This window comes from Cygnus atratus, chromosome 7 (assembly GCF_013377495.2).
Source record: "Cygnus atratus isolate AKBS03 ecotype Queensland, Australia chromosome 7, CAtr_DNAZoo_HiC_assembly, whole genome shotgun sequence".
In the NCBI taxonomy this organism is placed as follows: domain Eukaryota; kingdom Metazoa; phylum Chordata; class Aves; order Anseriformes; family Anatidae; genus Cygnus; species Cygnus atratus.
Genome location: NC_066368.1, coordinates 17,743,598 through 17,887,776, shown reverse-complemented (window position 1 = coordinate 17,887,776; position 144,179 = coordinate 17,743,598). Strand labels below are relative to the sequence as shown.

The 144,179-nt window shown below is 40.6% G+C and overlaps 3 protein-coding genes and 1 long non-coding RNA gene across 4 annotated transcripts; 2 read left to right on the top strand and 2 right to left on the bottom strand.

Moving 5' to 3' along the window:
• Positions 1-36,381: 36,381 nt before the first annotated feature.
• Positions 36,382-65,055, bottom strand: HTR7 (5-hydroxytryptamine receptor 7). The gene is made up of 2 exons (XM_035539647.1): positions 64,529-65,055; positions 36,382-37,559 (listed from the first exon to the last, which is right to left on the bottom strand). Exons 1-2 carry the CDS (start codon positions 65,053-65,055, stop codon positions 36,809-36,811), a joined length of 1,278 nt encoding a protein of 425 aa, XP_035395540.1. The 3' UTR covers positions 36,382-36,808.
• Positions 65,056-73,620: 8,565 nt separating this feature from the next.
• Positions 73,621-92,388, top strand: RPP30 (ribonuclease P/MRP subunit p30). The gene is made up of 11 exons (XM_035543511.2): positions 73,621-73,767; positions 75,513-75,568; positions 75,876-75,932; positions 76,631-76,705; positions 77,246-77,317; positions 82,134-82,223; positions 84,302-84,418; positions 87,910-87,939; positions 88,340-88,377; positions 89,522-89,601; positions 91,763-92,388. The coding sequence occupies exons 1-11, from the start codon at positions 73,686-73,688 to the stop codon at positions 91,867-91,869; spliced, it is 804 nt and encodes a 267-aa protein (XP_035399404.1). The 5' UTR covers positions 73,621-73,685; the 3' UTR covers positions 91,870-92,388.
• A 2,162-nt stretch (positions 92,389-94,550) lies between these two features.
• Positions 94,551-102,951, bottom strand: ANKRD1 (ankyrin repeat domain 1). Its single transcript, XM_035540321.2, has 9 exons — positions 102,707-102,951; positions 100,924-101,103; positions 98,977-99,114; positions 98,778-98,885; positions 98,022-98,120; positions 97,102-97,200; positions 96,865-96,963; positions 96,617-96,715; positions 94,551-95,465 (listed from the first exon to the last, which is right to left on the bottom strand). The coding sequence occupies exons 1-9, from the start codon at positions 102,731-102,733 to the stop codon at positions 95,355-95,357; spliced, it is 960 nt and encodes a 319-aa protein (XP_035396214.1). The 5' UTR covers positions 102,734-102,951; the 3' UTR covers positions 94,551-95,354.
• A 2,723-nt stretch (positions 102,952-105,674) lies between these two features.
• Positions 105,675-108,833, top strand: LOC118244891 (uncharacterized). Its single transcript, XR_004777690.1, has 3 exons — positions 105,675-105,766; positions 108,059-108,180; positions 108,695-108,833. It is a non-coding gene; the product is annotated as an uncharacterized LOC118244891 (long non-coding RNA).
• The last annotated feature ends 35,346 nt before the right edge of the window (positions 108,834-144,179 follow it).

Sequence of the window (144,179 nt, the reverse complement as noted above, 5' to 3'; positions counted from 1 at the left end):
AGATCCATCAGTCCCTCCTGAGGACTGTAGGATTGACAGGAATATTCAGTACTTCGGATGAAATGAGGAAAATAATACTTCATCTTTGAGCTCTGAGCTATAAGCCTTTCCACTTAGCTGAGTTCACATTTACAACGAATGTTTGTTAAAGCATCCTGTATCTCTGTGCTGACTCTCAAATGCAGCTTAATCATATTTATTTAGTTAATATTTTACAAAGTGAATTTCTGAATGTTAGGGAAAACTGATACATTAGATTTAATTTGACAGTTTAGTATATTGTAAAGGACATTCCATTTCATGGAGAGCGGATCTGAGATATCAATGAGTTACTCTTTAACGCCTCTGAGCTTCTCTGAGTGAAACTTTTCTAGCACAGTGTTTTGATTTGTCAACAGCAATTTCAACCTTGTCTTATCTATACCTCCCCCCTTTCCCTTTCCAAATCAAATTCCCTTGCAAGTCATTAATGCTTTCACTTGATTTTTAAAACGTTCAAAGTGGCTAGTATGGTTTTCAGCTACTTCAATCTCTTTGTGCACCACTCTCAGAAAATGCCTTAATGTTCATCGACAGAATTGGGCTTTTCTCAAAATAGTATGGCAATACCTTCTTCCTTCCTGTCTTTTTATTGCAAAATCCATTAACGTGGCATTTAGAAAACTTACAATAGGTGGAGGAAAAAGAAGTTCAATTCTTAAATAAATCTTAAAGAATTAAACTCCCTTCTTCAAACCTACAGGGAGGTTGTGCTACATAGTAAGGGTGGGAGCGCTGCCCTTCTCCACTTTCTGTTGTGCAGAAAATGATTCAATGGACTGAGACTGCAGTCAAGTCAGGCTATAACATTATGGATGAGCACTTAGAGCATTTATCTAGGAGAGAAGAGTCCATGGTTCAAGTTCCTTCTCTAAATTGTTCTTTGGAAGTTAGGTGAAACCTTCCTAAAAGAGAAACCAGAAACTAGCACCCTAACCAGTAAGCTTCAGCGCCATGCTCTTGCCTGTCATTCTTTTCTGGTTCCATGCAGCCATGCAACAAAGCATATCTGTATTCCCAGAACTGGAAAATAGTTCAGTGGAGTAAGATGAAGAGGCTAAAACTCTATTTACAAATTGCATGTGGACTAGTGATAAGGCAATTTATATTCTCCTCGAGAATAATTGTGATGGTTGTCTTATATGGAGACAGGCCCAAACTGGAAATACACTTATGATAAATTATAGCAACAGTAAAGAAAGGTGTTTCACTTATCTGAACGCTTTGCTTCTACTCATGTTTTTCATTTTGCGGTTTTGTAAGACAAGGGAGTTATTTTGTTGCATATTGCTTGTTGATTATTTCTGAAAGCATTTATCTTGAAAGTCTGTTATTTTCAATGTCAACTACTTAAATTTCAAAGACCGTGATTTAAATAAAAAGGTTCTTTAATTGTATCATGTGAGAATTTGCATATTTTGTGGCCTGATGTTCATAGACATTGCTCCTACTTTGTTCTACTGGCAAAGATGCCTTTAGAGGCATTTTGGGATGCTGCAATTTGTGGCTATTAGTTTGCTTTGCTAGACCTTCTTTACTAAGGAAGTGTATCTCAATGTTGATCTGAGAAGTGGTCACACATTATGAACAGAACATCTGTTTTTGTGTTTTTTTCTTCTTTTTTAATTTTTAATATATATATATTATTTTTTTAAGGAAGAATTTTTCATCCAAGCAATTCACTTCATAAAATTCTGTACAACCACTAAAAACAGGATCTTTTGGTAGGATACGTTCCATAATTTATGTTTGGAAGCAAAAAAATTATGAATAAGGCTGCAAAAGTACAGAGTTTCTTAAATAGGCTTCTACTTTTTGTTCAGACATTCTTAAAGCTTCTAACTCCCATTTTGTTCCATTAATATTTTATCTTGATGATTTGTGTTACTTTTGTTTGTCCTGAGGCTCAAGTTGAAGTACTATAACCTGGGCAAACCACTCCATGAATGACTCAGGCAGAAATCTTTACAAAGTCAGACTAATTGCAGAATGATAAATTAATGGAGCTCCTCTACATCTATTCACTTGGAATAATTCCCAGATAATAAAATATAGTAAAATGGGTCATTTTGTTAAAATAATTTTCTTTTGCTGGGCATAAAAAATGAATGTAGCTGCTTGCTGCTGGAGTATCTCTAACATAAAAGCATAGGTCACTGTGAATGCTGTAAATGAACTCCACTTTGAGAGTTCAGTGATCTACAGACAACATTTGAAGCCAAACTTTCTGAGAAGACCAGAGTTCTGTAAGATGAGCAGTCTGCTGTGTATAAACAGCATATTCAAACTACATGTGGCTCAGTGCAGGTATGTACAATATCTGTAGGTCATTTGATGCGTCACATTTTATACTTGAGAACTATTCATAATTAAAATGCAAAAGTAAAACAAATTACTTAGTTGCAGCCTTGTCATATTAACTTTGCTATTGTTAACAAACCATTCAGTCTAGTGATATGTGTACAGAGGTAGGATTTAGAATCACACATACTCAGAAGGAGAATGCTTGCTTAAGTGGTTATACTTCATCTGAATTTCCCCAGAATGAGGGAGATGAAGTAAAGTTCAAAAGACTTGGTTCCTCTCAGGTTCAGTATTTCCTGGTTAAACACGCAGCAAAAGAAGAACTGATGGTAGCCCTCCTTAAGCAGCCCAGTTTCATGCCCTGTACATTGGGAAAACAAAAGAGAAACCAACTGAAGCTTCTTAGCTGTGGATTTTTATGTAGCATGCAGGGCACCTTAAGTAAGAGGAGAGCTCTTTCTGTGTAGTGCTGATCAAAGGTATCTTTTACTGTATTCTCTGGCTATTTTTCTTTCACAAGTGCTTCTTGTGCATCCAAAAGGCCCCTCTGATTCTGTAAGCGAAGTGTATTGAGGGCTGTATTTTATCTTCCTCATGGCACAAGGTTTTTTATGTTCCATGTAGCTGACAAATGCTCAGCTAGGAATCCCCAGGACATATCTTGTTTCAATCACCACGCACAGAGGAACAATGCCTCCATAAACCTGGCGTGCTCAGGAGAAGAGCTGAAGACACCCAGCTATGTTACTGAAGGAGGTACCACTGCAACATTTGTGAATTCAAGTGTTTGAAGAAGCAGAAATGATCTTAAAGAATCGTGGAGAAGAGCAAAAGACAGCTCTTATTCCTTCTTTTTGGGCTTAGCATGTGTCATGTGTTGTCTTTGAATTAGGGTGCAGAAAGGAGTCGGGGGAATAAATGGAGCAGAGCTTGCTTGTGCTCCTGTGATTGATCAGTGATGGAGTTTTGTGCTAACCTAGTCTGGAGCTGTGCTAGCAAACCATGTACTTCTGCCTTTCTCTCTGCCCTCTGCTATGCTGAGAGGTTCCTAGGACATCAGAGTGTTTGGCCCTGGTTTCAGAATGAGCTGCTGGCAAAAAGGTGTAAAAGGGAAATCTTTGCATTTGTTGACTGTTGTAAAGCATGTGATTGTTTTTCTTTTATTTTACCTATGATCTGCACTTCTTCCTCATATGGAATAAGCAGTAAATTAATTACTTTTGCCTTTGTAACTTTCTTCCATGAGTCATTCTCTCTATTTTTGTATTTCTTTTCCAAGAGTATAATTATTTTGCAACTATTTTTTTTCCAGCTGTATTGCTTTACATGTTTCATCCTAGCTTTGCAGTGCAGCTCTTAATATATTAAACAAATGAATGCTCTAAGCATCGCATCAAAGCTTGAGGTGAGTACCTGACAAATTATTAACATTTAATTCCATGCATCTAAATAGGGATAGCCACATAATTCCCTGTCACTGGCTTTTCCACTACTCACAATTTTTACCTCCCAAAGCGGGGATTAGGAAAGTTAGCTGAACAGAGCAGGAGGGAACCAGCATTCATTGTGTATATAATTTCCCAGTAGTTTTATCTTTACCAGAAAAAAAATGGATGAGTTGTGAACACATGCTCCTCTACTTGCAAAGTCAAACCTGTAGCATGTTGCACACTTACAGTCCTAGTAGCGTAGCTTTATCAGGTGGAAGCCTGCAATGTCTTCTGCTCTGAGATACCATGGTTTGCCCATGGTAATCATGCTGCAGAAGGGCCAGATTGTGCCTGAAAGTGCTTTCCAATCAAGAGACAGGATGGTTTAAAATAAAACCTAATATTCTTCTGAAAGTTGTGTCAGCATCAGAATAGCAACAGTTGGACTGTTTCCATCTGTACTTATTTGTTGCTGGATTAATTTTAGATGTGCTACATATGGATTATGTATAAAATGCTGTTTTCCTGTTTCTGTTATAGCTGCAATGGGCTCCCCAGTAAGTGGTGGTCTGGGAATTTCATGGTCCAGCATGCAAACCTACTCTGACAGGTCTGCTAGCCCTGGGAGCAGGAATGGAAGATGCATTAAAACCTAAAAAGTAACTATATGTTCATTGAACAAGGATATTCATGGTCCTAAAGCATCAGTTGGCTGGGAACAGGGGGGACAGCCACCAGCACAGTCTCTCCCAGTTGGGTCCTCTGCTGTGCTTTGTCCAGAGCTGGATGTTGTCAGTGACGTGCTGGGCATCACTTCCTTCAGCTGGGGAGCTGAAATAATTAAATTGAGTTCCAGAATGCGATGAAGGTGAAAACAGCAAATCTAGTTTAATTTGTTATACTTTACCCCCATCTATATTCTGGTGGCTTTTCCATGGCAGTAGAAAAAAAACTGATGGCTGCATGATAAAGACGTATCTTCTGGTAACTGTGGTCTAGTTTTTCTATGTGGAGTTCCTCATCTGCTGCTCAATTAAATAGTGATGATAAATATCTTGCCATTTACACTGCTCAGTAATTACTTAATGACTGAAAAATACAGTCAAAATGGGAAACTAGAACTTTTTGTTTTCCTTTGATTGAAAAATTGGAAATCTTACTTCAAAAGAAAAGCACTCTTCACTGATAATGTTCCTAGAAAGTTGTATAAATGAAGCTAAAGGAAGCAGGCAATCTTCAAACTTGGGACCTTTTCTGGCACCACACCATCCTTGTAAAATATGCACTTGTGAAGTGTAAATACTACTGATTTTTTGAAAGCACTTAATTAAACTTTTTTCATGCACTGCTGGTTTTGTTTTTAAAATCAACCTTTAGTGAGTGTAAGAAGAACAGTTTCAAGTGTTTGGTTAATCAGTGGACTAACATTGGTGTTTAAAATCTCTGTGCTAAAGCTGCAGGGTTAGATTCTTTTCCTAATGCTGATAGTATGCTCTGTCCTTCTCTTAGGCACCAATATAATTTTGTGTGCTTGTTTTTTGTTTTACCATTCTCTGTTACTGAACACAGAAGTAGAGAGAAAGCACTCAGAAAGGAGTTTGTCCCTAAAAAGATGCAGTATCCTTTGCTCCAGCTAATGCAACTCAGGCAATGGGTTTAGGGGGAGGATTTCTTTTTCCACTTCTTTACTCCAACATGGAAAAAATGAAGGCTTATATTACTTTCTAAACAATTAAATGATGCTTTCTGTCTCTGCTGCAGAACAATGACTGGAATGGAGAGCAGACCCCCAAATGGTATAATCACTGACTTTTCCTGGTGGAAGGGGACACAGCGGTTTGACTGTCACTGCCAGGACAGGCTACTTACAGTGGAGATGTGTGCTCTTTCCTATTTCTACTCCTTTGAATTAGTTATATTTTTGGGCCCTTTTCCAAACATAAATCTGCAACCCTTGTGTCCCTTCAGCATCACATCTATTGCAGGCAGGCCTTATTTTTCCACTTCAGCTTGTCAGTATTCTGGCGCTGTCAATCAAAACTGGTATTTCAGCATAAATCTTCAGTGTAGTGCAGAATAATTGCAAGCAAGAGTTAAATTTTAGTATGCCTGATAAAGTTTTTATTCTGTGCAACTTTATCTCTGTTTCTAAATTTTGTATTTCAAATGTAAATTCTAATTAAATGTTGGAAAAGAGAACTTACAGCCTGCTTTGCAAGGTAACTATGCACTGAGCTGAATAACAATGAGAGGAGATAAACATTAAAGTGGTTTCTTCAGTTAGCAATGCTTCCTATTAATGAATGCTAATGAGTCTCTTCAGACAGTAGCACCCACAGTTACATTTATATGCGTCTTGAGCAAAGTACATATCAAAGTGAGAGTTATATTTCTAATGGCAGGTAGATTAGTAGTATTTATTTTTCATTTGCCTTCTATAAGTTTTTAAAAGTGTTTTCTTTTATGGAGACTGTAAAGTTAGACCTGTGCCACCTCACGAATCCTTGGCCACTGCTCCTACACAACACAGAAGGCCGCTTGCCCTGCTGTGCTCCATGGCAGCTTTATTAGGTGTGAGGGCTGTTTGCTCATGTAAAGCTGTTGCAAGTTCAGACCCTACTGATTTGGGGTTATGCAGGATGAGAAAAAAAAATATGTATGAACTATATGGTACTAGTCCTACAAATATTTGGAGTAGCCAATTGTCTGGCCAGAAATCCTAAGTACTCGTGTTTGCAGAATTAAATGTGTTTATAGTGTAATGCTGAATATATTTCTTACGCTACATTGCAAATGCTATAGTTTAATAGGTTGCATTCCTCATAACAAGAATGCCTGATATCATTTATTTCCCTACAAATGCTGATTACCATTTGGTTACATAAGGAATATTAGTGTATTTCTGGGAATACCCACTATTTCTTGGATATTTGAGATTTTACCAAAAGCATTAATCTAGACTGGCTAAAATATTATGCCCAGAAGTCCAGTTAGAGAAAGAACGTTGATTATGTAGGAGACCATGCCCTCAGCTGTCTACTCAGTGTGCTGAAGATTGTGACTTAGAAAAAGTAGAAACTATCTTATATAATTAGACTCTTTCAGGTAGAAAATCAGAAGTACAAATAGATGAAAAGTGAGCTAATGAAGATTAACAACTCTGTTCTTCCCCCACTTCTTTTTTCTGTCACATTAAATTGTTTTCCCACCTCCTTGCTGATGCTCTACTCTCTTTCCTAGGATACTGTTGCTTAGGACACAAATTTACTCTCGTTGAAAGGCCCTTGTATCAACCTCTGCACTGGGGCAGTGTGGTGAGTGTTTCAGCACTTGGCATTTGACCATCGAAGGAGTATCACTACTATTTCTTAGTAAGTGGACACAGAGTCCCTGGGAAGAAAAGGAGATACTGTTTTTGCTGAGAATTGTTCACGGTTGTGCTCTAAGCTGCTCCTCGCATTCCCACAGGAGATCACTATAACAACCCCATCTTCTAGTTAAGTAGTAAATGACTGTTTTTCATCTCCACAAAGTCTGTAGGTGAAGTAAGTATAAGAGACTGTCAGGATGTTTTTAAGGCAGCTCTTCTCAGGCAGAAAAAAAAATCAGGAGAAAAATGAATTTATGTGAAAGCATCCTAATGGTGAAGTTAATAGGTGGTCAAGAAAGACAAAAGATGCTGGCTTAGGGAACTCAATTACTTCTTGGATGGCTTAGGTGATAGAAGGATTTAGTGGGCAAAGACCTGTAGGGGTGAAAGGGCAACCAGCACAGGGATGAAATGGATCTGTGAAAATTGTTTCAGAGTCATTGTTTTGAATAGAGAGAAAACAGTTACTAGGGTCGAGGTTTAAAAAAAGTAAGTTGCAGTAGTTTAAGTATAATATATCTTGGAGGTGTGGCTGGATTTATAGAAATAATAGTGCATTCATGAGAGATACCTAGGTAAAGAAACCAACAAAATCCAGGAAAAGTCACAAAGTTTAGAGGGATGGTTAAAATTATGAATTAAGTGGAGAATAATTAAAAAATTCCAGGACAATTATAATCAAGGATTTGTGACAACAGATTTTTTCCTCATCTGCAATGGTGCAGTTGGGTCACAAAATTCCCAAAGTTGATCATTCATGAAATATAATCTCATTAGCAGAAGAATTTTGTCTAAATCTGCACTGGTGACATACACAAATGAATTTACATCAAACATCTAAAGGCTTTTTGACTGAACTGGTCACCTATCAGTGAAATGTTAAGACTGCTGTGAGAAGAACTGACTGTAGTTTCCAAAAACAAACAAACAAAAAGCAGTTTATCTGAAATATTTTAATGAAGGTTATTTAATTTCAGCACATGCAAGCTGACTTCAAACGTATCTAATTGTGAAATATGTTTGGGAATGGGATGATAGTAATGCGTCACCTTGTCACCTTGATTAGAAATTATTTCTCTCCAGGAAAGCTTTCCTAGGAGAAAGCAAAAATCAGTTTCCCAGTTATGGTTATCACATCCTGACAGATAGCTCTATCAGTGCAAAGTAAGTTATGTCACTTGATTAGCAAAGCATAAGGAAGTACTGAGAGTACTATATTTTAATCTAACACAAAGATATGGATCATAATAGAAGCAGCAGGACTGATCCTGCTTCTTTTGGCATCCAGGTAGTGATATCTTTCAAATCATTAGAGCTCATCTTATGGAAGACGATAATCTGGCATGTTTTATTTTACAGTAAGACTCAAATAGCACCTACAATTATATACTTGCACTCTTTATTGCATTTTGTGTGACCAGTATCCAGCCTCCTTTACCAGCAAAGAAACCTCTTGCATTCCCAAGGAACCCACATAATTTCATGTGCTTAACTTCATGGTCACTGCTGCCCAAATGAGCTGTAGGCTGCCAAAGTTTTAATTTGCATGCAAGAGAAATTTTCTAGAAAAGCACCTGAATGGTGTTCCCTCTTGCTGAATACAGATGGAAGGCACAGGACATTCTGGAGTGTTTGATGAGATCAGCGAAGCACCTTTTGCAGGTCAGCTGAATAGGGCAAGATGGAGAGGAGGAGAATTAGCTTTTAGATGTGATCTTAATATAAAAAAAAAAAAAAAAAAAAAAAAACCACCTTTCTTAATGTCTTCACCTGCCTGTGTTAATTCTTGTAGCAGTGTTATCTCTTAGAAATGCTGTTAATACTTCCATTTGCTTTTTACTGTAATGTGGTTTGACTTATGTTACATAAATACATTTAGCTTTTGAAATTTGGAAAAACCCACAGCCACAAACTCTTAAACTTTTTGCATCTTAAGTTTCTGAGGGGTTTTTAACAGCTCGCAGAGAGTGAAACCTTTCCTAACCAAAGGGAAAGGAGACCCATGTGTACTGTACCTTCTAAAATGAGAGCATGTATCTGCGTTTACCTGTGGATTGCATCCTACTTCTGATAGAGTTCATTCTCCTTTGCTTCTATGATTTCTTTTACATCTTCCTGTTTGTGTATCTATTACTTCCTAATATTCACAGAATATTCTAGACTTTTATCATTATCATGCTGTTAGAATTCAGGTATCTGAGTTCACTTTTTTTTTTTATATTGTATTTTAAATTTTATATATTTTATATATTACTGGTGGTTAAACTATGCACAGGAATGTTGCACAGAAGTTTGAGTGAAAAACTTAAGAGTTTAAATTGCAGAATGAAGTTTTTCTGGAGGTAACTGACATAGTGCAAAAAAAAAAAAAAAAAAACAGAGAAAGGTGCACCAGGGGAAAAAAATTATAAAAATAAATAAAAGTCCTTTTTTTAAAGATGCTTCCTAAAAGTCTACTGGGGTAGGGTCAAAGCTTGAAATGTTTGACTAAGCTGGAGGTTATCTTCTTGCCCTGTCTCCCATCAATTTGCTCTGTTACAAGCATTCTAGATACCAAAAGTGCTTCTTGGACCAGAAACGGCTGCCTAGTTACATTTTGCTGTGTTAATGCGGGCAGAAATCCACAGTTATGGTCTCACATACAAATGTTTTTATATTTATTTAAGCCTTTGAGATAAGACACTCAGAGAAAATATCAAACAAACAGAAGTTGTCTTAGATATAGCCATATTAATTCTCTTCTCTTTCCTCATTTGTCTAATAGGGCTTTGTTTCATCAAACCACTTGAGCTCCACTTAGTCTTATTGATTGCAATGAGAATGACACATGATTAAATGCGTGCTTATATGCTTTGCTCGCTAATGAGGGAATTAAACACATGCTAGAATAGTTTACTGAAGAACGATGTTCTTTGCCTCCCTCCTAAATATGGGAATGTGTGCGCGTACGATACATATATCATTCTTATATATAATATATCATACACGCGTGTGCACGCACAATACTACTCAGGTGATTAGCTGGTAGAACAATAAATGCTTTCAGAAATTTCCCAGGACCAAGTTGTCTCTGGACTGGAGTTCTGCCTCACCAGACCTTTTCAGCATGAGCCTTTTGCACTTTTATGAAATGATGCATGCCACACCCTCTAGAGAGGACAGTCTCCTAAGGCTGCCTCTCTTGGTCAAGCCAAACAACAATATTGGATAAAAATTCAGAATACAGTTCTGTTGATCCATAGGTTTTCTGGCAGTTGGAATGGACTATAATAATGGTGCCAAACTTCACCATGTTTGAAAAGGTAATTATTTCTGATCTCATCTTCAGGTAGGTTTATTTGAGGCCTAATACCTAGAGGTATTCAGTAGTCCTGAGAAAATGTAGACTTCTCTGGCAAGCCTGCTGATTTCATTTTGGGAAGAGCTGCAATTCTATTTCAGCTCCTCTCTTGCCTCTATATCTCCAGGTTCCTAACACTCTGCATCAATATTCACACCTTTTACATCATTAATTTTGCCATCCTGGTTTCACTATGTGACCCTATTTTTCAGCCATGTTCACCTTAGTGTCTGGTCTCTTTTCAGTTCAACTTGCATTTGTTTTCTTCCATCTATCATGAGTTATACTCTTCCACGCACACTCTTTAATTTCAGGCCTCATTTGCTTTATCCCCATTGATCAATCATACGTGGTACCTAAGGTACAAGCTATAGGATACATATTGCCATCCAAAGGCCCTATAGCATTCATAATCAAGGATTTATTATACCCTGTAGTCTACCCTAATAACTGAATTAAGTAAGGAAGAACATTTGATATTTGATATTTAATACTGTGGATTCTCCTGCTCCATTTTACTCCAGGTATTGCTTATTTTTCAACAGTCATTCATAGTGAAGGGATCTGATGGATCTGTTCCACTAGGATTATATCCATGTGGACACAGAGTTGTCCCTTGGATTATATCCTCTTGGATATAATAGGCCTTGAAACAACAAAACATGGCTCAGTGTGTCTGAGGAGGGAGTTAAAGCTGCCCAGGAGGAGCATTAGCTGTACGACTGTGGTGGGTGAGCACACTGGTGCGGCTTTATCATGGTGTCACTACGTGCCTTGCTGAATGTGAATGCATTACTTTAGTTTTCATTGCTCAGTGTATTTATCATGAGCATCCTCACAATGAGCCATTTGATTCCACCCAGACCTTCCTTAAGAAAAGTTTTTCTATAAACTGCTTGGTGTACTTATTGTTTGCAACCTCTATCTTTGCCTGCTTTTCCCAGTCTGCCACTTTTGCGCATCTAGTCACTCAGGATGCACCGCACTTGGGCTGATGGTGAAGTTTGAATCGGGGATTGTCAGCACAAAAAGCCCAAAAATATGCGCTAAACTGAAGTACCAAGAGCCAAAGACACGACAAGCTCAATATAACAAAAGATGAATGAGGATTTTGTTAGTGTGATGGCATGCTAGAAAAGCATTTGATGTGGTCACAATTTTGGTCAAGAGAGCCCTTTATGACTTAAAACATAAAACAACAAAAGTACTAATTATACTTAGAGGCTCCAGGGGGTCAATAATTTACCCGTAGATGTCATTATGTATGCTGACAGGAAATTTAAGTACCAGTTAATAATATTAGTTCTGCACCTTCAGTAACAAATCACAAATAGTTACCCTTGACTGAAAAATGGTTCCCTAACGTGATATAAAACACAGTGGAGTTAAGAAAACAACAAAAGCATGTGTTAGCAAACTAGCCATTTCAAAAGGTGTTTTTCCAGAATGCTATTCATTCCCAAAGAGAATAATTATGTAGCTTGTAGACAATTCAATTTGGTGTCATCCTTCAAAATAGCTCATGTTATTGTTACATACCTACATTGAAGATACTGCTCTAGTACTGACAGAAGTTAGAAAGCTTAAGCAAATGCCCATTTTGTTCAGTCACTCAGAAAACTCTGGAACACGGTCTTATCAGTTTGTGTGGCTCTGTATTGGAGTAATAGTGCAGAGTACTAAGGCAGGTTTTGATATGTCTCTGAATTTTCTGTGTTCTGGTAAATTATGTACAAATTCCACATTTTTTCTGCTCTTACAAATGGGGAGTTTTGGCCCCCAGCTACATGGGGGATGTTTCACACAGACAACTGAGTTTAGATTTAATGTAACCCTCATTCACAGACTACTGATTCCTTTGCTACATATAACTCAGTTAAATAGAGATAGTCTATAGTCAAATATATGACTCAGTTAAATAGATAACATCAAAGTGGCATTATTTTATGCTACCTGTATGATGTGGGGAAAAAAAAAAAACAACGCTGTAGGGTGATCTGTCTTTTATCTTCAACAGACTATGAAGAGCTTGTTCTGATGCTTTTGTATCCTAAACAATGCTTGAAACAGAGTGGCAGTGGAGCAAATCCTTTGCCTGAAACCTATAGTGTTAGGTAAGAACATGCAGTTACCTTATATGTTAATGTGGTAAATAAAATTTAAAAGAGCATAAAAAGCAAGTTATTTAGACCAGATTACAAACTTAAAACTATGCTTCCCTTAAAACTAAATTACAATTGTATCAGTGACAGCCTATGTTCCATGTTTATTGCCACTTTGCATTACAGACGGCCAACTTGCTGATCAAGCTCAAGTCTTGAACTACAAATCTGACACCACAGTGTTTTTAATTGCCAGGCCAGCTTCTATTAAATATGGTCTCACCAGCAAATGCAGACAAAATGTTTTATTTTGAGTTTTCTAAGTTTAATTCACTGTAAAAACAAGGAAGTTTCTTTTCCTTTTTAAGTCTGTGGATAAAGCATGTGAAGAGTTGTTACCTGTGAATTCTGAAATACTGAAGGACAGAGAGATCAGGAAAACGTTAATTCAGCTCATTAAATACAGGTCCCATTACCATAGATTAATAAATCACTTAGTTTTTGAAGTGCAAAGCACTTATAATCCATTCTCCTCTGTGTAACAAATCAATTATAAAAAGGTATTTTTCTTCAAATTTATTAACTTTCAGTTTCCATTCCAAAGCAGTTTGACACACAACACTAGTTAAAACATCCTTAATCTTTAGGTCAGATCCATTAATCTTTAAATAGGAGTGTCATTCACCTGTTCAAAACTTAAATTTTAAGACTGAGTACATGTGCATTAATCTATATAACTTCTTGAATATCTATGTTGTACCTTCTTGGTCAGCAAAGGCAAGTATGAAGTTTAAAGTAAAGGCTATGTTCAGCTGCAAATCAATTCATACTAATAATTTCTTACTCTTGAGACTTAAATTATTGCTTTAGAAAAATGACAAAGTACAAATACAAAGACTAAAATCGGTATTTTAAAGGTTTTTGCTTTCTAATTTAAATCTTAAATAAATAGGTGTTTTAAAATAAAACAGTTTAATGGTATTGTGCAATCAGTAAAAATTGGTTTAATTGCCAAGTTTTAGAATCATTTTAAAGAGAAGGTGAACTTCCAAAATTATAATTTTTTGTGCTGAGTCATTCTCGTGGCAGACAACAAGGATGTGTAGGAGGGGAATCATTTTTTCAGATTGTTTTTTTTTTTTGAGACCTCTCATAGCCAGCATAATCTGGAACTTTCCAATGGCCGCTAATGTGATGTTCAGGATGTAAAGATGCAGTGAGTTTGTCCCTGTACTCAAGTATGCAGTCCGCAGCATATTTTATCAGTTGCAGGGCAATCTCCTTGAACTATTTATGTGCTATGAAAATAATCATAATGAAAAAACTGTCTGCTCTGGTTATCTCTTCCTGTAAGAGGGAGAAAATGAATTCTGCAGCTTCTGTAAACAATGGCAGGAACAAGATTGCTTCATGGATCCTGTTGGATTCAAATTAGCCAGCTGGCAGACATGTTTGTATGGCACCAGCAACAGATACAGCTGTTTGTTTCTGCTGTGGTCCACAGAGGGTTGATGCACTCCAATTTCTTTCAAAGCTTTTGCTAGCTAGGAAGCAATATTCTTTACTACAAATTAAAAAGATTCAGATATTTATCAAATGTCAGTTGGAGGACAGAGGTACCCATATGAGTTTGTGTCATGAGTAATCCCAGGGTCATTTTCTCAAATAAATGCTTAATACTTCCCTGTGTTTTACCAGAACTAGTCAGTCTTTTCTACTATTTTGTTCAATGAACTACAGTTACAGACTGTAACTTGCAGATAAGAGTTTGAAGCCTAAATGGAAAAAGGTGTATCTGTGTGAGCTGCAGTTTAGGAAACTATAGCAGATAAAGAGAAATACGTCTTTGGAGCTCATTCAGATTATTTTTCTTCTAGGTATGCGTTTTGCAACCTGTTGCATTGTTTAACCAGCTTTTTAGGTAGGTCAATTCATGGAAATTGAGATAATTTGATCTATTTACAGTCTTTTGTATGTGATGATATAAAAAACTAAACAATATTATTTCATCTTATCAATTATCTGGGACAGTTCTAAAGGGAGGATTTTAGAGGGTATAGTGTTCCTTTGTGGCAAAAGAATAATTTTGAATAACATTTTAAATCTTGCTTTGATATAAAAGCTTTTATGTTTAACAGTCTGAAGACTTTTTCACCCAGAAAACTCACACTGGAGCAGAAAAATAAGCAACCATGTTATAAAAGTGGCAGACAATTCTCAAGTTTTCAATATTTTATTTTGATATTTTTGGAGATGTTACCCAGACTTACCATGCCAAATCCAAGCTTATACTCTGTGAAGCATTAATATATGATGTGCAGCAGGTATTTTTCTAGCTTCAGTTATGCACTGTGAAAGCAATTATTGCCAGCTAAACTTATGTGGATAGCTAGAAGCTGGGGATAAATTCACTAAGACAAATCCAAATATTGGAACTTACCTCATTTCTGGTATGAGTTCCAACTGCTGAGCACTACGATGCAGAACATTCTTCATAAGACCTCACTGAAGCAAGTAATATCACATCAGTATTAATGTAACAGCTGAGTAAGTGTCTACAGTCTAAAGCCCTCCCTTGAGGTGATATTTTTCAGGATATGCTCAATGCATATTCATAGCACATGCTCAGTTTTTCATTAATAGGCAAAATATCAGTGCTTTCTTATTAAAGTTTTGTGAAGTTTGAGCCATCACGTAAATGCCAGAGAACTTCACTTTTGCATTTTGAGAGTATATTTACATATTGCAGGACAGTCTTTTTAGCATGCTGTGCTAAACAATCAGAACGTGATTGTGATGTCTCAGCCCTCTCTAAGATGGACCTCCTCTCTGGGTTCCCCCTTTAGGTTTATCTGGCCTGCCTTCTTCCTTGATGACTGTGTATCTGCAGCAAATTTGCCTCCCACTCCAATCTGCCTTTTTTTTAGTTAGGAAATCTTCCTTCCTGTATTCTCATAAAGTGCATAGCACAAAGAGATCCTAGTCTTGTTGAGGTAAAATTGAATTAATAAATAATCTTAAGTTAGATCATCTTTAAAAGAAACGTGTGGTTTCTTTTACATGGCAAATGTCAACTTTTGATCAAGGTAAAAGATACAGTAATTGAACTGTAGTGTAAAGGAAGATGTCCCAGTTTACAGGCTCTTGCTTTATAGCAAGGCAGTAGGACTGGATGGATATTTGGGTTGATCTGGAAACAAGGAAATTGAGAGCACAAAGAAAACAAGTAAAACATAGAAACAAATTTAGATAAAAGGTTTCCAGGAGAGTCCTAAAAGGTAGAGTTGAGACTTTGATAAGAAACGTCAATGTTTTACAGGGTTAGAAGAAAACCTTGTAAAAACACATTGAGAAACATTGCAAAGGAGTGACCTGTTAAGGCAAAGGCAAATTTCTGAGTGGAATAGATGCATTCATGTAAGGTGAAGTTATATGGGGAAAGGTATTTATTGTCAGCTGTTGGCATGCCCTGAGATGCATAGTAATGTGTTAAATAACAAATAGCTGCTGGTTACCTCAGCACAATTTTGCAGAAATTAATTTTCTCAGTTCTTGAGTAATCCATAATGGATAAAAGCTTCTGTATCCAGTTGGTAATTTATATGAAGAGCTAGTGGACATATAACATTAAAGTCTTTGAAAAGTAAATATGAACTAGTTCATACAGTGAGACGAACACTGAATTAAAGGCTTTAGGCAACTGATTTAAATATACACAACAGATGATTTTGGTTTTCATCTTACATAAGTTGACTATATGCAAATAATTAGTAACAGTGGGGATTTATCTTTTTTAGCATAACTCCAAAATGCATCATAACCAAGGAGTTACTACTGTTGCTAATAGAAACATGTCTTCAAATATATGAAAAACGAAAAATTGCAAATAAAGATTAAGTCACTCTCTGGTAAGTTACATTAATGAATATAATCATTCGCTGTAGAACAGCATTTTTAGCCCTATGCTAGTTGCACAATAGCTCTACATACTTAATAATTTTTACCGCATCTTAGTCGATCCTCAGAGAGAACAGTATATGTTTTCTCTTAGTTAATTAAAGCTGGTAATATAATATCCATGACTTCATCCACATGTTTGTGCCAGCACACTGAAAATAGTTGTATCAAATCCAAAGTAGTGCTTAAGGCTTAACTTCTTAAGTTAATTTTTATGTCTGAAATGAAATGCCTATATTAGACACATAGGTTTCTTCTACAGAAAGAAGTGGGTGTCTGGGTTACTCAGAGTAGGGTCAGAAAGCAATAAAGCCCCCTTCAGATAGCCAGTTTAATAGTCTGTGCTATGTGCTTAAGACTGCTTTTGGAACTGGGATATGCCTACTGTTTTGGGGGTTCATTCCTAGAGATGGCCTCCGTACTGTTTTCTTTCACAGATCTCAGTGAGGCTCTTTATTTGCTTTGAAAGAGCAATTATATTCTGAGCATTTTATACAAAAAAAATCTTATTGTTTACAACACTCACAAGAGACAGTCCTTACCTTAAATGTTCCTTACCTTGAGGGTCCTTACCCTAAGAGAGCTGTTCTTTAGCTGTTTATTGATAAAGACCCTATTTACCAAGATGATCTGACTTGGTGTTGGAATGGTTTCCCCTGCTGCTCTGAAACTGATGCTTTTTTACAGGAATAACATTTGAGATCTGTGGGCCAAACAGAATCTCTAGAGGCTTGATTCTGCAGGATGGGATGATGGAAAATCTGTCTCGGAAATAGTAAACTTAAGTCCTGGCTTCAGCTCCCAGAATCTTATCCACAACGTTGATTGCACATTTACAGTACGTCCACTGGGTAAAAACTCCTTAAGTATAAACAAATATCTTAAATACTAGGATATGGAGTCAAGTATCCCTTCACTTCCATTTGCTCCTGTTAACATTGAACTACTTTCTGCAAAGTGCCTTCAGTGGAAGGGACAGACAATGCCTCTGTCGCTCTGTATGGCCTGGTGGCTGGAGTGCTCAGAGAGTAGGAGGTGTGGGTTTGATGTGGGTCTTGATGCCAAATTTTCCTGTGCTGAATAAGTGCTCTGACCACCTTATAAGACACATACATACTACAGCTGTCACAACTGTTTCTAAAAGAAGGTGACCAGATCTGCATCGGGTAGTGCTCATTGGATTGGTGAGTTGGGCAAAGGTTGGTTTGTCAATACTGTCTGTCTCTGGGTCTGCAGCCCTCTGGCTCAGGAGGAGACCTCCTTGACTTGCAAGAGCTTACAGCTAAACAGGGAAGTGACTGCTCAGAGACATCCATGCTGTGGTGGCAGCCAGATGGGGCTTTTTGAGCATGGTTCTAGAAATATTTCTTTCAATCCCACAAAACTTTTCCTTTAGGTTAAGTTTTGATGGAAATACCCTATTCCCACTCAAGAATTACTGTCTACTGGTGATATATGTGGCAAAAAATAAAGCTTGTTTTCACTTTGTTCTCCCTGTAATTGCAAATAAAGCTTTTCTGTTTGTAGGTCTTGCTGGTTTGAAACAGGTAGCAGCTATTCTGCTGTTTCTCTCTGCCTTCTCCTTCCCCTTGCTGTCATTTCCAGCAAACTGATCACTTTCCATGTCTTAATCTTCATAACATTTCAGATGAGAGCTAAGCTTATAGTTGGACTTTTTCCTCCAATGATTCATCTATAAATCATGATAATTAATAAAATAATTTTATTTAACTAATTGCTACCCTGTTGTAAGTTGTTATTAAAATTTAGTTTCCTACCAGCAATTACTCCTCAGAAATCATATTTTATTCAATCTGTAAATCTACTGTGCATTCATAGTGCTATTATACCTGTGACATTGTAATGGCAAGAGTGAAAATCAAATCAACATTCTGCTGACAGAATAAGAGCAGTAAATGTCAAACTAATGAATATAGAGTGGGCATATGCAAATGGCCTAGGAGAGCAGAGAGGTTCTTGGCGTTTCTCATTTTAAGCATATATCAAGCTAAGTTTCATCATGTGAAAGAAGCTTATGCGGTTCATCTGCCCTGGCTATAACTTCATATAAAATGATTTTGAGAAGGGCTTCATATTCTTGCTAAAAATTAAGTGATGATTAATAGATGTCTAGCCTGGCAAGAATAAATAAAGGGCTGGGATAACACAAGGATTCCTTTCTGTTAAATGGTATAACAGCTAAACTCACGAGGATTGGAACTGGAAAGAAGAGGCTTTGGGGTTCTGCTCCATTCTGTCCAGCTAACTCCTCAGAGGGACCTGGATCAGTCCTTTAGCAGGGGACATTTCTCCCATAAGAGAGTGTTTACAACCTGGTGCTCCCTGGAAAAAACATTTGCTGACCTGACTTTGGCGAGTGAGTCTGTAGGTCTTACTGAACTGTCACTCCCTGGGGTAACAGTGAGTCCGTGTTTTGGGGGCAGACGTGCCCTGTGCCATGCTCCAGTGCTGACTGGAGCAGAAAGTGTATTGGCATGTAGTAGAGGAACAGAAGATATGTTGTAGTGCTGCAGGAACAGTGAGTGGGGGGTGGAAACTTGCGCTCGAGTCTTCTAGTACACACATGCTTGTAGTACGCACGTGTGTTCTAGTACACATGCTTGTACACCTGGATTCAGGTACAGGGCAATATCCCTAGACAGAGTGTAGGTATAATCTGCATATTTGTATTTCATTTGTTCTGGAATATTGAATACATATCTTGACTTTTCAAATACTTCTTTCACCGACTTTTCTCTGATGTTATTTCCCACAGTAGTTTCTGTGTCTTTCAAATTTTCTGAAGCTGGTAATTGAAACTTCAAGGTATATGTTTTGCTCAGAACTCAAATGGCTATACACAAGAATGATATTTTGAGAGCAGTTTCAAAACACCCTGTCTTCTAAAAATCTCTTTTCTGATATGCTACAAAAAGTAATCACAGGGCTGTCTCATTTATTGGTTTATTTTGATTCCACTGGAAATCACCTCTGATAATTTGAGTAAATACCCAACTTAGATATGTGGTATTCTTAACAAAAGAATTTGGGTAGGTAGTCAGCAATAAGAGGAGACATTGGTACAACAGGGGGAAAGGGATGAAAATACTTGCATGAGCAAAACAAATATTATGAAAGGTTGGAATATTGTTCTCTCTAGATTTCCTGAGATGAATGCCTTTTGTGCAATGAATAGGTCATCAGAGGCGTAATTCAGTTGTGAAGTATGTACTGTAAAGGTTTGGCTTTCCTAAAGGACATTTAGGTTGAGAGGCTGTGTAACAGCATTTCCTAGCCCTGGGCCCTTCAAATTATCACTATCAGTAAAAACTCTGAAACTGTAAATTATTGAACAAAAATTTTGAAGAAAAAAGGCAAAATATACAGTATTCATATGTGCACCTCTGCAAGGAAACTAACAAAATGAGTGTGAATGAAAGTGAGATACAAACATTATAGAATAGATATTTGTTTGTAGATTAAAATTACTTTGACTACACTAGCAAAGGTCCTTGCATTTTTAAAAGAAAGGTTAGGTTATTAATTTTTAATAAACAAGACCATTTCCTAGACAATAAGTTCTATGACTTCTTTAAATAGAACTGGAAGGAAATCCAAATCCGTATTTATAATGAATAACATTTTTTAAAAGTTTATTCAAGAAATTAGGCAAAATATCTTTTGTGGTCTGAGCAATCTTCTCTTGACTGGAACACAGCTAATACTTGTGTGTTTGCAGCGAAGACCTGACTAGGAGGATTTGGTTGAGTGGCTGAGGACAGAGACAGCAATATAATACAAAGGATAAGAGCAGGATCAGACAGGGAGATGGAAGAAGGAAAAAGGAAGGAAGACTTGAAGAAGATAGGGATGGGAGATTTTTTGCCTCTTTCTTTTTTTTTTTTTTCTCCTTTTCTTTTCCTTTCCAAGATGGCTTATGTATTTTAACAGCATTTAAAAGAAGATTGTAAGAGGAGAAGAGAAAGGTGTGGACACCACTGAAGTATGACATGCAAGGTGGGCAGGACTGGGAATACAGGTGTAATGAAAAGTAACACCAATGTAGCAAGGAGAGGAACAGGAGAAATGAACAGAGGAAGAAGGAAATAGGTATCAGCTGAATTTCCTACCCTTCCCTTACAAGGCTTGAGTAGACGAAGGCAGCTTTTGCTGTGACAAATCTTGACCTGCTCAACAGGGCCTGAGATGGTGTTCCTCACAGCAGTGCCTGTGCTGAACAAACAACCTGTTCCTCAGGAGATTCACTCAAATATCCTTGCTCTCATTATTTCAGTTCAATGCTATCTAACAAGTGTAGGTATCTCTCTTTAACATTTGTTTTGGTATGGTAAGGATTTAAAGTGTGTTGAGCTGAAAAAAACAGACATTTTTTGTAGATGACAATGTCTTCCATGAATCTAAATTAAAATCACTTAAAGAAATGGATTCTCTATTTTCTGTAGCAGTAATTCAAAGAAAGCACGACACAGGGATTAGTATTCAGTAGACTTCTTATTTTATTGTATAAAAGTAATTACCTTTTAAATACTATCCAAATTAACATTTTAATATCCCTCTGGGCCTGTACATTTTAGAAGCATAATATAACTCAGTACCTAATACAGAGGAACCCTATTTCCTCTTCTACTAAATTAGTCTCCTGTATAAATTTGAATCATTTTCAGAGTAAGCAGCAGTAATTCATTTTTTTCGCCCGAATAAGACTTGCATTAGAACCAAAGACATTCAACATTTTCATCAGAGGCCACTTACAATTTGAGGAGCTTAATTTCTTTGTATCTGTATTTCTTGGTAAGGTATTTGTGGAAAACAGTCTCTTATGTTAACAGTCTTCTTCTTATTATATTACATTTCTTAAGGGAAAAATACATGACTTAAAATATACAGAGTTGCAGCTCAATTCTGTGGTGACTTTTGCATATTAAAAGCCCCAACTAACTGAAGTAATATATAAAATTCAATTTTGTGTGTTAAATTTTTAAGAATACCTGACTTTACATATTATACATAGATATGTTTTTTTCATACTTTCGCATAACTTTTTCAGCAGTGCATCTTCTGATAATAAGAAGAACTTTCCTCTTTTGTCATTGTGTTTATTTCATACTCAGGTATGAAGTAAATTAATCGCTTTGTCATATAAATAAAACCAGATAATTTAACAAGAACTTTAAACTAGAATCAGGTGGTAACAGCTAGGAAAAGGTTTTGTATTTGTAAAGGACAGATCAACCTAGCCAAAAAAAAGAAAAATATATGAAAGAAGTCAAGGAGAGATACAGTAAGGGTACGATAAGCTTTTGAAGTAGTTTACTGGCTCACAATCAAATGTCTGTTGACCCTGAGAATAGACCTGGAGAGCAAGACGTGCTGGGGCTCATAGTGAAAGATCAAGCGGTTTGCTACTTACAGGGTAGTCATGCAACTGAAATGTCAATTAAAAAGAATATGGAGGCATTCAGGAAGGATAGGCAGGGCAAAAAGGGACATTGCCTTGTGTTTCAAGAAGGTAGACCCTTCCCGAGATGCAAAACAACTTTTGCTGGTTACAGGTAATGGCTAAAGGGGAGAAAGAAGTTGGTGGCAATCAAGCCACCAAGGCAGCAGGGTGAGGTGGTTGAGGCTCTCTGTGGGCAGCTGCAACCACTGAAGCCCTGGACTTGGTAGTGGTAGATTTCTCCTGATCAGACATTGCTTGGAAAGGAGGGCTTCAAGACACAGATTGTCTAGATCTTTTCTGAAAAACGCAGGTGAGATCCTTGACAGAAGACAAGGAATGCAGCTGAACAGGAGGCTCTTCTAGACTGGACTCTGACTAACAAGGAGGGACTGCTCATGAACACCAAGGCTAAACAAGCAACTGCTTTAAAGCTGTAATTGAAACGGCTGCTGCTATAAATTATACCTAGACCAAACCTGTATCTGGGGGTTGGCAGAATGGAAAACATGCATAAAACCAACCATAGAGGTTTCCCTTGACCTATGCTTCTTGTACCTCAGGCACAACAGCTCAGGCCTTGTCACTGGGGACGCTTAAGTTTTACTGCCTGCACTCTGCCCATGGGGAAATCCCGTGTAAGAACACTTCAAAATAATATTTTTTTTATTCCCTAAAGAACTTCCATAAGTGTTTCCTTGTTTCTTTTCCATGTGTAAAATCCCATCTCTCTGAAATCCAAGATTTCCTTTAGTAAGGCCCAGCTAGCTCTCCAAGACCAACATCTTTCAGCTATGGTGTGAGGGCAGTTTCCCGAAATGGCGTTGGTTTACATGAGCTGTTTTCTTCAGCACCTCACTAGTCCTGGTGTAGTCCTCTCAGCCTCGCTCGTCTGGAACAGTAGTGCTTCCCAGCAGTAAAAATTTTCTCCACAGCCATGGGAATTACCAAATAGCAGACCTTACTTTTATGATGATCTAGAACAGATATTTTAGGCTGAAAATACATTTAAAGTTCCGTCTCCTAAAATTGCATTTGTGTGATTCAAGATGCCAGAGGATCCTGATGTTAAAGAGACAGTCTACTAAAATAGCTGTGCCAATATGCATATATACATATATATATATAAACACAATATACAATACTTTTTGTTTGCTCTTTAAAAGCAGGAGGCTGAAAATTGTCTGATTTCAAAGAATTTTGAAAAACATTTGGGTGGAGCAGGGAACGTTGCAATGTGCGTTTAAATAAATTAGAGAGCTGTATATGTTTGCATACAGGGTAAAAAGTTGACTGATTGTGAAATATCAGGTTGCAAAACTGGGTTGCAAACTCAGCCATGGATGATGATAAGGAATAGTGGTAGTTTTTGCCAGAAAATGCAAAAATTTGCAAAATATGTATTTTTCACATATTTGTAAAATGTGTGAGGTCTGCACAAAGTGGGCACCATCTACTTAGTAAGCAAAACTACTTCAGAGAAGCTGTATTGATTTTAGAGTTGCAAGATGCATATTGAGGAAGTTTATAAGTAAATTAATCCTATCATTTTTCAGTGCAGGTAAACATAACTCTATAAATGTGAGTCTTTATTTAGACAAAAATAATTAAAAGAGATGTATGAGACTAGTATTGTAGATGCCTTCAGATTTTGAGACAATGCAGAGTTAAAAATAAAAATAATAATAAAATAACTTTGAGGAGTTTAAGGGAGTTTAACTGCTAGTTAGGAGACTTTGTCTACCTGCTTCACTCCTCTTAAATTTTGCTTATGTTCTTTTTGGTCAGAATTTTCCAGAGCAACCATTGGCCTATGTAGACATATAGCCATGACAACTGGGACTACTTGGTGCATTCAGGCAGCTGTAGGTCTTTCTGCTGAAACAGTGAGAAACCTAACTAGCTGCCTCTTGTTAAGCAGATTCTGCTGAGAATTAGAGGCAGTCAGTCCTGGCTTAATCTGGGATAGTGATAACCTCTCAAAAATATTCAAGTATGGTAACAGTGCTGATAACTACTTCAGAGAAGAAAGAGAGTGTTATAGGAAGGAACAAATAGATTAACAAGAAATGGATATTGGAGGACTAGCTACTCAGGAGACTTACCTTACCTGAGAGGCAAGAGAATATAAACAGTAATGAGGCCTAAAAGATTCTCTGGGGTTAGATTACAATGGTTATATTCCCATGCTCTTTAAAACTAATTAGTCTGTACTTTTCCCTATCTATACATTTCCCCTGTACGTACTAATGATGTAATATTTCTGGCCCAGTAGGAAACAGTCATATTATCATGTTTTCTCTGAGCATAATGCATACAGCTGAGTGTATTCCTCCTTTTTGTGAGGACAGTTGCATCTTGAAAGAAAAGATAAGAACTCTAACTGCTATAACCTGATTCTTTCACTTAGTGATGATGTGCTACAGAAACCTCATATATTAGATTTAAAAGGTATCTAGAGCTGAAGCTAGAAAAATACAGTATTGATAAAGAAAAGGGGTAAAGTGTTTTTTTTTTTTTTAATTTTCCTAGCATTGTCAATTTGTAAATTCTTATTTGTCTAAATAATCTTAAGACTTGAAGATTCTTCCATGCAATTTTTGTTTTTCTTTGAAGAAATTACTTCCTCATTTGGAAAGCTGGGGTGAGCCCCAGCTCACATTTTATTTGTTAAAATTGACAAATTTGATAAATACCAGAAGACAGCTTTGTGACTATCACATCCCAGGACAAGTTTCATGACAGAGCTAGAAAAGCATCTTCTGTAGATCCAGAACTGAGTCTGCGCCTTGTTTTCAGCTCTGTTCAGTCTGTTAGATTTATAGCTGGAGACTTGGATTATCTCAGTGTAAGGCAGGTGCATGTACTGCTTTTGTACTACTGGTTACAGAAACTGTTGAAAGCTAAACTCATTATCCCTATAGATAATCTAATGTCTTGACTTCTTTTGATTAGCCCTACTTTTCTAACCCTCTAAAATATTGCACACTTGACTCGCTAGTCTTGAATACATTCTTATCCTTGAGTGACTCTCCTAGTTACTGTGTGGGTTTGTGCGTTGGTTTGAGAGAGGTGACAGACCTGACAGTTACAGTAGGAAAAAATGAGGTTCATCTTGTATGACAAAGTATCAGCACTTTGTAGTGTTCTTTTGTGATTACCTGTCTGAAAACTCTTAGATGAAAAATTCTTTATGGAGAAAAAAATAAATAAAAAATCAGACCATAACTTTATAGGTCCATAATACCACAACTTATTCTAAGATATTCTCATCTTTTTTTTAATGATTCTGGGAATTTAATAGATATTAAAAGATACAGATGCTTCTTAGATGATAATATATTTACTTTCTTCTTTTCAAGAGGCAGTATGATTCTAAAATACAAGGGATGGATGTGTGTTGTTATATGTATATATTTACAGACTTTTTTTATTGTCCTACTTAAGGATCTACCTTCTCCCTATCCCATTAAGTCCAGTTACAATATTTTTTTTAGCCAGTGTAACTCTGACTTCAGCTTGGTTTCTTTGAATATATTCTCAAGTAATTCAATCAGAACTGGTCCATTAGTCATTGACAATAACTGTCCCATTTCCTGCTAAATACCTTGGGCTAACCAAGTAAAAAACATTGCTTTTTCATTCCCTTTAGGAAATAAATTATAAGACTCATTTCAAATGCAGAGTTCACAGTGGTTAGTTTTATCGATGAAGTAATGAAAATAGTCTTGCTGACCTAGTACTGAAACTATGCTACTCTGGTGTGCTCTTGTGTAATTACAAGAACTGGTTTGGGGTGTCAGCATAGTGAGCTCTCTGCCCCAGGTTTTACATAGGCTTAATACTGAATGAATTGCTTTCCATATTTAGCTCTTACTCAGAAGTAATGAACTGACATTTGCTGGTTTTCACAGTTTCTTCTTATCCAGATAACTATTATGAACTTGTATATTAATGTAAAGAACAAAAATCAAAGCTGTAATGGCATGTATGGCCTTAGAAGTATAGAACGGCTTGGGTTGGAAGGGACCTTAAAGATCACCTAGTTCCAACTCCTTTGCCGTGTGCAGGGATGCCACCCATTAGATCAGGTTGTTCAGGGCCTCATCCAACCTGGTCTTGAACACCTCCAGGGATGGGGTAAGTCAGTGGATGACTTACCGGAGCTGTTTTGGTTGAACTGCAAGTAAAAGATTAAATTGCCAGAAATAATACAGCTATGGAATTAAGCTGAGTGCTCATACAGATGCAACTTTAAAGAAGAGAGCCTTTAGGAACGATGTGTCCCACTGTACAGTGAATTATGTAACCCCACGTAATTTAGAAATTCTGAGGGAAAATGAATATGAGAAGCTCAAAAAAAAAAAAGTTATATTTAAGGATTCGTTGAATCAGTTTTCCATGGGACAGATGTTCATTAACAATTGCCTATTTATTTTTGTCAATTCAGAGGGTTTTATTTTAGCTGTAAAATAAACATACACAGAGATGTAAACTCATTTTGTTCTGTTGCTCCATGTTCTGTGCTTGGATAGAGGCAGATGCATTGACTGTTCATTTTGTAGCAATAGAGAAAATGTCGCTTATATCATCTATCTGGGACCCTGGATTCCAGAATGAATATTTAAAGAGACATGTTTAAAAAGGAAAAAAAAGAAAAAAGTAACAGGCTTCTTAATTGTCAGTCTCATCTAGCTAGCCAGCAAGACAAAAAGCAAAATGCTATGGAAATTTTCCAGACTTTTTTTTATAATTGAAATAACTATAACAATTATGCTTTTATTCTATAATTTGGCAGATCACAAAAATTACATTAAAACAAAGCAACCCCATTTGTAAATTAACCATGGTGTAATGTGTGTGTTCTAATTCTGTCCTTTAACCTTTGCCACTGTGTAACTGAAGGCAGCTTTTCTCCTTAGCAGATAGGAACTAGACCAACAAGCCGTGCTCACCTTACCAAGTAAACAGGCATTCATGTATTACGATGGAACACTTTTACAAAAATCAGTCCTTTATTGTTGCCTTTGTGGATCCTGTTCCAGGTGCAGAGAATCTCTTTAACACAGGCCTTAAAAGCATCCACAGACCTACCATGTGCTTGAAAATACCTTTTTGTAGTAAAACAAAATACATTCGATATCACTGGTGATCCCTGAATATTAAAACCAAAGTTAGGATCAACAAGCATGGTAAACATAAATGAATCTTTTCTATATCATTTAATGCAATGGAAATCTGCCCAGCACTTTGTCTTTGAATTTTAGTTGCATTTCTTTCCCACCCCATGTGCCAAACTTTTATTGCTGAAATGATTTGGCTTTCTCAGGCAGAAAACTATTTTCACTTTTATATAGCAGCACTTTTCTCCATAACAAACAAGATGTGACTACTTCCAATAGAAATGTATTTAATGTAATGTATTGAGCTCATCGAGTATTTTTAGTGCATTCCTATCAAAAGAAGATGAAGTACGTTTCATAAATCTATCCATTTCTTCAGAAGCCAACTTTTCATTTTCCTTCTTCCAGTTCTGGCTTGGCTTTTTTTCTGGCTGCTTTCATGCAGGTCATGAGTCAGGACTCTTTTTCCCTGGAGAAATCAGAACTTCTCCTGTTTTCAAAAAAAAAAGTGGATGAATTAGATGGGAAATGTCCTGGAGCAACTAAAAGTCCTGATCCAGATGCCACTGAAATAAATGGAAACATTTCTTAAGAGAAAATTGGCTAACAAAACAATTCTCAGAGGTCCAGTACAAAGGAGGAAGCTAGGGGAAAGTGGAGGATTTTGGTGTTTTTTCTGTCCTTTGTAATCCTCTTGTTTTGGGTTGCTGTGAGAACTGAGGAAGTTCCCATTTTACACAGTTTGGTGGCAGAAACCCCAAATGGCTGCTGCAACGGCATCAGAAAATGCAGCTCTTTTCCCTGTGAGCCCCTCACCTGACCCAGCCTCCCAAACCCTGGTTGCAGCACAGACCTGCATGGTATCACTGCTCGTGGATACCTCACATGCTAGAGCATTAATGAAGATTTCTTCCCCAGTTTCATCAAATGATCTATAGACAAGTAGTTACTGCAAAAACTTTGCACAGAATATTCTTCTTAGCTGTCACGCTATTGTATTTTGTCCTCCCTATAACACTGTTCAGTCTGTAATTAGGGCCAATTCCTGCCTCTCTTCTCGGGTTTGGTGAGGGGAAGAGCCAATCCCTCTAGATTAATAAGGCTGAAATTTTGTAACAAGCATTTGTAAGATTACAAGATTTGGGGGGCACCCTAACGCAGTTCCGTCTGTTTGTAGTGTACAGCAAGGTACTTTTTTTGTCTTGTTACAGCCTCCCTGTTGAAATCATTGGATTATTCACATCAGCAAATGTATTGGGAATAGGCATTTTACAGACAAACCTGCCTTTTCACTCATTATCTTATTACATGAAAACATATCATGGAAAAAAGTATCCAAATTAAAGGGAGGCAGGCAGGTAGGTAGGTAGGAACTTCTGAGAACTAACCGGGTAATTATTTCCAATTTTAACACTAGTCATATAGGAAATTAAGGACTTTTTGAAACATTAAATTTAGCTAGTTATAGGTGTTTTTAAAATCCAAAATAAAATCCAAAATAAAATTCTGGACTTTAATGACATTTTCTAAGGCAAATTATATGGCTTTTTATTTTCTGTTCATGTACTGTGTTCATTGGATGAATAAATTTTAAGAAAATGCATGGACAAAAGATGATGAGTTAGTTCATTATTGGGGCTAAAATTTTGTTTTTATAAATCCTTGTAGCTCCAAACCATATTGGTGCTGCTCATCTTTGTTGTTTTCTGGACTACCAGAGGATTATTTTGAAAAAAAAAAGAAGTCATTAAAAAAAAGTTATTCTACAGCATTAACTTTATCTGATTGAACTTCTGATTATTTTTTTATTTCATAGTTTATCATTTTAATTTTTAATTTATTTACACATTTATAATTTTTATATATATAAAGCACCTGTCACCCTATTGATAAACGCTCTTTGGAATCACTCTGAAGGCAGGAGTAAGAACAGGAGCTGGTCTGTTAGTACCTCTGCACTTCTGTTTCCAAATAATTAAAAAAAAAAAAAAGTACTATTCATACCATGATTTTCACAGTACTTGCTCTATTTACGCCTTATTTGAAAAGGGAAATATAATTACAGCATTTTTGACAAATAAATTATATAAGCTAAGAAAAACTGTAAATATTCTGTAAGGAGCAGATAGGCTCTCTGCATGTTGGCAACCAAATATCCAAAAGGTTTCAAGTTCTCTATGCTTGTTTGGTTCTCATGTTACCCTTTAATTATCTCTGTTATTCCTCCTTTGAGGATAAATATTTGGACTTCTTTAATGTGTCATCTTGGAGAAGTTATTTGTACCTAGAATATAGAAGGTGTATATCCTATCGAGATATATAGTAGTATAATCCTTACAGCAAACCCATGCTAACATAAAATTATTTTACTAGACTGCAAAACTACAACTACTAAGCAACTTGCACCAGCATTCCTTTGTGACAGTCTCCAGTAAGTAAATGTGCAAGGAAATCAGTCACTACAATTTTGAGTAAGTAGCTCTTACTCAGTTTGGAAACACTTACCATTAAGATACTAATTTCTGTGTTTCTATAAAGCAGCTGTAACATTTTGTCATTATGCTGTTTAAGTGTCATGATCACCAAAATATCACTGCTGGTTTTTACTTATTAGCTGGGGGCTGTTTTGCTTTTGCAACTATTGTCATGAAGTAGATGTTCACTTAATTGGGTTTATTTTATCTTTTCCTTGCAACCATCTTCAGGACAGTAGATTTACCTGATGAATCTCTGCCATTATATCAGAGACCTGCAGAAACCCTGGTTAGATCAGCCAAAGATGCAAAATTTTCTGAAACAAAAGCAAGTTTATCCAATTGCATTCTGCTATATTTTTCCATGCTTTAAAACATAGATTCTTCAGAAGGGCTGAATGAGAATACTAGTGTCCTTCTCTTCTCTTGTAGAAAGTAAAAAAAAAAAAAAAAAAAAAAAAAAAAGCATAATGTAAATACAATTTTCTGGAACTAACAAGACCACACAACTACTAAATTAATGAAATATTGTTGGTTTTAACTGAGTAGATAGAAAACTACAAGCAAAATATTTATTCAGTCTGGTATGTTGGTTTATGAAAGTGCATTGGTCTCTCACTTCTGAAAACATTGATACATCTGCAAGCACTATTTTTGCTGAACTAACTTGACTAGCTCTATGTGAAAGTTCACAAATAACAGAAACAATCATTTTAATCAGTGAAGTTACAAAGCCTACAAATCATCAAAATATTATCCCTTCAAGTAACTACATATGAATATCTCAAAGAAATCATAGTATCTCAATATGTTGTGGATTTTGGTTGCTGGTTTGGTTTGGTTTTTTGATCTGCAGCAAGGAAAAATTAACAGCAAAGTTAACTTATCTGGGAATCATAAACATACTTCAGTTTTCAGTGAGTAAAAGCTATTCTGCCCTATTGCAAATATTGCAGCATGAGAAAGGGTTTTGGCAGTGCAGCAGGGCAGCTGAAGGGGTGCCAGAATAGTGAGTGTGGAGGATGATGGGCTTATTTGGCAAAATCTTTAGAGAGCAGGTATAGAAAACGGCATTAACTCACTTCAAGTTCATGCCAAGCCCACTCTTTAGTGGCAATAACTACTTAGGAGATTAAAATCAGTAAAGATGGGTATAAATTTGTATTTCTTGCACATTGCAAAGATTGCTCTTTTAGTGCAGTGTTTCTTAGGCTATCTCTGTGTGTGTGTTGTTTGTTGTTGTTGTTGTTGTTTTTAATATGCTTGAGCCCTCCACTGCAGTGGGTTTTGTTTGTTTGACGAAAAATCCTTCCTCCCCCCTCCTATCACCTTAATTTATTTTTTTAAATAGAGGGGGTGAGCGTCTTCTATTCCAGGACACTAATAATTTTGCATATTAAGACTATTCCCATGTCTCTGAATTTCTCCCTTCTCTCTCCCTGTGAAACGTTGTTTTAAATGACAAATTCTTTAGCAAGCTGTGAAGAAGATTTGACAGTACATTGATCTTGCACATTTTTTGAGAATGTTATACTTTGAGTAGTTTCTCCTGAAGGACAATAAAGATTATACGGAAGCTAAGTTGGTAGCGAGAGGAAAGCAATATGGCATTGCTTCAAAACACCTTCCAGTCCTGTACCTACAGCATCTCAGTCAGTGATCCCCAAACTTACCTCACTGTTGCTCTCCCGGAGATGCTGTGCTGACCCCAGTGTTTGGAGCAGGGGCTGCCAGGAATTCCTTTTTCCTGCCATAAAGCGGTGTGTGTGTGTGTGAATGGACTGCAATATTTACAATATTAATTTGATAAATAATTCCTTTTTTGTCTCATTGTAGAAGATTTATTTCACCATTTAACATCTTTCTGCAGGTGGTGCAAGCTACTAAAATGTCTGAACAGAGTGAAAAAAAACATGTTTTTCTTTTCATGAAACCAAAGTGTGAAGCAGTAGGCATAAAATAATGAGATATTATTGTGAATTCCCAATTTTTATGACTGGTATTTCTATTTTTACACAGTAAGACTCTGACTAAACAGAGGAGTTACGTGATCAGTGCCAATACTGTGCCACAGTGTTAAACCTCCACGCAGGTATGCAGTGGGAGCTGGGAGAAAATGTTAGGAATGAGTCTTCTACCTCAGTCTCCCTCAAAAGAGAAGTACTGAGTGACCAAGGGCAGTATAGTTTGTATTGACACCGCAATAAATCCTTGAGTTTTATTCGAAATAGGAGGAAAAATACCACGGGGAATACTATAATACACTTGTACTGCGTGGATCCCCTGCAGATTATCTGTTGCTCCTAAATGAGTGAGTGCTTTGCAGGGGATTTGCCGTAACTTGACAAAGACAGCTCTCAGCAGGAATGGCCATGAAGAAACAGGGTCACACTTAAGAACCTCTGAGCAACAGTTACTGATTTGACACTTGATAAGTAACTCAGTGGAAAGGAACAGAGATGGAGGTGGGCAGGGAAGGTTAAAAAACAAGGGAAACCCTTCACAGAACTGTTATATCAAATTCTGTGCAAAGGAACTTTTCTGTGCAAAAGAACTTTTCAGTTCAAGTCTGTTCATCTAAAGCCCTTACTGTAAGCTGCTTTGTGCCCTGTTTATTGAGGAAAAATGGCATAAATATAGTGCATCTGAGCAGGATGTGACTAGAAGGGTGCAATGGGATTCTGGTAAAGAACCACCAGGACGTTGGCTGCCATCCTGCTGGTGTGAGGCCAGTGTGGAAAGGCTATGTCAGGTGAAGGCAGCACTTCCAGGATCCCCTCACCTGGGAGCCATTGAGAACCAATGCTACCTTCATGGATAAATTCTAGACTGGCTATTGCTGGACAAGAGTTATCTTTTTATGCCCCTCTGGCTTTTTATTTTTAGGCCAACATGTTTATATGCAGTAAAATGTGTTTGCAGTACTGAAAACTAGGCTTGGGGAGGGATCTCTAGCACAGCTGTGTCTAAAACCCCTTTTAGGGAACTGGCTCACTCAGTGGCTGCACTTGAGGATCTTCACATATCACCGTATTGTTGAACAAAGAAGGCATATAAAGCAAAGAAGCTCTCACTGGCATCTCCCTGTGTCGATGTCTAGATACTTCTGCAACAGTTGAAGACTTGGGGCTGTAGCTGAGGAGAGTGAGATCCTGAGTGGACACTTGTGCTGTTTGAAGAGGTGAGGTAGGTGCTTTCTGGCATCAGCTGCACAGTAGCAGTGCTGGCTGCCTCCTGATTTATTCAGGTCCTAGCACAGGCTTTGGTGATTACTCTGAAATTGCTGCCTGAGCAGTAGCTGGTATCATCTTGTTTCTCCCAGTGTTTAGGCATGGTATAGCTGCGTGGTCATTCCCGGAGCCAGTACAGCTGGCCACATTTCCCCAGAAATATCATCCAGAGAGACCCCAAATGAAAAAAGCCCTAACCTAACAGTGTGTTGTTGTGACTTCCTCCCTGCTTGAACGAGGAAGGGTAAATTCCTACTTGAGGGCTATGCAGTAAGTAAAAAGGCAAAGCAGCCTCCTGAGACCATGGAAAACGGACACAAGTATGATGTGAGAATGAAATAGGAACAACTGTTTCAAAAATTTGTCAGTCTAGTAAACAGAAGCAAAACTCTATCTCATCTTCTAGCCACCATCATCATCCAGAAATCACATAGTAGTGGCTAGAAATCTATTTTGGAACTACTGGCCGGTAGAAAGATGGTCTGGGACATAGAGCAGTATGACTAAGCTTTCTAATCAGAAATGATGAATGTGGGTACTGTAACTAATAACAAATGCTGCACTGAGTTTCCTCAGACAAAATCCAGCTGGGGCAAGGCCAGTTCTGCACTATAGCTAATAGGCAAACCCATTCTCTGCAATAGCTTTTTCCAGGCTTTCTTGTTTCCCTGACTCTGCTGTCCTGTGCACCTGTGGACCAGCTTGAACCTTTCCTGTTGAGCAGTACACAAAGTGACAGCTACCTTCATAGAAAACCTGAGGCTGTGCAATATTTCAGGTCTTTCAAACTCTGTAGTTAACATGGGATTTCTCACATCTCAGGCTACAGCTTAAGGATGGGACAGATGAAATTTTCCATTACTCCCAGGTGTGGGGTTATAGAGTTAGCTGTCACAGTTGTCCACATTCTTCTCTGACTACAGTTTATAGAGTTGGACAATATGCACTATCTCTTAAAAGTAATTTTTGGTTAGATTTCATTGCTTTTACATTGGAACAGATGTTACCTAAAGTTGAGATTCACTTCATAGTGGTATTAAAAACAAAAAAACAAAACCCAATAAAACACTTTTCTAACTCCAGAGCAACACTGCGCTTAAGAGCCCAGATTCCCTTTAAGTGGTGTGGTTAAAACATTCTTCTCACTGGGATTTTACAATCATTTGTTACGTTTGTGTCCTTATCCTCAAAAGTCGGATTAATAGCATTTCATCTAATTAAAGAAAGTACTACTACTAAAGTTAGGTATTTTGCTGCAGTTCCATTTATTTATTTTTTTAAAAAGTAAAATGTCTTGTTCTTGAGCCCAAGCAATTATTTCCTTATGCTTCTCCTTCGAGCCTCTTTCAGTTACAGTTCTGTCTGGATGCTTTCTCCTTCTCCATGTTACCCACGTGCTTGGGAAATACAATGTTGTTGTAATCGTCTCAACCTTTTTTACTTTTTCCGCTGAATACTTTTTCTTTCTAAACACACCCACAGATGAAAGATGGCTGTTTATCTCTAAAAACTTCAAGGACTGACATAGCCCAAAACGATTCTTGTTCTTTCCCAGGATCTTGTTACCTGAAACAGATGGTAGAGGAGAAGAGGAGTCCTGCAGGACACTATCCCTGAGGAAAGCAATTGCCTTTACTGACAGTTGAGCAAATGTTAATTTTTGACTCATAAGACACTTCTGTATTTCAGGAAAAAAAAATCTTATTTGGAGCAACTACAACTTCTCAGACTTTCCCACAGAATAATAACAGCTGAAACTTATGCTCAGAATTCTTAAATCAGCCTCAGATTTTTAAAATTCCACTTGAAATCTTCACAGATACTTTTGTTTCTATATTCTTCAAAATTTCTTCATATAGGAAAAGAAAACTACAGAAAACAAGTGAAAACTTTTCACTCATGGTAGGAACTAAAAACCAACAACAAATGCTTCTCTGATAGGTAACAAAGTCAGAAATATCCATAATTTCATGGTGAATATGGAAAATATGCTTGAATTAACATGATCCCTACTCTCTACTACAAAGCTTGTGGACATTCTTAGTCAAAATCTCTTCTTGTCCACTTTTAAATATTCCAGAAGGAACTGAAATCAGAATGTTTCAGATTAATTTGAAACTTTTTTTACAAAAACTTTCTGATCCTGGGATATAGCATATATTTTACTGTTAGAAAATTGTTACGCTTCTCTAAAAATGAGGCCAAAGTATACCTTGACTCGATAGAAATCCATCTAAAATGGCTTAAGCTTATTTCAGTGTGCACAGCTCAGCGTGTCGATCCAGGTCTTATTTATTTTGTAACCTCTACTTACAAGCTGGAGTGTTTGCAGTGATCTCTGCATACTTTGAACAAGGACTCTGGCACAAATTTCCTACTACTAAAATTAATTCACTGATGTAAATCCAGACTAAGTCATTTCGGCTTAAAGAGACACTTGAGAAAGTGGGGACAGAAGGTAACCTAAAGTGTGATTTGCTACCGAGGTGTTTTGATAATGAGCATTGTCTCCTCTGCAATGCCCAGATATCTGAAAACCCAGTTGCTGAAAAATACACCCTGTGCTTCCTCTGCAACACGGCATGCAGTGCCATCTCTCTGTCTATAGGAAACATCGTTTTCATATGTTGCTATAAGCTTCTTATTATCTTATTACATTAATATATCACATAATTAGCACATTTATATTAATATATTACTATAATGCATAAAAATAATTAATGCATTTGTTATTGTTGATATATAAAAATATCATTATAATATTTGATCGTGTTCCACCGAGAGAAGAGCTTTGTTACCAATACCAGGAGAAGTAGAATCACACACTTGGAAGAGCTGCAGTGGTGGAGGGAAATAACAAGAACTAAAAATCAGAAATGTCCTTGGTTCTTACGCAAGGCAAGGTTTTAAATCATTTTAAGCAGAAGTGATGACCAACATCAGTTTGGAAGAATAAAGTCCAGATGTCTCTGAATGTCATCTTCTTACTGACTTCAGAAAGGAAAGAAATCCCAAGAAGCTAGAACTCCCAAACACGCATAAAATTAACTACTGTTTTGGAACAAGGACTAGCCATTTATCAACAGAAACCAAGCCCTGAGTGTAGACAGTCTCCATCTAGATTAGAGAAAGGCTCAACTGATAAAGCCACGAGAATTTAAGGAAGAAAAGATGGACAAAGACCAGACAGCTCCTGAAACAAATGGTTATCAGACATTTGTTCTATTAGCAATATAGGGCAAGATCTTTACCTGGTATAATTACCATAGAAGCAGTGCAACTAATTGTGCTGCATGGCAGCAGTAGCTGTAGTCCATGTGAATTTACTCAAACTTATATTCACATTCAAAGTGTAATGTATTTTTTCCATGCCATAGTTGCTGTGCAAAGGCAACAAATGATCTTCGTGAAGTACTTTCTTCCCAGGCAATCCAGTAAATTAACACCTAATGGACATCTGTTTTTCACAACAAAGAGTATTTCTAAGCATTATAACTTCTCTGATCCAGCTTCATCTTGGATGGTTTATTTTTATGATAACAAAGAGGAAAGAAATGAGTTCTACTGAACTTTTCACCATTCATTGGTCTTTATTACAGCAAAATTCTCTAGGATACAAGCTGCATCCAATATTCAGAGCTACTAAAAGTTTTGTGGGGCCAGGAGCCAAAGGAATGGGTTGGTTCGAGCAACTTTGCTCTTTCCTCACTAGCAGCTCAAAAATCCTGCACTACATTTTACCCTCCTCTTTCTGATATCTAGCACTTCAGTTCTTTTCCCCTGTGACCAAATTCTTTAGATTGTCATCTTGTTTCTCCAGGCTCACTAGGACTGGGGGGCTGTGCAGGAATTAACCTTGCAACCCTCCAGTGTCTTGGTGACTATTAACAGCGCTCAAGAAACCTGTTTCTTTCCATAGCTCTTTCAAATCAAAGCTAATGTGACAAAACAATAAATTACCATAGTAAAGGATAAGTGACCTTACAGAACAAATTCTGGTTTTTCTGCAAGCTTCAGAGCCTCATGCATCCCTGCAGCCGATAGTTTCCGGTTGATATTTCTATATCTGCATTGCAGGAGGTTGCGGTAAGTTGTCCTCAGGTCCCGATTGAAGAAGGCATATATAAAAGGGTTAATGAGGGAGTTTGCATAACCCAACCATAGAAATGTTCTCTCAACCCACAGTGGGATACAGCTGCACGCTGTACCGCAGATAAAGGGCCTGGCAGTTGAGAGGAGAAAAAACGGCAGCCAGCACACGGTGAAAGCCCCAACAATAATTCCAAGTGTAGTGGCAGCTTTCTGTTCTCTCTTAAAGATGGAAATGTTTTTCTTGTCATTCTTCAGGAGTCGTGAAAAGTTAGTACATTCTTCGGATTCCTTGTGCAGTTTTACAGCTCCATTCATAGAAATCCCTTCCATTTCTTCTGGCCGGGGAAAACCAGCAAACTTGTGTTTGGCAGCACTCCTCTTAGCAGCTTTGTAAATCTGATAGTACATGAAAAGCATCACTGACATTGGGATATAAAACGCAACTGCTGTGGAGTAAATTGTGTAGCCAAAGTCTTGACTGATCAAACAAACCTTTTCATCGTTTACATTTTTGGCCCAACCAAAGAGCGGGGGTATGGTGATAGAGGCAGATAAGAGCCATACACACAGGATCATTTTGGCCATACACTTCCCGTTCTGCCTTACAGGATACGTGAGAGGTCTTGTTATTCCCAGGTACCTAGAACAACAACGTAGAGTTATTATATAATGTAGTGGTTAACTGATAAAAGTAATTCCTCATAGTCTGCTATTAAATATAATATCTTTAGCTAAGGTTTCTGTTTTTACATTTTTCAATGCACGTATTTCAAACTAGTAAATCCATGTATATGTTTTTCACTTTAAGATTTATGGTGATGGTATTCTGTATAAAAGCTCTTTCCTAGAGGGAAACCTCTAGCCACAAAGGACTGGGATTTTAATGCATTTGTGCAGTCTTCATACAGATAATTAATTTTTTGGTTATTAAGGAAATTCTGAAACCCAAGTTTTATTTGGCTAACTTATGAAATCTTGATGTATAGACAAGTGTGTGCTCCACAAACATATAGTATATTTTTTGAGTGGATGTTTAACTTCAAAGAAGCATGAGTTCATCTTCATTCCTTACTTATGCACCACTTTTGAAGATCCCTGCCACTAATCTGAGATAATGAGTTGTCTTTCTTAGTTTCACGTTGCAGACAAGCACTACAAACTGTAAACTTATGTCAAGAGTAGATTATTTCAATACTACAATAATTCTTTTTATCGTCATTTAATTAGAAATGACATTTATTCAATATCGTAACTTCTACCGAACAAAATAACAATCTATCACAGTGTCAGTTCAGGAAGACCTGTGAAAACAACGTAGTTTTACCAGAAGCTAAGTTTAGAATGGTAAATAATCGTAAACAACATGTCAAGTTTTTGTAGAAAAAATGAAATCTGCTGACAACTTCCACATTTCCAAAGCTATGAGAGCTTAAACCACTTTTTCCTTTTTGTTTGTTTGTTTGTTTCTTCCTAGTAAAACATTTATCACTATTGCCTCATATAGCTGGACACCAAGATCCTAAGCTTGTTTGCTCTCAACTACAGAAGATCTCTTTATGTTCTCTCTAATGATGGGAGCTTCTCTTAGATGGAATTAGATGTTTGGTGGCTTTTGTTATTGTTGTTGCTGTTTGTTTGTTTCCACTTAACATTTATACTTGAAATTTAGTTTCTGCTCAGCTGGAACTTAACTTCCTGTTAATTTCTCAAATTGTTCTTTTGTTCCCCCCTCCCCCCACCCCCAAGGAAGAATTTTGAGAAAAAGCAATGTGATTCACATCGCTACCTACTCATAAAAGACATGGTTTCACGTCAGGTTTCAGAACATGGTTTGGGTTTCAAGAGGTACCAGCATTCAGTTATACAGTGAAGGTTTTGGAAGGTTATAAACAAGAAATATAGTAATATGAGTATATTCTTTTTTTATCTGAGCATTTTTCCCTCTCCCTATTCACCCAGCAAGTCAAAATACAAGTATTTTCCTAGCTCTGCAGAATGCTGCATTGTTGATTTTACTGCAATGCAGTAAATTAAGGCCAGTGCTGCTGCTTTAAACAAGAACCCAGGTATGCTACAGTATTGGAAATAAAAGGATGCATCATTTCATGATCTGTTCTGATGAGTAACAACAACCAGTGTCAACAACGTCACTGGCATTTATATTACTGATATGGCAAGTTTTATACAAAGGGCAAACCGGTTTATTGTGTCCTATTCTTGACAGCATACACAAGCAAATGACAGCAGTCCTCTATTGTGCCAAAGAAGTCGTGCCTGGTGGTGCTGTGAGCTAGGAGTATTAAAATTGGCTGGAATTAAGGCACTAGGATGTATGAACATGGATCACAGTATTAGAAAAGGTTGTTTCTCGTCCACCTCATCATCCTCATATTAGAGGAGGAAACCTCATATTAGAACATAACCATCACCCTAGTGCCAGAGGCCTTGGGCGTATTGTAGATGCCATGGAGATTTCTATTGTACACAATAGTAGCCAAAACTGGTTGCACTGCTAAAGAGGGAGACTTTTCCAAAGTGAGGAAAGAGGAAAGTTGCTCAAATCAACCCATTCCTTCTGGGATAGCAGTGGCACACCCTTAAAATTTGTCTGAGCATAGCATGACTTAGCTACAAAAGAGCTACATGCACCCTTTGTGCAGAAAGCTTACATGGCATTACAGTGTATTGCTTAAAAAAAATATATTTAAAAGTTGGTCCACCTTCCTGAGGTATGTGTTTTTCTAGCTATTACTCAATTGCTCATTAAAAATAACATGATTACGAGGTGAGCTTCATTATGTAGCCAAAACAGTTAAATTAGATTTCTGTGAAAATCAGATCTGTGGGCTACACACGCTGAATGCCTAGTGAGGTATCAGAATATAACAAAAAGAATTCATGAAAGTAGAAGTATACTGAAAAGAATTAAAATTCATTGGTTTTGCCCTGGCACCACTTTTTTTTGGGAAGCTATCTGAGCTTCAAAAATGCTATTTGAAATTAAAATACATTAATTAACATAAAAATACACCAGCATCCTTTCTGCCTTATCCATTTTGGTAAATGTAGTATGATAGGAAAAAAAGTCAGCAGGCATAAATGAAGGAACTTTATCTTTTTATCTCTATCTGAAATCTATTACCTCTGAAAACTTACTTGCAATTTCAAAATAGTGTAAATCATTACTGTTGTCTAATACACTAGAGAGTGTCCAAGACTTAATACATTCATGAGTTTCAAAAGTGTTGTGTTAAATTCATTGCAAAAATATACTTTGCAATGCTTATCTTTAATTACTACCTTCCAAAATGACTAAAGGTAAATCAGCTGAACTTACTGTATCATTCCAAAAATATGTAACATCTTGAGGCATTAATGCTGGGAAAGATTGGAAGTCAAATTCCCCAAAAAGCCTATTTCATGTATCTCAGACATCCACACAAGAAAGAAGTGTCTTGGACTTGCTATTCTGAGATTTGTTCTTTTTCCATGCCACAGATGTTCGTTTTGATCTTGGCAGGAAAGAAATCGTGCCGCAGTTCTCAGTGGTAAGAAAAGGGCGATGCAATTTGCTATTCTTCCTCTGTTGACTTTCCTGAATACACAGTTGTGCCAGACAGGGCTTCTTTATCACCTATTCATATTACACCCAGCACAGAGGGGACTAAATCTAGGTTACTCCCCAAAAGCTCACTATTGCAGGCACCTGGCCCTTACTTCTCACTCTGCATTGCCTGACGCTGTGTGCAGCACACCCAAGTGCAGGATCCTGCCCCAAACCACTGTGGGATCACTATTACAAGTACAACACATGGTCTCGTCAAAGCCCTGCTGCCATTCCAGAAAGAAAGGCTGCTGAGTGAATGGAGGGAAAAGAGCAGAGACAACCTGTTGCAAGTATCTAGTGCATATATAATGACAGCTTATGGGAACTTTTCTTGTACTATGTCACTGAAATCTGGAAGACAATCCCTTGCTCAAATAGCTCAAAATAAGAGCAGAGAACGTAGACCAAGCAGAAGGGAAATAGTGAGGGGCAGAGTAAATTTGTTTTTAACTTAATGTGTAAACCCATGAGCACATCCCCAGTTCTGGGCTAATTTCTTTTGATTTCTTCTCTTCCCTACTGGAGGATTAGAAACTCCCTCCTGTGCTGCAGTCCTATTCAGGCGTGAGGCACAAGGGGTGCTCAGCCCTAGGGAGGAATAATCATCACTTGCCATCCCCTTTCTGTAGTTCTGCTCATACGTAGGCACGAAGAGCTTCCTCCTCCTTGGGGTGCTATCATCAACTATTGTGAACAGCCACCATTTGCCACATTTACAATAACAATAACGCAAAAGGTAAATTAATAAGTCCTTTTTTCCCTTTCTCTTAATAAAAATCTGGCTTGCCATGATCTAGTGTTCTTTCCCAGTACCTCTAAATTGTTATAGACAATAATAAAACCAGTACAACTGCATAGGAGAGCATTCAGGGTTTTCTGTTTGGTTTGGTTTTGTTTTGTTTTCATTCTGTCTTTTTGATGTTGGTGTATTACAATGATCCATTAGAACAGTTTTTGTCCCACAGGGCTAACACAGTCTCCATTGTCACTTGAACTGCAGATCACACAGGCATTTGTTATGAGTGTGCTCAGTATGCTAAATACTACAGAAAGCGTCGGGCTGTAACTTACACGGAGGGTGGGCAGTATCACAGACAGAACAGGAATACACAGACCCTAGTTTCCATTTCTGGCACATCATTTTATCTTACTGTGACTCTTTGTATTCCTTCTTCCCATCCGTGCTTTTCTTAGCTATTTGCTTGTTGTGATGGCTGTCATATTCTACCGCTGGCACAATGATTATCAGGACAGAAACTGGACTGCTACTGTGTGCCACTTGATGTTACTATATATTGAAAAGAAAAAAGGGAAAAAAAAAACCAATGCCCTACAGGCTCAATACAATTTCTTTTTTTGTAAATAAGTTTACTTTATTCTCTAACCTAGAAAACTGTAAAAAAGTTTTCTTTTTCTCCACTACTGTGAAGTGAGTTCACATAGGCGTCTCCTCATCATCAGAAAAAATTTCCATGAAGATATTTCTCATCATCTGCACGTGAATAACTCTACATTTGTGACTGAAGCAATTCCATAGATATGGAAGAAGATACCAATTCTTTCTCCAAAAATAAAAAAGCCGCAGTGCCACGCATGGTAGCATTTCAGGTTAACCAAGCATGATTTATTTTTTCTTTATTTTGGTGGCTTGAACCTATTTTTTTTTCCCAGCAGAAAGTTCATTTCCTTTTCTTTGTTCCCACCTGAGAAAGCTAAATATCTGTTATATTTAGGCTGTAAAATGGAAAATTGTTCATAGCTAGACTGGAAATTTTGAGATAAGTCTATTCCCCCCACCTTCTGAATTATGAATAAAGCAAACTGAGACAAACTGAAACTTAACAGCTACATCAACTTCAACAACAGAAAGGAAATAGTATTAGGATGGTCCAATTCACCTCTGTTACTTGTCTGTGATGATAGTCGGAGTAACAGAAAAATAAACAGCTAAGAGCATTAAAACTGTTTTAAAGCCTCCTGCACAACCCAATAATAAATTGAATGCACCATGACATGGGGATTGCTTATGCTTTTTTTTGAAGCACACACATATAATTCCTTTGTCTCTGGTCTCCATGTACTTTATAAGTAGATGGAATTCTATTTTAATTAGTGCACGTTTGTTTCTAAGACTTTATCTGGCTGGTTACTCCCTATCACTGACCTTATCTATCAGTTGGTTATTCCTGAATCAGTTTAGCATCCGCCAAGGTCTGACCTTGCTTTTATGAAGCAGTTTGGATTACCATGGAACAGAACTGGAAAAGCTGTCGTGAAAATTATACAGATGTGTATTACAGCTATTTCTATCAGGAATCTGATACTGTGCTATTTCTATCGCTTTACTATTTGAGTTGGAGTTGAGCTTAAGCTAAGGTTTTCTGCTCTTCCTATTTTTGATTTTTAGAGTTATAGAAGTGTTTTCTTTAAAAGGTACAAAAATGCTTACTAGTTTGCTTTTGTGCTCTTTTTCTAGTACAGCAGCTTTTCAGCTTCAATACATAGTTCCTCGTATTTGCTTCTTTGCCAACCCACAGCTATACAATCCTGTCTAATGATTCACCTGCCATAATAACTTATTCTGAAGAATGATGCAAATCTTCTGCTCTTCCTTCGGTGGCCGTGGTTCTCTCATGATCTTCCACAATTTTTCTGTTCAATTCAGTGCAACGTTAAGAGATACTTAGCAAGAATAGAAGAACAATGCCATTCCTAAAAGCTATCCAGCATTCAGAACCATCCCTAGTATACCAATCTACCTAGAATTATTATTTTTGCTTATGTTTTGATATATTAAAAGGTAAATTAAATATAAATGTAGCATGCTGAAACAATGGTCATATCTATTATTTCTGTTATGGCTACATTGAACATCCTAACAGAAATTGTCTTCTTTTCAGGGGTACTGTGTACCCACTAAATAGGAGATACTTTGTCCCACAGAACTGCATTTAAATAAATAAGCTATACAAACTGATCAGGGAAATATTATTCTTATCACATATTTAAGCAATTGAGATGGAAGCAAAGGGGCAAAAACACAAAAAGACTTAAGTGGTGAGACATAGGCATTAAAGTGCATGACTATGGTGTTATAATGTGAAAAGTGACCTTGTTAATTATCGTATGATGGCCTTGATACCTGTCTTTCTGCAATAGAGACTGGCCTCATAATCACTTCATGATAACTGACAGTTTATTGTCACAGAAGAGGAATATATTTCAGAGGCAGTAACAGAAATACTCTTCTTCACAGAAGTGAACTGCTACTGATTTTATTGCATATGTGACAGCTTTCAGAGTATGTATTAGATCACTTTAAAATGTAGACATTAAGTATTGTGCAATTTCAGAGTGAGACAACAGAACTAAGAAAATCAAACCATTAGCGAGGGGAAAAAAAAGACTTTGTTCAACTTCTGTGCTCCATCTGGCTAAACACTGCATCTTTTCTATGCAGTGAATTAGCACATAGTCTATAAAAAGTCTCAGCACAGTCACCAGATTACACTTCTTAATTGCATTTGCTAGAAATGGTTGAGGCCCTAATTTCTCCTTTGTAGTCAATGTTGAATGCTGTAACATGAAAGACCTTAAATGTATGTAGTGGTATGCATTATGTCAGATGCTTACTCTTCATGTTTCAAGTAAGTTCAACATTATTGATATTATTGAAATAGTGATACTTAAATTGTGATGCTTGGAAGAATTGTAATGAAATATTTGCTATGCTTTCAGCAAGGTTAACATGTTTTACTATTTCTCCTCTTGCTCTCAATTAAATATGTTTCCTATAAATAACTTATCGCTACAAAAGGAAGACATTCCTACTGTTGGAGCGGGTATATGTTAAATACAGTATTGTACTTTTATTGTTCATAGTAAATGTTCTGATGTGATTTTTCTGTTCCTCAAAAATCATTGCTTATTTTTGATGGGACTCAAGAAGCATATGCTTTTCTGGCAGTGGAAGAAGATTAAGTCAATCAAAAATAAATATCTCTTCATTCTAAAGGAATATAATTTCCCTAGTTGAAGATTATGTTCTCCTCTCTTAGCTTTCTTTCACTTTTCCTGTACTTTCATGGACTTCCTTCCTCCTGTATCATGCATTTTAATATTTATTTTAGTTCATTCTTTTATTCCACTGATTCTATTTTTATTTCACGTTCTTGCCCTGCTTTATTTCTATTCCTCTCCTAGTTCTGTATATGTCCTTCTTAATTTTTGCCTACTCATCTCAGACTTCTGTTCCACAGATGGGGGGGATGTAGTCTGCTGTCATTCTAACAGATGTGTAACAGCCATATTTCCAGAAAGATATTTGCGATGTCTTTCCATTCAATCTTTCTCATCTTAGTCATAATTTCTGTAACCATATTCCTCTTTCATTTCAGACCTCAGAAAATTTCTTTTAGCTGTTCTAACCCTTTGCCTCTAATTTTCCCACTGCATGATTGTCAAACTATTTGTCACCAGCTACTGCCTTGTTCTTAGCTACCTGACAGAACAGTTTGGTAGCCTTTGGTCTTCCTCTGCAAATGATATGCTGGATGAAAGAAAAGGTCCCAACAAACAGTTGCTGATTTTTTTTTATATATATATATTTTTTTTTGCAACACAGCCTAAATGTTAGATAACATATACTTCCTGGCCAATATTACACAATTACACAGATAAATGTATTATAGACTAAACCTTAAGGTATAACCTGTTTTCAGCAAATATTCTAGTTTAACATAGTATGTGTGTATTTTCCTTCCTTGTATCTTCACTGATGATGTAAAGACAGGAGACATAAGAAGGGAAATGGATTTCAGCTTATTTCATCCCTCACCAGCCTCCTAGAATCTAGATGTATTTAAAAACTGAAGAGGATTGGCAAAGAAATACTTTGAATGAAGTTGCACAATGTAATGGAAGATTTCCTATTTTTAAATGTTTAAATGTTTTCCTATTTTTAAATGTTTAAATGTAAGTGTCTAAACTCTATCTTTGTGGGTTTCTTCATCTCTGGTCTTCTGCATATATGCATATATGGCTTGCTTACTGATTGCAATAGGATTAATTATAATCATACAGCTCAAAAGTGCTTCCCACCCCACTCCTTGATAGATAATCTGTAACACTTCAAAAGTACTCTAAATATGGGCAAGTTACACATGGGTAGAATCTATTTTTCCTTATATTGTTCAACTATTTGCAAAGTCGAGGGAAAATAAATATTTTCATGCTTTTCTAGAAGAAACAGCATAACTGTGTCATGGGGGACACTTTGCCCGCTTCTGCCCTTTCTCCACTGCCAGAGATTCAAAAGTTCCCTTTAATTATTATTTTTTTTTAACATTCACTATTTTCCTCCAGTAACAACAAGCAAGTAATAGTGGAAGAAGAAGTGAGAAGAGGGTCAAAAGGCTCTTCCTAATTTTTAATTCCTTACCAAAAGTGAAAAATTGTATAATCAAAATACACAGTAAAGTACAATTTACAACATACTAAGATTTCAACATACAACATTCCTAAGATTTCAGAAATATTCCCTGCTTCTCAGGTTTTTTAAGCAATGATGTGGTATCTTGTTTTATTAATTTATCACAAGATGACAGGCCCCTTTTTGAGAGGGCAAAGAAGATATATTTTAGCCCTCACTAGACCAGGGAAAGCTTTGTCCTAGGAAAGAATTAAAGGGACAACACACTCTCATTATCTCCTGTCTGGTTGTGTTGCAATGTTTGTGTCAGATTGCGTGTACAGTACAATATAAGTTCAGGCTGGAATAGAACTGGGGAAAGGGATTGTATCTCATATAGCCTTATGTATGAAAAGAGCTAGCTAAGTCTGGAAAGGTAAAACAGGTCTGAGGATGACTGATTTGCTGTGACTGGAGAGGGTAGCTGTGGCAGTGAGCTTGAGGAATAGCAGAAGAAACCTTGAGCACGAATACATATGATTTAAAAGCTGAGCCTTGACTTGAAATGTTGCTTAATGGTGGTACATGGGACTCAAGAAGGGGGAAAAGCCAGAGATGTGCTGGGATTTACTTATGTTTGTTCTCTTATCAGTTTAGAGAATCTGAATCAGCAAGTGAATGGATGGGATGAAGGACTGGACCACTGGTTACTGGTAAGATACTGGCAGAGAAATTATGTGGCTCTATTCTTTTTTCATTGCAATAAAGAAATTGAGAAGGAATGCTTTAGGATGGGAAGTTATCTTTATGATGGCCTTTAGTTTCTGAGAAGTTAATTTCATATCCTGATCCTTACTCCCAACCGTTTCTATCTCCTGCACAATAAACTTCACTGTGTTCTTGCCGTTAGACACAGTCTGTCAGAAGATGGGCATTAGCCATGATCTTTTGCTGAATGCCTACATGATTAGAGGATCTAAATCTTTACATGATCTATCTGCTCATTGGCCTGAGCTACTTATATAACTGAAGGTAAGGTTCAAGTTCCTGAACTTCATTTGATCCTATAGGCTAGCCAGTATAGGGAAAACATGAGAGTTGGATATCACCAGGATAACCCAAGTTGCCCAGCTGATAGGCAGAAACACTCCAGACACTTGATATTGGGAACAGCTGTTGTTAGGAAAAGTTTTATTTGCTGCTTTGCCCTTGCTGTGGGGGAGAATTACTTTAAGCAAAGATGTGGTTTCTTGAAACACCAGCTGAGATGTAATTCGTACTCTGTTAAACAGAGGCAGTTCCTGAGCAAAAGAAAATAGAGGAATGGAAAAGAATAAATTCTACAGATTAGAAACTGAAAAAGATACCAAATCCATACTTTCCTCTTCTGGGTTACTGCTATCCGACCTCTCCCATCCCTCAGGCCCAGGGCCTTCATCAAAGCTAATGAAGATTTCAGGTTCTTGCCAGAGTTTATCCTATTCCTAACATAATTTCCCTCCTTCCCCTTACTGACTTGAGAGGATTTGGTTCTCCAACTCACAACATATTAACAGAGCACACATCTCTTTCCCTTTCATATCCTGGCTGTTGTTGTCCTGTGGCAAAGACAAGCGCTCATGGTTCCAGGCCAGCCTGCTGGCTTCAGCCAGGCCATAGGAGATGTGCCAGGAGACAACCACCAGACGTGCCTCAGTCTTGGGACTACCCTGTTCAGTGCAAACATTCAAGTAGACTGTAATAAAAACACCAATGTGTTTTCTCTCAGTTCTGTACTCTGACAGTCAGACACCAACACAAACATGCCTTAGGTGAGCAAAGAAGCAGTCTGAGGCCTAGAGCGTCTGCAACATGTCTTGACCAACATGTCAGTCTAAGGTAATCTCCTCCCACGGATACGCAGGAACATACATACACAAACACACACACCAGATGGCCCCTTTGTGTATGGCAGCAAGTGGGTCCCAAAATGTATGTGCTACACAAAAAGTTGAAAGCCTACGAAGCTCTAGGAGGGCCTTCAGAGAAGGTACTGAAGTGCCTCTGATCAGCACATGGGATGCTGCCTGTGTGGATACAGCTGGAGCAGCCTGGAAACTTTCTCAGGGCTAGTGGTGGAGACATGCATCAGGGATGGGACACCAGGCCTTTAACTTGTTCTCAGGAGGAAGATGTCCAGGATGTCCAGTTCAACACCACAAAAATGACAAACATGGAACCCCCAATTCCTGCATCCAGCTGGGTGCGCTGGCTGTTCCCTGAGCACCATACTGACACAAGATGCAGGCATCCTACATACATTGCTTTTTGCAGGAGAAAGCCTAAACACACAGGAAGGGAGATACAGAGAGCTCTGTTCTGAGTGATCGGGGAACCTGAATATCAGGGTTTGCCCTGAGCATACCAGGCTTTCAGTCTACGTGCAGTTTAAGTGACCAGGCCAGAACCACAAATAAGCCTATAGACCCTTATGACAGGGTCATTGCAAGCCTTGGTTAGCGCTTTAATTGCATAACCATTTTTTTTTTTTTTTTTGCTTGAGGTAAGCTAACAGGTATCTTCAACTAAAATGTGTGGAGGCTTGATTTCAGACCGATGAAAGCTGTATTTTTTTAAAAAGAAAATGCTTGTCAGACTCCCATAATGTAAAAATGGCTAAGGTGATTTTCTCCAACTTCACTACATGAGTCACGCTTGGCTTGACACTAAACATCAGCTTAAAAGGAATTATTTTGAAAGTTATAATGGTGTTTCAAAATGAAAGCCTCCTACAACTTTAACTAGAAAATCATGACTGATCTATTTAGTACAATTAAATGAAGCGTTTCAGAAACTTTCATAGTATAAGTAAGTGATGAATGAAATGAAAAATCGCAGCCCATTGAACTGATAATACCACTATATTAAACCAAAGTATCTTCAGGGAATAGCTTTATTTAAATGTGATGATATTTATGTCCTCTCTCTTCCTTCCTTGAATACAAACAATTTAAACAGAATATCTCCAGACAAAGCACTTAAGGAACAACCCCTTCTTCCCTCCTCCCCCTTCTATCTCTTCCTGTCTCAGTAGAGACAGGAAAAATTCTGGAAGGACCTGGTCCAAATACTCCTCTTTGCTTCTCCATGACAGTGATTTTGCAACAGCCCTACTGAACCGTGATATAATCATTATGGGTGAATCTAAATACAGAATTGATCTACTTCGACGTTTTTGGCTTTGGCCATTGTAGTATTTGCCTGAAGACAAGCCTGAATATGTCAAAAATTACAACAAGATTTTGCTATATTCATTTGGGCCAGGTATGTAAAGATTTGAAATGTTCACCTCAAGTTTAAATTTTTCCAAAGCTCAGCAGGGAAGAAAAACACAGAATGTCAATATACCATGTTACACAGGAAAATCTAAGTTGAAAGCACAAAGCATCTTGTATAGAGTCTGTATAGTGTATGGATTTCTCTGTAATATCAGCTGTGGAAATGTCAGCCACAGGTACCTACTTTTCCTAGAAAGTGCGCACCAAGGGTTTTAATTTCAGCCCTTTCTTGAAAAATACTTTTAAAATATTGTCGTTATAGTTCAGTGTAAAACATACTCTTCACTAATGTAACCCTCTCACAAAGGAACTCTCAATGCACATAGGTCTGAAAGCAAGACGAAAACCCACTAGGAGAATAAAAGTAGGAAATGGCAGCTCTGGGATTGTGACTGAGGTACTAAAGCAGCAAAAGTATCTAAGTAATTCAGTTTCATAAAAAAAGTCCAAGATCAAAAAGTCACTGTATCTCCTCAAACACAAGTATATTCTGGCTGACTAACTTGGATCAGTGATTCTCTACTTGGGAGTAGCAGCAAGCAAAGCTTGCTTGTAAGGCTCAGTCAATTAAAAGAAAGGAAAGGAAGAAAGAAAAAAAAAAAGAAAAGAAAGAAGGGAAGAAAAAGAAAGAAAAAGAAAGAAAGAAACCAGTGAACCAACAAAAAAAAAAAAAAAGACATAGCGAGTTTGTGATAAATTTCCAAATTCTGAGCAATTCAATCATCCCAGGTACCACTCTAATCAAAACGCTAGAATAAGCTACTTCTGCTCAAAGTCACATTCTTACAGGTATATAGCAGTGCTGTGTGAAGAATGAAAAGAGCCATACTGTGTTTTATGAAAGCTCTAAAATCAGCCTTCTTTCTGACTTTTATGAAGGAAAAATCCAAAGTCTATTTTTATTATTATTATTATTTGTTTGTTTGTTTTTAATCCTGAGTGCACTGGTTAGTTACACACTGGTGGCTGACTCTTGCTTTTCACATTTAAGCAAATGAACTGAACCAGCGCGTTCTGAAATATCAGAAGAAAACTTCAGAGACAATTCCACTTGTGTTAGTTTCAAAAATATAATAATAAATAAATGTAGCAAAATCATCCCAACTGCATAAAATATTTTGATACTAAAATGTATTGTGTTTACATGGCAAGGTTTTGGTAGCAGGGGGCTGCCGGGTGGCCTCTGTGAGCAGAGCCCAGCAGCTGCCCCATGTCAGATCAGAGCCAGCTCCAGCTGCTCCAAAAGGGACCTTGGCCAGAGCCAAGCCAGGGAGAGATGCTGGTTGGGCCTCTGGGAGGGCAGACTGAAGAAAGGGAAAGAACTGCTGTGCTACAGAAGCTGTGAGAGAGGAGTGAGAAATGAGAGAGAAGCAGCCCTGCAGAGACCAAAGTCAGTGCAAAGGAGGGCGGGAGGTGCTCCCAGTGCCAGGGCAGAAGCTCCCCTGCGGCCTGTGGAGAGGTCCCTGGTAGAGCAGGCTGTCCCCCTGCAGCCCATGGGTCCCACATGGAGCAGATCTCCACGCTGCAGCCCATGGAGGAGCCCCCGGTGGAGCAGGTGGATGTGGTCTGGAGGAGGCTGCGGCCCATGGAGAGCCCCCACAGGAGCAGGCCCTGGGCCAGAGCTGCAGCCTGTGGAGAGGAGCCCACGCAGGAGCAGGGGGCCTGGGGAGAGCTGCCGCCCATGGGGGTCCCGTGCTGGAGCAATTTGCTCCTGGGGGATGGACCCGGTGGTACGGAGCCATGTGGGAGCAGTTCCTGAAGAGCTGCTGCCTGTGGGAAGCCCACACAGGCTTAGTTTGGGAAGGACAGCATCCCGTGGGAGGGACCCCACGTGGAGCAGGGGCGGAGAGTGACCGTGAAGGAGCAGCGGAGGCAAAGCGTTAGGGACTGACCACAGCCCCCATTCCTCGTTCCCCTGTGCTGCTTGGGCGCAGGAGGTAGAAGATGGTCGATAGGGAAGCAGGGGGAAGAAGGTGTTTTTTTTAGTTTGCTTTTAGTTTCTCAGTGTTCTAATCCACTAGTGATAGGTAATAAATTACACTAATCTCCCTATGCTGAGTCTGTTTTGCCTGTGACAATAACTGGTGAGCGATCTCCCTGTCCTTATCTTGAGCCCTTCCCATCGTATTTTCTTCCCCTTTTTCTTTGAGGAGGGGGAGTGAGAGAGCAGTTGTGGTGGAGCTCAGCTGCCCAGCAGAGTAAAAACACCACACAGAACAATCCATTCTGATCTACTACAACTCCATTTTTTTAAAGACGCAGACTCTGGAGTTGCTTCTCTTCTACAGCAGTAAAAACATCTCACTTCCTAATGTGAATAGGGTCCTATCATAAAAAGTAATCATACATGGTTTTGTAAGGGGAAGCAGTGGGATGGAGAGAGCACAGCATGAAGGGAAGGTATTAAGGAAGGAAGGCAAAAAGTTAGATCAAGTTGTGTATCTGCAGCTTGAGAACCTTTTAGAAAACAGTCCTTTCCAACAGAAACTTGTGCAGTGGGAACTTATCAGAAGATAATACGGTGATTCCTTCAGTCAAAGTCAGTCAAACAGCTATTTGTTTGCCTTTTCTTGATATTCTAGCAGTATATTGTCAGCTAAGTGTGTGGTACAGAATGAGGTTATCATATCTCATCATCTTTCATGCCAATGAGTGGCAGGTCTAGTACATCTACCACATCTCCCAGTCATAACTCATTTATTTCCTTAGCACTTGTTTAAACGAATTTATTTACATGATTATACACCAGATCCCAAGTTCTTCCTTCACTGCAACACTCCTGCTTGTTGTCATTTCCTTTGAAAATACCTCGTTCTGTAATATTTTGGAACTTCATTCCGATAAATAAATTGATCAGATCAAGCTCTCCTCTATAAACTGGAAAAATATTTTTGTAGGAATTTAACATAATCTTACAAGGATTTATTCCCCTTGCAATCACTCAGAATCTTCAAGTCTACAGCCCCAGATGCCCTTCAACTGAAGGAGAAGGTTGAAGGGAAGAAACATCTAGCTATGAAAGCTAACTGCAGCAAAACCCAAACTGTGGTGGGTAAAATTGTATGTCTAGCCCTTCTCAGCCACAGAATTTAATAGTTTATTTATTTGTTATAATATTTACTCATTTCCGCCAATAGGTCTGAGAATGAAGAAAGTAGCTAACTTGTACTCCACTCCAACAAACTTTGAGCCTCCTGGGTCTTGCTCAGACCTGCCAGACTGCAGTTTCGTGTAGCTAGCATTTTCCAGCTTGCTGCTTCAGTAGAATTTCATCTAGATCCAGAAGTTTCTACTCTCCATTTCAGACATCACCAGGTCTACTTTTGTAAAGACAGTTCTGAATAAGCTTAGACTTCTCTAGATAGAAAACCTAAGAAAAATTTAGTCAGGATTATGCATCCTTTTTGTTTTGCTGAGTAAGGGTCTGCCTACAAGAGGCTTCCAGTACAGCGTATAATTTTCCTTCAGAAACGTTATTCATAATTTTTCTCCTTTTTAATATCATGCAAAATCTGCAACACTAAATATTTTAATATATAGAACAAATTCTAACACAACACAAACCGCTACCACCAACTTCACAGGCATACAGTCATAATACTTTCAATCTACAGAATAAATCTTTTGCTTTTCTCCTGTTGAGAAAGGGGCTTCTGGCCCTCTACTCTTGGGCCTTTTGTACAGAATGACAAAATTTGAGGCCAGATTCAACTACTGGTTATTCACAAATGACCATTTATCCAGCTCAGGGGGTGTGTATCGGGTCACAATTCTTTTAAAATGCCCTTTCATGTTCCCCAGAATTCAGTGCTATACCTTTATGCCAAAACACAAATAGGTACAGCTGATGATAGGCCACGTCCTCCTCCCAAGTCTTTAAAGCTAGTGGGATTTAGAGATTATCAAGGATCCCATGCCTCTCTTCTCTGTTCATTTTACAGATGCCGCAACATACATGAAAACAGTGAAAGACGTAGGATCAGCAGAAGGAAGCCCCTTCTTCTCCCTGCTCAGTGAGTACATCTTTCCTTTGCTTTTCTCAGCAACAGGTTGGTAACACTAAGGTTCTTCTAAAATGTGATGGTATCAACTGTGTGTAGATAAAGACTAAAATACCCAAGATTTATTGCTGTGCCTACAGTTCCCAGTAATCTCAGTTCTCATTGCTAGACCAACATCTTCAAACACGTCTTTGAATTTAGGAGATGAACTTTGTTATCAGCGTGGGATGAATCACCACAGCTGAGCCTATGCAGTTCTCAGGTAGTGCACCAAGAACTACAGGTGTTTGGGATATTTGATAAGATGTTCCCTTCATTTCAGTACCTAGGCAGAGTGCAGAGAACTAACATTAAGTAACAGGTTTTAGAAATGTTAAGCCTCCTTTTATATTTAGTTCACAGGCAAACAGTCCACCATGCCATTTTAGTTTGGATTATTTTGGAGAAAAAAAAAAAAAGAAACTTGTATTCTGCTAATGACCAAACTCACGTAGCAAAAATAGCTTTTTAATATGGGACAATAGACTCTTGAGAGACTACAATTAGCATTGTTGATAAAACTGCTTGTGCTAAGAAGTGGGTCTCCAAATGCATATTCTTAAGGTGAAAGGGAAACTAAAGTACACAACAATCAAAAATAAAGTCTTTAGAGTGGGAGCTGTATTATTTTTAGATCAAAACATCTTATTAGACTACTAAAGAAAAGCTTGCATCTTGCCAGCAGCTGCTTTGGGCCACGTGTATGAATGTTTCCAAGTAATTTGTGGCCAGACAACAGACACTGACTTTGTTCAGTGATTTAGTATTTCAAATATTTGTTAAATGTCTACTTCTACAGCAAATAAACAAAATTTAGCAACCCACATGAAGAACTGTTTACAGAAAGTTATTCTGGCAAATGGTCTGTGTATATGAAATATTTCATGACAATCACAACATGTTTTTATGGTTTGTATTCACAATGACAGTTATGTTGCAAATTATACAATAAGTTTAGATAATAGCATGTACTTCTGTTAACTGTGCTCATTCCTTCCATTCCTGCCTCCTATTTTTTATGTCTATCACCAATTTCTAAATACTGGTTACTGGAGTAAATCTCTTAGGCCAGTATTCTTTAGTTTGATTCACAAATCCCTACATTTCCTAGTGTAGCTCTACACTTCCTAGCCCTCTAACTAGGAAAAACACACTACAGACAGACTTTTTTTTTTTTTTTGCAGTCACATTGTGTGTCTGTCTCCAGAGATCTGCAAACCATATGTTGAAATACATTGTCCCTAGTTTCTAATGCATCTCTAATGAAAAGCAATTAAATTTTAAATAAAGTATATAAAAAAGCTCTGTATCTGGGGTTCAATTTCTCTTGCAGTGGCAAGAGGCTGTATCTCTGATTGAAGGTACTTAAAACACAGCTCATGAGAAATGATGATTCCAATGCCAGCAAGGTTACAGACCGGTGTTCTTCAGTGGGAATAAAAGCAGCAGAACTGCATCTAAGGTTATTGGATGGAGACCTCATGATGGCCTACATCTTCTACAATAATAATTTATCCCCAAAAGACTGAAGAGTTTTCAATTCAAAAAGGTCAAAATTAATTTAAATGAGAACTAGCAATTTAATGTCTTTCAATACAGAAAGCTCATCACATGGAGAGTTAGAAGTAAGATAGTTTGTACACAATTATCCCACAAGAACTGTCCCCTTGCAGGCAAGCCTTTGCTTCAAGTTCTGTTTTTACCAAAGTCAGTGAATGTCTGAGATCCAGCAAACTTTTCCTTTGGTCCCTGAGCAGTTTTCCCACCACCTTTAAGACATGGCTGACTGCAGCTTGCTCCTTTTTTTGGATTCCCCAGCTTGCCACCCCCTGCAGACCTACAGCTCCCAGCGTGAGAAAAAGTGTTATCCTTCTGCATGGCTCCACCTCCATTCCCCATGGTTTCCGTAAAGGAACATAAAAAAATGTAACAGAAATCGACAACCAACTCTCCTTGTGGTTATATTTTTAATCTACACTTCCGCAAGCTACAAAACTTGATTTCAAGTTATTGAAGGTACCTAAAAACACCCATTTCCTTGATATATCTCAGGAAAAAACTTTGTTGCCAGCTTTTTCATCAAGAAACAATGTACCTCTAAGAATAGATTTCACCCTGGTTTCTCTTTTTTTTTTTTTTTTTTAAAAGTTATTTTTGTAATGTCCCTCCTTGCTTTTGTCCTCTATACAAATCATGACCATTTTGCTGTATATACAGGAAATAATTGTAAACAATATTATTAACCCCCTCTGTGATCTCTTGTGCTAGCTCACAATTTGATAGCAGAGGCCAGCATAAGGACTGAAAGAACATCTGTAGAAGAACTCAGTACTGTATGGATTTCCTTGCACATCTCTGTTCGGCATAATACTAGAACAGCTGGCACTGGTAGAATTTTCATTCTTGTCTCCAAATTGCCCCCCCAAAACGTGTTTCCTGTTAGACTTGAATCACTACCTGATTTGTGTACATGCTAATATTTATGGAACCACCCTTATGTATCAGATAATCGAGATGTTCTATATAAAGCCTCTTGATTGAATGGCAAGGTAGAAGAGGAAAATCAAAGCTGCTGCATTCATTCTTTAATTTTGTTAAATTACTTCAAACAAATTGAAAACAAGTTTCACTCACATGCATATTCATCTTGTAGTGAAGTCAACAGAAGTGAACAGCATGTGAGTAGTGGCAAAGAGCTATGAAAGTCCTTGTAGCTTTAACTCTATAACTGAAAATTTTTACTCTTATCTTTGCAAAAGTTTCAGTTCTGTGCATCCACACTCAGTATTTGCAAATGATTTCAATTTCTCGCATCATTTTCATCTTCCATTGTTACTTATGACCAAGACAAGCAAATTTTGATTTTGGGATAACATATGGGATTACATATGGGATGCAGTAATATTCTTAGGCTCATTTCAGAGGAGTCTTCATGATCACAAGGACTGAAAGGTAACTTCTACCTGTTTTTGGGTGATAAAGCTGTCAACTTTTTGCCAAGTCTAGCTTTCTATATATTTAGAAGAACTGTAACAAGCGATACCTATTACAACAGCAAATATTTGCCTCAAGTTTGTGATCTAACTCCAATATGAACTCAAGCTTCAAATTAAGCAGGCAGAACCAATGTGTGTTATTAGCATTTCTAGCTGACTTGATGCTCAGACTCATTTAGAAGCAGCTTGCTGACTCCCCCCTCTTCTCTGCACAATCTCTCCTCCTGTCTCCCTAGAAATACAGTTTAGATTTGGAGCATTCCCACTGCATTACCAGCAGCAATCTCTTCATGAAATTCTGCAATGATACTATGAGGAATCAAGCATCTCAGTGTCACTGAGTAGACCTGGAACAAGAGAACTTGACAGCCTGTGTGTGTCAAGTTTGGCAAGAGCAGAACAATCCTTTAGAAGTAGTTGGCTATGAAGTGTGATGTGAAAAGCTGACACTTGTGAGCTTTCCGACCATAAGAAGTTATCCTCACCTAACACTAGTGACCGTTTGGAAAAACTGCACTGAGCACTGATTTATGATGCTCGTACTTTGTAAAATCAGGTACCAGAATTGGTAATTTCACTCCCCAATCTGTATTGTATGACAACTGCATCTTGGCAGACTCAGCTGTTTCTCCAGCGCTTTTATGTTCATGCAAAAACTGCAATGGGCAGATCTTTCTTCAGACTTCCTATTCTACACAGAAAGGACCAGATCTTTAAGTGATATGCTGAGAGGAAAAAAAAAAAAAGATAAATGAAAGGGTTTTGTAGTGGAAAGACAGAGACATGTCATAGACATATGTACAATGTCAACTGCAGATTAAATGGGATGTTCTGTTTCAAAAGTTGCCACAATTGTTTTTGATAAAACGTTTCAAAATCAAAAAAAAAGTATTAAAAATAATACTAGATCTCTTTTAAAGAAATCAGATATTTCCTTTATGTAATTTACAAGGCTTTTTATAACTAAAACTTTTTTTTTCAGAGAAAATTATTCCAGAAAAATTCAAAGAATATTCCTTGACTAATTTCTGCTCCTCTAGAAGGCTGTGAAAGCATGTTACTAGCAGTGCAGTAGTAGAATAGCTTCAAGCACGGTACAGTAACCACAAATGCCTGATTGCTTCATTCTATAGTATTTATTCAGTTTGAGAAAAAATACTGTAGGCAAATATAGTTTGAAATCAGTGTACAGAGGTTATACTATGCTATAATGCCAGTCTGATATATATTTGTATTTTTGTGATTTATATTAGAAGATATTTCTGAAAAAACTGAAGTGAGTGCTTCTACCATTTTATTATTCCTGTGAATCTTGAAGCGAATACAATCTCACTCATGGAAACTCTTTTTGTGACCTTGACAGGAAAAATCACTTTTCAAATGTCTCCTGAATGCCCTGCTTGGCAAAAATGTGAATTGATATTCCCTTACCTCTGACTATCAGGCTCCTATGAAATGTCTGGATGAAACCGCAAGAATTAGAAACCCCCAAATCACTTCTGAAAACTCAGCCAGTGTTAAGCCCTGGTAGGAGCAAGCAGAAGATAGTTTCATATGTGGGGGAAGAACTTTTTTTACTACCACTCGTTTTGGTAGTAAACAGACCTCCACTTTATTCCCGAGTTGTTAAGTCTTTACAAAATGGCCTATCTCTTTGTTAGAATGCCTTTTATTTGTTACCTCCTATTCTTACAGTGCATAACTAAGCCAAGTTATGAGGCATAATGTCTGTGCAAAGACGTAACAAAACAATTCCTATGGCCAAGAACAGATTACAGTGTAAGTAACGGCATCTCTTGCAAGCTGCCTGCATGACATAGGAAAAGATACCTGAAGATGCCACCAAAAGGTACCTAAAGAAGTTTGATCATGTTAGCACAGCACAACATCCCAGTTTCATTTACTCTCTTGGAACTGGCTGTCAGTGAGAGGTACACATTGCACTGCCTTAAACTTCTTAAAAATGCATTCAACTTCCAATTCAATTTCTTCACCTCAGGATTTGCGAGCAAGAATGAATGTTGTACCTCTTTTCAATGTAAATAATAAAACAGAGATTACAAAACTGTTTAGTAACAAATTCTCTGCAAAAAGAAACTAGAACAACTTGAGAAACATTCAAGCTGACTAAATTAGAAAAACTACACAGAAAGGAATAATAATAAAAAAAAAAACCTGCCTTTTTTTTCCATATTAGTGTATGGAAATACTGCCTGTATCTTTTGGGAGCTAAGCAAGTTATTTACAAACTCAGAAAGAGCACAGTTGTTTATTGAGTTGAGCAATGGAAGGAATGGCTCTTGTGATAGTGACAGTATTTAAGAATTCGCTGCCATATTCATTGATCACAAAACTTTAATCTGCAATATAGACCTCAATTGTAGTAACTCTATCACATACTTTTCCTACGATTCCTTTTATTTTTCTTCTCAATCTCTCATTTATTTCTGAACAGAAGCTTTCTGCTTTTCTCAAGCTTTCAGTGACATCAGACCTCCACTGCTTGCAAGGTGTGAGGATCTAAACCTTGCAAAGATATAAAGGAACACACTTCACATTTAAGTCAGTGAAAGTTAGAAGATTCACTACCTACAGACAGTGTCTGAAGAAAAACCTTACATCTCAGGACTTTTATATCCTATATACATCCCATACTAAGGTTCTCTAAATGTAGCGTAAAGTAGGGTGCCTCAGAATGGGAATCAACCAGAGCCAAACTCCAAGCAGGGAACACAGAGCCAGACAGTGCTAGCCCGTAGGGTCTACCAGGACAGGCATCACCTAAAGCAATGATAAAAGTTCTTAGACTATACTTTGTTCAAGACTGTATGCTGAACAGATTCTCTTGGACCTGAGGGCACTGCATGTGGGTGTTAATACCTATTCTAGATCCAAAATAAATTATGGATTGTTTGATATCTAGCTGTGCATACCTAGTCTACATATATATTCTAAAGAAACCGAGCAGAGCTAGCAGCACAGACTGCAGCCTTTTCCACCCTTGGCCTAAGGGCAAAAGAGTTTCATTTTGAACAGGAAGCCACACAGGGCTCTTAGGGGCCATTAGGCTTAGGAAATTGCTGATAGGGTTTTCAGGTCACATTATCAGTTTTGGATGTAGGCAGAATTTGGACACCTGGATGCTATTTTAAGTGCTGAAGTCTGTATTTGAATTTAGTCACAAGTTCTTCCTCTGAGGCACTGGGCCTCTTCAGCTCCCAGGCATGCGCCAAGGAACCGTGAAATGGGTGAGCATCTAGGGAGGGACATCTTCTAAGGTGAAGCATAAGTATTCATACTTATTTAGAGCATCGCAAAAGATATCACACAGGGAGGGGAGAGAGAACAGTTCTTTGTGTATAAAAAGCTCAGGAACAATAGAAAGCACCACTGTTGTGCCATTTGCACAAGAATTGAAAATCCTCATCAATTTAATGCAAGTCTGGAATACTCATGAATTGCTGGCTAAGATACAGACTGGAAAAGTTCCCCCAGAAGCGTTTCATTACTTATGTGGGTGTGGGGAAAGTGTTATAATTCTTCAGCTATAGTTATGTTACTTTATTACTTTCTAAGCCAAAGAGTTATTTTTAAATTGAATTAAAAATTGCTACTTATGCAATTATTCAGTGGATACTCTCCAAAACAGGATTTCTGTAGCTATCTTGGGTCAGAAGAACGTGATGAATCAGCAGGCAAACAACATCAGTTTAAATTCAATTAATTCCCTTACCATGTTCATTCACCCACTAAAATAGAGTTTGCATCTTTCCCTTGTAATTGACTTGCAACGTTCAGTCACTCTTAAATGTAAAGGAATCTAAATGTGGTATATTTTATTTATTTCAGAGACAGAAAAGTAGAGCTTCAGGAGAAAAAAAATACTAACAAGAAATGTTTAAGGTAGGTTACTGAGGCACAATTCATTGAGGCACAATTATCTTACCCAAGTCTCTCTAACTGCTACCTTTTTCCAGAGCTACCCTTCATATCATGAAAATAGTGAGGGTAATATTGATTATCCAGGTATCAAGCTGTCATGCCTGTTTAATCCTTACAAAATTTGGAAAGGTTGAAATATGTTGGTCTCCCTGTCACGTCTGTTTTTACTTCTGACAGACCTGCCCATAAGCAGATAGCCTCCTCCCAAAGTGAGGGCTTATATAAGGTAGAGATAACTCGAAGATAACATGTTCATCTTGGGTCACTCTAATTCAGAAGGTTTTTGTCTTGTGAAATAGAAGGAAAGATATGAACTGAAAAAAAGCATAATGGTCCAAAATTTGTGTCGTTACGGACATTATCTCACTATTGCCACAAAATTTAGTTCTTTGTAGGTAACAAAAACGACTTGTTCAGATTAGCTTCTTCCATGTGCACCCTGTACAAAGCTAGAGATCTGCATATTAGCGTACTAACATATACTTTGCAGTCTTAACATTTGTACAACTTAGAGTAGAAGCAACTTAAACAAGCAGCTCTATTCAGACCCTTATTTTTTTTTTTTAATTTTTGAGTTTTTGTTTGAATCTCATATCCTTGTCCTCAAGAGCACTGTTCTTGAATGAAGCCAGCCCTTCGACATTTGGCATTTATATGCAAATTTCAAGTGTCAATTCAAAAATGTAATATGTATGTATCCTATTTGGGAACCTGTGTTTAGACATAGGGTAGAGAGGATGAAAAAACTTAATTTTGATGCCTGTCCCTGGAGTCAGACCTTTCATGTTTTGGGTCACTCTACTATTGCTTTAAAAGAACACGTTAGTCTCCCATTCACTGTCCTGGAGGCCCCTCTATCAGCCAACTGTCTATAAACCTGAGTGAAGCATTTTGCTGACACTTTTAGAGCCATGCTGTTTTCTCTAGCTAATCTTACACACAGAAATAAATAAATAAAGGGAAATAATAAGGAAAGGAAAAGAAAAAGGCATAATTTGAGACATTTCTGGATTATTTCTGGCAGTAACACGCTCCTTTGGAACAGACTGCCCAGAATGTGTCTGGCCAGGAAAAAAAATGTGTTTTTTTCCCCCAACAGAATCAAACCAGTCCATTGGCAGACTCCATGATAATCCACATCTCTAAGAGCTTTCCAACTGATAGAGAAATTCAGCTGAAAGATGCATCCACCATTGAGGGCTGTGCAGCAAAATTTCTCACACTTTGTGCAGTAGGCCTGCCAGCTGCTGGCATTCAATGACATGAGCCAAATAGCATATATCTGTGCAAGAGAAACAAATCAAAAAGCCTCTTGAATTTACTCACTTTATCCTGTTTGAAAGGGCTTCAACCTTCTTTTTTTTACAAGCTATATTTGTTTGTCTAACAAACCACACTACCTCTCCTTAAAAACCCTGCCTAACAGTTTGTAGAGAACCCTCCCCTCCTTTTTTTTTTTTTTTTTAAAGATTAATTCAATAGCAACATTTTTTCAGCTATTTACCTTGATAAAGCTATATCTGATATCTGCTTCAGGAAGAACCTAGAGGTTTAACAACGACAATCTGAGAACATCTAACTTATCTGCTGCCTCTGCCCTGCCTGCAACAGCTGCAGCTTTCCCTTCAGGAGAGACTTTACTAGATGACAAAGGCTTCCTAAACTATCCTAAAGAGCCAGGTGGCAGTCCAGTTCATAATTATTCTCAAAAAATGTTCAGTTTTACCCTATCTTAATCATTCTCCCTAAGCAAATGTGACAACAGGACCACTTAATTGTGCTACAAGAAGTGTATCTGATGGCACCCAGGACAGTGGCCAAGTTGAAGGATGGTGATGTCATTCACTCCTGACCTGCTTCTGGATTTTCTGGTTCGTGTCATATTTGTATTCTTTGCACTGGGATTATAAGGGCTCTATCACCAGAGATCTTCTCCTCCTAGAAAATATAAAACATGCAAGTGTTTCCACCAAACCCATGGAAAATGGTCCTTATGAAAACAGTCCTTGTGAAAATGGCCTGAACCTCTAATGTGCTATATACATATATGCAGGAGATTTGCAAACTCCTGTACCATATACAATACTTTATCTAGAAGCACTCATTTTTTTCAGAGGTATGTTTCCATCACTGAATAATTAAAGCTTTCCTAACTAAACAAATGTAAGAACAACTGCCTGTAAGCTAGAGCCATTAAATCAATCCTACAGTGGTGACATTTCATCGTTCACGTTTAATTTTCATCACCTCATTGGTCTGCACATTTTCAACTAACTCACTTTTCAAAAAGTAGTTAACATCTCAAGTTAATCATTGGTCTGTCTGAGCAGCGTTACAACACTATAAGATTATTTATTATTAAATAGCATTGTGAATCATGGAGTTTTTAAATTCTTTATTGCCAAGTGGTAGAGACGTTTTGCTAATTAATTGCTAGCTTGCCTCCTCTTCTTTACAACATCACCTATTTTAACTACATAATGGATTTGGGTAACAGAGGTTAAAGCATCATGATTGACAGAATTTTGACTTCAAATAGGGAGTTGACAACAGAATAATGAATTATGAAGAGATTGTGCTCAATAAACATTCAGTAATAGAACCAGGAATATGCAAACACGAGAAGAGAATAATGCTGTTTTAAAACAGTACTTGTTAATGAAAAGCAGTAATACATGATAGGTTATATTCTGTTCTAAATATATAGCTGTATCTCTTGTAATTATTTGTCTGGGGGAAAGTGAGAGACCTGATCATCACTGTGACCAGTCCAGGCTCAGCATACAGCAGTGATCTCAGATGTTAAGCTAAGCAATGAAAAAGCATAAAATGGAATTATTCCAATGCTACTATACCACACATCCTTAATTGGATAAGAAAGCTTAATTATGTTAACCTGTCTTTAAAAGGTTATTAGAAATAGAGATGGAGAGCTCAGACATGAATCTCAAGAATGATCAAAGAATGAAAATATTTTATGTTGAGAGTGTGGAAAAATGAAATGAGCTATCTTAAAAGTTACTGGGGTAGAAAAACAGAATAATGTTGGGAAGGAAGATAAGCTTACTCGTATTTTCTTACAATACTAGAATTAAGTTAAAAGATGGCAACAAAAGATTTCAAGGCAACAACAAAATCCTTTGATACTCAAAGTTAGTATGTAGATTTCATTGCTACAAGGTGCTTCGCGGCATTCAGGTAACTGCTAGCCATTACAGAATTCACAAAACAAAGAGCATTCGGGGCAGGGAATGCTTATAAAGAAATGAAGTTCTGAAAGTTTTGAAATAAATATAAACTGTGATGCTCCTTGGCAGGAAACAACCTCTGGTTATTGTGGGAAAGTCTTCTGAAAGACTGTTTCTTTGCAGAAACCTAATGCAGAGTTCTATCCAAAAACTTTCTGCAGTTGTCAGCTGAGGCTGGATATTGGACTCTGATAAACTATTACAGCCTAGTTTGAAAGTTCTTCTATTTTTGCTGGTTGTGTTGAGTTTTAAGGAAAACAGTCTCCCTCGAGATGCTAAAATGCCCGGCATAGGATTTAGGCTGTGGAAGAGGAAAGTTACAGGCTGCATCTGATTTTAGAATGGGACCTGCATGGAATAAAGAAATCTGTTAGCCTTCCTCAGCAGAGGAGAGCAAAATGTGAGATTTGACGTATGGCCATCAGAAACACCTAAGTTCTTCCTGCAGTCTGTATACCCCTTATTTTTGCTCCAGTGCCTGCCTGGAGCTGCTTTTGGAAGAAGTGAAACATCAGTGAGGACAGCTTGGTGCTGGTTTCTTTCTTTTTTTTCTTTTCTCTCTTTTTTTTTTTTTAAGGGGACTGAAGATACATATACATAAATGCAAATACTTGAGAGCTATTTTTCCTTCAATCGTAAGTTTATTTGTCCAAAATGGTTCTGTTAGTTGAAACTATAGTCATCTCAGAGAGTACTATAATAACGGTAAAAACTCGATAAGCTGCAAGTCCTGAGCTTTCTCTGCTCTGGGGAAACTCCACTGAACTCAGGCTGGTTATGCTGGCACTAGCTTCAGAAGCAGCCCAACCCTAGCCATGGCACGAAGCAGTTTAAGAGGTATGCTGCACATTTCTCAGCCTCTGCAAAGAGCCACAAAGTTAGGCAGGGGGTACCGGGGTGTGCGGGCTGTGCCGGCAGCAGGCAGCACCTGCTGCTCTGGCGGAGCCCTGGGGGTGCAAGGGGACCCAAGGCTTGTGGCCTGCCCCTGGCGTGGCGGCAGGGCCACCGGGGTGGCAGAAGGGACTCACGGTGGTCCCGCACCTGCTCACCTGTCAATGCTGATCACGCAGAGGGTCATGATGGAGGCCGTGCAGCACATGACGTCCATGGCGATGAAGACGTTGCAGAAGAGGCGCCCGAAGATCCACTCGCCGCCGATGAGGTCGGTCACGCTGACGAAGGGCATGACGGCCAGGGCCACCGAGAGGTCGGCCAGGGCCAGCGAGACAATGAGATAGTTGGAGGGCTGCCGCAGCTTCTTCACGAAGCAGACGGAGATGACCACCAGGCAGTTGCCGGCGACGGTCAGCAGGGTGATGAGGGAGAGGACGGCCCCGATGACGACCTTCTCCACGTTGCCGTAGCTCAGGATCTGCTCCCCGCACTGCGAGTCGTTGGCGGCCGCGGGGCCGGTGGGGGGCAGCTCCGACGGGGCGCCCGCCGGGCCCAGCTTGGCCAGGCTGCGGGGCGGCCAGGAGCCGGCGATCATCCTACCGCCGCCCAGCGCCCGCGGCTCCTCGCCGCCGAGGGGCCGGAGCTCACCGGAGAGGCGGCCGCTGCCGAGGGCGATGACCATGGCGGCGGGAGCTGCCCATGGAGCCCCCCAGCCCACCCCACCCCACCCCACCTCTCCCCACCCCGCCTCGCCGGCTCTCCCCGCCGCCCGGCCGGCTCGGGCTCCTCCTCGGGCGCCGCCCGCCCCCTCGCCCCGGCGGGGCCCGGCCCTCAGCGCCCCCCGGAGCGGCCGCGCTCGCCCACGGCGCCCCCCGGGAGGACGGGCGGCGGGCACGGCGCCATCGCCCCCGGCCCGGGGAGGGGAAGGAGGGAAGGAGCGAGGGGGGCGGCCGCTGCCCGCCGCCACTCGCGGCGTGCTCTGCTCCGACGGCGGCTGGGAGCGGAGCCGGAGCCGCTCCGCCCTCCTCCGCTCCCTCCCCCGCCGCGGGACCCCGGCCCCGGGGGTGGGGAAGCGGCCGCCCCGAGCCCGCTTCCACCTGCCGGCGGCGGGAGGGCAGCGGGGAGGCGGCTCCCGGCTCCCCGCAGCCCGGCCGGGGCGCTGAGGTGCCCGGGGTCCGCCGCCGGCAGGACCCGAGCTGCTGCTCCGAGAGGGCTTCTGCGAGCCGCCCCCCGGCCACACGGGCAGCGCCGACGTGCCTCCGGGTGTCTGTCAGCCTGCGGATCGGCAGGGTTTAGAGCTCTTCCTTGTCACTGTACTACTGTCAATTCCATTTCCCATGTCCCCTTTTTTATTAATATTTACAATGCATTGTTTTCAACTGACTCACTGCCCCACGTGTAATCCTTTCAGCAAAGTTAAACAAACAAACACGAGCATTGCTTTGAAGTAGCTGCTTTTGCGGCAGGGATTCCTGGAACTCACGCCCTGGCCCGCTTCTGGGACTCAGCAGCTTTCTCTGTTCTTCAGGTCACAGCCTTGCCTCCAGGCGGAGGGAGGACCAACCGTCCGAAGTGTCAGCTACCCATGGGATGCCAACAGAAGGCTGCACTTCTTGGTAAGGTGACATGCTAGGCAGCAAGTTTTAAAAACAGGAAACATCTGCTCCTGAGTGCCTCCTTGTATTTCTAACATGAACCAGATGAAATAGAGGAAATGAAAGTGGGAGCGTTGACCCCAGATGGATCAGTAACCACTTACCAATTTCAGCGATATCTGACGAGGGGAGGTCTTGCACCAGGCAGAGGGAAGAACTGTACGTGTGGCCCCGTGCTAAGAGGGACTGCAGTATGAGCTCACGTCATACAGCCATAAAAATCTGCCTTGAAGAAGGACCTAATAAGTACTCAACTACCCAAACAAAGCTCATTTGACACTCCTAGGCACTGGTGAAGCATAGATCCATAGCAAGTGAGGCCTCAATACTTGGGTCACAGAATGTCTTGTTTTTAATGAAATCTTCCCTTCTGTCAGCATCACCTGACTCTTGGAACCAGGCTTTGCATCATGCATGGTTGTGCATTGGCCCAGCTCCCCTGTGAGCAGGACTTTGGGGCTGGGGTCAGATGTGAGGAGCACAGGTGTGGCCTACTGAAGCCAGCACATCCATCAGGTGGGGAGCAGCACTCCGGAGTGCAGTTGCTTGCTTTCCCTTCCACCGCCACATCTTGATTTGAGGATGATAATAAAATATGCAACTTTCACATTGTAAGTATGAGAGCTAGTTGGGCAGCTCTTTGACCATTATCAAGCTGAAAGTGTTTTCCCTGTTCAGACACTTATTTTGATGCATTTTTGTTTTAGTTGCCTCACTGTGTCAACTCACAATAAAAGCCCTCCTTGTTTAACCACCCAGAAATTATCAGTGAACCGTGAGCTGCAGATGACTTACCCTACCAGGGTCATAAATCAGTGCCTTTGTCCCTCCTCCCCAGCAAAGCAAATATTAAGAAGAAAAAGAATCTTTACAAATGGTAAGGGTACCTAAAAATAAGTTAAAGCATTGAGGCAAAATGTGGAGAAAGGGGAGTATTTCCTCATTGTGTTAATACATTTTTCTAAAATAGTGTCTGAAGTACAGTTAGGAACAGATAGGAACTGAGTAAATTTTGTTCAAAATAGATTCATATCATAAAAGCTGATAACATTGTTCAGTTTAATACTAACTGTAAAGGCAATTTTTCAGTTGCTTAAAATGTCACTAAGGCAGAGCAAATTATAACCTGTTGCTTCCTGCAAATGTGTTGACACAATTCATTAAATCAGTCGTTCTTCTTGACAGCTTTTCAATACATTTCTGGAACGTGACTCTGTAAGTGTACTCAGTGGATTATATGCAGGATCATTTGCATGTTACACTTACCCATTTCAACCTACAAGGAGGATTTTAGCCTCATCTTTTGTTCTGTACCTTGAATTCCCATGCAATTCATTAGAAGTTAATCACCTGGTTTCTTTCCTTTCTCAAAGGCTATATGTTACCCTTCTTTGTATTTACTCTCTTGATCTTATCTTTGAAGAGACAACCAATTTAAGTCAAAGAGATTTACATGCTATTACAGAAAGGTGGGTTTTTTTGTACTTTTATAGAGAAAATGCAAAAGCTTGGCAAGATGAAGCAGCTGATACATCTCTAAAATCTTTTCCTTGAAAGCGTTTCACTGGGACACACCTGGAAAAATGTTCCAGTTTCCAGGGCTGGGCTCAGTCTGGTGAGGTGCTTTCCCTGGGAGTTTCAGAGGCTTTCATATCCCCAGAGCCAGTGAAAGCACAGAACATACATCATTTCATGGGACTACATCTATTCTATGCATTTAAAACTGATCACACATGAAGTTAAGGGTTGAACCTTCCAAGTGAACATCCCACTTTCATCTTCAGTGATGCTATTTACAAATTCTGACTGCTGTTCCAAACAGCATACGGAAATTAAACCTATGATTGGCTGATTGGGTGTCAAGAATAACAAGTTGACATTTGTGATATCCCTCTTCCACCCCATGATATTACCTTTTCACCTGACATTAGGCTTCAAAAAATATCATTAAATCAGTTTCATGGCTGAGCTTACTAACATCCTGTCCTTTAAGTAATTTATGCTCTCTATCTATAAAAGCCTCTTCATATATCTGTGTACCTCTGACTGTGCTACAGCCCTTGTCCCTCATTGTTCATGCCCCTATTGAAGTTAAATTATTTTGGTCACACCTGCTAATATACTTTATTGCATATCTCATCTTTGATATTTCATTCTTGTTATGTAGAAATGTTCCAAATTTAAAGAAAAAAAAGAAAGCAAGGAAAGCTTTTTCTTTGTTTTTTTTTTTTTTTCCCCACGAATAATAATTGACTTTTTTTTTTTTTCTCCTTCAGAGATATTGTTAATCACAGAACATCTTCAGAATTTGTGATTCATACTAAGTATAAAATATATCAGTGGGTTTTGGTATCAATTCTTTGCATCCGTGTTAGCAAGGTAAAGTAAGATAGACATGGTCAAAGGAAGAAAGAAAACATAATGTCACCAGCACATGTTGATTTGGTATGTCCATTCTGTTTCTATTAAAATGTCTGTGTTGAAAGAACTTGCACTAAATCCTGGATGCTTCATCCCTTTCCTGAGGACTTAATTCTTGCAGAGTCCATTGAAACAGCAGGTTTTTGCTAACTTGCAGCCCTCCGACTGAAATGGGTCCAGGACTGCAGCATGAGGAACTTCACCAGCAGAAGAAAAACCACTGACAGCCCAGCACAGTAACTCTTTTCCCTCCACAGCCATGTCCGGAAAACAAGAGCTGTGCTTATCTTAAAAAAAAAAAAATCTTAAAGATGCTGCTACATTTTCATTCTTAAACGATTTAATTTTGGATACATAGCAAGAAAGTACCACAACATGAGTATGAAATCTTCCAAGGTCCCTTCCAATCCCTAACATTCTGTGGTTCTGTGAAATGTAATAAACAGGAAAATTTTCTTGCTATGTTTCCTTTCTTTATCATCTCCTTTTTTTGTCATTCCTTGCCTGAGCTAGTCTATATTCATAAGCTGTTGTTTTCATTTATCTCTTGTAAATTTTTTTCTTTCGTTTTCATCTTCTTTTCTTGGAAACCAATATAAGTGTGGTGAGGACCTGCTGTTGGGAATAATAAATAAAGTATAGGTATATGTTTCTTCTGCCTTGGGGAAATATGTTGTCAAAATATTTAGAATATTTTATCACAGACTGGGTAGAATTCCATGGACAAATATTATTGAAACCTTGATTTTTATTCCCAGCATGTAGTTTAGCAAATAACACTCTTGTCCAACTTCTAGCAAAGATGTTGCAGCTGCAGTTTCTTTTCTGTCCTTTCTTGCCTTTGTGAAAATAAATCATCACCACTCTGTGGCAGTAAAACAGAGAGGTAACCGTTCACATCCTTGGTGTTTCTTATCATTGTCAAAATAAATACTCACATCTGTGCAAGTTAAATAAATGTGAAATGATGTCTTCCTTTTTTGGAACCAGCAAATACGAACAAAAGCAAGCTGTCATCTGAAAAGAAAACAAACAATTAAGATGAAATTTATACTAGAAATTCTTTATCATGCAGAAAAGCAGAGTTCTCATCCCTGAAAATTCATTCTGCAACTTTATGAAGGAAACTGTTAAGGTTATGATAAAAGTGATCCCGACATTTGTTACTGAGTTGCTGAGATAGGTGATACCAAACAATATCTTCACCTTCCTAAAGGTGCTAAATGCAGAACTAAACAATAAATAAATAAATAAACAAGCAAAAATCTGTCAGCCACTACCCTGGGCTGCCCATAGAAAACACGTTAGAAGAATTGTTAGAGGAACTGCATAAAAAAATGCCTGAAAGGACTTCACTGAGACCTAAATATAGTGAGAAAAAATATCTAGAGGGAGAAAATTTGGCTCTACTAGGAGGACTTCAGGCCACAGATAAAACAAAGCATATTAGAGGCTTGTGACTTAATAGTCAGAACCATAAAGATGTTTTAAGTAGATCACTAGGGCTGGCCTGAACAAAAATAGTAATATCAGAGTAATTAATGTAGGAAATAAGGTTGCACACTGGTCTGTGAAAATGATTTGTGATATGTGATGCTGAAAGTGCTTCATACTCAGACTCTTACGCCATCACAGCTAATAGTGTTCTGCAGGATTCATGAAGATCCATTTAAATGTTCTCCATTTTCAGTGCCTCAAGGAAAGGTTTGTTTAGCTTGTATATTGCCAAACACAAAAGCTGCTTAATCTTGTTCAATGTCTCTTAGTACAAGTCCAATAGGGCCATTCAGAAATAATTGATATGTTTATGGATTTCTTCTTACAGACAAATTAAGACAAATTAAATCGTTACAGCATACATAGTTAAAGAAAATCTGAAATAATACTTGAAGCTCTTCTATATTCACACACTTCACAGAAAGGCCTTGAGAATACCATTCAGGCTATGCTAATTGTTCAAATGACTGGCAGAGAAGCAGTTCTGGCTGATCTAATAAACAAACACCTTACGGGCTCAGATAGGCCAAAACAGAGCTCCTTTGCTGAAATATCTTGACCTCTACTACTGTCAATAACAAAAGGCTGCCATACCTGTGGCAACAGCAAAGACTGTCTATCAGTCTGTTTTTTCCCCTTTCACAGAGATGTGACAGGCTGTTGGCTACTGTCCCCCAAAGCCACCCTGAGCTCCTAGCCTGGTCTCTGCAGCCACAGGTGGCTTCTGTTAACGCCATCCCAGGTCTTTGTAACTCATCAGACCACAAGGCCAGAAACGTGCCGATCACATACTGTTGTTTCTTGGTGATCCGTTGCAAAACGTGTGATCAGCGGTGACGGTCATCCAGAGAGCTCCTGGATGACTGGAGACTTGCTAATGTGACACCCATCTATAAGAAGGGTCATAAGGAGGACCTGGGGAACTATAGGTCTGTCAGCCTGACCTCGGTGCCAGAAAAGGTGATGAAACAGGTCATCTTGAAAGCAATCATGCAGCATATGCGGGACAACCAGGGGATCTGGCCCAGCCAGCATGGGTTCATGAAAGGCAAGTCCTGCCTGACCAACCTCATCTCCTTGTATGACCGGGTGACCCACCTGGCGGATGAGGGAAAGGCTGTTGACGTAGTCTACCTAGACTTCAGCAAGGCCTTTGACACATTCTCCCACAGTACTCTCCTGGAGAAGCTGGCAGCCCATGGCTTGGACAGGTACATTCCTGGCTGGGGTAAAAACTGGCTGGACAGCCGGGCCCAGAGCGTGGTGGTGAATGGAGTGAAATTCAGCTGGCGACCGGTCACCAGTGGTGTTCCCCAAGGGTCAGTGTTGGGGCCCATCCTCTTTAATGTCTTTATTGATGATTTGGATGAGGGAATTGATTGCACCCTCAGTAAGTTTGCAGAAAACACCAAGTTGGGGAGAAGTGTTGACCTGCCAGAGGATAGGAAGGCCCTGCAGAGGGACCTGGACAGGTTGGATCAATGGGCAGAGGCCAATGGGATGATGTTTAACATGGCAAAGTGCCGGGTCCTGCAGATTGGCGACAACAACCCCATGCAGCGCTACAGGCTTGGGGGAGAGTGGATCGAAAGCTGTGCAGAGGAAAACGATCTGGGGGTGCTGATTGATGCTCACCTGAACACGAGCCGGCAGTGTGCCCAGGTGGCCAAGAAGGCCAATGGCATCCTGGCTTGTATCAGGAATAGTGTATCCAGCAGGACCAGGGAGGTGATCGTCACCCTGTACTCTGCTCTGGTGAGGCCTCACCTCGAGTACTGTGTTCAGCTTTGGGCCCCTCACTACAAAAAGGATATTGAGGCCCTGGAACTTGCCCAGAGAAGGGCTACAAAGCTGGTGAAGGGCTGTTGTTGTTTAGCCCGGCTGGCAGCCAAACACCACACAGCCGTTCGCTCACCCTCCCCCCTCCCTCTCCGGGATGGGGGAGAGAAACGGGAAAGTAAAGTCTGTGAGTTGAGATAAAGACAGTTTATTAAGACAGGAAAAATAATAACAATAATAATAATAATAATAATAGTATTAATAGTAATAATGTGTACGAAATAAGTGATGCACAATGCAATTGCTCACCACCCGTTGACCGATGCCCAGCCTATCCCCGAGCAGCCGCCCCCCCCCCCCCCACCCCAGCTAGCCACCCCTATATATATTGTTCAGCATGACGTCAGATGGTATGGAATACCCCTTTGGCCAGTTTGGGTCAGCTGTCCTGGGTCTGTCCCCTCCCAGCTCCTGCTGCATCCCTAGCCTGCTCGCTAGCAGGACAAAGCGAGAAGCTGAAAAGTCCTTGGCTTGGTGTAAGCACTGTTCTACAACAATTAAAACATCAGCATGTTATCAGCGCTCTTCTCATTCTAATCCAAAACATAGCACCCTGCCAGCTACTAGGAGGAAAATTAACTCTGTCCTAACTGAAACCAGGACAAGGGCCTGGAGCACAAGTCCTGTGAGGAGCGGCTGAGGGAACTGGGGTCATTTAGTCTGGAGAAGAGGAGGCTCAGGGGAAACCTAATTGCTCTCTACAGCTACCTGAATGGAAGCTGTGGGGAGCTGGGGGTCGGCCTCTTCTTGCAGTGATAGGACTAGTGATAGGACTAGAGGGAATGGCCTCAAGCTGCACTAGGGGAGATTTAGGTTGGAAATTAGGAGACATTTCTTCTCAGAAAGATTAGTCAGCCATTGGAACGGGTTGCCCAGGGAAGTGGTGGCATCAGCGTCCCTGGGGATGTTCAAGGAAAGGTTGGACGTGGTGCTTAGGGACATGGTTTAGTGGGTGACATTGGTGGTAGGGTGATGGTTGGACCAGATGATCTTGGAGGTCTTTTCCAACCTTAATGATTCTATGATGATCTCTTTGGCACAAACGAGTCACAAATCTCAAGGCATAATGGGTCCAAGCTCTACCAAGGCACGGCAACATACCCAGGAGCAGTCAGCACTGCCACCTTGGCCCCAGTGAGAAGCAGTTTTGCCTGGTTAAGTGTTCAGAGTTCCAGATACCCCACAGACTTTTCTTCATGAATTAGCCCAGTCTGAAGAAAGAGGAAGCAAAGGATTTGCAAGGTCCTGCAATACTACCTCAAAACTGGCAACAAATTGCAGACTTGCTGTCTTCAGCAGCTGCTGTAAGTCCCCCACACAAACAAACCAAAAAAGTGGTAGTTACCACCCATATTTCACATACGCTGTGTTGATTATCAGCAGCAAAATGAGATTTGTGGGTTTTGCAACAGCGCTACATAGTCGATATGTGCATGTTCTGTGGTCTATTGTAATTCCTGAGTGCTTTGGCACTTTGGGGAATATCTCTTGCACGGCAGCCTGGGTCTATTTCATAATTTTTTAACATGGGAAAAAGAAGGCCTTTAAATAACTAGAAAGGACTCTTTTCCTTATACAAATAAGCAGTGCTCGGCTGAGGCCCCATGAATTTGGGTCGGTGATGCTTCAGTCGAGCAGGACCGCGGCTCCACCTGGTGGGCGCAACACCAGCCCCTGAGGGCGCTGGGCCCGAGCGACCTCGGCTGCTCCTGCTCCCAGCCCCCGGAACGTTGCAGAGGGGCCACGGGGCCATGTCTCCTCCCCTCCTCTGCCCTGGCTGTGGGGCTGGGGCCTGCCCCGCCCGCCATGGGGCCTCCTCCACAGCTCCCCGCCCGGCCACCAGGGCGGGACTACAAGCCCCAGGGTGCCCCGGGCCGGGCGGGGCGGTGCTGCGCGCAGCATGGCCGGGTTCGCCGACCTGAACGTGCCGCAGGGCCCGGACAAGAAGGGGCTGCAGAGCCTGCTGGAGGCTGCGGCTCGCCGTGAGTCCGGGAGCGGGGCAGCGGCCGGCCCTGCGCCGGGCCGAGCCGGGCTGGAGGGGCCGGGGCAGGCGGCGGTTCGGGCCGGCCGGGGGTGGAGGATGCCGGCCTCTCCCTGCTGTGCTGGGTTGGTGTTAGCAGCAGAAGTGTGAATCCTGGCAGAGCTGGGCTGGAGGGGAGCTGAAGGCACCGTGCACAGGGCTTTCCCTGCGCTTGGGAGGCCGGGCAGTGTCTGCTGTGCCTGATGCATCACTGTCCTGCAAGGATTTTAGGGCCCCCAGTTGCTCCACAGCCTTGTAGGCAGCTTGTTCCAGAGTTACTGGTCTTGCTCAGCGTGGTTTATATAGTTTCTTCGTGTCTTGGCCCCTTAAAGGCAGCCTTTTCCTTTATGTCATCCTTGTATTTGTTCAAACGTGAGTATGTTTCTGCTCACAATGTATCTTCTAGTCTGCTGCTGTTGAAAAGTGCAGTCTTCCTCCTTCCGCCAGCCTGTGTCCGCAGCCGTGCTTCCCATGCCTCACACCTGGCAGTTCCTAGGTCAGCCCTGTGATGGAGCAGGAGAAAAGCTGCCTGAGGCATCCGTGCCCCAGCATGGCTTGGGCTCCTGGTGCACAGCCTGTGGGTCTGCCCTAAGGGGGGCTGGTCCTGGCCAGGAGAGCAGCAGAATATAAGCTGCAACAAGGTTTGTGTAAGTGCAGCAGGAATCTCTGTCCTTAGTTTTCCCTTCTTTTGGCCTAAACCTCCATTCAGAGTTTCCTCACATGTCTGCATTTTCATATTCCATTCATTCTCGTTGCTCCTCCCACTGCTCTGCTTGACCTGCAGTTTTCTGCAAGTGAAGTGGCCGAGACTGAGGTCTTCTCAGTGCTGAGCACCATGGAAAAATGGTGCTGTGTCTTGCAGTCTGTATCTCTGCCTGTTTATCCCATTGTATGTATATTTTTTTCCCCAACTTGGGGACTCATTTTCCACTTGTAATTTCTTAAGACCCTAGGTCTTTTTTTTTTTTTTCCTGCAGAATTGTTTTACAACAGGTTGCTTCCTGTAGTGTTTGTGGGTGATTTGTCTTTGTCAAATGTACAATCTTTCTCTAATCCCTGTTGAATGAGAAGTTTTTGTCAGTTTGTCAACATTGTTTTGATTTCTAACTTTGCTTTCTAATATAACTCTACCTTTCATACCTTTGTGTTGTCTGCAGTTTTAACAAGTATCCTGAATGTCGTTAACCATTTTTCCTAAAGAAAGTCATTAATAGGACCAAGCTAGGGCAAAATGTTTGGACCCCCAGCTTGACAAGGAGTCACTGATATCTGCTGTTAATTTTCAACCAGTTTCTTCCTGACCTTACAGTAGCTTCATCTAGAATGTATTTTCCTAGTGATTCTTTGCCTGTCCAATTCACTTGCAAGCCCAGCGTAACACTTAACTGTTCATCTCCTGTATGTGCTCCGGTGCTGGCCATGCCAACGAACTGTGCTCAAGCAATCATTTGTGTTCATAAAGCTCTGCCATCGAGTGAGTGTAGTCACGACTGGGGTGTATTAAAATAAATTTTTGTACTTTAAGATGCTTCTTTGGTGAATTAATCTTCAGAGAAAAAAAAATCAACGTGAAAGGTATATATGTACATAATTATTAATTTTGAGATATATAAGTAATGAGTTTTTGACAGGTTTCTGTTTGGCTTTGTTTCCATTAGTTTACCAGAAAAAACAGTCTTATGATGTGTTTGTTTTTTTTTTTTTTAGTGGGATATTCTGCAGTTGCTCTTAATCATGTCATCGATTTTAAAGAAAAGAAACAGGTAATTTCTGTTGGGTTTATTTGTTCTCAGAGTGTTTTCTATTGTTAAATCTACATGCCCCTAGGTACCTTTGTCTTTAAAATACTCATTTAGATGTAAATACACGTTTTCATTTGTAACAGAACTTCCATTTTATAATTCAGTGTTATTGCCCTGGAGTTAACTTTTAATATGATCCATGAACTGTCCCTATATGAAATAGTTTTGTTAGGATGGTAAACTTATTTTTAGAATTGAAACACAACTTTTGTTTACGTTCTAAACAACCCATTATATTGTGAATAACTTTATTTTATTCTCTCTTAAGGAAATTGCCAAGCCAGTATCTCCGTCAGAGTTGTTTCCATCTTTACCTATCGTACAAGTATGTTTAGTTACATTCCATCTATGAATTATTATTGAGTTATAATCTTTTTCTTGTGTTTATCTGTGAGATTCTGTGTATTACATGTTAACTAAAAATGAGAAATTTGTCCGTTGCTTGATTCTTAAAACTCCCAACATTGGAAGAATGATACGCTCACGTTAGAGCAGGGTCTATTCTTTATTTTAGAAATTATTTTAAAAAAAAGTGTGTGAATTTTGAATCATCTTCTAGTTGAATATTCACAGTGAATACTCTTGAAATTTAGGCCTGAGTTTTGGAAATTTCTTTCTGGTTTTGATGCAACAAGATTTGGATAAAACGAACCAAGTCTGTATTTTGAATCACTGATGTACATTAATTCAGGAAATGCTTTTGCTCGCAGTTGCGGCTTTCTTGGGGAACCATAGCAGTGGTAATAAAACATGCTCAGTTTTCTGCATGATACTCATTTTTTCTGTTGATCCCTTCCTCAGAGAAACACACTAAGTCATTTTTTCAGAAGGCCAGATATAATATCCAGCATGTCAATATAAAACAACAAAATTAGGGAATTTTAACTACACACTTCTAGAACTTTTAGTGTAGGCAAAAAAATTGAGCAAGGCACCATTTTCTTTTTATAGTGGACAGGGTGAAAATCACCACAAATTTTTGCTTTGGAGCTTTTTAAGTCTTGAATTATTTTTCCTTCATAGGGGACATCTAAACAACTTAAAGTCTTAACCCGTCTGACACTTATTGTTTCTGATCCTTCCCACTGTAATCTCTTGGTAAGTATATTCCGTATATCAATTTGCCAATTTTTATTATCTTCTCTCAGTGAATGAATGAAGCTTTGGAAATCGTGTACGGGAAAGCTTCATGGATTTCACAGGGTACTCAGTACTGATTTCTCAGGTTACATCTTTAGATGCTAAAGCAATTGTGAAGGGATGCTGACGTAGAAAACTGGATATGATTCTGTTGATTGTTTGTCAGTATGGGATAGCAGTTCTGTTATTGGTCCTTTTCTTTGGTATCTGGATTTCTGTGTGTACGCTAGAATACCGTGAGCAAGCCCTGTGCCTGTTTGTAGCACTATGTTATTGAGGGAAAAGCTGTAAGTGCCTATCTAGGTGTATGGGACAAACCCCAAAATGACTTCAGAGAATTGCTTGCAGTAGAGACTTAACTATACGGTTTGATGACTATTGGCTTTGTTTTAGTACTTGAAAACGGGAAGGGGTTTTTCTTACTATTACTTTGGTCATAGTCACTGTGCTTTGTCATCTGCCAGAAGTCAAAGCAGTAATTGTTTCCTCCTTTTGTAGAGATCAACGTCCTCAAATATAAGGTTATATGACATCATAGCAGTATTTCCAAAGACTGAGAAACTGTTCCACGTAAGTACGATCGATTGTTAATGCCAGTCCTACAACAATTTACGGTGCCTTGGACTAATTTGAATGCATGCATGGGGCTAATTAAACAATGTCGGCTCCCAGATCAGTGGACAAACTGAAAGGTTGGGAGAAGTTGCAGGAGGGTAAAGGGCCTTGGCATGACTTGTTGGAGTCTGAAACATCTGCCTGGTCAGTGGACTTCAATGCCCTTGCTCCGTGGTTTCCTTTATCTGTCTTATACTGAGAGTGAGGAGAGAAAACATCATTTATTTATATATTTGAATATTGCCAGCATGTAGTAAAATTATTTCTTGAACTGTTTAACTTCCCAGACTCTTGACAGATTCCCCCCAAAGCATTTGCTGTCTTCTGTTAGCACTAATTGTTTCTGGTCTCTGAAATGCCAGGAAATGTGGAGAATTTGGAAGGAGAACTCAAGTGGTGTTCTGAGAGTTACCTTCTTTCTTTTAGTCTTTCGTCTTCTCTTGGAGGTTTTTCCAAACAAGTAGTTTATTTTTTTTTCTTTAACTTCTCTTTTTATTACTTTGTCTCAATATCTCTTGCTCTTCTTTTGCTTTAAAACGCAGCTAGTTCTGGTTGTCGTAGCATCTCAAGAACAGATAAAATAAAATTTCCCGAAGTAAGTATGGCTGATTAAGCACACCAACCCTTGCTTCATTGCCAGACTGGGATTTTTGGTTTTGTTTTGAATGTTCAAGTTGAGTGAGAGAAGCTTCACTTCTTTGACTTCATGATATGTTTGTTACTTTGCCTGCCAAAAAGAGCACTGAAGCTGTACAGAAGTAGAACAGCCTTGGGGAAATACACAAAGGGCAGACTGTCATTTTCTCACCCAGTTTTTCTCCTGGCAGTTCAGAGAGAACTTTATACTGAAAACAGCCTCCACAACATTTGGGAGTTTTTAAAGGTGTTGCTGTATCAGTGTTACCAAACAGATTCTGGGGTTTGTGGTTGTGGAAGTGCTCAGAGTGTGCTAGTGAGAGAAAATAGTTCATATGAGTCATTTTCAAAACCTTTGTTAGGACTTGTTTGTAACCTTAGCCCAAGACTGCTATTTTTTCACAGTGGTTTAAATTACTAGAAATGCAAATATTTTGCACAAAAAAAACATCACTCTATCACTTCTGTGATCTTAAAAAAGCAAGGTGTTGCAAGTGTGTTTGACTATGAATCGTTTTGGTCCAGTTCTGGTGTACTACTGCAGGAGATACTCAGCGTTGCAAGCTGATACCTAATACCATTAGGTGCAGTAATTCTTCAGCTGTTACTAATGGCACCAAACATCGTATCGTTCTATTTTACCCATCCTGAATAGACTCTTCCCGTCAGAACAATTACTAGTTTTAAAACACTGTCCAAAGCAGAATGATATTGGCTCAACTTGTGGGGTGATAGGTGTTAGTTATCTCAGTCTTTCTCATATCTTTAATTAAAAAAATCTAAAAATACATGGGAACAGCAGGTGTGAGTGTTTTGATTGAGCATCTGAAAACAGGTCAGCTTTTTGTCAAAACGTTTTTATTACAGAAAAATGAAATAGTAACACATCTGGCCCATTGCAAGCTCCTATGTTGTATCATTAATGCTGAAATGGATGGGTAGGTAGAAGCAACCTATCTCTGTTATCATTGGCAGGTAGCAAGCAGACGTGCAGTTTGAAGATGTGTGCTGGAACACCAAAAGCAAATGTGCATCTCTTTGGAAGAATGCAGATTTTACTTCCAAAGAGAGATTGTCAGTATGAAGCTTGGTCTGTTTTTTCAGATAGGTACTCATCAGGACTAGGATGTAGCTTTAACCTATTTTATCACATTAATATGATATTCTTCTGTTTGGTTTTTCTAAATTATTTCCTTTTTTGAAAACTTGTTAATGTAAAGTATGAAGCAAGAGGCTATATAAGAAGGTGGACTTTAAAGAATCTTTCAGCAGAAGAATTCAAACATTAATTGTAACAGTGACAGCAGGATTGCTGGATTGTCCATGAGCCCATCTTAATTTCTATCATGATCGTAGTGCTCTTGAACTGGGGAAGAAACCCAAACATGTTTCTTTCAGACTGCATAAGGTAAAGACCTTCATCCTTACATGTTCAAATTCAGAACAGGTTTGTATGTTTGTCTTTTGTTTAAAGCTTCGAGGTTTCTAAGCGTTGAGTGGAGAGCTCTGTCAATTTTGTAGAGGTATCAACAGGGAGTGTCTGGCACATGGAGTCTCGATATATACCTCTGGCTCTTATGGCTCGGATCTTTCACTGTTAAGGATAAAGCTTTATAGGGTGGGTCTTGCTCCATAAATTATATTTTTTAATTGGCTGTTGATAACTTTGCATTACCTCAAGAGCATCATCTTTCTCACCAACAATTTGGCACTTAGTTTCTTCTCCACAGAACAGGATTGTTCATGTGTTTGTAAGACATACGTGACCATTGGAGATGTGCTTTCATTTTAGCATGGCCTAAAAATAGTCTGTGCCTTCTTGTCACAAGCAAAGGAAGCTTTCCAGTGACTGAGAGGGGCAGTGATGTGTACTGAAAGATGTGCTCAAATTCTACGAGTAATTTGTATCCTCAGGGGTGTGAGGAAGCTCTGTTTGCCAAGATAATTGTAGAAAGTGCTTCTTTAAGGCTCTCGAAGAGGATTGTTTTGGGCTGCAACTGGAATGCCCACTCTGTGCCAGTGTTAAGGTCTGGCCTGTTGCTTTTCAAAAATGTTTTGTTCTAATATTTCTGTTTTATTCATGTTAGTTCTGCCTGCTGTTTGCAGGTAACTAGAAAATAGCCAGTATCTACAAAATCGTGCTCATATAAGTCTGAGGGTGTACTGCAAAACCAGGTTTCAAAGTTTATTTGTAAAATGTTTGCCAAAGCAAACCTGGCTGTCTTCAGGCTATCTGAGCACTGACAAATTTATTTTTGGCTGTCTGCAGTTTCCCAGCAGATGGGGCTCTTGCCCGCAGTGCGGCCAGGGAGGCACTGGGCTGTGCAGTTGCTCCATGGTGTTTTCTGCGTGAGGTTTGTGCACTTCAGATCCTTTTAGCGGACTGGCTAACCTTAACCTGCCTCTGTGTGTGACTTGTCCAGGAGCCAAAGCTGGGCTGAACATTGGAGTGTTTGTGGAAATCTTCTTGCCAACTTTCTGTGCATTCGGGTATTCCTCTTCATGGGGAAGTATGACTCTTAATTTTATTTTTCCTCGGTGGTGTTTTCTGATGTGTTCTTGTCACTGGAATCCTGTAGTTATCCTGGCATTTGGGTCACTCCCTTTCCCACTGTGCTTAATTTGCAAAATGGAAAAGAGTTTTCCAGTGTTTCTGGAGCTGATTAGGAAGGCTTGTTTTCTCATTGCACGGGGCGACTTGCCTGCTTCTGGTGTGTATTCTTGCTTTCCTTTGTTTTTTGGCTTTCTCTCTTTCCTGAATTTCCTGTGGCCTCACTGACATCTTCTCTAGGACATGAGTTCCTGTAAATCACCTCTGTCTAGATGGTAGTTTGTACCCCACATAGGAAAAGGATTAAATCTGGCCACAGAAGGGCTAAACTTGCATTTTAGACTTGCATTTGTAGGAGATTCAACCCGTGTCATGCTTAACAGAGTTGGAAAAGGCAGGGCACGCGGATAAAGGTTAGCTTGAATGGCCTAGTAGAGACAGTTTAACATCAAAAACCATGTGGTTGGCAGGATCCTTGAATTGTCTGGATGTGTGGTGCAGGTCTCTTCTCTGGAAAGGAGTGCTATCAACAGCTAAGAAGCATTCCTAAAGCTGGGCCTCTGCTCTCATCTCTGTCCAAATTTCATGTGAACAAACTGGTAAAAGGTGCGGTTGCAGAGCTGTAGCCAGCCCTGCGTTAGAGCAGAGTGCAGCCACCCTGCAGCCCCACTGCTTTCATGCTGCCACAAAGAGGGATGAATGGCTGGCACCTGGCTCAGGTGTGTTTGGAGCAGTTGCTGGCAGGTTTCTGAATGCAAAGTGTTCCCCTACACGCAGGAAATTCCTTCTGAACATCTTCAGCACACTTTATCTTCTTTGTTACAATGCCACTTACAGACATTAATCTGGTTCTGTGTAATAACCTTTACAGGGTAGGCATTATAATTCCTACAAGTCTTGTGTGCATGAGATTATATGTAAATGAAGGGCTCCCTTTTATGTCCACTTAATTTTCTCTGTGTGTCAGTGTGGACTTTCTCCACGCTTTGTTCGTTCCTTCCCACTGTTAATACAGAGTATAAATTGTGGTGCAGTTTCAAAGCTAAGCTTTTAAACCACGACCTCAGGTGCCATCCTGAGCCTTCTCCAGAGACTGGGTTTTCAGAAAGGGTTGTATCTTTCTGCCCAGCCTGGGAGGTGAGGCACCGTGGATTGGGCCCAGTACTGGGCATGTGGCAGCATCCATCACTATCTAAAATTGTGCTGATCCCTTTGTAAGCAGGGATTGTCCTTCATTAGCTACGAGTTCTTTTGCCAAAAGCCAGCATTGCTTTTGCATGTCCTGAGTCGGATAAGAACAAAGCAGGAAGTCTTGCCTTTGGGTGGTCATTATTTTATTAGAAAAGCAGCTCTGTAAGTGAGAGAAGGCTTGGTTTTTGGGCCTGAAATGCTCAAGCTTTGCACCAGTAGCCCTGCTGGTTTATTGTCGAATCTACAAGGCATAGCACTTCTTCATTTTAAAACTAAGCTGCCTATGGAGAGACATTTGTTGCATTAAGAAATTAAGGAGAGTATCAGTGCACCTAATGTTGATTACTTGTTTTTTGGCATATCTAATAATCTGTTCCTATTTTTTTGCTATAGATTGCTTGCACAACTCTAGATGTGGATCTAGTATGCATAAATGTAACAGAAAAGCTGCCGTTCTACTTCCGAAGGCCCCCTGTGAATATGGTAAATTTACATCTAAATTGTTTTCTTGTTACTAAGTTCTGTATTTAATGTCAGCCTGAGTTGAGTTTCTGCAGTTTCCCTCCCGCCATTCCCATCCAAGTGGTTCTGTTTATTTTCTCGCATAATCTTTAGTATTGTTTTAGATGTCCTTCACTTCAAGGCCTCCACTGCAGCATTTAATACACAAGAATGTGTTTTTTCACTTCCTCCTTTTTGTCCTCCACTTATGGAGGCAGAAATGGTGTTTCCAAGGAGTGGAAACAGAACCTTAAGGCTACTGCTATGCTAACAAGTGAGTTGTGGTGGTGTTGCTGACGAACCTACCTCCCAAACCAGAAGTGATACAGCTGCATCAGAATAGATAAATAGCCTGCGATTTAAATGACAGGAGAATGTGAATGGCAGTGTTAATCTGGGAGAAGGATATTGCCTTAGTTATTTGGAGGATGGCTCTGTTGAATCCATATTTAGAGGAATGTCTTGGCAAATAAACCAAATGTGGGATTGCTAAATACCTGCTGTGGGACACAAGTTAACTGTCAGCATGTATCAAATATTTTGTTAATGCAATTTTGCCTACTGTAAGTGGCTTGCCAGAAAACTTAATCTGAACGTGCAGTTAGGTGAATTAGTTTTTTCCCTCTGAGTTGAGGTTTGTTCCACATGGGTGTTCTTGGCTGATGTAGTCCTTCGTGGTTTAAAATTTAAAGCTGGAACTGGCCAGAAATCCTACTTCTGTCTTCTAGAGAAGTTTTGACCTAGAATAAAAATAAACAATAAACTAGTTGAAACTGTCTGAAACAGAACAAAAGTAGCAATTTGGAATTCACCACAGGCTGGGAATTCCAATATTCCACTTGGAACAAAAAAATGTTATGTGAAATGCTGTTTAAAAATACCACCTCAAATTCTAGCAGCTGACCCAGATGTGGAGCTGGGAGGCTCTTGAAGCCCAATATATGCCGATATTTTCCTTACAAGCTAATTCTCAGCATCCACACTCCTGACTTGAAGGCAGTCTGTCTGTCAGACTAGTTTTGTGAATCCTGGGGCAGTCAGTTTTGGTTGTTGTGATGCCAGACTGTCAGGCAGCTGGAGTGGTGGGGATGAGGTTAAAAGTCTGTTTACCTTGAAATTGGTGAATTGCCATCACCTGTTTTGATTTTGATAAATTCAGGCTTTTCTTCTTGTCTGCAGATGTTGGGCCAGTAAAACATTTGTGTACATAACTTCTTCTCTGCTTGCATGCAGAGGTTATGCCTGGATTAATTCCATCTGTTTTCAATTGCTGGACTCTCTTACAGTATTAGCATTGCAGCATTTTCTAATAATATTGAGTATAAAGCACAGAGCAACGTTTCAGGCGAAGGTATTATAGGCCAATGAACTAGCTTTGAATGGTGTCTTTATCACTAACTCACTGTGTATCCTCCAAGAAGTTGCTTAACCTTTCTCAGTGCTTGCGAAAGCAGCAATACAAGGGTTTTGGTGCTTTACTTTGACAGACAGCAAAGGATTTTAAAGCAACTGAAAATGCACTAAATATCACTGTTTGGAAACTCCTGTGAGCCATTGTTTTTTAAAATTGTCACAAATACTGCAGTATCCTGTGAGATGGGAGAGACGGAACCTCATTGCTGCTTTTATGCAAGGACAAATTCCTCATTTGCAAGACGTGGTTACTCTGGGAAGCGGCGTTCTTCCTTATTGCAGGCAGTGAGGCTGGAGCAGGATGGTCCTGAAAGTTTCCAGACTCATTTCTAATCAGCAGGGGTTACCTGCCTCCTCCTCTCTGTGACAGTGGAAAGCCAACTACAACAAATAAATAAATGGTATTTGTTTGTTAAACCTCATTTTTCTGTCTTCCCAAGATTCAAGTACACGTACCTGGTGTACTTCCCCACCTCGCCCCCCCCTCCACATTTCATGCAATGCTGTGTTCCTGCTGGAACAATTCCTCCTTCATTTTTTCATAACACAGTTAAAACTGAGAATAAGCTGCATCAATAATAGACAGCGGTTGTTAGATTGTTTTGCTTCTCTCCTTTTGATTTTTGATCACTTTCTTTCATGTGAAGGCAATAGATCGAGGCATTTACTTTGAACTTCTTTACACGCCTGCCATCAAAGACTCCACAATGAGAAGATACACAATTTCAAATGCGATCAGCCTGATGCAGATCTGCAAAGGAAAGGTAAGCTCTCAAAGTGAAAGCAAGCTAATTAATTCAGTTCAAATTCTTCTGGAGTTGTACAGACCGAGCCATTTTAAATTAGTTCGATGCTGGGGTTTTTGAAGCTCTAACTGAATCTTTGCCTGCTAATACAAGGACACAGCTATTCTGGCTCCAGATACTTCCAGCCATGCACCTCTGCACGCTTTCTTCTTAACTTGTCAAACTGCTGTGTTCTTTTTTCAGAACAACCTATCTGTTAGTATGGTATGCAATACCCAGAACAAAAGGGAAGAAGTAGATCTAAGGATTGCACTAGAGCTGAAATCCATGCATCTTTTTAAAATTGCCAATTCAAATTTCTGACTGACCAAAAGGTCTTTTGGAGAGTGTAAGTCGAATATGGGGAAAGAAATAAGAAGGTTGAAATCTTGTTTTGTTAAACTGTTAGGAAACCTCCAGTGTACAAAACAGAACCAACAGCTTGCTGGCTGTAAGCCAGGGCTTTGCTGCAGTCAGATCAACTGCATTCTTCCCTGCTACTGAAACCAAGGGAAGAAGTAATCCTTGCAGCTGAGATGCCTGCACTCCATTGCTTTCATACCTCACCTTCTCCCAGGCCACCAGACTAAGCTGCCTGCTGTGTGGGACCTCTCAGGCTATATGCTTTTAACAGAGAAGCATATCATGATACATATACAAGTCAAAAGAGATTGTAGCACCCACCACTGTTACCGGAAAAGGCCCTTGCTGCTCTTAGCTAGTTCAGAGAAGCCCTGCAGATCTAGTCTGAAAGGGGATGTAGAGCTTGGAAGGCCAATTAACAGCGGGTTCATAATTACTGTGGTTCCCCTTGGTGGCCTATTTTGTAGGACAGTGGGGTGGGTCAAACACCTGAAAACACACTACAAAACATAACGAGTACTCACGTGGCCTTTCCTCAGAAGCCCAACTCTGGGAGTTAGCCACACAGAATACTCATTTGGATATAAGGTTCATACACACACAAAAAACCTTTCCTGTAGGATTCCTTTTTGCCAGTGCTCCTCTTTCCTCTGTGTGGCTGAAGATGTTTCTCACGTGGCTGTTGATTTGTATAGCACCAGTTGAGTTAGCATCACAGATGGAGCGAGTGAGACGTTCGGACCATGTGCCTGTGCCCTTTCTTTCCACAGCTGTCAATCTCGTACATCATTTGTGCCTGGAAGGTAAATTGGCTGGAGCTGGACACAACAATTTGTTGTTAGCCTCTGGAAGAGCTAGGAACGGACTGCTAGTTTGTCTTCATTTTTTGCCTCTGGGCTCAGTACATTGCGTATTGGTGGTTATTAGCCCTTGCTGGCGGTTTGTCAGTGATGTAAAGGCCCTTTTCTACCGAGATATGGGGAGGCTGCTCCATAGGCTGCTTGCATTGACGTCTGGCATGTCATTGTCACAGGCTGTAACCTACAGTTGCTGAGCTTGTAGCAGCTTTTGGAACCTTTTATTTCTCCTCTGTTGCATTAGGGCAGAGAAATTTCCAGAAACTTACCGGTCAGGAAGGTGGCCTTGAGCAGAATACCTAAAACATGTTAAAATGTGCAGGGAACGAGGGAGGGACTCACAGCGCTCCTTCGCCTCCCATGTTTTGGTAACTGAGTGTGGTTGCTGCACCCAGAGCAGTGCGCAGAATAGCTGCTGTCTCCTTTACGCAAGGAGGTAATGTTTCACTTTGGAGTTCTTCCCTGTAGCTCTTCCCGTGGATTTGCCTTTGCCTGCTGCTCTTTCGTTCACTACCAGTACTTTTCTTGTCTACTCTTGTCTCCTTCTCCCTTCTTACCCATCCCCTAACTGGAAGCCAGCTGCCTTTGAATCAGCCAGAGCATGTCTCCAATACGCAGCAGTGAGCCGCAGTCCTGCGGGGTTGGGTTCAGGATGGCACAGCTGCTCTGGGAGCTCTTCTGAGTCTGGAAGATGGGAATTGGTTGTTACAGCTCAGAGCAGCAGACTTAAATTTCCTCAGTGAACTCTTGCAGTCAGCACCACTGAAGCTCAAAAGCACCCTTGGGATCTGTAGTACAGTCATTTTAAAGGTGAACTGTGCAGAAAGAAATGTCCTAGGCTGAGCGCTGTTAAGTCGCTTTGATGTATGTATTACTCCTGCTTCTGGCGTTCCGTATGCTCAGGCAGAGTTGTCTGTCCCATCCTTTGCTCCTTGGCACACGAGGAAACCTTGGGCACAGTGTGAGCAGTGCAACCATTTCCATGCAAACAGCTCTTCTACGGTTTGAGTTCCAGCTGTGCACAGAGCGTTTCCTTCCAGTGTCTGCCCTGCTCTTTTTGCTGGGGAGGCAGCAGGACAAGCAGAGCGGTGCGGGGAAGGGATCAAAAGCCCCACCTTGTAACCGAAGGTGGTGTGATGTGTTGGTGGTACTGACGTCAGAGAGGGAAATCTTTTGCTGCCTCAGTACCAATTCTCATTCCCACCCACTCAAGCAGGAATTCCCAAAGCTTTTTATTTGATATAAGAAAAGGTGCAAGGAATTTTTTTGCTGCTGCAGAGTTTCCACCTGCGCAAAACAGTCTTCCCCAGGGTGAGCATCCGTGGAGGTTTAGCATTAGAAGAGCGCTGGCAGCTGAGCTGTGTATCTGCCAGCCCCTGAGCATCACATACCTGTTCTGTAGAAGGGAGAGAAGGGAGGAGGGCATCTTTTTGCCTGGTGATTTTCATGGGGGTACAAGTGTTGAGGAAAGTCAGCGTATGGTATGAACTGGCTGCCATTGCCTGGCTGCAGTCTGGCTTCCTCCGCCCGTGTGAATTTGATTAAGGCCAACGTGAATGGGTTAGGTTGTACTGTAACACGGAGAGTAGGCTGGAAGTGTGGGAGCATCAGACTGGCTAAAGCCACAATCTGGAAGTTGCTTCTGGGGTATCCTGGGCTTCTCTTCTAAGTCCATTTGTGTTATATCTCAGTGTGAGTTGTGTCATTTTTGTGGCCGTGCATGTCTTCCTCAACGTAATGCTCATCAGGTGTCCTGTGCCCAACTGCTCTCAAGGGGCAGTAAAGACACGTGGCTCCCTGTCTCTTTCAGATACTATACATAAAGGGGGCACTTCATAACACGGTGTGTTCAACTATCCATTTCTTCTTTACCCTTACAGTCCTCTACAAGAGGTACAGGTTCACGTGTGCTTGCTCAATACCATCACTAAGTTTTATACTGCTTAGCCTATCCCTCTAAAAGGTGCAGTGCTTATTCAGCTCAGATCTCTGCGTGGGAGGTTTATAACTACAAGGGAGAGCTTCTCCCTGTGGCCCAGTAGGGCCTGGGGAGATTGCTAGGGTTTATTCATTTCTGCAAAATAATATCCATACCTGCCTAGAGTTCACTTCATCTGGGGGCATCAGACACTTTGGCAATTAATTGGGCTGTCAGCCTAAACTTAGCTAATGCTCCTGAAGTCTTTGCTGCTTGCAGATTTTCCATTTCTTGATACTGTCTGACAGATGAGCATTTGTTCTCTTTTTCAGAACATCGTTATATCTAGTGCAGCTGAAAGGGTAAGTCCTGGCTTCTTGTTGAAGTCGAAACAATTTGATGATTTACCTGCATCTGAAAATATAATAATTATATATATTAAACACAGAAGAAAATGTAATTTTAAATATGATTGCCATCTTGTATGTTTTCAATCAATATGTTTTACTAACAAATCACGTTTATTTGTTTGTTTTTGCCTTGGTTTTGCTACTATGTTTTTTTCCCAGATAGGAGCTCTGTTTTCCAAAATGTCTTTTCTTGATTTTTGTAGTGCATCTTCAGCAGCTTGCTGTTACGTAGCATTTAATTTCACCTTCCTGACTTGACTGCTTCCCCAGATAGCCCTGTCCTACATACTCACACTCTCTCAGCCTGTTTGAGAGAGCATGCACATATCCAACCTTCTTTGTTTTGTTCTAGCCTCTGGAACTACGAGGTCCTTACGACGTGGCGAATCTGTATCCTTTTTCCAAGTCAAAGACAGCCATTAATATTAACATGTGAAAGTTCAAATTGGTTTTGAAATTTTCCATCCTTTACACTCCTTGAACTTTACACAGTGATGCTTGTTGGTGACTAATTCAATGAATCAGGGCTCTGAGTGGGTGTGGAAGGAGCAACAGATCTTGGTCACGGAGTGGCGTGAATAGTCACTGTAAATAGTAATGTCTGAGTACAGCTATAGATACGTTCTGTGTGGTGTTATGCATTGATATTTGTGTTGGGTGTAATTGGAGAAATGAATAAAAAACATAATCATAGTTTTGGGAATGAAAATCAATGGACATCATAGACCAAACCAGAGATTACTACTTAGGATCTCTAAGGTGCCAAATCTTTGACAGAAGAAGCTATAAAATCCTGTTTATGTTGAGAAAGCAAAAGTTCCAATCTGAGTACTGATTACTTCTGTTCTGAATATTTCGGCCCTTAGTTTCATACGTACCCTTAAATAAGGGATTGTGTTCTTAATGGAGAGTATCTTTATTCCCTTCCTTTTAGGAATTTGGATGCATTCTTATTCCTCCCTGCCCCCAGGCGTGTATCTGGACTGTCCCTCAAAGGGGAGGCGTGCGCTCTGAATCGTGAGAACCGTGTAGGAGGGTGTGCGGGCTGGAAGGATTTTACGCGTAACGTTTCCTTCCCCCTTATAAAGAGCAGCGTGGCTCAACCCAAATTAACATAACTAATTTGGTGCCATCCCTGTTCAAGGTGGCTGGGAAATTTTCAACATAATGCTTTTGAATCAGACAATCCCCTTTCCACAAAGCTGATTTTTTTTCAAGGCGGTTGCTTTTTACTTGTTTAAACATATAAAAATGTTCCTATGTTGACAGACTTTTCATTCCAAAATGACAGCTGCTTGTCCAGGAAAAAGCGATGTTGACAGGAGCCTTCCAGGAGGGCTCCTGGGGAACTGCAGGCAAGAGAATTGGGTTCCTCAGGTCTCTGCCTCTGGGTAACCGTCTGCAAGATGTCACGTTGAGTTGCAGCGTTGCTAATTCCCAGTTATTTGTAGAGTAAGCAAATCTGTCATACAGCCAGGCTTCCATGTTCTTTTTGTTCCTTTCTGTGCATTTTGATCCTGAACAAAGGTGGCAGAGGTTTGCTGTTTGGCCTGTCAGAAAGTGAAGCCAAGGCAGCTGTGTCTACCAACTGCAGAGCCACCATACTTCATGGAGGTAAGCGAAAAGCACGTGCAAGCTTGTTTAATACTGGATTTGTTAAGCTAAGTTCGTGTCAGTGCGTGTTTTCCAGAGTCTGAGACCTTACAGAGCAAGTCAGCTTGGGGTTTTACTTCCCTTGTTCAATGCATTAAAAGGAACGTGTGCAGCAAGGGTGTTTTGTCTTATCCTTGTTGCCACGCTAGCAAATCAGTGGCTAAAATGGTAGTGCTGTCTGTACTGGAGTGCTCTCTTAACCACATTAAGACTCATAACCCATTTAGCCGAAACACAGATCTGCCTGTTGTGCTGCGTTGTGAAAATGTCACTTCTTTCAGAAGGGGTTGAATGCTGATCTCCATGATAGCAGCAGAAGCTATGTCACTGCTTCGAAACATATGCATCCCAATTTTCTTGCATTTACCTTCTTGCAGCATGACTACAGAAGCAATCTCTGTGCGGTGTTCCTTTCTGATGTTTAATTATGTGGTCTGTTTCTGACTCACTTTTCGTTGTGGACCACTTCAAACCTGAGGCCAAATCTAAAGTCCTGAGTGTTTGCTGCTTAGAAGGAAATGTTTCATATAGTATACCATGGCTTGAAGTGTTTTGATGAAAGAAAACGTCCATATGCTCTCACCAGAAGAAGTTCACAGTAGCTTTCTTCTTTTATATTTGATCATTTTAATACTAAGAAAGTAGAAATTTGACTTTTGCCCTCCCTGAAGGAATCAAAAGGTTTCCAGTTATATTATGTGTCTCAGTGTCAGTGCAGCAAAGCAATGTCTCAGTTTGTGTTCCAATCAATTTAGTCCCTTGCTTTGCAATGTGACCCTCATTCCTCCTTCTCTACCTTCCCTTTCATGTAGTTATTCATCGGTTCTTAGTGTTTCTTGATTTTTTTTTTTTTTTTAAATAAAATCATTAAGGTTGGAAAAGACCTTCATATCATTTGGTCCAACCTTTCTCCTACCACCGATTATCACCCACTAAACCATGTCCCTAAGTACCAGGTCCAACCTTTCCTTAAACACCCCCAGGGACAGTGACTCTACCACCTCCCTGGGCAACCCATTCCTATGCCTGTTGTTTATTCTGATAGCAATTTAACTTTGTGACCGTGTAGCTATTAATATCTGCCTCTGCCAGGATTTGTTGGATAGGTAGGTTCAGTCATCTCAGTAACGTGAGTTGCTCTAAATTGGAAGCATACAGTAGAATTTGGCTTGCATCTTGCTTCAGTAGAAGTAGAGCTTGAATGTGCTGTAATTCCCAGCAGATAGCTTTGATCCCCTCAAGAGTGTGTTTCTATGAACAGGATTGTCCAGCCTGCTACTCATCTCCATAGTTAGTGACAGTGTGTTAGAAGAATTTTTGTCAAGTGTATGTGGAATTTCTCAAAACCTTCATCTTTCTTTGAAGTTTTTTTAAAAAAAGTCACTTTGCTGTCCCCTAAAGAATACTAGACCAGAATAATTCAGCATATTTTTGGCAAAGTTCTCGCAGAGCCTCTCTGCTTGTTAGCAGAGTATCTGCAATTAGTTTTGTCTACTTCAAATCTTCAATTTTTGCAGGGAAGCCTCCCACTAGAAGTTTTGAAATTGGATTGGGCTCGCTAGGTTGTTTAGCAAATATATGAGGAGCTTGATAATATCACATAGTAGCATTTTATGGTAATGCTGAGGGTTCTGTAAATAAAATATTACTGAATACCATGAAGCCACTTATTGGTGTGTACACAGAAGCCTCTGCCCACGTAGCTGTGCCAGCATAGTCTGTTTAAGAATCCTGGGGTATGTGAATATGTTTGTTTATTCTATTTTTAAGAACGGTATGTTTTGCTCAGAAATACTTCTTGACTTGCATTCAGGAATGCATTCTTCTCTGGCTGTGGAACTGATGAAGCCTGGCTTGCTGTGGTTTTGCACGTGTACCCCCTCAGCTCCTGCAGACCTCAGTTTTCCCTTAGGCTTGCTGTAATTCTGCACCCACCCTCAGATTTCCCAGCATATCCCCAGGTCCTGCCCATGCAGGTTGCTTCTCTGCTGTGTGTGCCGACTGGCTGGCTGTTAGACACGTTGAATTGCGCTTTTGGGCACAGACACCTGAAGCGAGTATGTGTTAAATGCAGTAGAGTGATTTTACATGAGGTGCTACAGCTTCTGCTTGTATATTCCAGAAACTCGGAAGAGTGCCTGTGGGGTGGTGTACACGGTGAAGAAGCTTCGCAAGGTTGAGGAGGAAGAAACCCTGCCAGCCTGCAAAAAGGCTAAGACTCAAGCTTGAGGACTGAGCCAGTTGTCAACAGGAACCTCCATCCCATCTTTACCCAGCGCTAAATCTTCCCTCACCCTCCAGCCAGCTCAGTTCCTCACTTGGTAGTTTTTAACCCAGAGAGCTATTCTTCTGGTGTAAAGTGAGGAAGGCTGTGGGAATGGGATTACCATGAGTAGTTCAACACACCTGGAAGGTCATTCTCTTGCTGGGCTTCTGGCAAAGGTCAGGAGGGCATCTCTCCACCCTGTTCTAGGTCTTCTGGAATCAGTGCAAACTTGACAGAACATTTCTAGCATAGAGAAACTTTCTATTGTACAAATGTGTTCTTTTTTTAATAAAAAATGTTTTCAAGAATGCATGCCTTTAAAGTCTAGCTCCTACAGTTTTTCAGGTTTTGAAACATGTCTCTGTACTAAGTCAGTAAAGTTTAACTTCAGTGGCCTGAGAGAATAATTGTGCAGTAAAAAATGATCTGCTTTCCTTCTTTGTTTTGTGACCAGCGACTATAAAGAAGATGCCAACATCGCTCACTTGGTAGGAGGTACTTTAAATTTGTCTTACGATAGCACTGCGTGACTTGACCTGTTGGATACACCTCCTACAGGCCATCCCTGTCCCAAAGCACATGAAACTGAACAGTAACATGAGACAGTTGCTGCAGATGGAAGGAAGAGCCCAAGGTTACGTCTAATGTGTGCTCACCGTGGTAGGCTGCAGTTGCAGTGTAACAGCTGTATCACCTAGGCCTGAGCAGTCTCCACATCACACAACTGTTACTGCATCATATCCCTTTTTTCATGTCCTGGTCTGGCAGTGTTACCTCCGAGCGTGTTCATTTTGTTGCCTCCTGCCTTTCTGTTTTCCTTCCTGTTACTGCTTAAGTAAACCTAATCTGGCTGCCAAAAAAGCAGTCATAACAGATTTGTAATCTATGGAGCCTTTTCAGATCTCTTCCAAGGTTTTTCTTTTGATTAAATCAATTTAAAAAAATATGTAAGATACTGTACTTAAGATACACTTGAGCCAGCTTTACTCTGAATATTCCAATTCTCTATTTGTATCTGACAACTAGCTGAGAAGTGCAAGCTGTAGCATGTAAAATACTGCAGAAATCTTGCAGTGGATTATCTCTGAGCTCTCAGTAACCGGACTAAGCAGAAGGAGAATGAAGTTCTCAGTAGGCTAACAGTTCCATCAAATGCTGACGGGAGTCACAACAGCTTTTGCTTCATTGAACAAATAATGAAATATTTTTTCCTTTATTTTGCTCGTTGACTTTGTGATGTGTTTTATTACTGGTATTGAGATGTAATATATACACTGGTTTGTCACTTACGCGCTTGCATCCAAAATGAAGCTCTAGCCAAACAAATAATCAGTGGAAATGTGCCTGTTAGTGCAACTTTCTGAGTTATACGTTATTGTGCCTTGGTGAGGGAATAATCAGCCTTGAGGATGAGAGGAGTTGTTTGGTGACTAGCATATGGAAGGAGGCTTTTGAACGATGAAGATATCCTACTTGTTACTTGACTTCCTTAAAAAAAAAATACTCCCTGCATCTTTGCATGCATCTTTTTAAGTAGATACAATGCTTCAGGAACTGATTGAAAATATTTTTTCCCCTATGTTTCCTGGAGCATTGTTCTGTCCCCTCTGGTGCCTGAACAATTGATTTGCTTATGAAGTTATGAAGATAAACAAACAGAGTTAGCCAGCACTGATGTCATTTCTGTTTCCTGCAAGGTATGTTCCCAATGTCCGGGTAATTGTGCAGAAACAAGAAGTGAAGTAGTTGCTTGTGGAGAGGGACAGCAAGTGCAGACATGCCGTGGTTCTTATGGAAAAAATCATCTTCACAAATAAAGCCTACAGCTGGCAAGGTGACACTGACAAGTTACAGTGCTTGTGTGAGAGAAGTCTCATCTGTCTAAAACTGCAGCTTCTGTCTAAGATAGCTGGTTGCAGATAGAATAGGCATTTCTTCTCCTTGTTCCTCTATGGGGTTTCTGTAAATTCACTTCATCTCTGAAATTGATGCTCCAGTGATAAATACTCATTGCTGCCCACTCCTGACCATGCTTCGTTGCCCAGGACTTTGTTTTGATCAGACTATAAAGTCTGATGGCTAGAAGCCAACTTCACCAGCTGGTGAATGTTCATGGGAGCCCTTGGCATATTTCACTGGGAGGCTGCTCCATGGGGTGTTAGGACTTTGAATGCAGCATGTAATGTCCCAGTGACATCGGGCATTGATGTCTCCGCTGGTGCTACTGTTAAGATTGTCCTGCCTCTGCTGAAGCTAAGGGAGAGATGCCTTTCTTTCCTAGCAGGACTCCACGTCTTCCTTGGCTGGGACAATTGAAGCTGTCTTGTGTGCTCCACGCAGTAAGTACTGACTTGCTGAGAAACTAGGATTTTTAAATAATAGTAATAAAGCTGTAGGTTTGTATCTTACTAGCTACTCAAGTACTGACTTTATGCTTTTGTATGGGTGTTTCTGTGAAGGGAATTAAGTAAGAAGCAGCACTTTTCTAACAGTGGCAGGGAGGTAGCTAAAGGGTGGCTGCTCTAGGCAGCCGAGACTTTTTCTTTTTTGAGTTTATGAATTTTACAGAAGCCAAGATGGGAACTTCAATGAAAGACAGAAGTGCCCGGTGCATGTTCACTGCTCCATAATACACTCCAGCAAGTACAAAGAACCACTCCGTTTATTCTGAAATAAATCAGTACAAAATGTACAGAAAAAGCAGTACAAATTTACAAATATACATCATCTGTTTCTTTTGCATTCTTCAATCATCAGGCTGTGTAGTCATCTAGTTTTAAAGTTCCCATTCACAATACTGTCTCCTCTCACCTTCATAACATTGCATCTGAATCCTGCAGTCCGTATGGTTACGTGATGGTTGGAGCTCTGTCCTTGAGCTCTTTGCCAACTGTGATCGCCAAACGATGTGTAAGGCCCATTACTCAACTGTTCCTCTAAATCCACCTGGCATCTCAGTAGACCTTCTTCCATGGCTCTCTACCACGTACCACCACACATTTAACATATTTTTCTAATAGTGAGAATTTGGCAGGTACAAGGCAACAGTTGCAAGTATTAGCTGTTTAGCGCTATGGGAAGGCTTAAGTTAAGTTGCTACTGTAGTTGGTAGTACTGCCATCTAAGTCAAAAGGGTTTATGTTACTGGCAAAGATTGCATTAGAATTTAAAACGATTAAAAAAAATAATACATTAAAAATTACTTTTAAAATAAATAAATAATAAATAGGAATAAATAAAGCTGTTTTAAAACCAGTGGATTCTTAACACTCAATCTGCCATTTAAAATAATTTATCTGCATGTTTGGCAGTTTTCAGTGAAGGCATTTCAAATATTCCAGTACAATAAATATCTTCAATAAATATACTATGTTCAGAGCTATTTTCCTCCAGTTTCATACAAAGCATTTAAAAGCAGCAAAAAGAGAGCAGTCTGGTTTTTGTCTCTTCAAAACTTATTTAGGTGGACGCTCTTGTAGGAATTGTCTTTCAGGCTGTTGAATAGCTCTTTGGTGCCGTTCTGCCACTGAAGAACGAGATCCATAGGGGTTTTCCCTTCCTGGTTAAAATAAGCAGAGGAAGCATGACTTAATTTCAGCCAGTGAATACTAAGTCCTTTATTCTTCCTGAAATATTTGTACAGCGCATCTGTCTGATGTGAGACCTTTCTGCATCCACAGGGTCAGCTGTACTCTCATCTCAGATCTGGGTCCTTTTGCTCTCCAGATCTAGTCCTGGTCTGTTCAGCCTCATGGTGAGCTTTCCCTGTGTTTCGGTGGCACTAAGCCATGTTAGCAAATACTGTGGCTAGCAGAGCATGCTGGTGTTTCTTTTGATCCAGTCTAAACTGATTAGAAGTACATTTAGGTGGAAACCTCAATAAGCTACTCTTCTGTTTAATTGAGAATTCAGATAAGAGTTCGTGTTGGTTTAATTAAGTAGGTTATGAACCACATCTAAATAAAACAGGAGCAACTTCTGTATGCAGACAAAGACTGAGAGAGCAAGTCTTTTGCCTTTGGGGCTGTTTTTCCTCATTTTTATACCCTGGTGAAGGATAATGCCCGGAGTGGCCTTCCTTTGTCTCTGCTTGAGCAGAGAGAAGGGGCAGTGCAGGTGGTTGCAGGGGCAGATTTCTTCCTTGCCCTCCAGTTTTGATTGATTGCCAACCAAAAGCACTGATCCGCATTGTTAACGTGCACTGTCCCTGCTGCTACTATTTTTTTTGGATTTGGGGGATACTGTGGTCTGTTACGTCTGGTATTTTAATGTGGTCACATGTCTGCTGCTGGTGAAGTGGCTATCAGCAGAATCTCGGGTGTTTGCTCTTAAATGGAAGCTGATGCTGTGGGTGTAGCAGAAAGGAGCTCTTGCAGACCTCCAGGGCTCTCATCTCTGGTGGCTGGAGCCCAGGAGCTGTACAGACAGCGAGTGTCCGTATGCTTAGATCTCTTTAACATATGATCTGTGTAATTAAAATAAGATGTGGTGGTGTTTCAAGCTGCACCTGATGGGTTCTGGTTTTAGAGCAAGTAATGCTTTTTGTGCTGCTCCCTGACCTCCCCCAAGTTACACTTTCTCTGTGTCAGCTCTGCTTTAATTAACTCTGCAGTGATCTAATTAAGTCTGTTCACAATAGTCTCCTCTAGCCTCAAAACCTGTCATACTGCTCTGAATGGGAAGTTTTGCTAAGCATTTTGAATTACTTACGCAGTTCTTTATGGTCAGGTCCGCCCCATAGAGAATCAGGAGCCGGATCATTTTGTAGCGGTTCAGCCTGACGGCGTCATGCATCGGTGTGTCACCTTCCTACGGGTGTGAGACATGGGTCAGAGTCTGTCCCGCCATCAGCTCCATGGTCCTGACCCCACAGTGCCACCAGGGATTTTTGTGGGGCCATGAAGCTGTAAATGGGGCCGGCAGCTCGGTGCTGTGGGTAAGGAGCTGGGGGCACTTACTCTGTCTCTGGCGTTGAGGTCTGCTTCGCAGGCGATGAGGTGCTCTCCGCAGTCGTACTGGCCCGTCCTCACAGCAACATGCAAAGGCGTGCTGAGCAGCTTGGGGGGGGGGAGGGGGAGGCAGTCAGTGGCACAGAGCAGCAAAGGGCCACTCAAGAATGGCCGCCAAAAATGATCCCCTCAGATAGGGGTCAGCTTTCTGTCTCTAAAGAGCAGCGGAGTCCCAGAAGAACATACCTTGTCTCTTGCGTTTCTGTTTACTCCTTTGTCCAGTAAGAACTTCACAACCTCCAGGTTTCCCCCCCGGCAGGCCCAGTGCAGGGCTGTAGATTGAAGCTATGACAGGAAAAAGAAATGTAATGTAATGTAATTCACCATATTACCAAAAAAAAAAAAAAAAAAAAAGCAAACGATCAAATTTCTAAGTGAATTCAAAGTCATTTTTCATGCAGTTTAACTTAAAGCACTTTCCTGTGATCATTGTTCCTGTTGTTTCTAGTAGCAGCCTCTCTTGCTTTGCTCTTCACCTCCACGATACCAGCTTTTCCACACAGCTGGCAGGAGGGGAGCCGCCATTTCCATGGCAGGTCCCGCTCTGCTTGCCCCTCCTGCTCTTATGCTGCCGCCAGCATGGCTGCTGAAGTGAGGGGGAGCAAGGCTGGCCACTGCCAACTGGTTAGCAAGGGGCTAAGCAGAGCTGGGAGTGGAGGAGCAAATAAAAACAGCTGCAAAAGCTGTGGATGCTCAGCTGTTCCAGAGGAGCGGAGGTCTCTCCTGAGAGCAGAGTTGAAATCCTGGTGGAGAACGTACACGCCGTGCTGGGCCCTTGATAAACGCGTGGGCCTGTGGCATCTCCACCAGCTGCTCGCGGCCCGGCCTGGTAGCCTGAGCTCAGCAGTCTTGCCATACTTTGGGCCTTACTGTTCGAGGCCGTCTACTGGCCAACGTGCTCCTCCGCTTCCTGTGATTTCCAGCAACAGCTTTGGCAAAGTGAGGCAGACACCCCTTCCTGAAACCTCTTCTCGGCAGTGTTATTTTAAGGATAAACTTAAAATTTAAGACACTCTAAGGCCTTTTAGTGCTCCTCTCTTGTGTGTTTCTTTTAGCAGTTATAAAACAATGAGTAATTTTTTTGAAGTGTAAGTCAATGGGCATACCATGTCTTTCAGTTCAAGCTGGGCCCCAGCTTCCACCAACTTTTTCACCACCTCTAGATGTCCTTCAGAGCATGCCCTGTGCAATGCAGTGCGCTTGAACTGTCAATTAAAACAGTGCAAAGTCAGATATCGAATATGGCACAAAGAGATCTCTTAAACTTTTCTCTCTGCCTCCCTGGGATGATGGCAAATACATACTTTATGCTGATTCATTTTCAAGAGCTAATACTTTTGAGACATGAAATCTACTAAATTTTAATAGCATCCTAATAGCAGAGAGCTGCCTACCCGGTATTTCAAAGAGTGTAAGGGATATCTGCAGTGTGACATTCAAATTTAAAATTATGCCTGTTGAGTTCCTCCAGCCAATGTGCTATGCTACATTTTGCAAATGCAGCTTATGCATTATGGAGTGTGAGGGCATACAGCATCACTTTTTTTTTTGTAGTTCTGCAGACAAATTTTTTGTCTGTTCATTAGTAGCATTGGAAGACCTCTTGTTGAAAATAGGGGTCTCCTGGTCACCTATAGCTTTCTTTGAAATAAAAATTCTTCTGAAGTAATATTACTTTGGAGGTTCCCAGTGGCCCCTCTATCGCTACAAAAAATTATGCTAAACTCCCAGAATTTATTTACTTTCCCCCACTGTTTTTCTCTCCTCATAAACATGGAAACTACAAAACCTACTGGTAAAAGTTATTTTTGTTCTGTAATAATCTCTTTTATGTAGCAGGCTGTGAAGTAAGAAGAGTGTACCTCGTCACAGACGTTTGGATCCCCTTTGTCTGACAAGTATTTTTCAATTATTAGCAACTTATTCTCCAAGGCAGCTCTAAAGAACGTGGGTACATCCACTGGACCTGTCTGATGAAGAGAAATACACAGGAGGTAAATATGAGTGGCACAAAGCCCCATCAGTCCTTTCCCGGAGGAAAGTACCTCCAACAGAACTTACAATAACTTCTGGTTCGGGTTCCTTTAAAACGGGAGCTTTCACCTTCTTGCATTTCTTCTTCTTCTTCAGCTGAATAATTTTTTCAAGGTCCTCCAAGCTTTCAAGTTTTGATCTCTCCTCTAGTTTTTTCTTCTTCAGCTGAAACAAAGGAGGGAAGCCAGAAAGTTGAGCTGAGGGTGAACACCTCTGTCCTTCAGAGTGGCAGGACAGTGGGTGCTATTGTTCAGCCAAATCCAGTTCACATGAGGTGAACTTTGAAATAAGTTGTCTTTTGTTGCTGGTGGTTTGTTTTTGCTGTTGTTCTTAACAGTTAGGGCTAATGGAGCATTGGAGTAAGTTGCTAAATTCTACAGCGTTTATTCTTTTTTTTTCATACACCATTGCACCTATTCCTAAAGGCTTTCTTCAGCTGTATGTTGTGGGATAGCATGAGTTTTTTGGTCCATGTTAGACCAGGAGTCCAAGCAGTACTGCAGTCCCTTCTGGCCCAACAACCTAAGAAATCTCCTGCAGCACAGGCTTGGAAGCCCCTGCAGTTTTAACTGACTTCCACCAAGTGTTTTGCCTTCAACCACTTCCCTCATGCAGCCACTGATTTATTGTAACATAATCCTCTTTGATTAAAAAAAAAACAAACCTTAAGTGAAATGCAAGGTTTATACCAATTTTAGCATTGCAGACGGTAAGTGTTACATTTTGGTAAACTACAGAGAATGTCCCCAGTGTCCTTGAAGGGACAGTTCAATAAACGTTTAAGACTACTTCAGGCCTGTGTGTTAAAGCATCCCTGCATGAAGTGAGTATGGGGCACTGCTAACATCAAAGACCAACGTGTTGCCATCACCGAGGGCCATGGGGTGTCCGTGGCTTTGGAAGAGTGACTAACAACCAAGGGGTACCTCGTGACAAAGTCTGTCCTGTGGTATCTCTAAGGGTAAATACGCTGGTGAGACCCTGCCGTATTTTTTCAACTAAATTCTGATTTAAGTTTTGTCCACCTCTTTTTGTCTGCATTTGGGGTTTGATCATCAACTTAATGGCAGACACTCTGTTGGCTGAGTAGACTGTGGAAATCAACAGCGAATCCAAAAGATTCTTAGGACATTGTGGTTATTAAGATAGAGGAACTCGAAAAAAAAAAAAATCTGTAGCAAGTAATGGTCCCCTAGTTGAAGGTGAAGGTCAATAGTTGTATTAATTTTAATATTTTTGAGGCTCACCTTTCCACCTTTCTTTTTCAGAGCAAAGTCTTGTTCTCCCTGCTAGTTAAACTTTTTAATTCCCAAATTACTTACATTTTTAAGCCAGTTAGTTGTTGATTCACCACGTAATGTAAAATGTTATAGCTACAGTATTTTTAGAAAACAGCATCAGTTCTTAAGGCTATGGAGAGAATTGTCATGCTGCAGGAATACAAAATAATATTCTTTTGTAGAGCAATATCACTTTCATTTGCATTTTTTTTTCCTCAAAATGTGCTAGTAAGTACAACGCAGACTTTTTGTAAAAATAGTATTTTCATGATAGATGAGGCTCCTGGTTTCAGAAAGTGCCCTTACCCCTTCCCTGGGTTGGCTATTTTTGGTGGCAGCCGTTAGGTGTGCAGGCCGAAGGTGTCCTTCTGTCTGCATGCGTTCCCCTCACCAGCAGCTGGCAGCCAGGGGTCGTGGGGAAGGGGAGGTCCCTGGGGTTTCAGTCAGATTTTAGAGAGGGGGAGCCTGGGGGTCTGCCTCACGGAGTCAGTGCCTGCATCCATAGGCTGCAGGAGCCAGCAGACCTCTGCCTCCAGGGGGCTTCAGACCAACCTCCTTTGGCAGCGGTCTCCTGGGGGTTGTTTATCTAGCCCACCATACATGTATTTCTAAATTGGAAAGAGACAAAACTTCACGGGCTGCTGCAGACAGCACACACAGGATGATAAAAGCCCAAGCAAAAGCCCGAGCCTACCTCTGCCTCTAACTTTTTCTCCTTCTGGTATGCCAGATCTCCTCGGGTCAGTACGTGTTCAGAGACTGTCTTCAGGTCATCCTGCTTCTCTAATCTCACAGCAGCTTCATACTCTCCATTTTTAAAGTCCTCAGGGAGGAAGCTGCCAGTCTCCTTATCATCAGTTTTCTTCCCAGTCACCTGTAAAAGGAAATTTAATACAATATAAGTAGCAGTTTTGTGATGGCAGCAGCCACCCCCTGAGAACCTGGACTAGCTAGGGGCTCATTACATGTCACTCCTGTCCTGCTCTAGGAGAGTGTGACAGACAGACTGCAGACCTTACTCGGCCTGTGCCTGGACTGACTGTGTGTGTGTGTGAACAGCTAGGGCAAGCTCGCTTGCAGGCAGACCTTCCACGTCCACACAGCAACTCCCTGTGGGCATCTTCAGGGCTTGGGTCAAGATCCATGAGGCCGCCTCAGTGTAACTCTCTGCTAGACTGGCACCGAGCTGCTGCAGTACTGACAAAAGCCATTGAGCCAGGAAGAGCATCCTTTCTGTTCAGGGTTTTCTTGCATTTTCACTCGCCAGCATGTGTCAGACCCCTCAGAAAGAGGCTCTGTAAAAGGCTCTGGTGGAAGGAGCCACCCCGACAGGCACCAGTGCCCTGCGAGTGCAGAGCAGGGGAACCAAGCAGCTAGAGTGGGAGGAGAGGCTTTCTCCCTTGGGACCTTACAGCTTAATTGAAACGCGTACAGTGCAGTTAAATTGGGCTGCTGAGTAATTTCAAGGCTGATCTTACCCATTGCTGTCAGAACCAAAGTCCCCACTTACGGCACTTGGCAAACAAGCACGAGGCAGTTCCTGTGCTGAAGCTGTGAGATGCTGCCCTCCAGCACAGCTTTGCATAGCTTTTTAAAATATTTTGGATGCTTGATTAAGTATGTTCAAAGAGATAACTTGTTAAACTTAGTGGAGGCTGTGGTGTATTTTCAGAGTGGTTCAGTAGATGTATGTGCTCTGGACTGGCTTCCCATTCAATCACCCTTGTATAGTTGTGTTTGTTACAGAGTTTTACACTAGATAAATTGTTGAGGCCTTGCCAAAGAGTTTAAGACAGCATTAACTAGTCAGGCTGTATGTGAATTTCATCTCAACACCTGGGAAAAAAGGAATTCCTGTATAATGTCCCACTGCTTTCCTGGATTGTTCCTGGTTTCCCTGTTTGATCATTGTAAGTCTGAACCCTGCAGTGCAAGCGTTCCATTATTTGTGGTCTGGTTTAGATATTATTTTTCAAAGGCTTATTACAAAATGAACAGCAGTGAGCATCAGAACTGTTAGTGATGCTTAGTGCTGGTTTACCAGTGGAAGGAAAACGCTTCGGTTTCCCTGCATTGCTACCTCCTCCCCACTCTCTTACTGGATTAGAATTAGTCAGAGTGATTGTAAACCTAATAGCTTTATTTATTTATTCATTTTTTAATGAATCAAGGTCAAAGGAAAATACACAGCTAAATTTTAGTAGTTCTGTAGTTCCTGGTAAATTATGTTTTGGTGCAAAATCCAAATGACTACGTAGTTATACCAGTGATGGGTCCCCTTATGAAGGAACAGTTAAAGTGAGAATATAACATGATAACATTTTATCTTATATACAGGTCTCGTGCCTAGAGCACAGCAGTGCTGCTAACCTGCTCAGTCACCTCAGTGACCCACAAAGGTTGCCTCTCTCTGCCTGGTATAATGACAGTCTAGAAGGAAAAGCAATTATGAGTAAATGAAAGAAGATTGCACCTACCAGCTCTTCTACCTTCATCATCATCATGTCTGCCAGTGTTTGAAGGCTGTACTCCTCTATGGATGAAACTCCCAAGTGCTCAAGCAAGCTCTGCAGGGACCACCACGCTAGCTTAGCTTATATATCTTTGGGAGAACTGTGCTTGAATGAGATAATCTTCCAACCTGGGAATCCAAGTGTGCCCCGTGGACTTGCCAGCTGAGAGGTAGGCTCGCGCTCATTCCAGACATGTTAACTAGCCAGATCTGGTGTCAAGGCAGGGCGGGGGGGGCGTCAGTTGGGCGAGGACGCTCGAGCCTCGCAGTCTAACCACACCGCGTATGTGCATCGGAATGAAATGTGAGCTCATCGTTCCTTTGGCAGTGACCGCACGGCTCAGCAATGCGAGTCATCCTGTGTTCCCAGTGCCCACTAGGACAGCTGTCTGTTGATATAGCATTATAACTTCATCATCTTCTTTTTATTTTTTTATTTTTTTTAATTTTTTATTGACATTCAGATGACTGCACGACACTGGAAAGGGTAAGTGGCTTATGTACAATGCCTGTAGTCATACCTTCCTGATAAGTGGATTATGACCCCTTAAGTCTCGGAAAGCCATTCTTTGCATTGCTCTTTATTCTTGGATGGTAAACAGTTTTAGGGGAAAGGACTTTTCTCATCATGATGGCAGTCTTCTATATTTGTTGGAAGGAATTCTCTGAACGGATTACTAAACCAGAATGATGTCTCTTGTGCTAAAAGGGCCTATGACATGATAAGTTACAATCAGTGTAAGATCTCAAAACAGCAAGCTTTGCATTTTTCTGGGATGTTGTCAGTGGTCATAAGGAGAATAATGAATTATATCCTATTAGGCCAAATAAAAAACAAAGACCAACAACAAGCAAAGAAAGCCTCACCTAATGCTCTTTTCTCAGGTGATATTTTTCATTTGAATATGAGAGAATAGGGGCACAAAGGTGATTGTTCATTTTTGGCTGTTAAGACAGGGTACAGACATAAACAGATGTGTGTTTGGGGAACAAGGAGTTAATGGAGTCCTTTAGGAGAAAAATAAAGGGACAAGCTTTCCTTGTGTCATGAATCAAAATAGCCTGGAAGCAGGAGAATGAGCGGCACCAGAAGGCAATTTTAAAAAAGGAAGATGCACTAATCTTTGCACTTGAAGAGTGTGGATAAATGCCAAGGAAATCAGTTCTGTCACTCTGCAATGCTCGGAACCTCTATCCGGTGAGGTACAAGCCTGGTTGCTGGCATGCAAGTCACCTGGCTGAAATGAATACAAGCACTCAGGTGCTTTAAGTACGAACAACATGTGCTTCACCAAATCGAGATCTAACTATCTTGGGTGTTGTTTATCTCATTATCATCATTAGCATGCTATGTTCATGACACTGACCTTTCAAGGTGTCTCTCCTCTGAACTATCTACCAGTAATCTGAGTACTTCCAAACTTGTCTTCTAGTGCCCATCATACCTATGCCCTCCCTTTCCCTGAAATGAAGCTGGACATCAGGTGGTTCCTTTACTACTCAGAATATATATGACATTACAGGATGAGCCCCAGAACTAAAATAGAGTATGTGCCAGCAAGAGAACCTTTCATAACATATTTTTCCAAACCCAAGTAGAGCCAGGATATCATTCCGTGAGAGTGGTGTGTCCTGAATCACACTGCAGGGCTTTTTCTCACAGCAGTGCTGCTCCTGCTACATCTCTCTGTGATAAGAGGCAGCTCTGCTTGGCTTCTTCTTGTTTCCACATGTGCAGTAACAGGTTATCTCACTTTGTTTCATTCTGTGACTCTTATCTGGGGGATAGCCTTGAAATCCACAGCCCTAATAGGATGGCTGCAAAGATCACTTCTTGTTTAGTGGAAACAGATCACAGCAGAGAACTGACATGGGAAGAGAGACGTAGGGCTTGCTAGAAGTTTGCTTGAAGAATAAAAACTGTAAGCTACAAGCTACCTCAGGCCGTTATATTTGAATACTGCTTTTTTTTTCTTTTAAAAACAAACAAACAAACAAACAAAAAAAACCCACAACCTGGTGTATATAAAACTGAGTCAGCAAAACCTAACCAAGAAGGTGTAAGTGGGTAAATCTTTCTCTGCAAATGGTAGGTGAATCCATAGCCCGCATGAGCTTTACAGGAAACCTTGGTGCTCTGAGGGGAAACACAAACCCACTTCTCACATCATGAGTCTACTCTGTGCTGCCAAAAGCCAATAATTAAAGCTTCCACTGCCTGCTGACTAAAGAGAACAACAAGGATTAAAATTGAATCTTCCTTGAAGATCCTGAATTTCTTTGTAAGAAAATGGCGCACACAAAACCACTTTAAATAAAGGCAGCAATCTAAATTAACCTAATGGTAAAAGATTTTAAGGTAAATGTCATGTAAAGCAGGTTAATCATTCTGAGATAGTGAAAATGCACAGATTCATATCAGCTAAGACTCTAGCCTGGATGCTTATCACTAATGCTTAATATCGGAGGGCAAAGTAGCTTTCAACCTTGTGCAGGCCTGTAACCACTTAGTCACCTTTCAGCAAGTGATTTCTCACATCTCCATTAAGGTGGTAATAGCAGACGGTCAGTGGGAGACGCGTAATGGAAATCTGGAAAACACTTGCTTCTCTGCTAAAGGATAAGGGCAGAGCAATGATCTGCAAGATGTAAAGCGATTGATATTGTCACAAAAAACTTCAGAGAGAAAAACAAAAAAGGACAGCAGGCACAGCATGGCGGAGAGGAAGCTACACGGCACAGCCTGTTCCCTGCTATCAAAGGAGAGATTGTCAGGTAGAGTAAAGAATGTTTATAAGCAATTTTTTAGAGAGGTTAATAGTAGAGGGAATGCATTATGTGTGATACAAATGATATTGCCACCTCCTGTCAAGTGTATTACCATCGTGTTTTCAGTGCTGTCACTGCTGTACTCAGCTGCTGTACATTTTCCAGCCCTCTGCCCTTGGCTGCGTCCTTGCGCCCAAAGATGTTGCCCCATGCAGTGCTGCTGTGCCTGGCTGTCCCCGCTACCAAAGAGGCAAAGGTAGGAAAACAGCAGTGACTGAGAAGAGATTGTGCACTGCAGAGGGTGTGAATCCAGCAAACCTTGTTTCATGAATGTGCAGTCATGGATAAATGCATACCCAAGATACACCCAAGGCAGTGTAACCCATAGATTTCTCCTGGGTTAGGGATTTGTCGGTGTGTAACGGCTTGTTTTGATCTCTGTATGAGCATCCACATGTTGCATATATTCACACACACAACAGAGCAGTAAATCATAGGATATTGCAAGAACTGTATTTGCTTTCTCCTTATTTTTAACCCTTTTTTTTTTCATGAAAGGCAGGAAATATTTGTCTAACATAAACTCTGATATTTATTGTCACAAAGCATGATATGAAAATTACATCATTCAGTGCCCTAACTTTTTCAACACATTGGTATGTATGTATGTCTGTTTTATCTAAAGTAATCAGGGAATTATTACATCATCTGTTTAAAATGACTTATAGACTTCTCATCAATTTATGTTTTTGTGTATAAACTGCTAAAGAGAAACATTGTCTCCTTAGAAAAACAAACAAACAAACAAAAACCCTACTTCACCTAGGAATGTAAGGTTAGTTTTTAACTACAAAATTAGAGTATAATAAATTATTAAATTAACAGCAGGATGTGGTTATAAATTCCATTTGTTCATATCACTTGTTAAAGAAATAAAGTCACAGTCTGGCAGGTTGCTGGTCTGGGCAGCACAGTCCTCTGGTGTGAAACCCAAACCAGCAGTGAGTCATTAGTTGCATCACTTACTGTAGGGTTTAAAAAAACCCTCCTCAGTTGACATGAGGGCTGGGGTTTTCACACAACAGGAAAAAAAATACAGTGATTTGTATTTAAAAATCAAGGGATTTGAATGTATCTGAGGCCTTGAGCTTTATCGCGATGGCATTTGTACAAAACGTGTGAACTAGCTAATTCACCAGAATGGCTCTCAGTTAAGTGAGTGGCGTGAAAGGCACCAGAACGGTTCTTACCTGTGGTCAAAGGGGTTTATCTGCTGGATACTCGCTTGTCTGTCAGTCAGCAATGTAGGTCAAGGTTCTGCTTATTCAGCACACCAGTGCCATTGTTCTATTCACCTTATTTCTGACTACCTCCTTTTGTGCTCAGGTAAGGAGAGTATTCCCTCAGCTGTAGCAACAAGGCTTGTTTGTGTCAATATGGAGTTGTCTAAAATGTTTCTGTCATCCATAAACACTGCAGAACAACTCCAGTCAGTAAAGAAAGGTGTATAAACTAGAGAATTGCAGAACACATTATAATCAGCGTGATAAGAGCATGCCTTCAAATCCCGGTAACCCAGTCATAATCCAGCAGGTACCTGCGCTGGCAACTGCTCTGCAGCAAAGCATAACCAGGGCTTTTGACTGGCAGCAAGGGAGAATTCACCTTCACTTCAGTGACATTTTTTATCTTACCCTCAGTGTTTTATTTCGAAATATTGTCTATCTTAAAGCTTCCTGTTACTGAATCTTTACCTCTGCCTGACCATCTGTAAGTACTCCTATCCCAGTAGTACGATGCCTGTTTGCTGTGTAAATGTGAGGGGATGATAGTATGGGGAAAACATCCCTCTGAAGTGCTTCACAACATGCACAAAACTCCACCTTGTTGATGCAGAAGAAAATGCAGGTCCTGGCTTTGCTCCTCTTCACTCACGTAGCACCCATGGCAGCTCAGGAGGTACAGGAGGGCTCCATGGGGCAGCTGTGTCAGATTTCATGGGCTGATCCTGAGGAGCGATGGTGGCTTCAGCTCTGGGAACAGCACTCTGCAAAGATGGCAAGTTTTGTGCTGGGCTGCTTAGGCCAGACAACATCTTTGCTTTCTCTGGAGAACCTCATAGCCAAAGGCTTGTGCTTCAACCCTGAGATGACATTTGCAATGCTCTTTTGAATGCTCTCCAAGGTTTTTACTCTTTTAAGTCTGGGCATGGTATCCTACTAACATCTGCTTCTCCCTGTATACATTCAAGCATTGCATCCAACTGTTGCATTTCCCTGCAGCATTACATTACAGCACACATGGAGGTATTTACCTAACAGGTCTCTCAAATCTCTCTCCAGGCAGAATCAACCAAGTTACAGTCACAACATACTCTAGCAGAAAGGACCTTGGGAGGTCATCTAGTCTAAACTTCTGCTCAAAACATGCCTGAATATGCTCATAGTGATTTCTTTTTTTTTTCTTTTTTTCTTTTTTTTTTCTTTCAATATTCATTTGAAACTTCTCTTTCAATTAACGATGATGGTCTCTCATTCTCCTCCCTTAGACGTCCATAAAGAGTCTGGCTCTGCCTTCTTTGTAACTTCTTCATATGGTGCTACTAGGTTTCCTGGGACCTTCTCTTCTCCTGGCTGTACAAGTCCAATTCATACAGCCATTTCTTCCACAGTAAGTGCTCCAGCCCCCGACCATCTTGGGATTGATTTTTACCTCATTGTTTGGACACGTGATGAAAATACCCAGCGATGTTGGACCAGGAACTGATCCTTGTGGGAATCTGCTAGAAATAGTTCCACTCATTTACTCCATGCACATTGAGACTGACACGTTGCGATCTGTCAGGGAGCCAGCTCTCAGTTCTTCCAAAGTGCATCATTTTAATTCCATATAATGTGTGCTTTTTAATCATACCAATGATTAAAATATCATGTGCTATGAAGTGAAATGCTTTGGCAAGACTCAAGCAAACTGCATTAACATGAATGCGACTTTCAACCAGACCTGTCATCCTTTGGAAAAAGGCTTGTTTAACAAAGCCTGCTTTGCATATGACCATGTGGACGATGTTCACTGCATTTACAGGGGTCTGATTCCTTCTTGATAAACCTTTAGTCAATCCTTCCCCCTTTTCCCAGAATTGCAGCAGGTAAGTCATCCTGTCATCTTCTTTCATAATTTTCAGCCATTCGAAATGCCTTGGGAGTTGGGAAGAAAAGGGAAGGGAAGAGAAAAGAAAGGAAGGGAAGAGGAAAAAAGAGAAGACACCCATCACTGGAGCTGGCCTGTGAGAGCTTTGGATGCAAACCACTTGGAAGCTCTACCTCAGGAGGTTCCTATATTTTGTGAATAGAAGGGAGCTCAGGGAGTCAAGGCAAGAAAGAACTGGGTGGATTTTCCTTAAACATGTGAGAATAGTTTGGTAGAAGATTGTTTGTGTAATCTCTTTGCAAAACAGTAGTATGTCTCAACACTCGCCTAAGACATGCATTCAGGCATAGCAGCCTCTCTCTTTCTTGTTGATTGAAACCATATTCCCTGAAACATTATGAACAGGTTGAAGAGATTTTTCCTTTTTAAAAAAATGGTGGTGTTACCTGGAAAAAAGCAACTTTTTTTTTTTTTTAAATATATTGCAACTAAAATGTAAATGTATAAATCTACTTCACATTAAAGTTGCTGAAAAGCTTTTTCCTACCATTTCATGGGATGAGGTTTCACTGGCAGTGAGATACTGCTGGATATGCATGCAAGCTATTTTAAACAAATATTTCCTTTGATTGCCATAACACCAGTGACAGTAGAAAAGCATTGATGCAACTTTGGAATTACATTACTTCAAGTTACTTTGGTTGTCCTCTTGGGGCCATAGGGTAAGTATTTCTGTGACTGCAAACACAGATGGAAAAATCAATTTTCTCCTTTTTATTGATTTGTTACAGGTAGAGTGCATATACTAAAAATGCAATTTGAATTTAAATTTAGAGAAGACAGTAAATAAAACAACAACAAAAAAACCCTAGTGCATTTTCTCTGAAGTATCATAATAGGAGATAAATTTATGTCAAATGATGAACTGGGAAAAAAACCCTGTGCCTTCTGTAACACAAAGAAGCATTAAAGGAATCTGTTATGACACTTTGTCATGGATTTCTGTATTCCATTTTATTTCAGGAGAAAATGTAGGGAATGCATGAAAGAGGAGAAAAGAGGAGCAACTGATCTAAGTTGGTTTCTCTGGGCCTGCAAACTGCAATGCATTAATCTGCAGGCACTATTTTTAGTTAGTTGCTATTTCACAAGAGAAAATACCAAATATTTCCCCCATAGCTATTTTCTTTCACCAGAGGCATCTTCACACCAAATACAGTTGTATAGGGAGAATGTGGTGTAGGCCTTTGTCCCTCAAAGTCTGTGGCTGTCCATGGTGAGGAATGCACAACGCCACTTGACAGCACCTAGGCAGCTCTTGCTGAGGCTGAGCTAAGCCTATACTCTGCCCATATCTAACTCACTCCCTGTACAAATTTTCTATGAGCTTTGCTTTTTTTGTGTGTCTTTTCAGACCCTCCGTGTGCCAGAACCAGTGCAGGGGCATGCTGTTCCCCATAATGCGACAGAAACAAGGAGAGCACCCGTTTTCCTCCCACAGGGCATCGACGAGGAGGATACAGAGCAGCCTTAATCCAAATGAAACAGTGAATTTCATGGTGAAGAAATGTAGAAACAGACATATCCTTTCCTTTTCCTGAGGGATAGAAGAAAAAAAAATCAAGAAACTGAGAGCAGTGAAGCACATTTTTGTTTACCTGCGCCTGCCTTTTCAGACAGCCAAAGGTTCTTGCTAGGTGACTGCCAGTGATGTTCCCATCCAAACAAAAAGAAGAGGTCACTGCCTTCTCTGATGCTCTGATCCAGACCACCGTATTGTGTTTTTTTTTCAAGCAGGTGGCCATGCAATTCTGCTGAGTAATCCTATGTTATTATACTGCATTGCATTATAAAGAGAGGAAAGGGCATTGATTTCCTGTTTCGCAGCGGGAGTGGGAGAACTGGTCTGGAGGAAATCAGAAATCACACAGACCTTTGCTAAGAAACTGCAGCCTGTGAAATGTAGCACAGTTCTACGTGCTTTTCACTGCAATGGTCATTTCATTTCTGAGTGCCACTGCCACGTGCAGCCTCTATGCCAGGAGAACAACCACAGAGACTTCAACAGTGAATTTGTGGTACTACACCTAGTAAAACCTAAAGAAATGGATCCCAAGAACATGCATCCGTGCTTCCCTCAGCTTAATGCCTCAGGTTTCATGGAAAATTGTATAGCTCAGCGCTGATGTTGGAAACAGTGTTGCTTTCACCAGAGGTTTTTAAAGGAGGAAGAGCACAACCATAACACTCATAAAATGTTGATGAGAAGATGAAAGCATCTTCTTGTTGAAAATGAATGTTTAGTAAAATGAGCTCTCAAGTATTGCAGTATCCTTAACAGGAATACATAAAGCTGTGAAGCAGACTTCCAGCCTGTTGAACCAAGTGAATTAGTTACAAGTAAAATATTAGAACAGTCAGTGCCACTTGATTGAGAAAGTAAAGACAACTATTAAACACGCTCTGCAAGTGCAGGTAACTTTCTACTTATGATTTGCGCAACCGGGAACTAGTGGGAGAAAATGGTAGCTTTTACATTAAGATGAAAAATGTGTAGATGAAGCAGTTCCTGGATATGAAATCACAAGGCTGTAAAACAAGATTTTACTTTTACTGTCTGGACCTATTTTTCAGAAATGTGGAATAGTCATGTGAAGATGATCTTACCAAAGACAGAATTACTAGACAACTGCAGTATTAAAACTCTCAGATTTGAAGAAGTCCTATCCTTTCTGCTCTGAAGTTAACGACATGCATGTGTAAATACTTCTGCAGTCCCAGAGTCACTGAAGACTTTGTGTTGGGTTACTCGCTTTTCTGATGCTGGAAGGGAACAGTCAGAATGCTTCTTCCCACACAGGCTGCAAGTTAACTAAAAAAGCAACCTTCACATTTCAGATAAGATGATGGAAGGATATTCACATTTGTAGTAACTTCTGACTTTATTGCTTCATTTTCCACTGACCTTTCAAAGAACTGCTTTTTTTACTGAGCTGTAAACAGTAGTGTGCATGTGTTCATTATGTCCTAGGGCAAGAAAAGGTTCTAGAAAATAGATGAAAGCAAATCCAATTTTGCTTTCCTCTTCTTTGTTACAGAATTCTTGGTGCATGCATAAAAATAAAGATTGTGTATTTATATGGTGTCTGGTTGTAACAGAAGGAAGACATTGAAGAAGTTGTCTTTATCCCTGAGTGCCAGAAGTAATTCATAAATAAAACTAGGAAAAAAAAAATAATACCTCGAGTAAGGGGTTAATTTTCTTTTCTTTTTCTTTTTTTTTTTTTTTAATTACAGCTGTACATATGAGAATGGCACTTGTTAATCTCTAATCAAAGCGTTTTATTTTTCTTTGATCTAACTATAATTTATTGAGAGCAGTTGCCACAGGCATCTGTAATCCGTCTTTAAATCCCTGTATGCATTCCACTCTGTTCCGTGCTGGCCTTTTTCCATCCACTGCAGTGAAAGTATTCTCCCTTTTGTCTGTATGTGCATCTCCCATTTGTCTCCGTTGGAGTCTCATGCGCTCACATACACATGAATTGTCCCTTTGAGCATATGTTTTCTTTGTATTTTATTTCGCTTGTTCATTAATTAATGTGATTCTTTGCTACCTAGGGAGATGTCACTTGTATATGTTAATGGCGCCTTCAGAAACGGGGGAAGAAAACAAACGTTTTCTTGCTTGTTATTGTCTAAGAACAATGGTAGGGACATGTGGTAGCGGCTTTCCCAGAGTGATACTGTTTCATTGACAGCTGCGTGAGATTTTTATAAGAAAAGAGAAAAAGCAAAAGTTTTGAACCTCAGACTAAGAGCTGGAAAATGGTGCAATCTCTGCCACTTGTAAATGCCAAGGCAAGTGGGATGGGCAAGTTTGAAGCAATCCCATACATGTCCTGTACTTGCAGTGAGGTGCCAGTTATCATTACACACACAGGAGGCATTTTGCATGGATAGACTGTCCCAAAGCCTTTGAATTGGCACAGAATTACTCCAGTGAAATGTACACCTCTGAAAACTGTACCTAGCACACTCAGATACTAATGTATCTATTTGTTAATGAAAATAAAACCAAGCACAGTGTACTTAGCCATTGCTTAGCCATTGGAAGTTGTAAGGGACACAGGTGTCAGCTTGGAAACTGAACCAGGCAACTTGCAGGTTCTCGGCCTGAGTGCACCTCCATGTTCATAACATGCTTATATTTGGGTGGAATCACATGGTGTCTATAGATTTTTTAAAAGTGTAAGCTTACAGATACGTAACTGAACAGATGAATAGTCAAGCAATTCTGTGACCAAGATAAATTCCTGCACCACCTTAATCTAGTCCTGATGGGCATAGCTCCACAGGACACCAGCGTTAGGCAGACCAAGGGGTTGTTGTGGCCTGCGACCTCGCCTTGTTCCCCGGCTCCCCGCAGTGACTTACCATGTGAAGATTTGCATGTTGGTTTGCATTAAAGAAACATTGCTACGCAGGAGTTATTCTTATTTCACCTTTTCCATGGTAACATATATTGTTTCCAGAGATACAACATAGAGGTGACTGATAAAGTATTCACAGTATGTTCTGAAATCCAGGGAAGATTCCTCGCTATCCCAGTGACAAGTCAGCGTTTACCTTTAAGAAGTTACTTAAAACTGCTATCACACTATTGCAGGTGTACCAACAATAAATAAATAAAATTTAAAAGTTGTGGTGTCCAGATATTAAAAAAAAGGAGCATTGTTTCATCTTCTGTTTCATCTCTGGCACTGTTATCTCACATGTTTCTGTTTCTTATCTGTGCTACGGCATGGAGGCTTAGACGAGACCAGAATATGAGACAACATGATTCTCCTTTTTCACCCATTTTTCACTGAGGTGGTTTCTCCATGGAAAGCAATTACATGTGGCTTCAGGTCACATTAGCAATTTAAGACCCAGAGAAAGACACGTACTTCAAGACTTGCAGAAAGACCTCCCATTTTCTTTGTGTTAGAGACTGCCTTTTTGGATTTAAAGGCCAAATGCCATCCCCATATTACAGATTATCAACCTCATCCTGTTCTTTCAGCACAGACACTTTTTTTTTGAGGAAGAACCAGGCCACCGGTGAGCATGATCTGATGATATTTCTAATCATAGAAAAGATAATAGAGCTAGAGAAAATAGTGATGTAGTAGATGGAAGATCCAAACTCAGCAGAAATAGTCTTTTACTGGAAACAAAAACAACAACAACAACAACAAAAAGGAACAATTAATAGCTTAATGAGTACTTTCTATTAGGCATGCATTTTCTTTAAAGCAGATACTTCAGTGGTCACAGCATTTCTTGACACAGAACTGGGGACTAATGTGAGATTATGTTACATTCCATTGACTTTTGGTCTGAAAACATGCGCTATTCATCATTAAATGATCACGTTTACTTCCAGGCTGAAGTCAAATCCGTATTCATGTTCTTCCCCACATTGCTCAGGAATAAAATTTATTTTGAGAGGTGTTTATTTTTTTAACAATTTCTGCTAGCAGTTTGTTGTTCTGTCAGGTACCAGATTTTAAGTCTTTAGTAGTCTTCCTTTACAAGCATAATTTCTGACAAAACACCACATGTGTAGCACCATAAATTCAGTCAATATAGACAGTTTATAAAATGTACGTGAATTAATGGAATATGGGTTACTGGAATATAACAAGGTTAATGAACTATTCATCACAGACAGAAGTGTTATCTTAGACATAAACTATGTTTTATTTTGCATAATTATGCTGTAAATGCAGAATGACCAATTCTTGTAGGCCTGTTAGAAGGAGCTGTAATTCTGTACTTGTCAGAGTAGTAAGAAAGTGTTTGTCTAAAAGTTAAGTTAAAACAGAATTTTCAAACCCAGACTTTACAAACATATTTGAGTGGACATTTTAACTCATTTTGAATTGTCTTTTATTAAATTAAATTTAATTAAATTGTCTTTAATTGCATTAAAGCAAACAAGTCAAAGTTTTCACAATGAGCCAATGGTTTTACTTTTGGATATTCCATACCTCAGGATATTTTCTCTTTTTCTTTTTCCAGGTAGTAGGCTCTTCAGTACGTAACTTATATGAGTTGAAGGCTATAACTTAAAGAGTTGTCAGCCTCCTGAGATAAAATAAATGAGCCTGAAGCTTCCCCCATAATCAGCTCGTACCTCAAAATGGCTAATAACTAGCTGTCTGAAGCTAGCGTGTCCAAAACAGAGATGGTGCTAACAGAAGGAGCCCTTGAGCTATTCTGTTAATACGTAAGAGCACCATCAGTTAAAAGCAGAAATTCCCAAATCATCAATTAATCTCCACTGACTTTTAATAAGCACATAGGTGCTACCTTCAGCATTTTCCCAGTAGGTTGTGCCATATTTATACCGGACTTGTCTCTGGTTGCCCTAGTTCACTTAAGATGATAAACAACCATTTTACCCTCTCCTTGACCAGCACACAGCAAATTTATCTCACTTACATCCTGCTGGTTCTGAGCTGTCGGCCAGTGAGATGGCTCATGAAGAACTGTCACATGAGTGAGAGCATCAGCGTGGAAGGCATTGCTGGATGCCATTAAATGACCACAACCATCACCAGGTTGAAGTGTATGCCTTGTCTCTGTGTCAAGGCTTTTCATCACTCTTTTAGGTCAATATTTGTCCAAAGCCAGCTAAACACAAAAACTCAGATGCAAGACTTCTTTGCTGACAGGAACTATTAATACCAGTTCTGCTCACAGGAGAGAGATGAGGGATGCTTATCTGAAAAATTCACCAAGTGCTGCTTGTGCTAAGCATGGATGAGCTTCCTCAGTCATCTCTTACTAGTCTGCAAGGACAGATAGCTGCTAGATTCCTGCCACGCTGAACTAGTATAATAAACTCTTCGATCTTAGCATACTTCCTACCTCATTAAGATGGCTTGAGCATGAGGGATGAAAGGGAATAGGTGCTAAGACTATTTAAAAAAAATGAAACGAGATATTTGTTAGTCATGATAGTCCCAAGTGAGAAAGGAATCGAGTAACTACCAGAAGCAGGAGTCAGAAACAGATAAACTTGGGTACTGCGAGGAGATGAACATGGAGCTGGGAACACCCTTCCCTACCAGAGCGAGTCCAACACCACCTCTGCTGCTGTACGCCCACGGAGCAACTAAGCACAGGCAAAATATGCAGGGTCAGAGACTTGCAGAGTTTGGGCTGAGGACTAATAACCTCAGCAGCTGCTGGCTCTCCCTTCTACTCAGTACACAGAGGGAATGCAAGCCCTTCACACTAGAAACTATTCCCAGCTGCAGCTGTTAGGTATTCATAACAAATGTCTAATAGCTAAAACTGTGTTCTGTGGACAGTGTCATCTTTCAAGTCACATGGGGACAACTGTGTGTACCCCTCTGTGGCTGGGATACTGTGCTGTCACCCTGAAGTCATCTGGAGCAGCGTTCCTATGCCAGGCCAGGAGCTGCTGTTACTGAGCAGGAAGTTCTGGCCGCTGCTGATGCCTCCTTTGTACCACGTTGCTGTCTTCTAGCAGTATAGATGTTACCAGACCTTCTGCATTATAGAGACCCATTACTCAGAGCAAAGAGGCACTGCCATGTCTGTTGTCAAGCAGGGGAAAGGCCTCGTCCTGACATGGGCTGAGATCACTTGCCTGCTGCTGAGCCACCAGACTCCAGTGCGAGTCAGTCACAGCTGAGCTTTTGGTATCCGAGGGTGCACCCATACAGAGGCTGATGTGCAGGATCCTGGTTCTTAAATGCCTACATGCCCTCCCTCTTCCCTGCAGTTTAATTCCAGATTTTGGCATGTATAACTTGTGTCCCCCGGTAGTCACACACAGAAATTAAGGTGCTGTTGTTCCTAGCTGATGAGAGGTGGAAGAATTTCACCATATCTGAGTATGTACTAAAGCAGAATAGCACTGTCTGTTCCAAGCAAAGACTAAAAGCACTACTTTCAGGCAGTCCCTCCTTCCTCTTTCTCTGATGCCTTTCTTAAGTGTGCATTCCCTCTTCATGTATTAATATAAACTTTCACTTGATAATAAAGAAATCCCTACAAAGTGTAAAGTTTCTTAAAGTTTGCAAGAATTTTTTCTCCTTGTTTGACTTGGGTTTTGGACTGGGTTTCTATTTTTGAAGAAATTATCTCAGAAAATGAATGAAGCCAATATACAACTTATTCTATGTGGATTTCTAAATTCACTTACACATATTACAAAAGAGTATGAAATGTTCTTAAGGGATTTTTAGGGACAAACTGCCCTTCTGAACTGGATACCAAGAAATCTGCAGGTTAAACGTAATGATGCAACTGGGAAATAACCCTAAATGTATTAGCAAATCTGGGAACTTGTTAAGAGTTTAGGTTTATAGAGGATCTGAGGTTTTGTCTTTCGTGTACGTGAGAAGGATCCTTCCCAGTCCCCCTTCATGGTGGCATTGTATCTCTATTTATGATTGTTCTAAACAGATCATGCTAATTTGGAATGAAATCCATTTGCAATTACATTTCATAAATTGACACTCACAATAGGATTCACCATGAATAACATTATACAAAAATAAAAGTAATGGTGATTAATTATAATAAATGCAAACTATACATTGCTCTTAGCTATTCCTCTACTATTCCACTGCTGTGCTTCTTTTATAACCTTTCTAACAAGACAGTGAAAGTGAGTCTCTAATCCATAACCTCTAATATATGATATGATAACATATTCTAGCATACTAAGCCATTCCTGAAATAAAACTCTTCAGTTCCTTATGTCATTTGTATTCTCCATCTCCCACCCACATGTTTGGAAGCATTTGAGGCATAGTATAGGTGTTCATACCACGACACAAAGACATCTATCCACAGGGCTGCAGCATTGTGATATTAATTTATGTACGGTAGGTACTTATAAATCATAATATACTTCTCTATGACAGCATGATTTAACGTAATTTATTAGCATGCATACCATATCTTCTTAAAGCAATTGGAAATTCTGCTAGTTGCATATTATTGTATTTTCATAAAATGGTGTAACAGTTTATTAGAGTGCTAGGATGCTATTGATCAAGCCTGAATGCAGCATAAAAATGCCCATTATAGCTCATTGATATTTAGACTTAAAACAAACTTTGTAAAGCACCATTAACTGTATCATTTTGTTTTAAATCCCAGCCACCCCTGCACTCTGACAGCAAGCTGTGCTGAACTCACAGGTGTTTCTGCTAAGGACAACTGGCTTGCTGGTCTCCTGGTGGGTAGCTAATAAAAGAGGAGAGGAGAGGGGTGGAAGCACCTATGTGAATGCAACCTGGGGGAGAATAGATCTGGGTGCTGGTGGTTGTGGGGTTCTGTATCTAAGGCCTGAACTGAAGTAAGTGCTGTCTTTATTTTGGGTTATGGTTGAGGGAAATCTGCTGGATTTGTTTACAGTAATATCCTGTAGGTTGTTTACTGTGCTTGCATTTAATTGTCACGTATAATGGAGCCCCAAAGGAGTTCTGCTTTGTGATTTTTGCCTGTGTGATTTGTGATGTTGTGCAGATGATAAGATTTTGTTTAAGGGTTTGGTTTTGTTCTTCAACTGGATGCTTTTCCCCAGGGTTGACTGACCAAACAAAAGTCATGCAAAAACTTCACTTCTGTGGATATGTAACTCTAAATCTTTTGCTGTGCTTTTAAGAATTACCTAATATCTAGGACAGAAGGTAAGTAGGAAGAGAGAATAGGTATGACACCTGTGGTTCTTGTAGTAGTAGTGAGAAAAGGGATGAGATATGACTAGAAGGCTTTGGCTTATGTGATAGACCACTTGCAAATCTTCTGCAGGAACAGTTTTTTCAGTGGGCAGGAGGAAAAATCACACGTTTGATGATTCTGCCTTTCTCTGCTGCAGCCTCCTGAAGGAAATGTGTGTAGGGTGCTCTTGTCAGCTCTGGAAGCTGCAATTCTCATACAAGCTCCCAGAGGCAGAGGTGCCTGAATGGGGCATGGAGGAGCTCTGTAGCTGGCCGTGTGTGGTCTCGCATCTAAAGGCTCCATCCCCCCTGATAGAGTCCTGGGGGCAGCAGGTTCCTGTTGGTTATATTTTGAGAGGCCCTTACTGAAAAGCGACTGCTGATGTTAAGTTTTGTTTTGGCTGGGAGTGCTCCAGTATCCACCTTGGTATTTGGCCTTCTGTCTGAAGGAAAGTGAAGAGTGCTTGAAATAGCTGCTGAGCTTGGCAGATATGAAGGAAATTGACTCTTGTAGGTGTTTTTTTCTTGTCTTGCTCCTTCATTGGATTCACAATGCTCTCTGGGCATCTCTGGTCTTTTACTCTCTGCAGCCAACAGCAAGTCAAAAGCTTAACTTTATTGTTGAGCTTTGAGTGGCAACAGGTCTACAAACAAGGCAGGATGCTATGTGACTTGTAACAGTGCTACTGGGTTGTGGCTTTCTTCTCCATCTCAAATGCTTTGAAAGGCCATGAACTGTCCTTTGCACCTCCTGTGCCTGAATTGTGTCCTTTCTGTATCACCTGGAGCAGGTGAGCTGAGCAGCTAAATCGTGCTTGGCTGAAGTCCCCTGGCAGAGCCTTCCTGTGGCTTTCTATCTCTGCCAGTAGCCTGCTACCTCTCCCCAGTGCATTGTTGCAGGTGCTCCTGTTGCGGCACTGATCCTTCTTCCCCTCCCATCTCTCAGCTGCAGAGGAATAACACACAACAAACAGTTTGACTCACGCACACCTTTAGCCTCTGCATTCAGCAATAAGACCTGCATTTGCACATTGGCTTAAAGAGGAATGATTTCCATAGCAACAGCAAGGATATGTGGGATAGTATTCATGCTGCCTCTGATAGCATATAAAGCACCTTCTTATGAAATAACTGACTGCATAGGCACTGGGAAAACACTTACAATTGACTATGTGGAGGAAGTGTTGTATAATATCTTTAAGCAAAAAAAAAAAATTCATCTTTTATTTCAGACAACGCTTTAAAAAAATCTTGGGTATAGGGGATGGGGGGCTTCTACTTTGCTTATGTCAAGTGTTAGTGAATGCAGCTGGTATAAAAAGCTGTGATGTGATCACTTCTCCAGCAGCACAGTGAACTGATCTTCCTAGTGAAGATCTAAAGGGGAGTCACCTGAGGTGGGCTTTGAGTGGGGGAATGACAGCTCAGTTGGCTGGGGGAGGGAAGCAGGCCAAGCTGGCAGCCTCTTTAAATACTAGGTTTTGTGGTTATTACTGGTGGGCAGGCTTGTTGCTGCTGGGAGACAGGGAGGCAGAGCTCTAGTACTTGGGGTGCAGAGAAACAAGACGGGAAATGTGTATGAAGATGTTTAGTTTCCCTGTTTACATGCACAGGTCTCCTTTATTTGTTTCCATTGTCCTCCTGCTGCTTTTTTGCTGTTGTTCCTGCATTGTTCTGCTTTACAAAGCCCCACGTACACACAGAGTAGCCCTGTCTGATGCTCTAGCCAGACTTCTCTTGGGAAGAAGTGCAAACAAGCACCCTGACTTCTGTGGCTTCAGGTGTGATACCAATTCAGAAGGGTTGGCCCTGCTTGGTCCCCCCATGTGCTCCAGGGAGATGTGTCCTCGGGCAAGCATCTGCAGCAAGCTCTGTGTGCCAGCAGTGGTTACCTGGATACATGTGGCTGCATCTGTCTGAATGGCATGGGAGTGGGAGGAATTGCTTCAGCTTATTACAGGTGGCATGAATAAGAGTAACTGGGCTGATTTCATCATTTCCTCAGTAAGAAGATACCTCATTAGCTCTGCTGCACTGCAGCACAAGTGTCTTCAAAATAAGTAGTTCTGGATGGGGGAAACCTTCTTCATTTCAGACATTTGGTTTAATCTGTTAAATTTATTAATGTTTGGGACAACTAAAACTGTTAGAAATTCTGAGTGTCCCACTGGAGCTGTATGCTGCAATAGCTCTCCACATGCTGTGGAATTCCTGTACCTTCCACAAAAGCAGCTAGATACGTTTGCACAACCTTCCTCAGCCTTTTTTCTACCTTTTATTGGTAAATGATCTGTTTCTGACAGAATTTACTTGCTTAAGCAACTATCCAACACCCTCTCCCCACCAGCCTGAAGGCTGAGTCCTGCCACTTTCATGTGTGCATGCCAAGCTACAGCAACAGTGAGGTTTAGGAACATCCAGCATGCTGGGTAAGGGATGATGTTCTCATTTTTATTCCTTTGGTACTTCAATAGTGGGTGCCTGCGTGGGGACCATGGTAGTCAGCTGAGGGCTCTGCACAGGCTCTGTGGGCAGAGGTCTGCCTGTAAAGAAGCAGCTGGAGAATGAGCTGGCCCCTCGACTTGCAACTCCCTTTTGGAAAGGCATGTGCTCTAGCCCTGGCCCTTGTGCTGGGGAGGGATCCTAGACCTGCATCTTCCTCTGGGAGCAAAGAGCAGTGCTGCAGAAAGCAGGTGCTGGCTTTCTTTGGGCAGTGCTGCTAGGGATGGCAAGCCCTGCCTGCTGAGACCAGTAACGGTGTGCTGTCCCACAGGGCTGATGTTCTGGGGTTAGATCTAGGAACAAAGAAAGCTATTTTCTTCTAATGAATGTCACGTGCTCCCAGCTTATGCTTTAATAGGATTAACCACTCTCAAAATGGTCTTGGCAGGTTCGCACATACCCTAGGGCAGGAGAGTATAGACTTCCTGTTTGCCCTGGGCATCCTCACCTCCGGTGCTGGCATATGAGGTGCACAGCTCTGGGGACACCTTGCCTGGTGCAGTGTGGTTGAATCAGCCTTTTATTACGCAGGCTGTCTTTTTCTGGGATCAGGTTGTCATCCTTTAAGCCTGAGTTTACCTGGTAACTTGAAATAATAAGGCAAAAGATGATCCAAAATGCTGCATGCACTGGTGCAAGCCTTGCCGTGAGGGAGGCAGCTATTTGAGGAAAGCTGGTCAGAAACCAGTGGGAATTCAGTCCCACTTCCCTGTGCATCTGGAGGCCAAATCCTGAACTTGGTAGTTCAACCAACCCAGTGGCACTTCAGATTTTAGTCCAAGAAGGCCAGAAACTGGTAGCAAGGACAAATAGACTCCATATGCCCCAACTCTTCTACCTATAGCTGTGTGGCCATGCTCAGAAGAGTTTATCCAAGGTTAGGGGAAGCTGGTAACCTCACTGCAGGCCACCTGCAGCATGACCTGTCCTCTTTAGCTGCTCTACTCCTCCCAGGGTGAAGCTGGTCCCAGTGCTCCTCTCCCACTTGACTCTGAAATGCTGGCCCCTTGAGTGGGAGGAGTGCCACTGACTGATGCTGCTCCCAGGATAACCCACTGGTACCCAGGACTGCAGCCAGTCCTGGTGGGGGAAAGGCAGCTGGGAAGACTTGGTGGGCTTCCTCAGAGTTGGGGACTGTCCCTGGGTATCAGTGCTTGCTTCCTAGCAGATGCTGTGTGCTCTGCCTGTGCTGAAGAAGTTGCTGTGACTCCTGCACATGCTTAGAGCAGAGGCAGGTGCAATTAGCAGGATGCAACTTTCTTTGTTTACTCTGATGTCCCATCAGCTGCATCTGCTCTGCTCAGATGCTGGCTCTCTGGGCAGGCTTGAGGTGTGGAAGTTGCGGACCTGTCTTGCTGCCTGCCCAGCAGACGCTGCTGAAGAAGAGCATGTGCAATGCCAGGGACGGAGATCTTCTCTCTTGCTGGTGTCTCTGAAAGCAGCGCCAGGTAAGGGACCTCCAGTTAAAATCAACAACTTTAGAAGACCAATGCTGAAAGGTTTTTTTTTTTATCCTGTGCATCCACCCTCTTCATGGAAATGCAATGTATCTGTCAAGGTTATAAAATAGCTCCTTTCCAGAAACAAATTGTGAATCTATAATAATCAGATGTCATTGCCAGCATGTATGCTGAATGGGGGGAGGGGGAAGCAACAGCAGCTTGTGATAAAATTCCTTTTACTGAACCTGTAAAGAGCCATGTGATCTTCCACCTACCCTTTAGGATGGTAATAAAAGTGACTCAGCTGAACAGCACTGGTAGTAAGTGGTAGATGGCTTCAAAATTGTTTTGTTAGAGCAGAGAAAAATGCATGTTAAATACAGCTTTGGTCTGTCAGATATTGGCTCCTTATGTGTGAGGAGGAGGATCTACCCTCACTGCCCCAAGGTTCATGCTAAATATGCCCTACGAAAAGAAAGCATCCTCTACTGCTACCCCACTTTTCTGCCATCTTTCTGGGAAAGTGTGTGTAAAGCAAATGAACATGAGAACAAGAAAAAGTTAATTCTTTCCAGAGGTCACAAGGTGAGGCTGTGGCAGAAATGGCAAGAGAAGGCACTCTGTCTTAACCAAATGCTACATCCCAGGCTTTTCTAAGTCAAAATTATTGCTTTGAGGCCTTGCAGAGGAAAACTCTGTAGCAGGGTGGGATATTGAACTGTTAAGTAACATCAGGAAAAAGGGACCACCTTGTCCCACTTTAATTTAGCCGTTTCTATATCACCTTCTCCAACCATTGCGTATCTGCAGGAGTTTGCACAAAAATGATCTAGTGATGTGCTTACCTAAGACAAGAAGGCAAAAAAACTGTTCACAAGGCACTGGAGTAGATGGAGCAAAACGATTGTGGGGCCAAACTGGGAGAGCTTATGAGATATGCAGGCAGGTCTGGTGCTTCTGTGCTGGGGAGGGCTTCAGATCCTGCAAGGGAAAACAAAAGGGTTATGGTGGGGGAGAAATAAATGTGATAAGCAGCAGAAATACTAATGTAGCTGGTCTAGGTGGGGATCACTGTGAAGAAGCATCAAATCTGATGCCTGGTGGTCTGCATCTTGTGCAGTTACTCACCTGCTGAGTATACCTGTTGGGCATGCTCATTTCACCACAACATGGTGGTGTTTTCATCTTTTTGCCCCACTGAAAGGTAAATTTCAAGCAGTCCTTGTATCCATCCTCATCTTTGACTACTGAGTGCACAAACATCTGCTTTCATCTTTGACAGGATGTACCCAGCTTTGGCTTTAGGCCAGGAAATCCTGCAGGCCTGTACTTGAACCCAAACAGTACTGCTTGGCAGTTTAATTATCTGCCCCTGTAGGTTGTGCCTGCAGATAGCTGCAGTTCAGACTCAATCATCTGCAGGGAGATGCCTTAAAGGGCATCTTTGAAGCACTGAGTTAGTGCCCTGTGGTGCTGCTGTGTGAAGTAAAAGATGGCACCAATGGCTTTGGGGAGGAGGCGGGGGGCGGCAGGCAGTTCAGCCTGAAAACACTTCAAGTGAAAGCTTTATTAGCTCAGCAAGAGGAAAAGATGCTGAAAGCTGAGGAGTGGAGGAAGAAAGGGGATTTTTAGCAGTAGTGCTTAAAATCCTTGTGTATCTCAGCACTGGGGAGCAGTCCAGGTCTACCGATGTTTTCCTAGGGACAGAGACCCTGAACTCCTGCCCCTGCTGGGCTCTGCAGAGCTTCTTGGGAGAGAGCAGTGCAGCAGGAGAGCCCTGGGTCCCAACCAGCAGAGGAAGAAGAGCTCCAGCTAATAGCCACTGGGGAAAACTGCTCAGGTTTTCCCAGGGCACTTCTATGCTGTGACAGCTTGGTTAGCAGCCTTGGGGATGAGAAGCTGGTCAGCCTTGTCATTTGGTAAAGCAACAGCCCTGTTAAACTGACCTCTCATGGACAAAACTTCATGTACTGCACAGCAAGTGAGGCCTCTACAAGGGTGACAGCCACCCTCTCACTGCTTCCACCATTTACATTGCTAATGCTTCTGCAGCCCCTCATTTTCTACAAGCAAAACTCCGAGTAGTTCCTCCTTTGTTTCAGAAATTGTGCAGGAGGGTTGTGGGTTTCTAACAGGAACAGATACTGATACCCCTTGAGATAAAAATAAGGGTATGCCTGCTCCATGCGTGCAGCCAAACACCCCACACTTGCTCCGGACTCCACGTGGAGCAGCTCTGTGCAGCCTGACTGTTCCCTTGGGCTTCAAAGGCACTGGGGCTGTTAGCAGGGGTGCAAGCAGCAGACTGGCTAGTTTGGGTGCTGTCCCACATGGGTGCTGCTTCTGTTGTGACACCCACCTGGCTGTGGGCACTCCTGCTCTGTCCTGTGCTGCTGGAAGCCCTGGCACAGCTGTATCATTGTCACAGAGCAGCTGTGCCCGTAGCCAACATGGAACTGGGATTTTTCTTGCTCTCAGTTAAACTGTCTTCCAGTCCTCTGCACTGACATCCTCAGGAACTGTTGGTCAAGCCTCTGTGGTCAACAAGAGTGCTTTCACATACATGTTTCTAACAGACGTGAATCTTTCGTGGGACTGACCCCAAGAAGATGAAATGATTCTTTGTAAACTAGAAATCATTGTTGCTTTTATCAAAACAAATCCCAAGAACGAAGCACACATCCTCCTGCTAAACACAGTAGTATGCATGTTCTCAGGGAAAGTTTATCAAAATAAAACATTCTTCTGCATGTGCCTGGAGAGGTGATACAAACAAACAGCATGTGACAGACTTTAGCTGTGCCTTCTAATGCCAGGCTGGAAGGTGCTCAGCTGATTAGCTGGATGTAGGAACCTAGACAGAATAGAATGTAAGAGATTTCTGTCCGTCAATGCACTTAGGTTACCAGGGCATTAAGCAGTCTACTTTGGTTCTTTTAGATATTCAATAAAAAGAGTTGATTCAGCTCTGAAATTATTCTTGGAAGTTAAATTAGATTTCTCAGAGGTGGACATGGAAAGGATCTGTGTCAAGGTTATCAGCTGTACAAAGTATAACTCCAAGCGTTACCATGGGGTGGGCAGTGCATTTTACTACTTGTTTTTTACTGGAAAAAAAGTTCTTGTCCATGCTTTTCTAAATGAGTTTTGAGTGTGGTAAAAGAGGAAAAACTGAAGAGGAGAAAACATCACCTGTGAAAACTATGGGGAGCAGGTATCTAAAACGTGAGCAAGAAGAGAGGGCAGGTGAGACATCAGAAAAGTCAACCTGCTACTCATTGATGCAAAAAATAAATAAAAATTTGCCCCCCAATATAGTGAATAATCTTCTTGATTAACGAAGAGTCATTTGAAACAGGGAATGGGCTATGAAAAGATGGAAAACTTGGAACTCGATTACCTTAGGATCTTCACCACTGATTTGGTACCTCCCCATTTCTTTCATTGGAACAGTTGATTGTCTTGTTCCTGCTGTTCTTTAATCTCATGATGTTGCAGGGTCTTTGGTAACCTAATGTAGACCAGAAATGATGGGTGGGGGAACATAGCTATGTGTTAGAGGCACTATCTGTCGACGTAAGCTTGCACAGCTACTGAGTCTACTCTGAAAGCTCAGGCCATCACAGTGTAATTCTTGTGGTATTGCTTTGGTTGGGCTGCCTACAGTTCTTCTACAGCTGGCTGAAGACACAAAGGTTATCATACATATGTCCATAATTCCAGGATATGTTTTCTCAGACTAATAGTCAATGCTCATCTGAATGAATTTCACTGTTCACTTCAGGTCATTCTTTTTGCAGCAGGCTGTACTGATGTGACAGTCTGACTCCTTCAATTCAGTGAATTTTTATTGTTATGGGTATTGAAGCCAACATTAGGCTTCAGCTGTGAAATACTGGGGGGATTATCACCCCCTGCAACTACAGCAGTAGTTGTTGGTGATCTTGTAATAAGGCTCCCTTGTTGCTATGTGAATAAGTTGTGGTATTAAAATTACAACTGTGATAATAAAAACAGCTTCTAGGCGCTTGTCCCGAATTGTTGGCCACTAAGACAGGGTAAAACTTCTTGCTGCTAACATTTATCAGGTGCTTCAGGGTCAATCTCAGTATTTTCAACTGCAGTAAAAGCAGTACTACTTGTTTTCAGGTCAGATGAAAAGTTATTTTTTTATGGTAATGACATGAAGCTATCAAAATGTCCAAGGCAAGTAGGAGCTTGGGAACCATCTTTAATCCAAAATGGAAAGAGATCATATTAATTCATAAAACCTCTACAGAAGCTTGTCTGTAGGCTGCTCTTATCTTGTTTTGATAATCTTTTTTTACTTTAAGACAATTTTATCATTTGTGTAAACAAGAAGCTTTACTCCTTGGCTTTTCATACTACTTTGCTTGTGTATTTCTTTAATATAAAAGAGAAGGTGATGGAATTTCCCTCCTATTCCAAATTTTTCATTTTCTGCTCTCATTTTAAAACAATCCTGAGGGTAAGTCTTCCCTGAAGGATCTAGTTTTCAAATTTCCAATAACTCTAAGTTTACCCAACATAAGCTTATTCTCTTTGTGCCTCTATTGCTCATGCTTTAAGCACTGCTACTGCACGTGGCTATTTCCCTTTGTTTGCTTTCCATTTCCCCCTCTGCCTACAGTATATTTCATGCAGCACCCACCCAGCTATTCATCCTTCTTCAATCTTTGCCACAACTCATGGTCTTAATGTTGTCTTCTTGCCACCTCCATTTCTCTCAAAAATAGATTGAAATCACTATCTCACCTATGCCTGTTACCTTTAAAAAAAAAAAAAAGATACTTTTCCTTTCCTGTAGCCCCTCAGACCTTAAATATTGACTAGAAAGTTTCTCTTCTTTTTACCTCTTCTGTTTTCATGCTGTTCTTCTGTTTAAATCTTTCTGAGAAATTTTCTTTGAGCTTGCTCCTGCCACCATTCCTCCAGTGCTGAAGGATTTATATAACAAAACAGTGGTGTTTTTTCCCCATAAAGCTCTAAACTTATTCTGAGTTTCTACTTCTGAATTGCATATTTGTCATGTGTGGAGGCTTGCTCAGGGAGCTCTTGGTTGGCACTTGTTAAATCTGTTTGCAGATTACTAAATCCTGTTTTATAAAAGCACATTCATGTAGCCAGGGGCCATATGGATACCTAGATAAATGCTCATGTGGATAAACGGCTTCTAATAGCTTTGTCTTTCTGTGCAAACAACAGTTACCTTTTCTGCCAAGGAAAAGTATTGAAATAAACTTAATACAAAAATATCAACAATTGGAATTAATACTATCAATTAAAATACTTCTGCAGAGATAAAACAAAACTGTGAAGCATTTTAATGCCATTTGCATGTGATGTTTGGCATTTGTTCTCCTCAATAGGAGATTGCAGCAAGTACAGAAATAGGAAAGTAGTTTCTTCCACTGATGCATGCTTGGATATCTGCTGTGCTGCTGTACGATCCTTTCTTAGGGAAAGAAGAATTTGTCCCTAGCTGGGGACCTTCCTTTCAAACTTGGCCCTAAAACTGAAGAGGCTCTTGTTTTGAGCCCTGCTTCTATCAGAACTCTGAATAAATGCTCAAAAAAGCTGAGTGATAAGCAGATGTTCTGCTTAAGATGTTGTAGAATTCGTAGAGATGAGCAGGAAAGCAGTGATTACAGTGGGGAAAATAAAGAAAATGGAGATACATAAAATGAAGTGTTTGAGATAGTACTGAAAGTGACTTGTTTTACATCTTCTCCTGCCACAACTGTACCTACACATCTATCTCATTCTTTATTATATGCGTTAGTGGAGAAGAGGTAGCATAAACTAAGGAACCACTTCAAATGCATGTTTTTCCAAACTAGTTAAAACTCCTTTGACCATTTTTGATGTCTCCCTGGACTCTGCCCTTGGCTTCCCCACAAATGCTTTTTTCTTGTGCTGTCTCAGTCCTTGCATCCTCCTGCACCCATCCATTGACACATCCTTGTGAGGTTTCAGACTGATTTACTTTCACTTGAAGCTGCTGTACCTGATGACTGTGCCTGCCTTGACCAAGGGACAGCACTTAGCTGACAGCTGGGTAAATCCCTCTAACATAACACCTTGGCACTGTAGCAGGAATTCTGGCTGAGGCTTTCAGGTACTAAAGGAACAAACAAATAACCACACTTTATCATGGTGCTGTGTGTGTTGTTTAAGCAGTCAGCTTTCCCAGAAACTCAACAATAAGTAAAACATGAAATTATAGATATAAACTTATTCTAATGGACTCATGCTGAGGATCTGACTATTGTTCTTACATAGCTGTTTGGCAACATGCAGAAGGATGAGAGGAAAGGGCTTAGTAAGCGAAATAAGTCTTCCAGGGCATAGTGGACAGTCGCTGCAACGGTCCCCAAAATAATAATGTAACTACCTGCAGGCAATACTGGCCTACAAGGGAGCAACAGGACTGTTATAGCCTCTGAATGCTAGTTACTCAGCTGCTGGGAAGCCAGCATTTACTGGCCTTCTACCCACAATAGCTGTAACAGAAAGGCTGCCAGACAAACAACTGACTCTTGCTAGGCACTCAACCAAGCTTTTTTCAAAAGTGACTGGTTTGGTGTGTCAAGGCAGGGTGGTGAAGTTGCAGGGATGTTACAGTCTTTCATGGAAGGACTGTGGCTTTGCTCAGCTCCAGCTGTGCTGCCTGTGTCCTTATGTGCTTGTAGGTTTATGGCCTAGGCTGGCAGTAAGGATGCTGGGTTGCTCTTCCTGGTCATGTAAAACCATTTCATGCCATGACACCAATGGCTGTTTGACGGAGACAGTCCTTATTCTATCAGTGTTACTACTTTCCCGTGCTGTCTTTCCAAAACACTTAGTGTCCTCTAATGCCATCTCCACATACGCTTCTGTCCCATGCTGTCTTTTTGTTCCAATACTTCCCATGCACTGTTGTGTGACAGGTGTGCAAACTTCGTGTGAACGGCTCAAAATAGTAAAGTAGGTTTCAAGCTTACCGGCAAGTTGCAGGGCATGTGCCAGAAAGCAGCTTTTGGATTGCAGATGGGCTGGTGCTGGAGGGGAACTGGAACATGAAGCAGCTCCTCCCCTAAAATAAAATAACTGGCTCTGGCTGGAGGAGAGAACTTCACCTAACACCCAGCGGTGATTTGCTGAAAGTGACATGTCTACAAACTCATTTAAGAGTGTTACAGCATTGCAGCCTTGCGTTGACACCCCCTGAAGCTGAAGCTAGAGGGAAGAGGCAAAACAGGCTTCTGTCAGCAGTCATTTTGATGCTAAAGCTTGCTACTACTTACTTTCACTTCTGTATTGTTCTCATCTTTCTGCAGCTATCCTAGTGTCTCCATTTAAGGCCAGGAATGTGCACCAAAACAATGACTTGAAATATTTCAGAATCTTGGTAGAAAAAATACAAAAACTGTAATCATGGGTAGTTTCATTGGGAAAGATGATGCAAAGTGTTGTTTGTTTGTGACAGCAGGGAGTTCATCTGTTGGTAATACCTAATATGAAATATAGCTTGTGGTGTCGTGTATTTTTTTGTTTGAATCTGAAGTGTAAAGAAAAAGGGGGGAGAAGTGTAATACTTCAGATAACTACTTAAATTGTTTAACACCAGCTCAATTGATTTCCCCCTCTCCTCTCCCCAAAACCAAATGCTGTGAAGGGAGAGGGAATGCATTCAAACCATACTAATTTCAGCAAAAATTAGGAAGTCTGCCACCTCAAAATAACAGATTTGCTCTCCCAAGCACCAGCTGATACAGCTGAGAGTACAGGAAAAAGAGCTAAAACATACAAGCATGTGCTCAGTGATTTTTTTTTTTTTAGTGGTAGGAGGGGGAAGATTTAAACAGTAGACTTCAGTAATGGCCACTTCAGTTTCTTTATATCTGATATTTGCAAGCTTTTTTCCCCATTGTTTTCGAAATCAAACTTTTCATTCTTCCACAGTCCAATAGTAGAGGCACAAGTGAAAATATTTTGTAAGAGGTAAAAGTAAAAATGGGATAATGTATCCATTCCAAGGCTTTGATTTTTCTGTCCGAAAATTGTCATACTCGCTGCACTCACTGTTGTTGGACCAGTAGTTAAAGGTATACTTTTTTGATGATAAATACTGATAAAATGTTTACTCCTGGTAACAAACAAACAAGATTAGGGTCAGGAGATGCAGAACTGCAATGAAATTACACATTCAACAGGTGTCTCATCTATAGCATAACTGAATTATCTTCAAGTCCTTGATAGTCCTTCAAGTTGGGGTGAGAACAATATCTGAATCAGCTGTCAAAAGTATCATCATTGTTTTTTAAAGTCAGAATAATGCCTATTCATCCTACTTAAGGTTTTTAAAACCAAACTAAAGTTAGACAGCACCTAACTAATGTTAGACAGAACCATTTCTTCTCAGTGACTGATAAATTCTCTGGGTCTCAAACTGTTTTCAATGTTAGGAAGCTTTTGCTACTCCAAAACCGCATTTTAATAAAATTATTGCATCTTTGCACTTGTTCAAGTGCATGGTTTTTACAAGTAGACTTCATTAAGTTGAGAGGGTAAAAATTCAGACAAACCAATAACAATAACTTTGGATTTATTAAATTAGCATCTTAATTCTGAAGGGATGGGATTCTAATGGTATAGGTTTTCATACAGTTTCTTGATGGTTTTGTTTCTGTCAATGAAACTTGGGCTATGAGCAAAAATACCCCCCTCTTCACCAAGACCTTAGTGACCTTTTTTTTGAGATCACCAGGACCTTAATGACCTTTTTTTGAGAGGTGCTAACCCCGCTTGGAACCAACCCCCACTTGGAAAGTTCTTCTATTGCTGTTGAAGTGATTACCCAAACTTTTACCCTTTATTCAGCTATACAAATGTTGCTGGCAATGCAGGAATACTTGGTCTCCTGAAGGTTCATGCAGCTGAAATAAGTTCTACACCTTGGATAACTTAAATTTACATTCTTAAATTGCACACAGATTTTTTTCCTTTAATTGATGCAGTTTCTCCTGTAATTGAGCCTATGGGCCATTCTCCTCTGAGCATCAACAAAAACAAAAATCAACAAAAAAAGCCCTGCTTCTAGAAATAAGCCAATGGAGTAGGTTGCAATTAGAGATGCTTAAATATTGGGCTTTGGGATCGGTGGCTAAACTGGAATATCAGAGCTGTTGGGTTGACTTAAAGTGAAATTATCTTGATTTGTCTACTCTTTAAATAAGGAAGAGATCTCCTTACAATTTGGCAATTTTCAAAACAAATGTCAGCTAAGAGCCAAAATAAAATATTAACTTTGCCATTTTCCCTCCTTGGCCATCATTATGTGCTAAATCTGAACAGAATTCCTGAAGGCTATCTGTTTCGTCTTCCCAAGGGAAGTATCTTTCAGCAAAATATTCAAAGTATTATACTTAAGCCCAAATTTAGCTGCACAACTCTAGTCAGAAGTCGGTCTTTGAACAGATGGGTGCTAATCTTTGCCCAAAGGATGATCATTTTAAATATCCTCTAGTGTTCCCACTTGATTGAAGATTTAGCTAGCCCTTTTCTGCATACTGAGAGCCTAGCTCTGGGAGGCTCCAGTTCTCTTGGACAAGGCTGGCATTTCTGCTCACGGAGTGGGTTTTGCTGCCCTGGTCCCATCGTTCCAGGTGCTGCACAAACACAGGAGAAAGCTGGGCCCTGCCACAGGAGGGGGAATTGCCTCTGCAGGTGTGTGGATGGGTGATGCTGAGGGATATGAGCTACCAGGATGCCCAGGAGAGGGGTGGCAGTGCCTGGGTGCCAAACAGCTGCCAGCTGCTGCTAAAGTGAGAGGTTTGATGGAAAGGTTCGAAAGGAGGTGAGGAGCTCCCTGTAAACACTGCAAAACTACTGCTCTTCAAGCCTGTGGTGCAGAGCAGCAGAGACAGAAATGCCTGTTTCAAATGTCAACAAGTGAGTGACAAAAGCCAATACCAGTATTGTGCTAGGAGCAGCACACCTCCCTGGCATCTCCATGTCCTTTGTGCCCATCTCCGTAGCAGATCAAGCCATCCTGTTGAACAGTGACTTGTCTAAGATATCATTCAAACAAATCAGATTCCTTTGTGCTTTGAATTAGCATTGATTCTGGACCCGAGTGACATCAGGATCAAGCATATTGAGTCCTCTGGTTTTCTTGCGCTGTCTCAAACATGGCCAGATACCAGGTTAAGGTCATGCTGGTTCCCTGGAGTTTCAGTGCCCAGGAATCAGTCTAGCATCTCCCAGACCTCATAGAGTGGCTCAGCTGTATTCAGTACCTCGTGGGAGTTGTACAGCCCTCGGTCCCCAGCTCGCACATCCATGACACCCTTGTAACAGTTTCAGCCCACTAGCTGTGTGCTTCAGAAAGCACTTCTCATGGTGCTTCTAGGGTAATGGAAGTGTGTGAGTTTGTGTATGTAGTCTGTGGTGAAAATGGTTGCTTGCTTTAATGAGAGCTAACTTTAACAGTAAGGCTTTGTGCATTCATTGGTGTTGCTGCCAAATTTGTAAACGGAGTGATTCAATAATTTTTCTTGTATTCTGATAAGGACTGTGAAAGAAGATAATGTGGGAAAACTATAGACTTATATTTAAGTCTAAATATAAGTCTAAGCTTAATTGTAGATGTGGAGTATTTGATGGATCCATTTAAAATACTTAAATTTTTAGCTTCATTCAGAATGAAGGTTAAAATCACAACTCGAGCTCTCACAGAATTTTAGTTAGGAATACTGTGAATTATATTATCACATCAGAATATTTTAGCACTTGAGGGAAAAAATATGGCTAAAGAAGAAACTTTTAAACAGATTCTTCTATGAAGACCATAAAAGCTTTGCATGTTGTTTTCTTGTTTGTTTAGATTTATCTTAAAGCTTTAAAATGCACTTGATATTTTATGAAAAGACCCTCAGCTGAGGCTTACAAATGATGTTAAAGAGGATGAACGCTAAGATGCCATATGGAACTGCTGCAAAGCAAAATGGATAGTCAAACCAACCCTTAATTTCCCTGTTCTTGTATCTCAAATTCTGATGGGGTCGTCAGCCCCTAAGTTACCTGCTCACAGTATACCCAGTTGCATATTAAGCTGTCATCTCCTCTGCCTGCTCTGGTCCTCCTGGGAATGGAAATCTGTCCTGCATCCACAGTGTTCCTGATCCACTAAACCCAAAACACAGCTTCCTGCAGCTGGGCTCTGCAAACTGTAAAATCTTTCCAAGTTTAGGCCTCAGAGCAAGATGCTTTGAAATCCATGATCTAGACTTGTAAACCTATAATACAGCTCTTATCTCTTGCTAAGCCAGCCTTTAGCTTCACAGGTTCCTAATTCTTACGAAATAGCAGCCCCCAGGCCTCCTTGATAAGAGTTGCACTTTAAATGATCACCAGCCAACCTATTTTTCTTTCTACTTAGTTGTGGGAAACAAAACTAAAGTTGCACTGCACCAGGAACACAGGGGAATGTCAAGGCCAAAGATGATACAAGTTGCATTTTCTACTGTAGGCAGCAGAAACAAAATCTGTATTTTTAGACTACAATACTTTATGACCTCAAAAAAAAAAAAAGAGATGCCATGAAAGTATTAGCTATAAGGGGAGGGTAGCTTTTTGTTTTCCTGTATTTAAGGGAGGAAAAACCTGGCAATCAACTACTATAGTGAACTACTTACCTCAGAAAAAGATGCAAGAACTACAGTCAAAGGTTAGTGAGATATCAACCTCTTTGTAACCACAGTAGTATCTGGAAACATATATCCTTCACAGGCAGAACAGATAGATGTCTCTAGTATCATGAAGATCAATCTGATACATCACCACATTTTTCCTTCTAACTACAAAAGAAAGGTCATTTGGAGACAAATCTGCAGTAATATCCTGTGAGTGCATGAGGTCTCCTGGATGCTTGCTGTCCTACTCAACAAAAAGGTATTTTTTTCATGCCTCTGGCTGTGGAAGAGAGCAGAAATCCCAAAGGAGCCTGCAGAAGATGTTCACCCAACTTAACCATTAATGAGCGGATGCTATATGGAAATATGTCAATGTTGCCAACCAACTGCATCAGGTTTTATTTAATTTGTGGCCTAGCTTTGGTAACATGATAATTAAAATGCACCATCCTCATTAGAAGAAAGGAAAGGTTTGTTGTACAAAAGACTAATTAGATTACTTCTACTCTCAACATCAAGAGCTTTTGAAATCAAACCAATAAGTATGTATAATTCATGAAAGGCTTGTTTTTCTTCAACATGTAATTACCAATCCAGAAAACAGCCACAAAATGGATTGTGATTTACTTTTGGGGAGTGTGTAGCTCCTCCTTTGTGAATTGAAGGAATAAATTAGGCCTGATCAGTTTTAAAAAAAAAAAAAAAAGATAGCATCACAGGTAGGAATCTAGACCACACTCTCTCCACAAAACAGGAGGCTGTATTCTTCAGCCCTATTGATATGCTTGCTGGTGCTCACTCTACCACTCCTGTTGAAAACCACTGGTGGTGCGTGTCCCATGTGGTGCCTGCAGAACGTACTCTGGAGCTTTATTAAAAGGATGATTTCTGTCCCCTTGGGCTACAAATTGCCAGTTCCTCTGGGATGTGTGATATATAAGCCCCTTTCTATCCAGTATGCTCCTACCATAGTGATCAGACACAGCCTTGAGGTTGCTACCAGCACTCTGTAAACAGCCCACACAGTACAGGCCTATTTAGCTTAAATAAAAATAGAAGAAACATGTAATTGAGATGTATCATTAGGAAAAAAAAACCTCTAGAGCTATTAACTTAGACTGACTTCTGTTGAGACAGTGAAAGATTTCCATCCTTATTTTAATTGCATAATCATAAAATTTGACTCAACTGTTGAGTTTTATGGCAGCTCAATCTGACAAGGCTAACAAAGACAGTGGTCAGAGACATAAATCACATGAAGGATGCCTATTCAGTTGTGTAACTTTATAGCCGTTTTGCCTTCTGGGAATGAAATGTAGGAGTCCTAGCAATGCCGAAACTAGTGATATCTTATCTGATGACCAAAAGAAGACTGAAGAAGCTCTGGGCTGGATCTAATGCAGCTACAATGCTTTAAGGTGATTGATTTGTCAGTCTACGTTAGCAGAGGATTTAATCCCTTGTGTTCAGATGACATCACACTGGAAAAGCATTTCCAAATGAAAGTGTTTTTCTCCCTCTCCTCTCCACCCACTCTTCAATGGTAAGAAGAATGGAATAGCAATGTTAGCTGGCACTTTTCTGCTTTTTATTTTTTTTTATCCCCAAATTTTAAGATATGTGAAAACTGCCTTTTCACTGGCCCTGTGATACACAGCTCAGGTACTTGCCCGGGCCTTTGCCTGGCTGGAAAACATGCTCCTGTTGAAAAGCTCCTGCCCTTGCTATGTCTTTCCTGGCCAGTGGTGCAATAAACACTAGTTGGGATTGGGCTGTTAGTGTTGTAGTTTCACTGCTACAATACCATGGGCTTGGAAGCTCCTTAAATCAGAGGCAAAAATAAGACAATGAAAAGTTAACCTTTCCAGATGGATGCAGCATGCTGTACAGCTTCCCAAATCTGGCCCTCTCTCTGAAGATCCAGGCAGAGACCTATGGGCACTGAATTGTGCTCAGGTCCATTGCATCGGGAGAAGAAAAGGGTAGGATGCTGTGGATATATAATGACATTTTCTGCTGCGGTGGAGAAAAGATGTCAGAATTATTACAAATACAATTACTAAATGGTTAAGTGCAAAGTGGCTCTGTTGTTGCCCTGAACTCTAAGGAGGAAAAACTCTCTCCTGTTGGTTTGCTCATTATATGTCCTAGTTATGCAGACTGTGTGCTAGGGGGTCGGGATTTGAGCCAGCATTTGGCAACTCCAGAAATCGAAGACTTAGCAGTTCAACTCATTTGCAAGTACCACATAATGAGCTTTGAGAATTCCTCTTTAGTCTGAGATGCTCTCATAAGGAGTTCTGTAGTCCACGTATACTAGGGCAGCATAAATGACAGATGAGTCAAAGCCTTATTCAGTCTCTTCTCTTTTGAACCTGAAGAACAGTCTGACTTGACTGCCTGTGCTCTCCTGGAATTAATTACAGTTTTACTTCCACTACTTCAAGTTTGAGTGAAACTTTGTCTCTTACTCATCACAGCAATGATGAAAATTTTCTTAAACAATATTGATCAGCAAGTTCAGCACTTTCTGGGTTCCATAAGAAACCTCATAGATGAGTTTGGGTCTTCCCCCTTCCATTTTCATATTTGAGGAAGATTACAAATCCTGAGGCTAGCAGAAAACTCTGTACAGAACTGGGATTCACCTTTGTGGAGGTGGGAGATGTGTCCAGAGAACTGAAGACAACAGAACCAAACCAGATCATAAATGAGGTGTGATTCAAGGCTCTCTGTGTGAGCCTTCAAACTGCATAAACCTCCAAACTGCATATCAGCGTCTGCTGATATGGTTTTGTTCTCACTGGCCACACTTTGAAACTTTTAAAAAATTGAGATGCGTTTCAGACATTAGTTTTTAAGAGCATGTGATATTAGCCTGACTTCCAATGTAGTCATCAGGAGCTTCAAGTCATGAAGGGTATCTGCTGGAGGGTAGGAAGGCCCTGCAGAGGGACCTGGTCAGGTTGGATCAATGGGCAGAGGCCAATGAGATGAGGTTCAACATGACAAAGTGCTGGGTCCCAAACTTTGGCCACAATGACCCCATGCACCACTACAGGCTTGGGGAGTGGCTGGAAAGCTGTGCAGAGGAAAAGGATCTGGGGGTGTTGGTCGATGCTTGCCTGAACACGAGCTGGCAGTGTGCCCAGGTGGCCAAGAAGGCCCACGGCATCCTGGCTTGTATCAGGAATAGCATAGCCAGCAGGACCAGGGAGGTGATCATCCCCATGTATTCTGCTCTGGTGAGGCTTTACCTCGAGTACTGTGTTCAGCTTTGGGCTCCTCACTACAAGAAGGACATCGAGGCCCTGGAGTGTGCCCAGAGAAGGCCTACGAAGCTGGCGAAGGGCCTGGAACACAAGTACTGCAAGGAGCGGCTGAGGGAACTGGGGTTGTTTAGTCTGGAGCAGAGAAGGCTCAGGGCAGACCTTATTGCTCTCTACAGCTACCTGAATGGAAGCTGCGGGTAGCTGGGGATCGGTCTCTTTTCACAGGTAACTAGTGATAGGATGAGAGGGAATGGCCTCAAGCTGCACTAGGGGAGGTTTAGGTTGGAAATTAAGAGACACTTCTTCTCAGAAAGATTAGTCAGCCATTGGAACGGGTTGCCCAGGGAAGCCCAGGGAAGTGGTGGCATCAGCGTCCCTGGGGGTGTTCAAGGAAAGGTTGGACCTGTTGCGATGGGACATGGTTTAGTGGGTGACATTGGTAGTTGGGTGATGGTTGGACCAGATGATCTTGGAGGTTTTTTCCAACCTTTATGATTCTATGAAGTGGCCATAAGCCAAGCTCATCAGAGTGACCAGCGGTGATGAGAAAGAACACTCCTACTGGGGAGTAAGGTGACTCCCTGGGAGTCAAGCTATTTATTTATTTTGTTAACAGATATCTTCTGCAGCACCAACAACTCACTTCTCCAGTGCTTCAGTTACCCCTGCTCAATGGAGAGGATAATTCCTTACCCAGCAGGATCTGAGCTACCTGGAAAGTAAATGACATTATGAACTGACTCTTATGAGTAATACCCTTCTCTCTGGTGTGACAGTGACTAAGGTCTCTGGAGTGGTAACAGTATTTTCTGGCATTGCCTCAAAATCAGGGCCACAAGTGTCAGACTTAACATTTTAGCCAGAAACAATGGTGTGACCCTGTACTTAGAGAAAAGTTTGGGATCTGTAGCTGAATCACACCTTAATATTCCTGTAGATGGCAGTGGTACATGTTCTGGACACAGGACAATTCCAAAAGATACAAGTTGCCTTCTGGTAAATAGTGGTTATAGTTTTTGCTGTGGTAAGAAATATTTTCTTGAAGTTCTTCTTTGGAACTTACAGCAAATCATGTGACTGCTTGCCTACTGCTAGCAATAAGTGTCCCTTCCTGAAATCCCCTGTAAGAGGAAAAGGGGGAGCTCTGATATTGGCGAAGTCCATCTAAAAGGTGGGGAGGGTGAACATGAGCAAGCTATTTGGACCAGTAAACTCCAGCCTGTTTCTTATGCAGTTAGGTAACCCGCCCCCTAAATAGTCACATAGACAAGTGTCTTTTCATGTCCACTTTTTTCAGTTAGCCTGCATTTGTCTTTAACAATTCACAATCTGAAGTTACAGTGTTCATAATGCTAAATACCAGCTGCTTCCTAGTAGCATCTTGGTAAGGACAGATAGGGCAGGGGGAAGTATGAGGCTGTTGTTGCTATTCTTTCATGTGTGTATATGTACATACAGTATTTAATTTTTATTTTAATTGTTTATCTTTTTATGTATTATGTATATAATTGTATATGCATAATTTCTGAGGCTATGTTTAGATTTCAGTTTGGACAAGTCCTTTTTAGATTTGTGTTGTTCCCTGGGTGGATCTTCCCAAGCAGAGCCAACCACACTTTTAATTAGAGCTTGTCAGTCCTGCCTGACAATCGCAGCTTTTGTTGAGAGCAGCAAGAATGAATATTGTTGTTTCACCTGCTCTGACTCATGATTTAAAAGAAAATAATTGTTTGAAACACTGATTTCTTATAATTAGAAATTAAGTTCTGCTGTACCCAAATACAGTTACATACCTGGCCAGTTTTGATAATATAACCCTGCTAGTGATCACTTACAATGAAATGAGGATTCAATATTTAAACATTAAAACATCTATTCCTGTGAAAATCTTGCTTTGCTTGATTGCTGTCTTACTGCCTTTCATCCTCTTAGCTCCATTACAGTAAGCAGTATAAAATATACCATTTCCACATGCCCTTTGAAATGCTTCTTGTTGTGAAGGCAGAATCAAGAGCAACACTTGATGTAGGTTATACTGTGAGCTCTGATGCTGTATAACAAAGGAGAAAAATAGGAAAGGAAGGATTTGAATCCTGACTTATGGTTAAACGGAAACAGAAAAACGTTGTGGGGGAAAACTTTCCAGAGCTAAAAGCATGTCCTTTGCACTATGACATGCTTGAGCTAATGTATAAATGAAGGGGTTTTTCTGTTTTTAAAAGGTGCATGGACTTACATCATTCCATCTCAAAGGAGACCTAAGTGCCAAATCTGAATGTTTCATTGTGGAATAATGATAGAAAACTATTTGTACGTGAACTTGAGATAAAAATCGCCAGAGTAGGGTGGGGAGCTAGGGAATGTAGCGAATCTCTAGAGCATATTTCTCCTCTAGCAAGAAATCAAGATGAATCCTGCTAGAGAGAGTAAGTATCTCATATTAAGAAGAAAGGGCAAACTCCAATCAGTGCTCATCTGAATCCCCAAAGCTGCACATAACAAAGAACTTTACTCCATTTAGATTTCATCAACATCTCTTAACTTCTCACCAGGAAAAATGTGATTCTGATCATCAGCAGCCTCGATTAAATTCTGTTTGTGTGCTAGCATATTTGTCATTTTATGAGCTGCTGCTCAGTGCAAAAATAGAAATATTAATGCATGCTGATGCTTGTATTGGATCTAGCATACAAAGGAGCAGTTCAAGAGATAGAGGCATCTGGCAGACTGCCATTTGGAGATGAGAGAATAATAATGCAAATGTGATAAGAAAGTTACAAATACCTTGTGTATGAGAGCAGCAAAATTCTTGTCTGCATTAATACCCTGCTATTTCTGGGTTACTCGGAGTCCAGTGTATATTTTGAAAAATGTTTATGTTTAGTTGAAAAAAGTTTGCTTTTAAGCCATAATGTAATTGCCACAGACGGATCAAGCTCCCTGCTGGTGGGGAGGGACTGAAATAATTTCATCTGTTCTGCTCGGGTTTCAGACTCATCTGATTACTTTCAGGCTTCCATGTAGCTGATGTAACAGTTCAAAACATAGAAAATGGATGGGATGGGGGCAAGGAGGGTAAAGGTTATTATTAGATAGTTCCTGAATGCACATTTGTTTCTGCTCTCAGCAATTATAGCAGTCACTGATTCTTGCTGGGGATTCTGTTTCCCTGGGAGAGGAGGCCATCAGAGAAACAAACCCATGGCAACTAGTACAGCCTGTCTGCTAAAAACACAAAGCATGATTGTTGTGACAGTGCTACCTTTATAATGAGCGCCCATTTACATTACTCCTGGAGCTTGGCACTTTGTTAACCCTTCTCTGAACACAAAAATTTCCCAATTGGCCGTTTCTACATACCTGCACAGCTTGTGAGAATTATCCCCAGGAAATACAAAACTCCAGGTGTTTATATTAGAGGAGGTCTGTATCACTTGTAAGGTGAGGAGTATTCCATAAAATAGAAAACATTGAATTATTGACTAATTCAACCAGTACATATTGTAAACTTTGAGAGAATTTAACATTAGCACTGAGATAACAGCTAATTCAGAAGCAAGGAATGAAGAGAACAGAATACTGCAATTTGCTCCTTTGGCTGATACTACAGGTTGCTTAACCTTTGGTTTTCTCTCTTCTTTCAGTAGCAAATCCAATCTGCCTACCAATGCAAGTATTCACAAATGCTCTGCCTCCCCTTTATGAAGCTGCAGCGGTACGCAGCAGAGCCCCCATAAGCTGAGGTCCTCCAGCAGTGCTGCGTCCAGGTGAATGATATTCGTGCAGCCCAGGCAGTCACATTAGCAGCTGTGGTGCAAAAAGCTGTAAAAGCTGGCAGTGAATGATTCCACAGTTAAATAACTGCACGTTCTGAGCATCACCCACCTAAGCTCGCTTCAGTGGAAAAGAGTGAGCTCTTCTGAGTCTATACAAAATCCTGGCATGTATGCAAATGTAGCGTGTCAATCTTTGCAGATATGCAGTTGCTCAGAGCACACTGCACAGTGCTGCAGTGTCAGTGCAGGGATGACAGAGCACCTTCACCAGCTGCCTTGCAGCTTGAATTCTGCTGGTGTCTTAGTTGCCACTCTGCTCTGCTGTGGTAGCTGGGAAGGAGGTGAAGAAAAGGAGGTGGGGGGAGCAAGCAAGAGCTACAGCTAGGAGAAATGACAAAAGGAGAGATGAGGAGGGGGGATGTAAAGCTGGAAGTTGCCTACAAGTGTTGCTGTCATGCCATAATTAATGCTACAGATGTTAATTTAGAGCAAACATGCCTTCTTAGTGTCATACAAGCCTGTCTTCTATCATACGTGTATAAATGTTTCCAGAATAAAATTCTCTTGTGGATGAGGTCCCCATTTAGTTTTCAATAAAAATATGCATTTGCTTGGAAATATGATTGAGTTGGTTCAAAAGTGAGCTGCACCAGCATAAAAAGTTGCACCAGAATACCCTAGGTGCTGTAGTTCCTACATGAATCATACTACAAAGGTATCCAGAGAAAACATCTATGACTTGTTTCTGCTTCATTGCAGAGCTTCCAGGTTCAGTAACTCATTATGACTTGTTGGAAGTACTGAAAATAGCTCATGGGGGGGGGGGGGGGGGGAATGAAGGAAGGAGATCGAGGAAGACAACTTTCTAAAGCTGAAATATCCCTTAAAGGACTGGGGGGGGGGGGGGGGGGGGGAGAAAGAAAAAGGTGAAAGTAGGGTAGGAGGGAGAAGAGTAGTCCTTGGAAGGAAGAGGAAAAGAAACTTACCTGAAGAAATGCATTCATACTGAGTTTTTTTTTTACTAACAAGTATACCAGTAAGAGCATCATAAACTATCTGTGAGTTCAGACAGTTAATAGTATGTCAACTATAATCTCTAGTCAAGCTAGATTATATAGGATGTGTTTACCTGTAAGGTAGGCCTTAGAGCTCAGAAATGTTAAATGTCTTTCTTCAGTTTATCCCTACCACTGCCTTTCCCTCCATAGAACAAGATCATAGAGACAGATCCTCAAAAGGGCCAGTGTGTGCACTGTCCTTACAGATCCTATGTTGTCTGGAGCATTCCAAAATAAAATGTGTGTTCACCTAAACATCTGCTCAGGTGGTGTCTTGTAGTGGAGGCATAAGTTACAACATGGAGCAGCAAATCTCCAGAGAAGCTTCATATGGTTCTCAGGGTCAGCATCTCAGCATGTTCAGAGCCAGCTTGCAGTGCCAGCATACAGTGTGGAAATGCTAATTAACCCAGTTAAACCTAAACTGCAAAAATGCAGTTTCTCTACCTATGTGAAATAATCACGTAGATTTTGCTAATTATACAGATGAGCCAGCCCAAGATCTTGGGAGTGTGTGTTCCTGCACTGCAGTCCCACCTTCCTTTTGCTGCAGAGATCAGATCGCTCACTTTCTTGGGCTTGAAATGTTCTGATCAGCAAGAGCTGGTTTGTTAGGTGTGGTGTTGGAAATACCGTGTGAGCCTGTAATGCAATGGTTCAGGTACTAGCTGGGCTGTCTCACCCACTATGTTCAGCATTATATGTATCGTGTGACTTCACACCTAAAATTCCAAGTTTGTGTAGTAAGCCAATTTGTTCATGTGATAAAAACAACCAAAAGTCCTGCTGAAAAACTGGAGAAATACTTTAAGTGCTGTTACTCATCCACTCACTCAACTTGCCATTGCTGTTGTGTTTGAGTGCAAGTTCTTTACCAAAAGCCTCTTTCTACCCCAGGTACATCAGGTAAGCATGAAAGGGGGTTGGAATTATATTTTCATCACACAGCCTGCAGCTTTGTGTGAATCAGGCACTCGTCTCTGCATAAGCTAAAGGGAGGATTGTATCCTACAGACACGTATATCCAGATCAGAGCTGCAGCAGAACCACAGAAGTGCTTCTGGAAAGTTTGCTTTGGTCCTTTTTCTAATGAATAATACAGTGTAAAATAAAACTAAAAGTCTTTAAAGAGATTGAATCCTCATTCTGTTATTTATCTGAATGGAAATACTTGAACCTGACTTCATTTCTAAGGTTGTTTTTTGAGAACTAAGATGGACATCTATTGATGTCTTTCTCTTTCTACAATAAGAAATGCCATTCACTAGATAACATCCTTTTAGTGCACTGTATTGCCTTACTGATATCATGATGATAAAGCATGTCCTTTGGAAGCCCAGCAAAGCTCAGTTAGGAGTACTGTATGAGAAAGTGAAACTTGTGGTAAATGAGTCATTAAGATGTTTTTAATCTGTGAACAATATTTGCCTCAAGAACTTTTTCGTGCGTGTGGATTTATTTGCTGTGGATATGAGTAGGCGGTGGTTTTTAGCTGTTGTCAATATATTGTTTAAATTGTTCTTTTCTTTCCGTGTGATTTCCTTTTAGTGCGTCTGGGAATTTTTTTGTTCTGATTTTCTAAGGAAACAAGGCTTATGCAATCATGTGATCCGGATGTGGTAGTGTATCTGTCTGTCCTGATGTGGCAGCTTTTTAACGCAGTGGCCACTTCTAACCAACTTTGAGAGCAGCAGCAGTCTCCAACAAGTTATATTCCTACGAATTCAGGGAAATCAAGAGCCAGCTAGAGGAGAGAGAGAAGCTTTAGGAGTGGCCCTAATGAGGGGCAGTCCCTCTTCTCAGCATTTACAGCACATAAGATTCCACACAAGGAGCTATGTTACAAGTATCCTCACCCCAGGAAGATCTTCAGTTAGAATTCACACCCAGTTTGCTACCGGTGAACTCAACTCCCAGATAACACCCATAACAAAGCAGGCTGCATTAGCTCCCTTGCTCACATAACACTGTTTTGTCCATGTGACCTTGGCCAAGGGGAAGCTAAATCCAAATGCTGCGTA

Coding starts and splice junctions, on each gene's coding strand:
- HTR7 (XM_035539647.1), bottom strand. CDS start 65,055: ATGGTCATCGCCCTCGGCAGCGGCCGCCTCTCCGGTGAGCTCCGGCCC. Junction 37,560..64,528: donor TGCGTGATCAGCATTGACAG/GTGAGCAGGTGC, acceptor TTGTTGTTCTAG/GTACCTGGGAATAACAAGAC.
- RPP30 (XM_035543511.2), top strand. CDS start 73,686: ATGGCCGGGTTCGCCGACCTGAACGTGCCGCAGGGCCCGGACAAGAAG. Junction 75,569..75,875: donor ATTTTAAAGAAAAGAAACAG/GTAATTTCTGTT, acceptor TTCTCTCTTAAG/GAAATTGCCAAGCCAGTATC. Junction 88,378..89,521: donor CCTTACGACGTGGCGAATCT/GTATCCTTTTTC, acceptor CAAAGGTGGCAG/AGGTTTGCTGTTTGGCCTGT.
- ANKRD1 (XM_035540321.2), bottom strand. CDS start 102,733: ATGATGATGATGAAGGTAGAAGAGCTG. Junction 98,886..98,976: donor AACCCGAACCAGAAGTTATT/GTAAGTTCTGTT, acceptor TCTCTTCATCAG/ACAGGTCCAGTGGATGTACC. Junction 96,716..96,864: donor ACCTCAACGCCAGAGACAGA/GTAAGTGCCCCC, acceptor TCACACCCGTAG/GAAGGTGACACACCGATGCA.